Below are 144179 nucleotides of genomic sequence, written 5' to 3'. Positions count from 1 at the left end.
TACAGAGAATTCTGCAAATGTAAGAAATCAAAACATACTCTTCCAGACTAAACCCCAGACTACCTTAAGTCATATCAAATTAAATGTTTGTCTACATAGTTTACAGATGAGTCTTGGAGCTTTAATGAATTTTACAAGAGATTTCTCTCCTGAATTCTGACCGTTCCTTAGTAACGTACAGACTTTCTCCATTCTTATTTGTCAGGGATGTGGTGAGGATAACCCACTGAAAAAATGTAAATTCTCTGAACATTTCTAGTTGAAGACATTTCATTACTTTTGCTGTGGTTTTCCATGTCATAATGAACAAATATGTGGAATTAAAAAAGAGACGTAGATTTAAATCTTAAAGTAGGTGTTGGTGAGATGATTTAAAAGAAATTACATTAACTAAAGTTGTACATTAATAGAAGTTTCTGGATGTTTGCTGTAACTTGGGACTTCCAAAATTAACATTAAAACATAACATTGTGTCCAAAGGAAAAGGAAGTGAATTTACTTTATATCAAATACACTCTGGTGACAAAAATATTAGTGTAATGTGTGAAAAAGTAGCTACTGCCTCACAGCAGACAAAATAAACAAATTCTGCATTAGTTTGGAGATTTCTCCGAGGGAAAAATTTTGAAGCATGTGTGAAGTCAGAATGCACGCACTCTGTAGGACTGTTCTAATTGGAGAAAAAAAATGTGAGGGTGAAGTTTCACAGGCATGTCAGCACACATGATGCTTTATTAAGATTTTAATTCCTTGTATTCTGCCTCCAGTAGTGTTTTCAGATCTTGCTGTAACTTCTGTACAGACCATAGTGCTGAAAGCCCAGTATTGTCTATCAGCCAAAGATGCCTTCAAGGCACAGGCAAAGAAACTACAGCATTCTCACTCATGTACCATTATTGAGCAGTTCCCAGAATTTATAACTGCTGCTGCATGCCCTGGGGCAATTGAGATCAGGGGAGCTAGATGAAGTGAAATGTAGGAAGGAAAAAAGAAAGAAACCTCAATTCAGAGCCTCTGTTGCCCCTGTATCTTCCTCGTGTCCTATATCTGCACTGACACTTTCCACTGCTCCCTCATCCTACTCCCATTTGTCTGTCCCAAAGTCAGGAGGACCAGGGTACAGCAAACGAGCTCTCCGCAATGGAGTTCATCCATAGAGGGCTGCTTCTCTCTCCTGTGGTGTATAACTGCAGTTAAATAGTGACCTCAGCCTCCCCTATTCTTTCAAACTATGAAAGAATTTTGACAGTCTTACCATTAATTCCATTTTAAGAAGTGATGTCCAGTTTTTAGCTAGCCATGGTCTACATGGTTGAATAAGAACTTATTAAAAACCTGCTGAAGAGCAATATACAAGTAGTTCACATTTGTGCACCACACATAATGGACAAGAGTAATGCAAAATAACATCTAAATATTCAGTGTTTCATAACTAAAAATATCGATATTTGTATTAGTTTAGTGCCTGATGCTTACTCAGTCCTGGCTGAGATTTTAGATACAAATAGCTTTTGCGAAAAAGAAAACACAAACAAAATGGAAAAGGACATGGAGACTATGTTGCTTTTGAACCCATTCTTACACAGAAGAGCAAAGGTATACGAAGCAGTCTTCCAGATCTCATTTCAGTTCCTGATTTATGAGATTATACTTCCTTTTAATCTATCAGATTTTTTTCCTGCTATTGCCCTTAACACGACCTCTAAGGTCCTATCAAGCATATACTGAAATTTATTTTAATCGTTACAACATAATACGGTACAGAGGAGAACATTTTGATGAACTGTGGATAATCTTTCTTTGTTCTATGAAAGAATGTGATAGTCTGCTTCATTTAGTACACTCTGCTTTTCCATAGCAGTCTTTTTAAGATATGTAATTAAGATTAATGACTAGTTTTTCCAGAGGAAGAAAAAGTAAACTGCACATACATTTACAGAAAGAAATAACAAAAAGGGGTTTTATTGCCTGGTCTTTTTCTAATTACTATATTTTATGTGGGTTTACGTGTTAATACATTGTGTACTTTCTGTTTCTTCAACATTACCTGGTTTAGCATCCTGCCACAGCAATGGCTGTTATGGAAAATGGTAGCATAAGTGAAAAATAAAATAAGTACTAATTTTTTTTTTTTTTTTGTTCTGAAACAAAGGTAAAGATAGAAGTAAAATAAAACAATCCCTTGGGTCCACCCTAAAGCTTTTCTTTTTCATATGTACCACAAATCTAGAGATTTCATTAGGCATATAAAAAACAGTCTTATGAATAACAGGCTTTTAAAAAACTTCAGTTCCAGGTGAGTCATAGCTCTGAGTCATACAAAACTATAGTATCAAATAGCTTTCCTCCTACAGAATACATTGGGAAAAAAAAAAAAAGAGAATAAAGAAAGAAAATCAGCCTTCTCATTTTACGGCATTTGCATATGAGGAAAACATTAATATCCTATTACAGTCTTCCTCCCTGTGAGTCTGTAGAAATCCCATAAATTAGATTACTGTTTTTAATCTATGTTAGCAGAAGGCCTAAGGAAAATAGATAAAGGAGGAATCCTTAAAGAAAATTTTGGTTTCTGTCCTCAGGATTTAAGGGAAACGGTCCCCCAAAAGCCGTTATCTAGGAGGAAACCCAAAGATCAAAAGGAAAACCGAAAAGAAAACTTATGAAGCTGAATAACTGTCATATGATAGTCACAGGGATTCTGGGACATGCAAACATCTCAGATGAGTTTGAAAAAAACCTCAGAGTCCACATGAAAAAAAGCTCTCAATTCTGACAGGAAATATAAGGATAAGATATGCTAAGATTTCAATTCTACCTCCATTGCTTAGTACACAATTATTAAACACGCTATGTTCAGCCTGTGTCACAGGATGTAACAGTGTTCAATTCTTGAACAGTTATGATCACAGTTACTATCTTTTAAAATTATTTTTAAAATTGTTAAGTAATATGTGAGACATATTTTTTTTTTGTTAAATAAAGACAATGCCTCTGTAAAAAAAAAAAGAGAATAATGATTGTATATGAAGGAGAAATAAAGGCAAAAAATTTAAAATGTGAATTGTCTTGTCCAATCCTCTGTGAATAGATTGACATAGTAGCTTTCAGGACAAGATAACCATCTTTTGTTCTCTGAGCAGGTCTGTGTTACATGGGGATAAGAGGGATGACGTCCTTGGGAATGGGATTAGAGGTTAAAAAAAAAAAATCTAAAAAATGTACCTAGCTGGTGTTATTTACCTTCTAAAATAAAGACCAATTTTTCTTGGATCTAAACTCTCCAGTAACAGAACCATCCTTTTTGTATTTGCAAGCTAGCGTTCTCCATTATGGAATAGTTATTTTCAGCAGAAAGTATGATTTTTGAGACCATTTTTGGTTATTGAAACGAATATCATGGGTTGTTCTCAGTATTTTCATTTGTGTTACTCTAAATAAAGCCTAATATAACAGATGCTGTAGTATTAAAAGCTGAATGAGCTGTTACAAGATGATGTGTACTTCTCCCTGCTCATATTTCTGTCCTATGGGTTTCCTCCTCCTTGAACTGGTGCAGGAATTAACGTGAGAGTGTGGTAAATTAGCTGCAGGAATTAAGTAAAAGACTTAAAAAAAATTGGTTATTTTATTTTTTAAAAAATCATGGTATTTTTTTACCTTGAAAAAGTTTTTCTGAGTGAACTCCCTGAACGGCTGCCCGAGGACCTGTGTTGGCAGCAGTTGAGTCTCAGTGCTTCCACTTATTTTTCACAGTCCTGGTTGCCTGCTGGAAGGGACTCTGAAACTCTGGCTTAGGGTTGCAGTTTATCGTTACATATAACCTAGCGTAACTGCAAGCTGCTGCTGAAAGTAGGATCTGAGTGGTCACATCTAGACATATAACACAGACTGACATCCGTTACACTAAACATATCAAATTCTGCTTTTTGCCCAGAACTCTCTATACACATCAGTGATGCTCTACGGAGTTAAAAGCTGCTGTCCAGTTTCTTTGACCTCAGATTTTTAAGGACCTAGTGAGCCTATGACATTCATTTTAGCTATTACTTACAAGAGCAAGTAATGTGTAGAAAGTATTGTTTACAGCTGGGGTTTGAGGGGGAATTTTTTGAGAAAACATCAAATTTTAATAAGTAGCTGAACTCAATGAGAGCAAGTAAGAACAACTGAAGTCAGAGACACATTTTGTCACGTTGTAACCAGTACAAATTGTCTTCAAAATTATCGGAATCCGGCCAGGTCTTTGAAGATGTTGATTTAAATCCACTAGAAGATAAAGAATGAAGATTCATCTTTAATGCTTAAGGTTTCCTCATTTTTGCACACAGGAAGAAAGTAATAAATTACGTCTTACTTTTGCTTGGATACCTCACAGAATGAGGAATGAAAGTCCAGAGGAGGGCCACAAAGATGATCAGAGGGCTGGAGCACCTCTCTTATGAAGACAGGCTGAGAGAATTGGGGCTGTTCAGCCTGGAGAAGAGGAGGCTCGGGGGAGACCTGATAGCGGTTTTCCAGTACTTCAAGGGGGCCTACAAGAAAGATGGGGAGAGGCTGTTCAGTAGGGCCTGTTGCGATAGGACAAAAGGTAATGGTTTTAAAATGGAAGGAAGCAGATTCAGACTGGACATAAGGAAAACAGTGAGGGTGGTGGAACACTGGAACACTGGCACAGGTTGCCCAGAGAGGTAGTGGATGCCCCATCCCTGGAAACATTCAAGGAGCAACCTGGTCTGGTTGGAGATGTACCTGCTCCTTGCAGGGAGATTGGACTAGATGACCTTTAAAGGTGCCTTCCAATTCTAACTATTCTATGATTCTGTGATTCTATATCACTAATGAAGAAAATAATAATGGAACTGAAAAGGACTGGCTATTGAAAATATAGAAAACATTTACTTTCTCACCCAGAGCCTCTGACTGTGAGGGTTAGGCTGAAACAGTTAATTATGTCCATCTCCTTGTGATGTAAAAAAAAAATCAGAGGAATCTGACAGAGGTATCTGATTAAATTCCTGTACGTAAAGACAGCAGAGTGGAGCACGTCTGCCTGATAAATGGTTTTTGGAAATTTGGCTCCCTAGTAATGTCCATTTGCTAGTTCTGTAGCAATGTATGATTTGCAAATAATCATAAGTAGCTTATGAAATTGCATATGGTTTTCATAGTATCTAAAATAATAAAATGAATAAGAACTGCAACACATTAATGGCTTAGAATGTTCTGAAACAAGTTGTGTTACTTAGTCTTGAGGGTTTTGTTATTGACCACATAGTTTTTAACAGACCTTTTCACTGAAGTATGTCTACTTTGTCATTTAAATATGGCTAAGCATTTTTCAAATGAAAGGAACAATCTTCTCTATTAACCACTTTTCAAAGTGGAGAAAGACAGCTGCCAATCTCAGGAAAAGTTGGGGTTTTTTTTTGAACACACATTACTACCATTAAAAAATATAAGCAATGGCATTTTTTGACATTTTCAGCTATTTTGTCTTTCTCTTTTGCAAAGTATGTTGTTTTGTTCTAAGTATGTATGTTTTTCTCATTTTTTAGATAAAAGTATCTGATATATCATTTCATATGCTGGATGAGAATAGGAGACAAAGAAAAATATTTATAGAAAAAGAATAAAGAAAATCAGTAGATGCAAGCATACATACATACATTCAACATTCAAGAGTGTAACCTTTTAAAACATGAAAGTTTTTTTCTTTCTTTTTTTTTTTTTTCCCCCAAGGAATTGTTCCAGAAGAAGGCAGTTTTGAAGTTGTTGAAGAAAGATTATCCCACCTCCATTTCTTCTGAGAGGTAAAAAACAGCATTTGTAAGTAAGTATGAAACAGAAGCTATCTTTTTTAACTATGACTCTTGTAGGTAGGACTAACTGAACCCGTGATAGACTAAAAGATGCCTGAGGGTGCCCAAGGAGAGAAACAAAAGTTAAAAGCCATGTCTGGGTTAACAAATACATAACCAAAATATTAGTGAAAAGGAAAGATGAGATATTTTAAAGACACTTCCCCAAGGCTTCAATAAAAACTTTTTTTTTAAAATGATTTACCAGACATAACATGCTTTGACAACCTGAGAGCGTTCAGTTGTCATACAGTTTTATCCCAAATGCTAGTTTGACACTTCCCTGAAGTTCTTTGAATGTGAAAGCAATTGCATTTAATGAAAGTCTCATAATAATGTCGAGTTTGATTCATTGCCGAAACTATTTGTTTTAATGTAAACAAAACCATGCAATGTCTTTACTGTCATTTACTGAAAGATGTAACTTAAGACCTTGATTCCATATTGTATTGAAAGACATCAGCTTGAGTTGCAAGCCATGTTGAACAAGGACGGAAATCTGCACTATTAAAATCATTTACACGCTTAAATGCCTTTCAGGATCAGAGCCAGCGTGGTCAGCACTCAGCATCTTTCTACAAATAGGTAATTTTGTATTGCATTTGTAAAGTTTATGCTGTTGTATTTTCTTACAAGACACATCTGACGGTTTTGTATATCTCTGTCTGATGCAGTGTAACAAATAATTAAAGCCTCTTTCCAGGTCATTCAACTGGCTATACATTATTGCACGGTTATTCATGCAAGCATTTTTTTTTTCTGTTTTTCTGAACTGCCTTTAGAAACTCTTCTGACATTGACTTCCTTGCCAGAATATCTTATTTTTCCTCTACCTCCCCTCTCCTCCCCATCCTTATAATATCTCATTGCTAGTTAGAACAGAGGGACTTAAAATACTGTTAACACTGAATGTAATGCATCAAGTTATGTGGTACAACCTTAAAGTACCAGATTTTCTAGCAAAACCACATCTAGTTTTGTGAAAATACATTGGCCAAGTACCATTGGCCAGTCATTTGTCTGGCATCTATTTCCAGGGGCTGATGTGTGCCTTGTCTCTTGTGGGATGCTGCAACCCACTCAATGGCAGAGTGAAGGCAGTATTGATCCCTCTGGGGTGGAGAGCCTACCTTCATTAGTTATATTTCCTTGGTGAGTTCAGCTGTGTTTTGAGCCCTGCTACTTTGTCTCTTGGGATTACCTGTTACCTGTAGTAAATGCAGTGGCAAAGAGCAGTATTTCCAATCAGTGTATTAGATATTAATCTAAAAGTTCATATCAGTGTTCAAATGGATTTGAAAAAAAAAAGATTCCTGTAAGCATATTGTCACATCTAACGGCTTTAACTTATTCCTCACATCTCACTTTCTGAAGTGACAGCTATTGAGTAGCAATCACTGCTTCTTTTCTAAACATCCTCTCAGACTTAAAGAAAAGAGGTTCACAGCATTTTTCCCATTCTAGTTTTCAGTTTCCTTAAGGTCACAGGTTAGGACTTCTCCCCCTCAAAATCACTCAAACTCTAGTGAAACAAAACATCAATTAATCACAGAGTGGTGGTCTCAAGTTTCCTGTATGGTTGTTTTCCAGATGATAAGTATTCCACATTCTGATTTATCCAGGAATTATGTCTGGATACAACTTTTTTTTTTTTTTCTGACAAGGCTCATTTCCTTCTCATTAAAGGTATCTCAAATTGCTTAGTGTTTCACTAAATATGAATTGTTTAAATTTATAGTATGATACAGCAAAATTCTTGAGAACTTTGAGAAAATTCATCTGATAAGTTACATCAGTATAACTAGTCTACTAAACAAGCACTTTTCTAGATTGAGAAATTAAGTCACAAGAGCTATTATGTAGCATTAAAATATAATTATATGTATGATTTGATATTCCACTGTACATATTTTTATTTGCATATTTTATTCTATTTTTATATCAAATAATGTAATTATATGTTAGTCCTTATTTTAATAACTTATTTTTATGAAATGTATATTATAACAAGTTACATGTTATACATTAAGTCTGGATACTTCTGTTTTTCGAAGATCCAGGGTGTAGGAAACAAGAATTTAGAGTGTCCATTCTTTTCTGAAATTACTGCAATCTGTAAATACCTTCCTGGCATAAATATACCATGTCTTTAACCAAGTATTTTACTTTCAGTCTTTTCTGCTCATTACAGAACCAGACAGTCAACTTCACTTGAGAATGACGGATAAAACATTTTGAAACATGAACAAGGTATTTTCTATACTTGCAAATCCAGCCTCAAACTGTCTAGTCTCCCTTTTTCAGTGTATTAAATTACATTATGATATCTGTTTTGCTGTTGACTGTCTCTCTAAAGAATTTTATAGTTTTTTGGTCTTCAAATACTGTATTTCCTTCTCCTGAATACTTGTATTTGAGTTTATTTTTTTCTCAGACTTGCTTGCAAGTCTTAGCTTGCATTTTCAAAGGTTGAACAAACTTCTGTTGCTTACCTGAAGACATCTTAGAACTAAAAACTCTCTTGTCATTTTGTGGTTTTTTTTTTTTTTAATTTGTCCTCACTGATGGCTGTAATGCCTCCCATTTTTGTACTATTTTAGAATGTAACCTGTTTTTATTTTAATTCAGATCATTAATTGAAATAATACTTTATGTCAAAATATATAGAGGATGCTCAATGAACACTAAAGTCATACAGCACTTGCCTTCATCGGTTATGCCATTAGGCATCATGCCTTCTATTTTTCAGTGTCTTTGCTTGTGATTTTCTTGAGATTTTTGTCTGGCAAAACTGAAATACACAATGGTGAGGTAAACAAACGCATTGATCAAGGGCATTTATCTAGGTTTGAGCCACAGAATCAGGAGGTCTGTCACAGTTCCAGTCATGATGAAGTTTTGTTTTATATCCTTAAATCAAGTACCCAAACACATTTGGAAAACAAAATAGAAAAAAAAGTGGTGGGAATTAAAGCCCCTAGGCTCACTCCTGGGCTCCCGTCTGGAGTGGATGGCAAAGTCTCAGCCCAGACTAACCCTGGGAGTGGTTAGGTAGCTCCAAGGACAACTGTATTGGATGGGATGAGAAAGTTTCTTAGAGGTCATACTGGTAGTGCTCGTGCTGATGCTCCTGCAGTATTCCAGCAAATCTTATACCCTTCTGCTAAACCCTTTGCATAAAGCTTACAGCTTCAGCATCCCACTGCGAGAGCACCACTACTGCAGCCTGTGGGAAAGTTCTCGTTATCTTGTGTGTGTTATGAACAGATAATAAGGAATCTTAACCAGGTTTGTGAAATAAATCTAGTCCAAAAATATCTATATAGGACCCAGAGAAATCCTAAGTAAACACTTAGGGTCATGACCTTTAAGGTATCTCATGTCTTACAGTTGGAGTTAGGTTAGGGGCAGGGAAGAAATTGGTTTCATGAGAAGAATCTCTGATTGCCTAAAGAGTTAAGGCAGAGGGCTCTGCATTGAGGAGTAATGGGTATCCCCTGATTCCATGACTTGATCACAAATATAAATCCCAGAATAAAATCATATGAGAAGAATCTGCTTACTCTTACAGCAAAAATGAGTAAGTAGACAATCTTGCAGTAATGAGTAAGTAGACGAGTATATGTCCACCATACATACCTCCAAAAAAGTAGGCCCAAAGGTCTGTAAGATAAGTACCACATCAGGAATTGCTCCAAGTGCTCATCATGCAGGTACAGAGAGATCACTGTCAAGAGAGCTAGCAAGAGCAGAATGGTTCAACAGACTTGGGAACAGGAACGGTCTAATTGAAGGAACTCATGCTGTAACTGATTGCAAGTGTGTTAGCACAGCTTCTCTACCACTGTGTTAATGATTAATCATCTATGCACAGAATTGTGGGTAAATGCAGTGGCATCAGAACATGTTGAGAAAAGTCTTGGCACTGGCCCAGCTGAAAAAATATTCCAGGAAAATATACTCACCCCTGTGTAGATTTGTATTGCACGTCATACCAGCCTGACTGGAATGCAGATCAAAAGCCTGTCAGTGCAGCCACAGGACAAACTGTGTTCTCCAGGACTTGTGAGACCCCAGCTGCATGAGCCATAAGCAGCCTGGCAAGTGTCACTGGTGATGGTGTATGAACAAGTCTGTGCACAGGAGGCAAGCTCTGGAGATGGCCACTCAAGAGTACTGCAATACTCTCATTGAGATAATAATGGGCAATTACAATAAATAACGGGCAGCCATGGGGACAGAAGTAGCCAGGATGGCTAGTCCTGTCTGGGAGGGAGAGCACCAGGTCATGCCATGGGCATGGGGGCACGGCCCTTTACCTAACACTGAGTAGTCAGGTGGTGTTTAGCAGCAGGTGATATATATGCCATACCAAGAGGGAAACATACACAGTTTCAACAGACCAAGGGATTCATAAACAATGTGTTTTTGCAATAACGCTGTGTTTGTTGAAAAGAAAAAGCAGTCTGGATAGCCTTCAGAGTAACTTAGCAACACTTTCCTTCTTGTCTTTCCTCTATTTCTTCTATATAATATCTCCTTTCAGAAATATTTTCAGTTAAATTTTCTCATCTGGGCTCAGTTACGATCCTTAATTCAGGCCATCTGTCATTTAGCTCATCTCCTGTTGCTGATGAAACTGACCCCAGAAGTAACATCTGAAGATTCTTAAACTTTGGGGCATATGGCACCTAAATCTGACTTTTACAGCTCAAAGTAATCACTACCGGTAGCTCATCTGGGTTATTTATTGCCCAAATACTTTGCATTTGTATGTATGTACTTAAGTGTGTGACTACTTCCATTAAAAAAAAATCTTATTATCCACCTTACTCCCTTAAGGCACTCTCTTTCCTATTTATCATCACTTACCCTTGTAGACATCTATGTCTCTGAGAACCGAGGACTCTTCAAGCTATCTTAATGTGAATGTGCAGTAGTATGAAATTTTAAAATTATTTTCAACATTAACTCTGAAATAACTGTTTTTGCCAAGATCCATAAAAGAATTCAGAGACTGTTTTTATGATTTAATATTATAATTATATCAGAAATCATTGTTTTTATTTGGCCTGACTCTTCTTAAATGGTCATATCTTAAAAGCACATTTCAACAATAGATCGATTCCGATGGCATTTTAAATCTTTGGGTTATCTATTTCAGATAAAAATTAAAATACACTATTATGTATCTACCAAATGGAGTGCAGTGCTTCAGGCATTTCAGCTTGTCAGAAAGTGGTACAAAAAATATCTGTTTCGTAAATGCCTTTTTTAATGGAGTGCCAAACAGTGTGTACAAATATTAACATAAAGGAATGAAAAGCATATGGAGAATTATAACAAAATATACATTTAAGTTCATAATAGGTATTTCTACAAAGGATTTGGTCTCAGAACTGGGAAATAGTACATACAACCCAGTGTTTTTTCTACTCCTTTGGTTTTGTTTTGCTGCTTTTCAGTCCCACTAAATTTTTCTGTCCTGTTTTTGAGATGGTTAATCTTCTCATGCAATCGTATTGCAATGTTATCATTTTGGGGGTTTCAGTGCTTAATTTCTTTTCGTGGCTGGACAAATTATTCTCCTCTCCCCTGCAGGCAACTATAATAATTTCCAGTGAATGCCATAATGAGGGCAGAACTGATTAAATGTAGGCTTCCCTCCTGCTAAACTTCCTCAACAACCTGCCTGTCAGTACCAATGGAGTTTTTCTAGGTTTTTTTTTTTTACAAAAGTAAAGGAGAATTTTCTGATCAGAGGTTTACATTCCAGTCAGGAATATATATATATATGTATATATATATATATATGAATTGCAGAGCTGGGTTCGGACATAGAATTCTGTCATTGGTAGTGGGACTCTACCATCAAAGTATGCTTCTGTGGTTGTCTCTTCTATCAACCTTACCCTGCTCTGGATGCCAGTCGCTCTTTATAAAAAGATGCTGCAGTGCATAATCTGAGGTTTTACAGCTGAACCCTTTAGCACTAGAGGAACTGTATATGATAATATTCTAGAAATAGTAGAATTAATATGCTCTACTGTGCAGAGAATGGATAGAAAGGACAGGAAATACTAGATTAGACAAACAATACGTTTCCTCTCTTCCATGTAGTATAAATGCTTCTCTCTTTCCTGTTGTTTAGAAAAGAAGCCTTGAAAAGCTAGACCAGAAATAAGACTAGCAGTGTTACAATGTTATGAACAAACAGGCTAAAATCTCTGGTAGAAAAAATAGGCTACCTCTAAGATACTGAAGTGTCCATCGACCTGCTTGGCTAATACCTGGTGATGCTCATGGAATGTCAGTATTGCAGCAAATAAATCCAGCCTAATTCTTCCATGTAATTCTTTATCCCATTATGCAAATTTATGTGAATTAAATTTTATTCCAAAGAATGCTCCTGGATAGAAGAGGTTCTGTCACCATAATTAAAGATTAATTTTGACAGAACTTTTTTGCAGAAATATTTGCATGAATGTTTCAATAGCCCTTTTTATTTTTTCCATGATAGAACAACCATCAAAGGATTACTCTGAACATATATTTACATAGAAGTTTTATGCACTTCTATGAAGTGGAAATCGATCAATTGTAGGAAGTCAAAATATTGTATGAAAAAATAGCAAGGAATTTTCCAAAAGTCACAACTCAAAATCTTTCACATAAACTGCTTCTCAAATATCTACATGCAGCACACTTATAAAAATTAGTGGTTTTCACAAGTTAATATAAACAGGATATAGTTTTAAGTTAAATTGCTATTTGTCACAAATATGCCCAGCAACTCTATATATGAGTGTAGACAGACATAAAGACATATATACATGCTAATATGCATAACATCGTATATATTTTCAAACATCATCTGTTTACTGGGAGAGTTTCACAAGCATTCTCTAAATTCTTGGGTGCTTATAAAAGTTCATGAACTTTACTTATGGTGAACTTTTTTTTCTCCCACACTACTACAGATAATTTCTAAGAGAATGATAGTTACCATAGACAGCAGTAATAGTCTACAGTAAAACATCCCTAACATTTCACTGTAATGAAACTCATTGCTTTCATTCTTTATAGTTTAAGCTAAATCTAAGACTGTCTAACATCTTAAGGACCTTTAGCTTGGTAAGTGAATTGGATACCTGCCTCTAGTGAGAACTGGAGTAACCTTCTGCATGACTCTCCAGGGGCTTACACTCCCCAGGATCCATCTTCATATAAAAAACACATTCTTTTTTTTTTTTTCTTAGCAGAAACCCTTCTTGGGAAGCTGGAAGATATTTTGCTTTGGCCCTTGCTAAGAAGCATAGCTCTGACAGAGCAGTGACCTTTTTTGACAAGTCTTTGCTAATTATTCCTCATGGATTACAATACGAAAATGATATGAGAAAGTTTATATTTATATATGTAGGTATGTATCTATGCATACATATAAATACATATACAGCTATGTACATGTATATTTAAACATTCATATATCTATGTGTATGTAATTGTGTGCATATATATTAATTTCATATATATGTATATGCAAATATAAATAATATAAATACATAGAGAGAAATGACTACAATTTTTTGTACTAACTTTTTTTTTTTTCTAAAATTAAACCAATTGACATCTGTAGCAGTGTGAAGCAACAGATCTGAAGGTTTAAATATGTATTCCAGATAAGCCATTAATGAACTTTGCCACCTTGTTTGGATTTTAGGGTTTTAATTTCTTTTGAAAAACAACACTTCTCAGTAAGATTAACAAAAATACCAGTGGTATCAGCACTGAAATATTGCTAGTAGAACCATTGCTTGTAGTGTCTTAAAAAAAGAAGATTAAAAAAGCATGCCTTGTTTAGCTTAACAAAATACAGGGTGACGGTAAAGAGGATTTCTTTATATAAATACATCAGGTAGGCAAACTCCAGAAAAGCAAAGGAGACGTATAATCTAAAAAGATGTTCACACATGAACAGATGTACAAGTATGAACAGGGAATAATTATGGGCTGAAAAAGAGAAGAAAACTTACAACTTTTGTAGGAATGTGACTTTCCAAAAGAATAATAAAGGGAAATAAATCTTACCAGTCTTTAAAAGGAATCTGATATGGGTCTGTAGAACAGGATTATATTATCAGTTTACATGAGAAAGAGGAAAACTCAAACTTTGTGACACAGAATGCCCTTTCCACACCTAACTCCAGAAAGTTTTTGTTCTATTTCCATTCTTTGGAACATTGTTAAATAATTTTCACTATAGGAACAAACAAACAAATAAACAAACATATAATGTCCTGTATGCTCTTAATGTAAATGCAACATTCTTGTGGAAATGCTGGACTCTGTGTACTCTCTCTAGCTGCAATATTTTCCTGCTTCCAGTAGCACTTCTCTAGGTTACCCACTCACACTATAAACTTAGAGGGTAAAGAAAACTTTCCAAAGGAATGTAGCTACAGTATTGATCAATTCTGCTTCTGTTCTACGAAGTTTGGCTTGCTCTTAAATTCTGACTTTGCTAGTCTCATGCTTCAGACACAAGGCTTTTTGTGGTAAGATTTGCTTTCTCCCATTATACTAATGTTACTCTCCAACATCATTGTGTTATTAATGTTTGTAGAGTTGTACTGTTAGGAGTGTAGAAACATATTTTGCTTAATTACTTTTCCACAATGGGTTTGAAAATTAGACTCAAATTCCTCCTTTTATGCTGCACCTAAGAGTGCTATGGATAATGAAGCAGAAAAGATAAAAAAATCAGACAGAAAACAGATAAATAAACAAAATCAGAGTGAAAAATGAAATAGAAAGCAGAGAGAATGGCAAACCAATGTTACTTAGAGATGGATGAGAGTACAAAATGAAATGAATTAAAAAACAGCTGCAGTGTTTTAGTCTTAAATTTTGCCGTCTTGATTTTTGGAAGATATTCTGAAAATCTTTCCTACTGTTTCTTTTAAGTAACAGGACTCCAAGCACAGCACACCTAAAATTTCCGACTTTTAAAAAGCATGTGATTTTAAAATTATTTAACAAATTCAAGGGGTTTTTTTTATGACATTTCTAAAAAGCATCATGCCTCCCAAGTATTCTCTTTGATTAGAGCAATTTGTAACACCCTGAGGTTTGAAAGTGCACCCTCAGTCATCAGTGAAGTGGAATACAGGCATGTAAAACCTGACCTGGAGAAACCTGACAAAGAGAAAAGATCAGCTTTTTCAGCCTTGCTGTGGATAGTTCATGTTGCACTTTTGATCTTTTGTGTTATGAGTAAGAGGAACAGATTGGATGTTCTGGGTGTAGGAATGCCTCTTTAGGATGTTGCCATGAGAGTTTGAGCCTCCTTTCAGGCCCTCTGTTCCTTTTTCTGTCTTATAACTCTCAAAGTGAAAAAAATTCTGCAAGTGCTTGTAGTCAAGACATTTCTGCTGATGATTTAAACGCTGCTGAAGAGAAAGACTATTATAAAGCAATATCTATGCCCATGAAGCGTGACTGGTGTAGGATCAAACTCTGAGTGTGGGTGTTCTGCTGGGGATGCGTATTGCTCCAGGTTATATACATAGAGGAGCACATTGCAGCACCTCTCGTTCTGTCTGGATAAGGATGACAGACAGATGTAGCCTTCGGACTTTGTGTCTGATACTTAAATAACATATATAACGAGGAAGTTTCTTTTCATTTGAATAGCATTGGCTCACACAGGCAAGAGTTACATTTAATGTCAGACTTAATTCAGTTAACAAAAGAGCAACAGGTAGCAGGGATCATCAGAAAGTCTAGACTTGCACACAGGAAGACTGGTAAGCTCTGTGACCCTTTTTAAAATGTCAGAGAGAAGAAGCAGCATACACAGAGGGATGGTTCAATTATATTGGACACAGAAGAGATGCATGAAAAAAGTGCCCAAATGTTACAGTGAAATTAAGCCACACATGCACAGGCACGCCAAAATATTTGGCGTCGTATTTTAAGGCAGACAGACCATATGGCCTCCTTAGCAATGCACAATGCTTTTTGCAGTGTCCCACTTACTGCAAAAGAAACTGTTGTAATTTTGGGTGTGCCAGATGTCTTGTCAGTCAGCCAGTTTCGCATTTAACCGTGTTCTCTGCCTAAACTTGACATAAACACAGTGGCACCGCTCACGGAGTAGCCAGGTCTTTGCTCTGAGGGAAAATATCGTTGTAACAGAATGCATGAAATGGCAGGCAACCTTAGATTGTTTCTGGTGGGCAGGCTTCCTTTGAAGAGAAACTACCATTTTGTAATTACAGGAGAAAAATTAAGGCCAACTCCCAAAGCAATGAAAAGGAGAAGAGCATATAGAATGAGCGTACTAATATTTTTGTCTATTTGCAAATGCATTTACTGGTGCATTTCTCAAGTGCTGTGGCCACTCCCTAGGGTTTGTAGTCCTGGGATCAACTCATTTACCTAAGAAAAGGCATTGAGGGGGAGTAGGATGACAGCTCTGCGTCTAAGGGCTGGGAGAATGGACTGTCACCTCAATACTAAGTTCCATCCCTTATAAAGTCTCTCTGGAAGCTCCCCAGTACCTGATCAATAATTTTGGAGGGATCATTGTCTAAATAGAGAAATGTCAAACATCTGAAGAAGTTTTGCCTTTCAGTAGCTTAGTAATCAAGCCTCTGACTTCCCAGAGGACAACATGTACACATTGGAGAAATGGAAAGAAAAGTCAAATCTCATTCATGAAGTAGTTAGGTACTTCTCAGGAGGAAATTCACATATTTCTCAAGTTTGTAGTGTTTTCTATAGATGTATTGAGCTAGTACAGTCAGTATTCATGGAAAAAAATGGCTTCAGTAAGCCCACTCACCTTGCAACTGTAGTCACAGTTATAGACAGACATATAACATATTCTCTGCTTTCATTGAAGGCATTAGCGATGCTCAGATTTGATGGAAAAATCTAAATGATCATTAATTTTTCAAAGATAAAGCATGACAGCTGAAAACTTAGGTGTTTTTGCAAAGTAATGAAAGATGCACACTCTGGATGAATCTGTAGCCTGATACATACACTAGTTTCCAAGCATTCTGGTTAAAGAAGTGACTGAGTGTGATTGAAACCAGGACACTGAGAAACAGTGAGGAACTAGTAAATTTTCAAAGTAATTTTATAAATTAAGGGAAACACTTTTTTTTTCCCCTTAAGTTTTTGGTGAGATTTACCCTCTTCTCAAAATTGATGAGAGACTGGATGGGAATTTCACATATGTCCCTTATTTAATGCTACTTTTAAAATTAAATTAAAAATATTTGTGGTCCATTTTAAAATTGTCTCAAGCTGTTAAAAAATCTGTTTATCTAATATATTGTCGTAGTTCAGCCCCGATCAGGACCAGACTACGCAGTCTCTCTCTCACTCCCCCCACCCTCCGAGAGAACAGGGAGAGAAAATATAAGAAAAACGGCTCGAGGTTTGAGATAAGGACAGGGAGAAATCCTTAAAGTTACCATCACGGGCAAAACAGACTTGACTTGGGGAAAACTATTCATTTATTACTACAAACAGCAGGATAATGAGACAGAGAACAAGATAACCTCCCCCCACCCCTCCCTCTTCCCAGGCTTAACATTATCTCTACCACCTTCCCCTCCCGAGCGGCACAGGGGGGAAGAGGGAATGGGGGTTGCAGTCAGTTCATCACATGTTGTTTCACGCCACTGCTTCATGGTCGGGGGAAGAACTCCTCATATTCCTCCCCTGCTCCGTTGTGGGGTCCCACCCCTACGCCACAGTCCTTCGTGGAACTGCTCCGGCGTGGGTCATCTCTTCCACGGAGTTCAGTCCCTTCAGAACAGCTCTCCCAGCGGGCCCTCCACGGGCCACAGCTGCCTTCAGGCATCCACCTCCCCCGGTACGGGGTCCTTCACGGGCTCCAAGTGGATCTCTGATCCTCCGTGGACCTCCATGGGCTGCAGGGGGACAAACTGCTCCACCATGGTCGTCACCACAGGATGCAGGGGAATCTTGGGCAGGAGCCGCATTACTCCTCCCCCTCCTTCTGAACTGACCTTGGCGTCTGCAGCCGTTCCTCACAACAGGCTGGTAGATGTCTCTCAGGATCTTTTTTACATCTTATTCACTTCTCATCTCTTCTCCACTTCTTGCAGCTGGGCTGGACCGAGTCGGGCCCAGTCGGCCGCCTGGCAAGAGGCCAGAGGGTGAGGCCTGCAAGGCCCATGAGGCCTGCGCCTCCCCCTCTGCGCCTCTGCCCCAGCTCAGCTTCTTCACATCTTCCCTTCTCTCTTTTTTTTCTGTTTTCCCCTTCTTAAATACATTATCGCAGAGGCGTTATCACGGAACATTCTGCTACCGATCGGTTCGGCCTTGGCCAGAAGCAGGTCCGCCCTAGGCCCAGCTGAGTCCACTGAACAAAGGGGAGCGACTTCTAGCAGTTTCCTACAGAAGCTACCACCTTAGGCCCCCCCTCACTAACAAAACCACGACATATATGTAAGAGTAACAGTACCTTTCTACCTACTTGCAGTATTATTGTTAATCTCCCCTTCTGCAGTCCCATGTAGGAAAATGTTTTTACAGGGAGGATGGTCAAATATCTGAACAGGTTACCTGAAGAGGTTATGGAATCCATGTCCCTGGACATAATCCAACCTTAGCTGTACATGGCCCTGAGCAACCCTATCCAACTGGTCTTGCTTTGAGCAGGGTGTTGGACTGGGTGACCTCCAGAGGTCCGTTCCAAGCTAAATTTTAACATTCTGTGTTTTAGTCATTTAAAGTAACTAAATATCTATTAATGTAATGTCATTTGAATATAACTTCATACTTTAATTTTCAGGTGTATGTATCTCTGGTATATGTGTATACATCTATCTATCTATCTAGAATATACAAATTAATACTTTAGAAGACTGATTTGACCTCAGAATAAGGAAGAAATATTTCATATATATACATATCTTCATATAATTAATGGAAATTGATATGATACTGGAAAATATTGTGTTTGTATCTTTATATATAAGCAACATTTTTATAGGAAATATTGTTCCTTACAAGTTGTATAGCTCATTCTAAGGTTTGTTAACTTAGTTGTCCTGGACTTTAAAAACCTTACATCAAACTCTGAAGTTTGAAAATTATTCTGAACATATAAAAATGAATTCTTTGGATGACTTTTGTTTTGTCTAGAACATAAAGAAAATCAGCTTAGTCCAAACAGTATCACATCCATTATTTTTCATGAGTACCACCCATTGTGCTCCACAATTATGCTGAACATAGTGACATAATGCAGAATGGTTGAGGAGTTTAAAATTACATGTTTTGTATTCATAGTACAAAAGCCACCTTGATTTTTTAGCTTTCCTATGCAATTATATTACCACTAACAAAGTGGAGGAGGCCTGAGTTGTCATTTCTACAGACTGAGGAGCACGTTGTGTACAGTGTGATTCACTGAACCACAGAACAAGTAGGTGCCACAGTATCTGATTAAAATGCAGTACTTTTGAGGACCATGTTTAGAGTATAGCTTGTTTATCTTTATTTATCAACTTGATAATTCCCATTATTTGTTACTGTAAGACTATTGTCTCATGAGTACTTCAAAGAGGAGGACGAAATGTAATTCTATGATGTAGCATAGAGTGAAATAACACAGGGTGACAATTTTAAGGAATATTCATCACTATTCAGAATGTGATTGGAGGTCCTTTGAAAGTAATAGAAAGGCACAGACTTAATTCAGTGGACTGGAGATCTGATACCTATATTGTGGTGTGAGAGCTTAAATAGTACTCAGCTGGTACCCTCCACAAAAGGGTGAAATTCATTTATAGCAAGGCAGTTTATTATCCCCAAAAGAGGAATCTTTTAGGTACCTAAAATCCACTGACAGAAGATGATGTTGCCACCTAAGTTAGTGCTCTACTCAAAGAGAAATATACTTGGAATTTGGCATTTCTTAGATAAAACAGCAGAGGACATATGGTGAAATACTGACACCTTCAAACTGGTGATAAATTACTGCACAGACTATTGGAAAGAAGTATTTGGAGCAGGTTTCAGGGAGGAATAAAACACAGAAAGGGAGATCTAAACATAAGCATTTTCTATATATGTGGGAATTACTGGTAAAATTTTCATTTCTCATACCTTGGTAATGTACTTCCCTTTGGAGAATGCTATTAGAAATTCACATGCATAATAACTGCCTCAGAATCTCTACTTCCTTTTTTCCTCAGTATATTTTATTGCAATGGCTATATTCTGACAGCTGCTGCAACAAATTGTATAAGAAAGATGTCAGAAATCAGAGAAACTTCTAAATTATATCATCTTTAAGGAGGAAATGAATTCAATCTTATGTTTCTCAAATAATTTTCAAGAAGTAATACAAGTGGAAAACTGTATATGACTTTGCATAAAATTTGCTGTAAATTTAGCTTTATTTTTTTATTTTGAAAGTGATATTTGTAACTCTTTCCTCCTGAGAGATTGCTTGATCAATCAAGCACCAAAATATTATTTCATTACAGGGCATTTATTTTTAGATATCTTTGTGGGCAGTACTACCAGGAATTATGAAAATAGTATCTAGTAAGAACAAAGTTATTAAGAATGTTAAATTAATGTGGGGGTTTTTTTTGGCTGACAAGCTCTGTCCCAAAATTTACTTCTGTGGGAACTGCCGTTAGGCAAATAACTTTACCCTTTCTCAGTGCTTCTTACTAATCGACGTAGATATCCCATTGCTCATTATGTCGGCTGCTGTACTGTGCTTGTAAACAAAAAAGGACTTGGGACTACTCCTTGACCTTAAGCAGAATACACAATAATATAAAATTTGATAAGAATCTCCTCAATTAAACTGCCGTCTCTGGCTTGTGGCTGAGCAGTATCTGAGGGAGCGCTAATGGAGCGCAGGTGCAAACACGCCAGACTCCAACAGATAACAGAAATGATTATGCACAGACCAGGGCTGTTTATTAATGTCAATGTAATAGCTATGCCTCTTGACAGACATCTGAAAATTTCTAAATACTTTCATTGGATGTATAGATTCTGATTGTGAATCCCTACTACACTGTCAGACATCCATTATGTAATGATTAACAGCATGAAGCCTCATAGAAGATCTACAACCTAATATTTGTTAGTTTGAATCTTCAGTGCTCCTTGGGTTATGGAATGCTCTGATCAGCCCAGGGCGTAACTGATTTCCTTTTGAGCCTCAGACAGAATGTTTAACATGACAATTATTTATTCCAGCTATTACTTGAAATTATTTATATCTTGCCTATGGAGAATGTGGGAAAGACCACATACGGCTACATAGCTGTGTATCCTATCAGTATGTAGGTAATGGAACATCCTTCCATTTTTACTTGGCCTTGGAAATGCAAAATGAGAAACATAAAATTGTAGAATCTTCTAGGTTGGAAAGGACCCTTAAGACTGTTGAATCCAACATTTAACCTAACATGGCCAAGTGTACCACTAAACAATGTCCCTAAGTACTATGTCTACACATCTTTTAAATACCTTCAGAGATGGTGACTCAACCACTTCCCTGGGCAGCCTATTCACTGTTTGGTAAGTAAATTTTTCCCAACATCCAATCTAAATCTCCCCTGGCACAACTTGAGGCTATTTCCTCTCATGTTATCACTTGCTACTTGGGAAAAGAGACCAACACCACCCACCTTGCTACCTCGTTCCAGGTAGTTGTGGAGAGCGATATGCAGTCCCCTCACCTCCTTTTCTCTAGACTAAACAATCCCAGTTCCCTCAGTTGCTCCTCATAAGACTTGTGCTCTAGACCCTTCACCAGCTTCAATGCCCTTCTCTGTACATGCTCTAGCACCTCAATGTCTTTCTTGTAGTGAGTGGCCCAAAACTGAATTCAGTATTCGAGGTGCAGCCTCACCAGTGCTGAGTACAGAGGGACAATCACTTCCGTAGTCCTGCTGGCCACATTACTTCTGATACAAGCCAGGATGCTGTTGGCCTTCTTGGCCACCTTGGCATACTGCTGGCTCATATTCAGCCAGCTGTCAACCAGCACTCTCAGGTCCTTTTCCACCCTGCAGCTTTCCAGCCACTCTTCCCCAAGCCTATAGCATTGCATGGGGTTGTTGTGACCCAAGTGCAGGATCTGGAAGTGCGGGACATGGGTAATGAAACCCTTCTAACAGTCTGTACAAACATGCTGCGTATATCCATCAATGGTATTTGTAGTTTCTCTAAGAGACATGAAGAAATATGAGTGTGCCCAGTTCCGATGATGGTCTCAACTTAAATGAAAATCTGTCAGGTATGAAACATCTATTTAGAAGGTTTTTTTTCTAATCAGCAATTATGTCAACGTTTGGGCTGTTTATGTGCCAAAGTGGTAGATGCCAGTTTCTAGCATTCTAATAGTGTTTCCTTTTTTTCAGACAGTTACAAGTTTAATCAGCTAGACTAGTAGGTCTGTATATACCTGTACACCCACAGTTGGGTATAAAGGAAAAGGAATTAGAATAGTAACAGGATATCGATTTCCTCTGCTTTTGATCAGTGTGACTACACAACTGATGAAAGATGCACAAAGTTTGAAGGACATCTTTAGAAAGATCTTTGGGGAAAGAAGTAGGTCTCAACTTTGTTAGAACTTCCTTTATTTTCAACAAGACATCAAGGGAAGTAAGACGTTCTTAGGGAAATGCTTGAAAAAAAACCTATTACAATATCCTTGCCTCATCTCTACTTAAAGAAAAAAAAAAACACCTTTTTAATTAAAAAAATTGTAAGAGTAATTTTTGTACAATTGCTAAAATAAACATGAAAAAGTAGTTGACCCATGAATTTTCTCAGCTTGATTATAGTTAAGCAACAATGGACACTGAGAAAAAAAGCTTTGCCATATTTAAAGACTGACTATTGTTTCTCCTTCAGCAAACAGCATGTGCAAGGGATGTCTTAAGGAGACAGAGATCCTTCTTCAAAGATTGCACAGTATCAGCTGATCGGTGCTACCTTATAAATTCCAAAACTTATTTCCGTTTCTAAAAAATACTTCCTATAGTATTGTTAAGTAGTCCCTGTGCAGCACAGGTATGACTTGCAGAGGAGACTTAATGGCTGTATGCTTCATTGCACATAAAATCATTGCATGGGCTCCTGCCTTTTCAATCAGTGTTGCATTCTGAATCATCAGTATGCACAGGGTGGTAGGAAAAGCAAGATTAATTCCAATGATAATAAGGATTCTCAAGTTTTGAGTTAGTTGAAAGGGATCCTTTTCTCCTTTAATAAAAAGCTACATTTACAGGACATAAATTTCACTGTCCATCTGTGGAAATGTTGATTTTGTGCTAGAAAAGACCTCTGAAGCGGTAACAGCGATGTAAAAACAGACTGGACATAATCTGAAATATTGTGTAAATAGCTGTTAGGCACACATTTTCAACCACTCATATATAGAGATTGCTTTCTCAGTACTCTAAATATGAGAAGCATTAGAAGTAAAAATAATAGAAACATGGCGTATTCATTATTCAGATTTTGGAGTGCGCATAAATATTGTTCTTCCCTGAATACATTTGCAATTTCTCTAATAGTCACCTTGCAATATACTGAATATCAGCCTTCAGCAATGTACTGAACAGCACATGCACATCAGTGGTTAAGTGTATGTAGATTCATGTGTTATATAAAATACAACATATTTACACTGTATGGTGTTAATGTTTTGCCTCATTAACAAGGTTAATGTAATATAATTTGAGGCATCAAAAATTAGATTTTTAGCGTAAGCCTCCGAATTCACTAGAGGGAAGGAAATATGTATTTTTCATAAATTGATTTATTCCAGCTTAATATAGACAGAGTCAGATGGTGCCTGTCTCTCTGTTGACCATGGCTAAAGGCTAGCTTCTGTTTTGCACCTATATGACCAAATGCTCTATTAGGCCAGGTTCTAATCAGACATCTTGATTTATGTAGGCTAGACACTTAGTGGCTAATAAGTAGTGTTAAATGTTGGTGAAATTAATCTAGCTTTGAAGTACACAAAAACTGTATCACAGTAGAAGGTTTTGTGGAAGTTTTTATTTTCATAAAGGCTTTGAAGCACATCAGGTCAGAATCTTTGCTGGTGTAAATCAGTGGAACTGAATTTACTGCCATCCTCACTATTTACACCAGCTGAAGCTCTATCCCATAGACTTTACTAATATGACATCTTTATGTATTTTCACGGTAATTGCAGCTAGAGCACAATTCTGAAGAGTCTCCCATGCATGACATTGCCAATGAACCCAAAAAGATCTCTGTATGTGTAAGGCTTCCTGGGCCTGAGGCTTAATTACTACTTTAACTGATCTACTTATTTTTAAATACTGTATAATTTTTGTAAGGAAAAATAATATTGGGAACAAGCATGATGTGATTTTTTTTTCACATCTGATTTCTGTCTATATACCAATCAAAATACATCTGGATGGAAATGAAAAAAAATTTGAGATAACTTAGCATTTACTAGGTACAACTAGTCATGCAGAGATATTAATATGTATTCTTGAAACTGCTACACCCGGGTTAATCTGATAAAGCTCTCAAGATGAGCATGCTGTTTATCCTATTGACATAAAGCATTAAAAGACTGTCATCACTTGCTGCTCCTGCCAGCAACACAGGAGCCAGTGCTGAGGCTCAGACTAGCAGTAAGGAAGAGCTCACTAAAGAGCTTAGCTGTGCTAGTCAGCCAAGCAAGAGACTACCCCTAAAGCAGAGAAAGTAAGCTGAGACAATGGGCTACTCAGAAGGAGAAGTTTGCATTCCCTGAGAAAATAAAATAAAACAATAGTCAGCAACTGTTTTTGCCCCCTTCCTCCTTTTTTTTTGGTAAAGGATATGGCTGTAAATGCTAGCATGAACATAAGTATACATTGAAACTATCAAAAGCATCAATTAAATTAGAAGCAATGCTACGTAGTGCATGTATTTACTCATAGAATATCCAGAATATGAAAATTTGGCAAGTATTTAGCTGATATTTGTTACCAGATTATGTTTAAATCTCATCTTTCAGTCCCATGGAAGAATTAATGCTCTGAAAGATTATTGTTCTGGAAAGACTCAAAGAAAACAGATTTATTTCTGACTCTCAATTACTGCTTTTCACAAATTTACCTTTAATCTTTTCAAAGACAGTTTTAACACTCAGCTGAAATTTAGTTAAGCTTTAAGGTTCATACAAGTGCTTAAATTTGTGCTTTATGAATAATGAACATGCACAGCATTTAGATGGCAGGATCACATTCCTCTCTGAAGTCTGTGGGAAACTTTCCTATTGGTTTCAGTGCTGAAGGATCGAGCATACGGAATTCACAATAAGTTCTTGATAGTGCTGCTGCATTTCTAGGTCTTCAACCTGTCTCAGAGAATGACTGAACACAATACTTGTGTAATGGGACAGAAGAAGTAGATGGTGACCAAGTAAGGCTATGTGTCATGTCTAATGCCCTGGGCTTGGGACAACCCTCTGCTTTCCTCCCAGGCTAATAACAGACATAGCAATTACATCTCAGTCTGAAGCACAGTGGAGTAAGACCCTGATCTTTCTTTGTGCTGTCACATTTCCAACATCTGTTCTGGATAAATCAAGGTTTTACCCTCTCACATAATACAAAAACATGATATCTTATGTGTCTGTGCAAGCATATTGTGTGGGCTTCTATCAAATGTCACTGTAGTTATTTTTATGACTTGCACAAATATCCATTTACTTTTAATTTCATTAGAATTTTCCTTCCAGGGTAGATTTTGGAAGCAATTTACAAAACTTAATCAGATGGAGTATAAAATAGTACTTCCTGTAAGCAAATTTTAAAACCTTGTCTGTCAGCTTTGCTAGATGTAATATGATGAGAAAGGTTGATACCAGAATATATCTTATTTATAACATATATTGTTTTGTTCATTCTGTCAAGTTCCTTGTCTAAACTAATCATGAAGTCTTTTCTGTCTCTTATCATGCTGCAATCTCTTAGTGCATCTTGGCATTTTTTGTTTTATTGCTGTAGACAGTCATGATCACTGCAGACAGTGAACTTGTAGTTTAGATGATGCTGGAGTAGCTCTTCTAGTTACACAACACCTCAGGGCTGCTGCCGTTCACCAGCTGGCCTTGCCCATGGACAGAGTACTTTCTCCAACCAGTGGGGTTGTGGAGGAGCTGAATAACAGAAAGCTCACCTTTAGCCCAAATAGCTATTTTGGTCTGTTGGGACTGAAGCGCAGAACAACGTGCCATGCCATGAGACTGTAGCCAAAAGAAAGAAACAGAAACCTATAAACATTCCTAGGGTGCTTTATATTTGATGGAAAGATCATCTTTGCAGATCACAAAATCACTTACAGCTTTCCATTGACTAGAAAGCAAACTAGTGCATTAATTCAAAGTCAAGTCTGCGGTAGCAACTGCAATACAGGTGCAATGACAGTGGATGTGTTAGGTAAGTAGAAACCCACACTATGTTTTCATCCTTCTCATTCCTGCTGTGATATCTCCCTGAAAGCTAGGTTTCTTTGCCATCACCTCCTGAAGCCTATACAGTGCCACTGTAATGTGCAAGAAAAGGTATTAATAAGAGTAAATTTCATTTCTGTGGTACCTAGCCTCTACTGATGATAAAAGTGTATGACATAAAACACAGAATAATTAAAACTCACAAATAAAATATCATAAAGTAACATTAAAATAAAATGACGTAAAATATAAATACCAAATCATTTTATCTTGTTAAATAACTTGAAGATACAAATAAAAACAGATAAAGTTGAGATATCTAATTAAAAAGATATGTTATTCTACCTTAAAAGTTAGGAAAGAAAAGAGGCAGTTGATTAAACATTTTAATCCTGCAAATTCAAGGCTGAGAACAAGGACATACAGTTGTGTTTGTTTTCTTTTTTTTTCTTGTAGGTGGGTTTGTTCCTCTGCATTTACTTTGAAGAGACCATGAGTGATCCAGTGTTAAACAGACAGAAATTAAGATATTATTTCAGGAAAAAAACGTATATCCTCATCTTTCAAACACTTTCCTTAAAATATGTTGCCTGATTGAAATGTAAGTATTCAAAATAAAGAGTCAAATTCTCTACTGGAGAAGCATCATAGAGCTCCATGGATGCAGGCAGAAGATCTGGCAGGTAGAGTGATCCCTCCAACCATTTTGTCATTTTAAGCTTCATGTGCTGTTATTCTAGTAAATGACCAAATCCTTGAGTCATAGTTATTATCATGATTCTTCACTTGCAGGACAGCAGTGTCTAGAAGCCTCAAATTAAATCTAGGATCAGCTGTGAAGGGCAGTATATAGGATATTAAAAACCAGTTCTCTGCATTTAAATGAGTCCTTGTGGATCAATTAAAATTGGCCATTTTAAATGAATGAGGCCAAGAGATAATGGGAAACAAATAAAGAACCATTTTAGGCCAAAATTACTCCCATCTCACTTCAAGTGCTTAATTAGGACAACATCTTTATTTACCTAGAGTTATCTTTGTACTCCAGAGAGAGAGATTCAAGAAAGAGGGAACAGTTCCTTCCTTCGGATGCACCTACTCACTTTTTAGCACACTATCAGGTCTCAGTTACTTGATCTTTTGGACCAGCACCTATTGACAGTATTTGGTGATTCCTGTGCAATCACACACCTGAATTTCTTTTATGTGAAAGAACCAGGGCATCTGGTAGTGAATATTGTGTCTGTGTTTCTTCTGGTCCATGGATATCTAAGCTGCCACAGTGCACACCCAGAGGTGGTGGGTAATACAGCAAGGTGGATTATAAGTAAGGTGAAATAAATTAGGGCTAAGGTTCTATGTGAATAAAAATAGATTTTGAGTTATATTTTCCTCTAATTTTGTATAAAGCACTTTGTGTACTATCTGCACCATAACTAATACTGGCTCAGTGCAGCTGAAGCTGAATTTACTTTTCTCATGGTTGCCTTGTCACCCTAAAGTTTCTTCATTTAAGAGACAAACGTATAGAAATTTAGGGAAGGAGAGAACATGTGTGAAGTATGAGTGAACTCTGTGTAACTTATATAAGTAAAGATGTAAAGATGTATTACTTGTGGTAACCCAAAAAATAAAAAGCACCTCCTCATCAAGAAGTTGGGATACACCTCTTTAATTCTTTTGAAGTGTTATCATTAAAACATTTGGTAAAGCTATAAAAGCCCTTGGAGCTCATGTAATCTAGATCATAAAACTGGCAGGAAATTGTATGATACAAAGAGAGTATTTATAATTTAGTAATTTGAAAAATAGCATGCAGATTGAATTTCCTGTGTAAATGAGTCTTTTTATTCGAATATTGTGCAACGATGAATTTACTCTGTAGGAAAGTAAAGTTGTACCTCAGTCGCTTCATTTTAGTTCAGATTTTATGAACTGAAGCAAAGAAATGAAAAGGAGGGAAATTAAAGGTAAAAGAAAGTCCATTTGTCTGTAAATTATTAAATACAGATGGGAAGCTCCGGCACCACAACAGATGGCCTGCAACTACAAACAAATTAACATATAGACAGCCCTTACTGAATTCAATTAAATGTGAATCTAAATATTAATTAGGATTTAAAGGCGATAGCATAAGCAGAATAAATTACAGGTTTCTGTAGCATAGGGAAATCTAATGACAGAGGAGGGATCTATTGGCAGCTACATTGGAATTTGACACACTAATTATTGTATGTGTCACATGCAGCTCTAGAGTGGAGAATATCGTATTTTGTGTGTGCTTTGCACAGAGGTCAGTTCTAATCTACTACTCTGTGGTGGGAATTGGGCCAAGATACGAAATAACAAAGATTTTTCTTTTCCCCTAGATAGTCTAGTGTTTCTAATGTTTTTCTTAAATTAGTTCCAGTGCATTGGTAAACGTTCTAAAACATAAATGTATTTCCAAAACAAGATGTATTTTTTGTCCAAAACAGTGATGCCTCTCTGAACAGATGTGCTATTGATTTGCCGTATTATTACATTATAGGAGTACCTACTTTCTACATAGATTGTGACAGTCTGAAAAAACATCTGTGAAGACTCTGGAGACATAGGTTATGGTCAAGAACAAGCAGTTGTGCTTCTGTAGATTACTTTGGAGATCAGTAAATCATTTTTCAAGAGCAGGAACGTAAGACCAAATTTCAAAGCAGTAGTTATATTTTGCTTTTATAAATTTCCTGTAGTTGTTTAAATCGAATTAAGATATCTTTACTTCACTTTTCAGTATCATCTTGTACTAGAAATTGTAACTTCAGGGCCCTGTAATGTATTATCAGTGCTCGCAATAGGTCGTAAGCTTTACGGTTGAGGCTTGTCAGGTCTGCTGTGTCTGAGCTTTTCTTTCCTGCTAGTAGCTTTGTTTTTCTTGACTTAGCTGTGAGAGCTAATTGACCAGGTGTCTATATCTAACCTGTTATTATTTTTTTTTTTTAAATTGTCTTTGTGTGGTAACAACTATAGTTTCATGTATAAGACATTTTACATATTTTAGCAACCCAAGTGAAAAGTTTTTACTGTCCTTCTGTGTAAACAGACCTGAGTGAAAGAACAATACTGGAGCTGAATTTCTTAAGGCTTACATTCTCCCTCTTTTGGTCCTGAGTGCAGAGAGAATACAGAAATCTTTCCCACAGTGACTGCTTTCTCTCTCTGTTGCTTCTGAGCTAAACCGAATTGATTTGATTCTTTCGTTAAATATGTCATTAATCAAACCATGTTTTGTGGTATTCAAACAGAAAATTTGTAACCGATTTTACTTGGTTTATAGACTACAAATAGACCCACTGTATCCATACTCTATCTCTTTTTGCAATTTTTTTTGTGTTTAGCTAAAAAAAAAGCTGTTGGACTTAAATGGAAAGTCACTAGGAAGCCAGAGAAAGAAACATCAGCAGCTGGGAGATGGACAGAGCTTTGGAATTAATCTATATAGCAATTTTTTTTGTTTGTAAGATTCGAGGTAATATTATTAGCCTGGTATTAGAACACTTTGGAAAAACCTTCCAAAGGTCCTTCAAAGAGTCCAAAGACTGATTTTCTTTTCTTCAAAAGAATGAGTTCACAGTAACTATTTATTTGCTTTTAGGCACCAAAATCTCTGAAAACAAACGCACAAAAGGTGGTTCTTGGTTCTGAGAATAATTAACATCAGTGACATAGGATATTTAACTACTGAATAAAAAATTATATGTGTGTATGTTATTAAGAGAAGGTGCATACATTTCATTCCAGGACCCAGGGAAGTTCTCTTTCTCAGTCCAGTGGAGACAAATTTGACACCCTCCAACACCCAAGGTATTTCTCCTTCCCCAGCCTGCCAGATATGAGGCTGCTGAGGTTTTCTGTTCCCAGGGCCAGCCAGTAGCGAAGCTAAGTGTGTAATCCCACACACATGCACACATGTGCACACACACATACTTGCCCTCTGGAGATAGTCTCAATCAACAGACCACTATGGGCACCGCAAACACAGACATAGCCTTTATAAACATGCACGATGCAAACAGCCTCATCCTACTGATGAGACTGCCAGCTAACAAAACTCAAAGCTGGCTAGCAGATCTCACACACGGACACACACACCTGTAGATCTCTCTGGTAAATGACTGAGAGCTACGGGCCCTCCCGTAGGAGTCTGTCAGATGTCTGGTAGCACTTGTTGGTGAATATGACTTGATAATATTCAGCATAATGAAATATTAAGATGAGATTTTTCAAGGAATCACTGTGAAACCAAACCCTCGTGAGTGATATTCAGATGGAACTCATGATAAAAGCTGTACTTAGGAATTTTTTTTAACAAAATCTGATGTGCATGTCTTCGTTCTAGCATGGAGTTTTCAGCCCAAATCTCTTTTCTTTTAAAGGCCACACTATCTTAAAGGAAATCAGCAAAGGACAACTTCTGCGTCAAAATCTTCTTCAGTATACCCTAAAGAATTCTAAAGTGAAACTTGTTCTTAGGTGCCTATGGATGGCAACTTTTTGGAACCCATAAAATATTATTAAATTCATTCAGCAAAAGAGGTTTAAACAAGGTGTTGCCCCCTATTGCATTGCCTAAAAGTCAGTAGGAATTGAATGGGAACTTGGTATCCAGGTTTCCAAACATTTTGTCTAAACATTAGGTTACTAAAGAATAGATTAGAATTTGAGCTGTTCGAAAAAAGAGACAATAGGATGATCATGGGTTTAGAATGGCTTCTGAATGACTAAATAGTAGAATAGAGATCTACAGAATTGGAAGTGACGTAGGGAAGATGGATAACAACTGACTGTTCACCAACTCTTCCAGCACAAGAATGTAGTGCATAAAATGAAGCTAGTAAATTGCAAGTTAAAAAAAAAAAAAAAGAAAGAAAGAAAGAAGAAAGCTAGAAGAATTATCTTTTTTTCTTTTTTTTTTTTCATGCACCTAATAGAAATCCTTTGGTGGTATATTGTGGGTGGCCAGAATCTTACATTATACTTAGAGGAGAATAGTACAAATACTTGGATGAGAGATCCACTGAGTTTTGCTGAACAAATACTTGGATGAGAGATCCACTGAGTTTTGCTGAATAGATACTTGGATGAGAGATCCACTGAGTTTTACTGAACAGATCATAGAATCATAGAATGGTTAGAGTTGGAAGGGACCTTCAAAGGTCATCTAGTACAACCCCCCTGCAAGGAGGAGGGACATCCCCGACTAGATCAGGTTGCTCAGAGTCTCATCCAGCCTCGCCTTGAACGTTTCCAGGGATGGGGCTTCCACCACCTCTCTGGGAAACCTGTTCCAGTGCGCATGAAAGTCAGGAAGTTCCCTGAGCTGAACATAATCAGTAACTAGAAGAGCGCTGACAAGAGAAGTCCTATACGCTTTCCCTGGTTTTTTTTGCCTGAATTTACACTTCTGACTATCAAAACTCAATGAATGGAACCCTATTCTAAAGCATTGCAGCTGTTCTGATGTTTGTTTGTACACTGATTTTCATAGCATCTAGCATGCTCAGCATGGGAACACCTATACCAGACAAAACATCTAGAGAGAAGAGTCTGTCACTTGCCTGATCTCAGATTTCTACTAGGGTCGTGTAGTTACGCACCTCAATGAAATGGGATTCAGTGCTTGAAACTACATCCTGTAGTACCCTAGTCCTTCTAGATGATTACTGATTAAATTTTTGCCTTGTTTGGCTGTTTATGTAGTTGATGTTAGGTAGTCAATGGATCCAGAGGTATATATCACTAAGCATCAGAAGTAAGACTCCCAGTGGAGTTTGCAGTAGGCGGAGTATGGGAACACGTTTTGCGCTGGATTTGTATAAAAGCTAAGCCAGGAAAAAAGTTCTGTCTTTGCTGAATTTGAGTGACATACAAAAAGCACTAGTGAAAAAAAAGGAGAATTCTTCCTTATATCCTTAGCCTTAATGTATAAATGTATATATATAAAGAAACATTTGAAAATGGAATATAAAATGGAACATGAGTTTACCCATATTTTTACCAATATGGGACAATAAGAAGCCATATTTTTACATTTCACATAAGTTGTTCCTCAAATTACATTGCTTACCGAGATATGTTACTCCACAGCAATCTTAGTGCAGTTATGAGAAACTGCTGCCCACATTTATTTGATCTAAAGTTATTTTTCTGTACACTAGCCATAAAGTGGATGTATTTGTACATATTTCTCCATCAGCCAGTATGGCACTCAACAGAATATCAATATATAATTTCTTTAAAATATATTTTTATTTCTGATTTCCAGATAATGTAAGCCTCTGTTGAAATATATAGTTCATATCTGCCACATAAATTCACATGTGAAGGAAATGAGAAAAAAAAAAAACAACAAAACCCATCTATAGACAACAGGAATGCCTTTTCAGATCACCTTCAATGTGACATTTTGTGAATAGATAGGGGGCTATTGCCCTATTCTTAATATCTCCTAAATTTCAATCAAGAAGAGTACCAATATATATTTTTTTATTTATTTACTACAGCTACATGGGTGCTGTTTTGCCTGATAAGTAAACATTATTCTTTCTTCTTTCCTATTTTTCTTGTTCGCTCGTATTCTCTGATTTTATATTTATATTCATATGTTCAGAAAACTCAGTAAACAACTTTGATAGTCAACAAGTAAATAGGTAAAAATATCTAAGTAACAAGCAGTGCATCCTCCTATCTGAGCTAAAAAGGTCATAAGTAAAGAAACTTCTTACGCTGAATGATTGCAAGAGAGGAACCAGGATCACCAAAGCACAAACAGTTAAATCTAAAAAAGGACCCCAGAAAAGCTAGTCAATCATTTGTGATCTCAGTTGCTTAAATTCAGTGCTTGTTATGTTAAATTAATTACGTCCTTTGACAGACTGGTGTTATTTAGAGTTCTTTGAAGTTGAAAGACATGGGCTTACATAATACTAGCAGTTACACCTTAATGCTACTTATCTACACAGGTAGGAGTGATACTTTCTTACACAATTTCCATCTAATAATGTCAGGAACGCTAAGCAGCTGTTGTTTTTATTCTTCAGTTAAGCATTTCCCAACACAAATACCATATCCCCAGTTAATTCTGATAAAAGGTTTTCAAATGATGCTCTTCTAAGTAAGGCCTGAAAAGCAGAATACTGTGTAGACAGTAAGAAGGGTGCCATAGGGAGGCTGTCGTGAGATGGAAGCTGCAGAAGAACGCAATGAAAGTCTCCACAAGAGTTTTTTCATCTGTAGCTGGAGGAAGCCCCCTCCTCACAAACATCACTTCCTGATTCATCAGGATCAGAGCAACCCTCCCTAGTTTAAAGGATTTCCTCCATTCTGCTCCTATTTCCCTCAAGCAGATGTCTCCTTTGTGTTTTATCCCCTTATTTGCGTCAATCTGCCTTTCTTTATGCTCCTCCAGTGCTTTGAGAGAAAAGTGGCAACGCCCTAGATATTTAGACCTGCAGATGCTGTATATTTTTTCTATTCTTACTCTAAGGAAATTTCACCTAAGAACTGTGTAGCTTGAGTACAGAGGTATAGTAGAAAGTCAAATGAGAAATAAAGTGAAAATGAATGAGAGGTGCTATGTGGTTGGAAGGAGATGTGGGAGCTGGGAGGTTTTGCAGAATGTTGATAGAAATTTAGGAGGCCTCAGGATGAAGATGAAAATTGAAGACTTTGTTTCTGGATCCCAAATCTCAAACAGAGTTTCAGCCCTCCTTCACATTCGGGAAATTTCAAGAATGTAATTAATGCCTAAAGGGGGCCTACAAGAAAGCTAGAGGGACATTTGACATAGGCATGTGGCGATAGGACAAGGGGAAATGGCTTTAAATTTAAAGAGATAAAAGGAAGAAATTCTTTACTGTGAGGGTGGTAAGGCACTGGAACACGTTGCTCAGAGAAGTTGTTGATGCCCCTTCCCTGGAAGTGTTTAAGGCCAGGTTGGATGGGGCTTTGAGCTACCTGGTGTAGTAGAAGGTGTCCCTGCCTATGCTAAGATGTTTGGAACTAGATGACCATCAATGGTCCCTTCCAACCCAAATCTTTCTATGATTCTATAATTCTATGATTAAATAGGATTTTGTTTGTATTTTATGTTGGGGTTTGTTTTGGCAGAAAGAACAAGAGACCACTTCCTTAACCAAGCCGGGAATCCCGAATGCATTTCAGAAGGAAGATCTTTATCCTCTGTGGGTTTATAACAGAATCATAAGGAAAATGAAGTTGTTTTTTTTTTTTCAAGTTGTCACAAGTTTTTCAGTGGGAGATTTGTAGAGATTTGAAGCTTAAAGGTTCTTGAATGATCAGAAAGAAGAAAAAAATTATTTTATTCTGCATTTATAGGAAGATCTTTTTGAAAGGAATATTTTTTTATATTTCTTTCTCTTCTAATTTCCTATATAGCCATAATTATCAATAAGATAATATCACATACTGTAAAGTGTATCTATCATTAAAAAGTAAGTTTCTACCAACTTCATTATAGTGAAGTTTAAAACCAGATTTATGTCAACTTTTTTATAGTGGAGATTTTTAAAGGCAAGTTAACAAAATAAAATAAATATGATCCTTGCTTAGAAAAAAAATTGTAAAATTAAATAGTAGAAGAATAAAAAATGTGATGTTTTAAAAATGATTTTTAAAATTTACAGTGTGGCCCCAAAATTTTCAGTATTTCAAAGTGCTGTTGTATTGATGATGATGATTTAGCTTAAGCTGAGTATTTCAGAAAAAAACACCCAAAAGGAAAACAATCACGATAGTTTTGGAAAAAAAACTGATAAATTAATGTCTTTTACAAAATATGTCTTATCTTCTGCCCAAGAAGTGTATTACTGTTGACAAAATTGCAATATTATAGTATGAAAATATTTGTATTTTCCTGAAAAAAATATCTACAATACATTTGGTCAAATTGAGAAAAATAGAAGGGTCGTTTGTTTGGTTTTTTAAAGTGTTGTGTTTCCTAGTCATACTACTGTTAATGTAATTCTATCTTAGATATACATGAAGATGAATTTCACATAAACACTTAAAACAGTATATTGTTGATACAAGTGTTATTTAAGTGTGTGCTGACAGTATGTTGAAAACTGTTGTCAGTTCTTGATGTCTTCCAGAATAAGGCAAATCTTGTGGTTCTGGGACAGATCATATTTCAGGGATAGAAGACGACATCTCAGGTTGTCCTGAAGCAAGAGAGCATAATCAGCTACTGCCATTCCCCACATCTGTACTTGAGTACAGTTGAGATACATCGTTTTATCCTGTAGTCGTTTTAAAATATTTTCCTTCCAAGCTGAACCTGCACAGGTTGTGCCTATTTTGGCACAAAAGGCTTCTGTTCTACAGCTTCTCCCTTTTAGGTAGTTGTTGCAGATACGGGACAGGAGAATAGCAGAGCTTTAATGGGTTTGCACTATTCTAAAACAGAATATAAGGTAAGTACTGGAATTTGATATGAGCTTATGATGCTTCAGAGGTAGCTGATCTTGCCTTACTAGTGGGTACCGTATGTTTTATTTTGTGCACCCATAGTGTCTCACAAGGATGGCTGGCACCAAGGGCAGTGTTCTGTGCAAGCCATTAGGACGTGATTCATGAGGGAGATTTCCACAGAACTTTCAGCACAACTCTTTTTCACAAGGTAGAACATGATTTTCTCTCTTCAACTTTTCAGCTGAAGCAAAAATATGTTTTTGTAAATTTTCCTGATTTATATGTTGTGCCCAGTTGTTTTTTTTTTTAATTTTCTGAGTGAAAGAGTTTTGCAAAATTTATGTGCATAGCAGTCCTATTTGTAATGTATAATCTGCTTGAATTCCCATGAAAACTATTCTTCCATAAATGATGAGATAGGCAGAAAGAAAATCGTGCACTTGACTGTTGGGAAAAAAAGGTAATTTGAGCTTTTTGATATCTAGTGGTTTGAATTACATAGTTGTTTTTCTTTACAGTGCTCTGAAACATCAACCTTACCAATGTTCCTGTGGAGATAAGTAGTATAAAATTATATGGGCCAAAGCCTCTGAATCTTCAGTCTACTGTAGCATATTATGTAGAAATATTTACAGGTACATGGAAGTTTTTGTTTTCTTTGATGCAAATTTTAAGAGCCATCAACTGAATTTGTACACTCTACTGTCTTTATATGTGATTCTACCATATAATTTAATTGTTACTTTAAATGTTCAATACAAACACTTTTTAAAAAAATAAACCTATACTAAAGTTAAACAAATTCAAAACAATTTTTCAACAAAATTAAAAGTAGCTAAACAAAAAGAAAATATTTTCTTCATGTTATGCTCATACTAACCAAGTATATTGAGCGAATTAAGAATTCAGGACAGATTTGAACCTCATTCTTACACTGGCAATACAGTGACAAAGTTTAGACACACTGTCATGTTGGTATTCAGAGAACGAGTTGTCCAAAATTCCCTCTATTAATGAGTTAGTTCTAGCTCTTCAGAAGTATAGGAGTGTGCAAGGAAACTAAAAGTGAAAACCACTTGTACATGTGGAGAAGTGCTATAGTAATTGCTGTACAATAGTATTAATTTTAAAACCACCTGTCAGAGCTTGTGAGGACTTGATATTTAGCTGAGTGTAAGTCAGCTTCATGGTCAGTGATGGAGCTCATAATCAGTTTACACCAGGCAGGAAGTTCTTAACTGCGCTGTGCTGAAGAGTCCCACATGGCTGTGGGCTGATGGGGTTCAGGACCGCTCTCTGGGTAGTAATAAAGCTTCCTGAGTGACATTCGGTGACTGTCTTACTCCTTGAGAGTTTAAGAGTTTCCTTCAGCATTTAGACTGGACAAAATCCTTGACATCATATAAGTGGGAAAACTGAAATTCACTAGAAACTTGTATCATCAAAATGAGTATATTTTTTTTTAAAAGTGGTGGGATAAGAACAAGGTAAAAGAGAAATATACTACAAAATGAAACAGTGAGCATGCATGAAATCTGACTAACTCCTCCTTCTGGGGAATTTACAGAATAAGAAACAGATGAACAGTCTCCCAAATGGGCAGGAAAAAAACACCCAGAAAAAAAAAATTGCTAAGTGATTGTCTAGAATAAAATGTTGTATTCTATAATATTATGAAAAAAAATACGTGATCTGTAGATATGAGATCAGAGAGTCTGCAAAGCCCTGAGTGAGATAAATGGGGAAGTTCATAGCCCTCAGAGATATAATTTCAAATTTTCTTTGTCTCAGGAAGTCATTTGGTTACACTTTGATACCTTCCATCGGTTACAGGAACTGCTTGTGCTTTCAAGGTTATAGCAAGGAAGTCTAGAAACAGAGCTGTGTTTTATTTTTGGTTTTAATGAATACTGAGATGCTAGAGTGCCTGCTGGCTGTGAGAAGTACCTTCCACAGCAAAATATGTATACATGAAATAAAGCAGGCCCTGGATTAATTTATTTCCCTGGACATTTCTTCATATTTTTATCCTACATTTCACAACTGCTATGATTTGAAAGATGACTTCAAAAGGATTTTTAGTAAAATCTCACTTCCATTAATAAGTAACAACATCTAAGTAAAATAATGTAAACCACATGTAAAAGAAGCTGAAGTCATAAGCTTGGCTGCACGATAGAGAGTATGCAGTTTTTTTATTGTTTCAGGTGATGGTAGTCTCCTAGAAGTGATAAAGTCTTTCCCTTTTACTTTCTAAGATGCTGCCACTGGACAGGATCAGCCTATATGTCATCACACAAAACCAAGTATGTTGTCATCTACAGGCTAGTGATCACCTGGTTTCAGCTGTGGTACAGATTTCCTCTTCTTCGTCTAAGGTAGCAATGGATTAATATAACAGTACTAATTGATATGTTTAAAAGCAGAGATTTCTATATTACTGGCATTTGTGAAGGAGACAAATAAATTAAAGGACATGTGAAGGGAAAAGTGTCATGAGAGTAATAAAAAATATTAAATTAAATTCAAAATAAAATTAAAGTATTTGCAGTGAGAGTTTCTTCAGGATGTAGCTGGAGCTTTTTTCATCTTGCTGTTAATAACTGCAAGGTTTTGATCCATTCAAAGTTATTATTTAAACTATTTCTGTAATGTTACTGATTAATGAAGAAAAAAAAAGTTTAGAATTTCTGGATTCTAAAATAAGTGAAATTTTTCCTTACTCATCAAGCTTGTCAGACGTAATGAATGAATTTCTTGGAGAAAAGAAAAAAAAAACCAAACCAACTTTCAATCTTCACACCATTATCCAAGATCCAAAGGATATGTAAGGAGCATATATATGTTCTTGCTGTTGTTCAGAGATTGCATATTTTTCTGTTTTGTCTGTTTTTAAATTGCAGAAGAATGCAATGGGTTCAGTTCCCAGTTAGGTTACTAAAAATTGAGAATACTATACTCAGGAGAAAAAAAAAAAATAAAAGCTTCTATGTAAAAGATAGAATACCTTCACAGATCACACAAATTTTTATATATACTGCACAGTTTTAATGCATGAAATTATTTCAGATTACATGAATACCAGATGCATAACAATGACATATTTAAGGTATATAACTATCTACACTATGTAAGATCAGTAAAGTGGTATTTCTATTTTATGTCTGTAAGTTCCAAACCCATATATTTTAACAGGATCTTTTGAGAGGAGTAAAATGAATCCCATAAATTTACAGCATATTGTTCTTGCTTAGTCTTATAGTAGTCAGGCATACACAACCATTACAGAAATCTTCTTTCTTTATTAAAAAGAGAAGAAAAAGAAAAAAGAGGAAAAAAAATCCTGAAAAGGGAACTCTACATTACCTTAGAAAAGAATGAGTAAGAGAAAATTAAGATCTCAGAAGATGTCAGGCAGAAACTTCAGATCAGAAACATTTCTTGAGCTCCTGTCTAAAGTTTTCTTTTTGTCTTTTGCCTGGCTTTTGAAATTCTGTGAAGGGTGGTTTTGGTCAAAAGCTGAACACAGCTGGAGCCCTTACAAGCATTTTCTTTAAAATAAGAGAATCTATCAGACAGTTGCAGTTGTTCAGTTGCTGAATGGAGAATCTCGTTTGCAAATTAAGTGTACTGCTGCTTTACTGTCACTTACAGTTTTTAAAGAATGAGTCTTATTAAATGTCTACCTAAGCCAGTGAGAATCATTCTGGACACAGTAATGAAATTTCTAATAAAAGAAGCAAGACCAGAAGGATATTGTTGTATCCTCTTGTTAGCTAGTGCAAAAATTGGAAGAACTTCTTTCCATTTACAATAAAATACGTCTAACTGTTTTGATTTAGGAATTAGTAGTCTGTGTCAAATTAGATTGTACTTCAATTTTATGATACTGTTTTACTTAGAATGAAACATGTTATCAATCACAAAATAGCTTGCACAAGTCTAAAAAAAATATATAGTCAACCAGTCCCCTGAATATTCTACTAGGTGTTTTAATTTTTTTTTTTTTTTTCCCAAACAATACCATGTGCATTATACCGGGGGCTTATAAGAAAGATGGGGACAAACTTTTTAGTAGGGCCTGTTGTGATAGGACAGGGGATAATGGTTTTAAACTAAAAGAGAGTAGATTCAGACTTGATATAAGGAAGAAATTTTTTACGACGAGGGTGGTGGAACACTGGAATATGTTACCCAGAGAGGTGGCAGATGCCCCATCCCTGGAAACGTTCAAGGACAGGTTGGACAGGGCTCTGAGCAACCTGATCTGGTGATGTCCCTGCTCCTTGCAAGGTGGTTGCACTAGATGACCTTTAAAAGTCCCTTCCAACCCAAACCATTCTATGATTCTATGATTATCTGCATGGTACATACTAATTATGTCTTACTTTCCTCACACAATAAAGCATTATTATTTCACAACTTCTGGACTTATCAATGCAAGCTGATTACTTCTGCTAATTCTCCTTTTATAGACGTGACTGTAAAGAGCAGTTTCCTTCTAAATGTTAAAAGTACTGAATTAATTCTATGCTGTGTTTACTGTACAAGCTTGTATCACTTTTAAGAGTGCCCTACTTGGAGAACTATAGATTGCAGTGGTCCTCATGTCAGCTTACCATAGACACAAGTTGTCCACTACGGTAACCTGACTTTGTCGTTTGCCATACTCTGAAGGACATATGCCGACACACAGTTTTGTACAAAAATATGTAGCACTCTTGCGACTGAAAACATACTAGCAGAGTGCTTCCAGCCAACATGCATATTTTATAGCTCATAATGATCTAGAGAGCAAAAACTGGAAAGCTATGTATATGGAGACCTCCTTATGTGTTATTCTCTAAACAGCAGTAAACAGCAGGCTAAAGACAGAATGGGCACTCAGTTTTAAAACATGTTTTACAGATGTATTTTTTGTTTGTTGTAGAATGAAAATTCCACCCTGCAATCACCATGCTAAGACAATCTATCAATTTGTTATATGAAACAACTTCTAATGGTTTGTTCAAGTCAAAAGTAAAAAAAAAAAAAGATAAATACAAGAAAACCATGTAGGTGCTTGTTTAAATTTAAATGATAATTCACTAAAACATTGTTGTGCATTCTACAGTTGCAAATAGAGGTGTGTTTCACGTGTCTGCTGAGATTCATAGTGTACATCTGAGGTTCCTTAAGACTGTGTGAGTTATTTAAGAGTTAATGCAAGAAGCTGGAGACTGTGACTGATGCAACAGGACTCTGATTCTTCACGGAGGATGAGAAAATGCTCTAGTTCTGAGGCAGAAGTGGAACTGAGGAGTCAAGGACAGAACATACTGAACAAGAAGATCTGTCTTTTACTAATGCATTTTGTTTAAAACTACCTTGTTTGAAAACTAAATTGCCTTAAAAAACAGAGAGAGAAAATAGATGACATAGAGTTTCTGCTACTACTAGCCAAAGTATAGAGTAGAAATAGAGGTTTACTACAGAAGTTTCTGTGGAAAATATGTCTGAAAATTCAATTTACCTTTTAGGCCATACAAGGTTTTCCTGCTTCTGAAAAGTCTGATGACATTAGCAATAAAAATATGTTAACTATACTTTAAAAAATAAAGGAAAATTAAGGTAGGATTTATACTTGGACTTCAGAGAAGTATTTAATAGTTTTGATCTGTATAGCTTTTGGTAGTGTTTAAATTTTAATTTGAGATCACACATTCAAAATTCTGTGGGTTTTTTTTCAGTTCCTATCCCATCATCTTATGTCACTTTTTTTTTTTTATGGTAAGATATCTGAAAGAACATTTTAAAAAAAATGGTTTTGTGCCATAATCTCCAGTGTCAAATTTTGTAAGACTGAAAGCAAGGCAAAAATAAGTGGGTCTTCAGTTTTGATTTACAGTGAAAGACACAAACTAGCCAGGATGTCTCTAGACATACTGCCTTAGAGACAAGGTGAGTGAATGATACATTGGACTGCATCCTGAAATTGATAAGACAAGAAGACAGAAGAAACTAAGCTGTCAAAGAAATAAAGTTAAAAATTAGAAAATCTTTTATATATCAAGATGCAGTTGTGAAGGTATGACCTAATGTCTGATTGACAAAAAAAAAAAAAAGAGAGAATTAGAATTTTAGGAGGATTTAAGTTTCCATATCCTTTTGATATAGCATGGTGTGTGTATAAAATCAGAGAGACAAACTACTCCTTCATTTCTTGAAATAAATACTAATGATTTCTTCAGTCAAAAGCAAGTAAGCACAAGGGAAAAAAAATCTTGCATTCAATTTATAATTTCTTAAAACATTTTCTTGTGGTGACAGCAGAATTTCTACATCAAAGTTTCATGTAAGAAGGACTTTTTAATTTTGCAGTCTGGAAAATTAGTAAAATTGTACAATTAGAAAGATTAAAATGAAAACATAGTCAAAACAATTTTACACAAATAAAACCAGCTATACATCAGTGTATAGAGGCAGAATGGAGGTCTCACATTATATGAGATATCAAAATTCAAGGCATTGCAAAATTCACCTAAACTGGGTTTCTCATCAAGGTTAGAGGCTACTTAAGAGGGAAGAGACTGCCCATTTATTGTCTTAGTTGTGTGTAGTTTTCAATAAACCAGTTTTTCCACAATATTTTAGTAGACAGATGAAAGAGGTGGAAGAAAGTATTAGGACTGACATTTATTATCAGCATTGTCATAACCTCCGGTGCTTAAAGGTGGCCTGATACTTCTCATGGTGAAACACTGTTTTCACCTGATTGTGAAGTGAGAATGACTGTAGTCAGGACCTGCCCTAGTCTGACACAAAACCTGTCTTTCAGTGACTTTTGATTCATCCTCAGTGTGTGTGCTTCAAGATCTGAAAGGAATTGGTTGTAGGAGGAGAGGGATAAAAATGTTGGTAAACCTTCCTTGTGTAATATTGTGATCAAAACCTGGATTAGAGTTCAGGGTACTCAGAATGTCTTTTTTTTTAAGGGATCAAATGGGATATTCTTCAGTCATCCTTTTCTTCCTTTACTATCTAGACCTAAAGAAAGAAAGGTATTCAACTGTTACCTCTACTAATTACTGAATTATCTCTGTGCCGTATTTAAGGAACTCAAACAGCGAACAACAGGGAAATCAACATAGCGTTGTAGAACGGCATTTCAGCAGAGAGCAGAAGTTAAATTTTTTTTTTTTTTAAATTAGCCTGGAAGCTATGTTAAAAATGAATAATTTTGACATTGTTAATCAAGCACTTAAAATACTCTGCATACATAGGTCCTGTGTAGCGGTCTCTAATGATTTAAATTGGGTCCTTTTTCCTACAGAATCTGTGCCTTATTCATACACAGGATAAAGTACAGTCAGGGAATGAAACAAGGTTGTACAGGACAGGGGTCCAGTTTCTTTTTTAACATAAGATGGCAGGAAGTAGGGTGAAAAAAAATCAGGAAAGCAAGAAAACTGATTTGATGAAGAAGAATGATCTGATGACTTGGACATTTTAATGCACCTGGTAAAATCAGTTCTGTCTCAGTCTGTTTTATAAAATTTCTTTGTAATATGGGTAAGTAGTATTTTTTTTCCACTATGTGTTCATTAAAAATACATTCTTTCATTGCATTGTAAAATTTTGAGCATTTTAAGAATAAATATTGTAAAAACTGTGAGCCTCTGAACTACCAGGACATAGACACCTTAAACTGAGTAACTAATGTTAGTTACAGTAATGACGCTAAGCTTCAGTGGTTATAATACCATCACCTCACACTACAGGTGACTGCTAAAATCAATAATGACCATTCAGATAATATAGTGATAAGTAAAAAAGCTTACAAAAAGTGAGTAATTCTGTTCTAAGAGCAAATTAAAAATAGTGTGGCTCTAAACAAATAAAACAAAATATTAAGCAGTTGCTCATTCTGTGCTTATTCTGTAAGTATCAACCAAGTAATGTAATAAATGTAATATAATATAATATAATAATGTGAATAATATATAATATATATTTAATTAAAATATACAATAAAATTTATAACAAATAAATTTAATTCAAGTGGCACAGGAAAACTTGGTTCAGATAGTTTCATTTCTATGTAGGACCCAAACTGTTTCTATGAGGTATACACTAAAACATCAATGAAGTCACTAAAAAAAAAGTGATTATATAGATCTACAAGAGCAACAACAAAAGGCATATTTAAGACTGCATTGTGCAGTCTTAACTGTCTGTCTTTCTTTAACCACCTAAGAATCTGTGATTTGAATCTTTCTCTTATCACAGCTGTAATTTGTGAATTCACATGCAGTGTCTGATTCTGATAGCTTAATCCATTTTATGGATTTTAGTTGTTTGAAGGACACAGAAACAGTTTTGCCTGATTGATTATTAGAACGTTTAAGCCAATACTTGTCCATAATTGTTCTTAACTATTTCTATAACAAAACAACAACAATAGCCTACTTCTACGGAAAAAAAAAAAAAACATAAATAGTAATTGCTGACCATGTCTCATTGCATTGCTACTTGCTGGTTCGTTTGGTTAATTTCAGCCTGAAATTCAGAAGAAATAATGTGATTGTGCTCATATGAAGAGAAAAAAGAAAGTAGGCCAGGAAAGAGTGGCTAGAATGTAGTTTGCCTTATTTATGGAGAAATTCTTTTGATTTCACAGTAATGTTTTACATGAATAAGGCAAGATTTAGTTCACAGGCAAAAAAAAAAAATCAGAAAAAAAATTAAGACAAGTTATCACTTATTTCTCATGTCTATTAGTGTTAGACAGATGAATGCACCATAGTAGGGTAGACAGAACACAGTTAAGAACTTAACACACAGATTTTTCAGCAGTAAAAGGCAGGGTTTTTTTTCCCTGTTCTGCAGTTGCAAGAAAAGATTGGGCTCCAAAAGGAAAACTCCTACCTGAAAAAGAGTCCCAAGCCAGCTTGCGACACCACTAGAGAATCAAGGAAGAGCTGGCAGTTTTAGCCCTTGTTTCATTTCCTTGGTTTATATGAACAAAACAGTGTAACAATAATGTAACGAATACTATAAATGCACTATAAATGCTTTTTAAAAGGGAGCACTCTTTCTATGTAAGTAGAATATATTGTTATTGTGTGTGAGTGTATTGAAAGAGGAGATAAACACATTGGTTTTGTTTTCCTTATTAGAAAGTTGAAGTTGAGAAATGAATCCTTAGGGATTCAGGCACAGACACAGGTTTTTGCTCTAGTAAATGACTTGTATGACTTCACCTCACTAAAATGACAGATGTCAATAAGAAGAAAGTTCCTTGGAGGATGTATTAATATACTATATCTTAAGTAGAATGTTGATCTAGCTTATTTTTACTTGATCTAAATGATCAGACATTTTCAAATATACTTCCTCTGAAAATTGCAGTATTGTAACCAGACTAGTAATGAGAAATTATTCAGTTGATCCTGGCAATATGATCTGTAATACTCAATAAAAAAAACCCCATTGTTTATATCATGGTTCTTTCAATGAAAGTGCTGTAGGAATAGGAATTTGAGAAGGAAGAACTTCTGAAGTACAGTCCTTTGAAAAGCACAATTCTGTAATTATTCATTCACTCAGCCGTTACCAGTTCCCAAGCACATAGAACGTTAAAAGAAATGTTCTTCAATTGCCTCTTTTGAGTTAAAATATTTTAGCAACAACCCAGCATTTTTTTTACTTCATATGAATATCTTTCAAATGAACCATCTCTATAAAAGCAGAAACATAACCAGTGGGAAACTTTTCCTACTTGCCTTAACATTTAAGCACAAAACCACAGAGAAATCTTCCAATGGAGGAGCCAGTAAAAATAAACAAAACCAACAACTGCTTCATCTGACAGCTTCTTTTTAAGTGAAAAACATTTATAATTAACTAAAAGGATTTTTCAGGTTAGGCATGAAACTACTGATTGAAGAGAGAGAGAGACCAAGTTCAGAATCATCAACAGTCAAAGTTGTTCTTTCTGCAAGGAAGTAACTGCAGTCATCACTGAGGCTCCATGGCCCCATGCACAGTATGTGACTGATTAATCAGCTGGTCCCAGGTCTGCTTTCTTTTACTTTGCACAACTTAATAGCATAACAGCAAAAGAATAGCAATATGAAGTAAAAGGAACTCAAGCTTTTGTGCAGATGCAAAACAGCCTTCTGTTTCTTGTCTGAAAGTTGGCTATTTCCAAAACTCTATGCATGTTCCAAGTTTCACTTGAAACGTTCTTAAAATCTGATTTTAAATTTTTTCTTTAAAATCTGATCTCCTATCAGAATCCAGCCAATGTTAGTTATTCACAATATTGAGAATATATCTATCTCAAACAGCAAGTGAGAGGAAAAGAGGTGAAGTTCTTTCTTTCCCTGTCATGCTGTACCTCCAGGCAGTGCAAATAAAAGAAAATCAGTTAACAATGTACCTTTTAGAAGGTTTTTTTAAAACCTTTTAAAACCTTTTAAAAAAATAATTTTGTGCAGCAGGTTGAAAAAAAAATCTGTACTATAGTGACCAAACTGCAGAGGTAGGTTTATGCAGATTATTTTGGGGGTGCTTTATTTTGGTTCCAGTGGGGATAACCTGCTTGAGAACAGCTTTATCTTATCTAGCCTCTTACATAGCCACCTAAAATTGTCTCAGGATGGATCAGAAGGTTCTATATCACTCCAATGAGCAGATGCTACATACAGCCTGACAGACATATTGTATTTCTACAGAATTGCAAAATCAGTAATGGCTCTGTGCAGTTCACAGAAACATTTGAGAATGCAGAGGGCCCAATAGCACCTACATGGTGCCTCCTGTTTTGATTTCCCTCAAGGACAAACTACAGAGAATAAAAGACCACTTTAAAGGAGGCAGGTAAAAATATTGGAAAGTAAAACCTCAGATAATTTTTAAAATTGTGCGTCAGACTTACAAATATGTCATTCAGATATTAAGTAAAGGACAGGAGAAGAAACAGGAGATGGAAAATGCATGAGAAAACACAAAACACCTGTTAGATGATAAATAGAAGATTGCATTTAGAAGCAAAAAGAATCCTTGTAAGAAGTTGCAGTCTAAAGATTAAACTAATGAAAGTTTATTTATTTGAATTAGAAGCAGTTTATACTAGAATGAGGCTCAAAAGGTAAATTTAAAAAAAAAAACAGGAAATAAACAAAGAAAGAAAAAATCACCCAGTCATGCTTTGCATATATATTGTGCCTTTGAAATGCCTGTTTCTGTCCTGTGATTGAAAAACATGTTTTGAAAGATTAGGTCATACATAGCCATTCCCTAACTACATAGATAATTAAGCAAGTTTTACTGTGGACTTCATTAAGGCCTGACTTTCACCTAGGTATGGCAGAGATTCTTTAGAATTTTGATCTGATTCCAAAGGAAAAGAATGTGTGTATATGACTATCTCATCCAAAGTAACCGAGAGGAGAAATGCATTAGGAGTTTTTATCAATATTTAATGTAATTTCATTTTATTTCATGATATCATAACACAGACTTCACAGACCTTGCAATCTAATTGGTGCCTTTATTGTAAAAGCTATATAGTTGTCTAGGTAGCCGTAATTGTAGAAAGGCAGAAATAGACACTTTCAAAGTATGATTAATTTCAGTTTAAAGTAGATTAATTGCGCACTGAATATTTCATTATCTCTTGCTACTTTTCTACATCGATGAAGTGAACCTATGTTGTGTCTCATATATATGTAAATCTTTGCTGTAGAAGCCTTCAGCCAGGTTCAGTGAACCTTACACAGTTTGACAAAGTAAGATATTAAAGATAGAAGTAAGAGTGACCTAAGCTAGATGTTACAAAGAAGGAATCAGGTGATTCCTCAGAAAAAAAAAAGCAACATGATATTTCTATCACTTACCTGTTTTAATTTTGAATAATTGTTTAAAGAAGATTAATTGGAAGTGATATTTTAGGAAGGATTAGTGAATGGATTTCTGTGTTGCGAAGGAGGCCAAAATCAGCTTTGAAAACTTACACAAATGCCATTTCGTTCCAGAAAATCAGAGCATATTGAAATGCTTCACAGGTCTGTGGTAGCTTTTGGGATGCGAGAGAAAAGTGAATATAGCACTCAAAAAAGAGAGAAAGGGCTTAAGAGGTACTTGAGAAGGGACAAACTGATATTGTAGCACTGATCAGCAGGATCACTTGCTTTCTTATCTACTGTGGTTATTCCCTGAATAAACATAAAAGAGAAATAGAGCAAAGGGAAAATAACGTAGCTGTTTACTTATGTTTTCTTATGACATTTCCAGGGCAGTCTGGCTTTGTTTCAAAGCCAAGCATTTTTTATGAAAGGTGTTTTCTAGTGGGTGACAAACATACTTGGTACTAAAAGACAGACCTAAACTCCAAACAAGCATGTGTTACATACACAGAGTATCTTATCTTTTTAATATACCAGTTTCAAATTCAAGTGTATCTTTAACGTCACAGTTCTCTGGCCCTGGAGAATACCTTGGAACAGCTTTGATTACTGTTAAGACTCTGGTGAAATAAAAGCACTAGGCCAATTTCAGTAGGGTCCTGTATGTATTTGGATATACTTTTTTTTTTTTTTTTCTGAATATTTAAGAACATTTTTCAGAGTAAGACACTATGGCTGGGTTTCTACATGGAACCCACTTCTACCTCTTCTGTGATCCTTGCCATCTTTTTCAAAGGCATTCTCTGGAGAATCTTTGCAGTTATAGTACATAATTCATTACTATTTTTTCAACTGCCATCAAAGTGAGTGTTTCACATATGCTCTTTCTCTAGTACCTTCATTCTTTTTTCCTCCTATATGAGTACTGTTGTCTTTCTGGTCTACACAGAGGGTAAAAAAATCCCATGTCATTGATGATGGTTTCTCTTCCAGGGCACTTGGCAGAAGTGTACATGCTTGCACTGTGTGGGGGTTGTTCCCTTTTTCATTTGAGTTTCCTTCTCAGTCTTTCTAGTATAGCTTGCAAAGGTTTCCTATAAAAAAAAATTGCATAAAAAGAGAAGGAATTATATTAAAGATTCAGTTCGCCTAGGCTGATTGCTTTAACGTTGAAGAATATACAAAGGGAAAAAAAAAAAAAGGAAACAATGGTCTAATATTTGAGGTCTGTTAGTTCACCTATAGAAGCTGCCATCAGATTCAAGACTTTACTGAACACGTGATTCCCTTTGACCAACCTGGCCTTACACAGTCCCTGGAAGGTCTCAATATGGTGAAAATTTGCTTAAGGTTTAGCATTTCTTAAGTTGTTTTTTTTTAAAAAAAAAAAAATCACACTCTATTTTTATCTACAATTTGATAAATGTGACCAGCTACATCCCAAAATATGAAAATACAACATTTTGGATGATATAGCTATAAATGTTCTTTTGGACCCGTTAAAACTAAAAATGGAAGGTAATTTTCCTATGCTTATATACAGTAATTTTGCTAGCCACCTTTCGCTCCATGGGTCACTCACAGATGTGGTCTTGTTAATGATTCTTTAGTTTTCTCACATGCAGCTATTAGAGATGTGTTCTAAACTGTTCTTTACTCACATGTCGCTGTTTTCAAGACTAAGGCAGCTCCAGGCACAGGCAAAATAACCACTTGTATAGGATATCATACTACTGAAAGGCAAAACACCACACCTCTGCAGACTACTTTACCTATGCTTGCATGCTGGAGAAGAAGGTGTTACTCTGGAGAGTGATGGAGTAGTGAGTGCTGGAGTCAGCACAAGGTGGTATTAATCGCAATTATCTCCTGCTGCCCTCTTCCTCCATTTACTCGTCTTCCCCTCTCTGAGTTTTGGAGCATGCTTGTTCAGGCTTTGTTCGGCTTTAATTGCTGCAACAAATTTGCTGGGGGGAGGATAAGAAGAAAATCTGGCTCAAAGCAATCTTCCTGCTTCTTTTCTAAGTAAAAAACTAGTGTCAGATTCTGTATGTCATTTCCTTTCCATGTTCTATAGTATTTGCATATCTTTTTCATCCACAGTTGAAATGGATGAACTAAATTTCAATAGTCAGTGAAGTAAGGTTTTATCACATTTAAAAGAATATTGTTACCTTTTATTTTGTCCAGAAACTTCTCTTTCATCTAACCTCTCCGTGCTCAGGTGCTCTGTCCCCTGCCATAATATTGGTAAAGTGAACAAAGATCCATTTGAAAATCCAATCGTATATTAGTAGTTACTACTGGCTTGCTTACAACAAGATGTTAAAGAAATAAAATACAGAAATAATAAATCAACAAAGTTTTCAACAGAGAAAAAAAATGTACTAGCTGAAAAAAATTGGCTAAAAATACCTATTTTCTGATCTTAATGGAAGATTTCACAGATTTATGGTTGGCAGATTATATGTATTGTTCTAAAACCTGAGGTTTTGAAACTACACTTTTCTTGCAGAATTATTTGCCCCATCCACATACAAACATTGTGCATTATATTGAGTTGGAAACCTCTGAGAACTGCAAGTGGAGAAGAATGTGCATATAGTACATATTATTTTACAGTCATTATAACCATGAAGGGTATCTTGCAGTATAATAATAAAATACACAGTGTCTTTTTTTGAGATTATGAGGCCACATTTCCCATAGAATTCAAAGAAAAAAAAAAGGCAAAATGATTGGGCAATGCGTAGAGGATTTTATGAAAATAGGAATAATATTTCATTATATCACACTGAATGTGTTTGTACTTAATAAAACAGGAAAAGTTTTTTTCCAATTTTAGGATATTTTTAAGACTTCAGAATGTTTTGTTCTCTTAATAAGAAATAATGACTACAATTTCTACTTTCCATAAGTATAGCTCAAATGAAAAAAAAAATAAACTATTTCTTTGGAATATTCAAAAAGCTTGAACTCACCTCACATTAATGAAATAGTTTTTTCCAACAACAAAAAAAATCCCCTAGTATACACGCAGATTTGTTTAAAAAATATCAATAAAGAATTTTTTTTTTCTTTTTACATTTGAGTCAAGAAATTAATGGAATCAGACTTAATTCTGAAGAAATTTTATTAGCAACAAATGTAAGAAGAACAGCAGGAACGGACCCATAGTGCTTGCCAAGATCTCTGTTGTGACTGTCATTAACAACTTTATTGGCAGATGCACAGAAATCCCCTTGTGTTTAATCTTTCTTAAGATAGGCCATTATTTCTCTTCACTGCTTTTTCTGTGTAGCATGTTAGGGAGGATTGCTATTGTGGATTGGAAGAACTAGAGGAAGAGGGACTGGGAGATGATAAATATCCTAAGTAGTATTTGATTCCTGTTGCTCTGCTGGGGAAAATTAATGTTCCAGTGCTCAAATAATCTCTAGTTAATTTTCCAATACTGATATTTATTTTTAGTTCAAATAAAAAACATGAGGGGTTTTTTTTAGTATCATATTCCAAACAAACACACATACAACTCTAATAGTCTTGCTTATAGGCCAAGCCTGAAAACAATGTTGCTGGGATCAGCATAGCTGGAGAAGTATTTTGTATTTTCCCAAAAGCTCATACAACTGCTAAGATTGCCTCCTCCATTTTTTTTTTCTCAATGGTTCAGTATTAGTATTCTCTAGACATCTGCTGCATTTACCTCTTTTCAGAATAAGAAATGCACTAAATTTCTAAGGGTATGACTTGGTATCTTACATCTTCTAAAACAAAAGGTTTTTCACCTGGTAACAAATTTTCTTCCAAGGATAATTTTAAATAGCTTCTGCCTGGTGTAGACATACTGCTGTGGAATTGCTAGATGGATATTTCACAGAAGAATTCCACAATAAATTAGTATTACATAGCATAGAATCATTTAGGTTAGAAAAGACTCTTAAGATGGTCGAGTCCAACAGTTAGCTTAACACTGCCAAGTTGCCAAGTCCATCACTAAATTGTGTCCCTAAGCACCATGCCTACATGTCTTTTAAATACCTCCAGGGATGGCGACTCAATCACTTTCCTGGGCGGCCTGCTCCAGTGCTTAACAATCCTTTTGGTGAAGAAATTTTTCCTAACATCCAACCTAAACCTCCCCTGCCACAACTTGAGGCCATTTCCTCTCATCCTGACACTTGTTACTTGGGAGAAGAGACTGACACACACCTTGCTACAACCTCCTGTAGCCGGTTCGTAGGATTCCTACGCACAAAGTTCACCCAACATATGATATTTAAAAGCGCAACAGTATTTATTACTCTATTATAGCCTTGCATAAGCAGTTACTAGCATAAGCAGTTACAGTTCCTAGCATGAGCAGTTACTAACGTATTGTTTTCCCTTTGTGAGAGCCTTACCAACCCGACTAAGCCAGAGACACTGCTGAGCAGGAATATGATGATCAGCAGAGTCAGAGCAGAGAAGGGAGGTAGGCGCAGCACCTTCAGGGAGTCCCCTGTTGTTCGTAGAGTGTGCACTGGGTCCTTTCTCTCTCCTCCTGCTCTGAGCCGCCTCTGTTTATACCCTCAGCAGATTCAGTGGAAGAGTACTGACTAGGTGTTGATGCTTGGCCGGCAGCAAGGCCTGCCAAGTATGTGCCCTGCTGGCTAACAGCGGTTCCTGGAGAGCCGTAACATACTGCTCAATAACAACCCTCCTAGCTCCTCTCTCCGAGATAACAACCCTCCTAGGTCCCCTCTCCAAGTTTGCGTTCTCACAGCTGTGTACAGCTCATAATTTCCCACAGTGGCCCTACATGGACCATCACTGAAATCCCTCACACACCTCCTTTCAGGTAGTTGTAGAGAGCAATAAGGTCTCCCCTCAGCCTCCTTTTCTCCAGACTAAACAACCCCAGTTCCTTCAGCCACTCCTCATAAGACTTGTTCTCGAGACTCTTCAGTAGCTTCATTGCCCTCTCTGAACACACTCCAGCACCCCTTCTTGTAGTAAGGGGCCCAAAACTGAACACAGTATTTGAGGTGCAGCCTCACCAGTGCTGAGTACAGAGGGACAATCACTTCCGTAGTCCTGCTGGCCACATTACTTCTGATACAAGCCAGGATGCTGTTGGCCTTCTTGGCCACCTTGACACACTGCTGGCTCATATTCAGCCAGCTGTCAACCAGCACTCTCAGGTCCTTTTCCACCCTGCAGCTTTCCAGCCACTCTTCCCCAAGCCTATAGCATTGCATGGGGTTGTTGTGACCCAAGTGCAGAACCTGGCACTTGGCCTTGCTGATTCTTATACAACTGGCATTGGCCCTTTGATCCAGCCTGTCCAGATCCCTCTGTAGACCCTTCCTATCCTCAAGCAGATCAACACTCCTACCCCATTTAGTGTCATCTGCGAACTCACTGAGGGAGAACTTGATCCCCTCATTCATTGATAATCTTGAGCCCTGGGAATACCACTTGCGACTGGACACCAACTGGATTTAACTCCATTCACCACAACTCTTTGGATCTGGCCATCCAGCAGGTTTTTACCCAGTGAAGTGTATGCTTGTCCAAGCAATGAGCAGCCAATTTCTCCAGGAGAATATTGTGGGAAATGCTGTCAAAGGCTTTACTAAAGTCCGGGTAAACAACATCCATAACCTTTCCCACATCCACTAACCAGATGTGGGTGGAGAAGGACGGAAGGAGGTGCTGTGGAAGGAGATAAGGTTAGTCAAGCAGGACCTGCCTTTCATAAACCCATGCAGACTGGGCCTGATCACCTCGTTGTCCTGTACATGACACATGATAGCACTCAAGATGATCTGTTCTGTAACCTTCCTTGGCACTAAGGTCAGACTGACAGGCCTATAGTTCCCCAGATCCTCCTTCCTTCATGTTTGCTAAACTCCAGTCTACTGGGATCTCCCCAGTTAGCCAGGACTGCTGATAAATGATGGAAAGTGGCTTGGGGGGGCAATTACACCAACTACCTCAATACCCTTTGGTGGATCCCATCTGGCCCCATAGACTTCTGTGTGTCTAAGTGGTGTAGCAGGTCGCTAATCATCTCCCCTTGGACTATGGGGGCTTGATTCTGCTCCCTGTCCCTGTCTTCCAGCCCAGGAGGCTGGGTACCCAGAGAACAACTGGTCTTACTATTAAAGACTGAGGCAAAGAAGGCATTAAGTACCTCAGCCTTTTCCTCATCCTTTGTCAATATGTTTCCCCCTGCATCTAATAAAGGGTGGAGATTCTCTTTAGCCCTCCTTTTGTTGCTAATGTATTTATAGAAACATTTTTTTAACATCTTTTACCACAGTAGCCAAATTAAGTTCTAGTTGGGCTTTGGCCTTTATAATTTTCTCCCTGCATAACCTCACAGCATCTTTGTAGTCCTTCTGAGTTGCCTGCCCCATCTTCAAAGGATCATAAACTCTTTTTTTTCCTGAGTTCCAGCCAAAGCTTTCTGCTCAGCCAAATCAGTCTCCTTCCCTGCCAGCTCATCTTTCAGCATGTAGGGACAGCCTGCTTCTGCACATTTAAGATGTTCTTGAAGAATGTCCAGCCTTCCTGAACTCCTTTGCCCTTCAGGAGTGCATATATGCTGTAGTACCATCCCGCTGATGCTTTCAAAAACAATAAAATGCACATCCAAGGTGGGTCTTTATTTTATATTTTATATAACTGATATACAATACTTCTTGTAAAATTATTTTATGTTGGCTAATACTATGGAACAAGCTATATAGCGATAAATATGTATGCACATCCTGCTGCATTTCTACAACCAGATTATGGAATCAGAATAAACTTGAAATCTCTTAATCTTTGGTGTTGGCGCCAGCTTTACATTCTGTAAAATAAATCAGAATCTGGCAACTTGTCTAAAACATAAAAGTATTATTGAATACTAATGTTAGTTATTTTTCTCCTGTAAATATGTTCACAGACATTATACGTAGTTATATCTATATATCTAACTATATGCAAAGAACTATAAACACTTTTGTAACTGGACAACAGTGCTATAAAGTAACTTAATTTCTCATTTCTCATCTTCAACAGAAAAATAATGTGTTGTTGACTTTTCTGTCTTATTATGAAAGACATGATGGAAATGTTACAATTATATAGGCAATTTGGCAAAGAAAAACGTCTAAAGAAGTAGATGCAATCCTAGGCTATATCATTCAAGCTATTTCCAGTAGGCAAATGGAAATGTAATTGAATTGTCATTGTGCAAGCTTCATTGGAATGTATATTCTTTTGAGCAAAACAATGACATAAATTGCAAGGGAAATTACTATATTATCAACATTGGAAAACTTATCAAAGGAAAAAAAATGAAAAAAAATTTGACTCATCTAACCTATCCAGATGAATGTTCTCTCCAAAACCATGCAGGTAAATACCAAGAAAGCAGAAATTCCAAACAGTAGCATTGGGTAGTATTAATATTATTCTCAAAGAGAATAAAAAGTAGATATACTAGACTGAAAGTTAGAAAAAAGCATTCTAACCACTAGAGTGGTATGACCTCACCATATCAGTCCAACAAGAGGAGCAAAATGTGGAACTCTCTGCAATACTTAGCTTCATAAATGTAGGTACATTTATAGAATGTGGTTTTCTGTCATAATAGCTATCTATTCAGGAGGCCAATAAAATTCTATGCCCTATGTTCCAAATGTAAACCCACAAAAAATTATATCAATTATTGCCTGATACAGCCCATCAGCTACAGGTTCATAAAAATGTGTCTCTCAGAGGAGACATGATCCAGTTTGGAATGACATCTTTTTACTGCAGTCTTGAGCAATGGGAGTTAATTTCACAATATTTGAAGGAAATTAGAGAAACTTGGAGAAGAAGAGAATAAATTGATCCAGGATAAAAATCTGTTAAAATCTGTTTGTGTGGTATAGAATTAACAGTATGTAGTATAAGAGATTTTCTAACATTTCTCAAAATCAGCTATAACATTTGGTTCTAGTTAAGGTTTTGTACAAAATTATTCCTAAGTACTTTCTAAAATACATTCAGCAAATTATCATGCATTAATCTCTCATCCTTTCATCAAACTATTGTTAAAGATTATATTTTTTCAGTTCAAATTTCTGTTTTATGTCCACTTTCCTATGTATTTTTACCACTGATGTCCTTAGATTTTCACAATTTTCAGTCAAGTGTAGACAAAGTGTTATGTCCCAATAATTTTTATTCTTTAACTCTTTTGTACAAAGAGGAAATCTGTCTAGAAGGGTGAGATTTTTCAGGGTGAACACTCCTACATTTTTGCATGAAAATTAAACAGAATTAATAATCTATCACAACATTACTGTCTCTTCTATTTATTGGAAGATATAGAACTGACAAAGGAGAAAAATTAATATCAATCAGAAACTGAAGAATACTCCTAAATGTCGATACTAAACATCTGTTTTCACTCTGGATTTAGGAACCGACTAAATAGTTCAGCATATCCCAAGAAAACAGTAAGGAGAGGTGCAAATACATTACCTTCTACAGAATTTGGAGAATTTTAAAGTTTCTAAATGGACTTTTCATGTATACTTTTTTTTTTTAAAGCTTGAAAACTAAAGAAAGTATTGAAATCTGGGTCAAACAAAACACTTTTTTAATCAGTGACAAACAATTGTTCATTATTAACACAGCATAGCAAGACACATTTACTAGTTACACAACAGATTTTTTTACTGTATGAATGTATTGCACCCTGTGCTTCTGTGTTATATTGAACTACATGAATAGCAAACTATATTCAGCTGCACAACAGGAACCAGTTAATAGGCAGATTTTATGCTGATGATACAAGGTTAATTGGTGAAATTTTATTGTTTTGCACCTTACTTTTTTTCCCAGAAACTGGAGTAAGTTTTATGTTTCCACCCTCCCCCTCTCCCCATATAGCTGAATGGTGTATTTATCTATAAAGCACTTGGTAGAAACACTGAAGAGAAGCAAGGTTGCTGCTGATTTAGATATCCTGCTATTTTATCTGATGTAGAAATACAGCTTTTGACAAGAACTATGCTATCCGTACATTATGCAGTAATCAAAAGGTAAGAGGTCTTACGTCTTAATAGTAGCTTCAGCTTTTATAAATGTCTCATTGATTTTTCTCGGTTAGGAATGGGATGTATCTCATGATCAGCTCTGACAATGAACAGGGAGATCACAATAAGATTTTTTCCTTGTACTGGAAAGGTGAATTATGTAGTTTTTTAGAACTAAAGCTTAACAGCTGGGATTTCATTTTCTTATTCCCTGCTGCTTATCTTGTTACATTCTGCTTCTGCTCTTTCAGCTGCTATGCATGTCTGGTTTTGTTAAATTTGTCAAAGGTGGTAATAGCACTTTTGAGTGTGATCTACAGTGTGCTGAGAAAGAAATACTATTGATTAAACCAACAATCATTTAGAATACAGTCAATGTGTTTATCTCCAAAGTAATCACAGCATGTGTTGCCATTTCCTTAGTTAAAAAAAGTAGGGGACATAAAATACATTTATCACTACACAAGGAAGTTTAGGAGATGCAGCATGCAGAGTCGGAGGAAATACATCTTTATTAGTGCTACTGGGTAAAGAATATCTGCTCAGAGAATATTAGAAAAAGCTAAGGTGAATAGATGGAAGTAATTACCCTCCTCTAAACAATTGCCAGATGATCACAACGTGAGTAGTACATCCAGTATTGGGCCCCCCAGTGAAAGATAGACATCCTCCTATGAAGAAAGGCTGAGAAAGTTGAGGATGTTCAGCCTGGAGAAGAGACGGCTCCAGGGAAACTTTATTGTGGCCTTTCAGCACTTAAAGGTGGCTCATATGAAAGATAAAGACATTTTAACAGGGCCTGTAGTGACAGGACAAGAAGTAACAGTTTTAAACTAAAAGAGGAAGAAATATTTTACTATGAGGGTAGTGAGACATTGCAACAGGTTGCCCAGAGAAGCTGTGGGTGTCCCACCATTGGAAATGTTCAACATCAATTTAGATGGCGCTGCTAGTAACCTGATCTAGAGGAAGTTGTCTCTGCCCACAGGAGGGGGCTAGAACTAAATGATCTTTGAAAGTTCTTTCCAACCTGAACCATTATATGATTCTGTGATAAAGGGAAGCAAGTTCAGCACAAGGCTACAGTGATGTTTGGGGGCTGAAGCACTTGCCCTGTGAGGGAAGGCTGAAAGAGTTGAGCTTGTCCAGCCTGGAGTAGAGATGGCTTCTGGGGGACCAAAGAGCAGCACACTAGAAACTATGGGAAGGTTATCAAGATGTTGTAGCCAGTATCTTCACAGTAAGGCGTGGCAGAAGGATGAGAGACAATAGACATAAATTGAAACAAGAGAGGTTAGACTGAGATAATGAGAACCTTCCTGATGAGGACAGTCAGACAATGCAATAGGCTGTTCAGAGTGGCAGTACAGTCTCTCTGTTCCTGGAGATTTTTGAGATCTGAATCAAACCCTGAGCAATATGGTTTCATCTCATAGCTGACCTTACTTTGAATAGGAGATTAGACTAGAAGTCTTTTTATGTCTCTTCCAAAACGAATTGCCCTATGATCCCATGAACAAATACATTTTTGTCCAGGACCAGAAGGCAATGTCCTTTCTAATGGTCCATCTTTCCTTTTCCACAATCCTGGACTGATTCCCAAGTCCTGATGGCTGAACAGATTAATTTTACTTTACTGCATACAGTTTCATATTACTAGAGAAGTAAAATTCTTGTCTTCTATTTGTTCTTTGAAGACATGAGGTAAATAAAAGACAGATTATCAAGTGTTCTAAGGAAAAGAACTAAGATCTTAATCTATATCGAATAGTTGTGAAGCCAGTCCAAACAATGGAAGATAAATTAAACATTTCAGTAATCACATGTGTTAACAAGAAGACATACTTCAGTAGTCCCTCCTAACTGGATTTTTCCCATTCTAAATACTTCATACCTAAGCATACTTTATCAGTGAAGTCTGGCTGGAAAATGAAAAATATATTAATAGAGCTGACTATTAATTGTGATTGGTTGTAGTAAAAGTTCACTGACATAAAATAAAATAAATTGCTAATTGAGCTGAATCAACCACTTTTGGATGTGTACTTTACTCTGTTCTCAGCATTTATAATTAATGACAAGAATATTCTCAAGGATATGTACTCAACTTGAATAAATATATGATCAATTCCATTACTATTAGATCAAGAAATAAAGAATGTATAGTCTAAAGAGTATAGGCAACTTAGCTTAGGAAACAAAAAAGTGAATTTCTTCAGACACATGGAGTAGAAACAGAGTAGGTTAGAAAAGAACAAAATCCGTTGTTGTTGTGTTTGTTTTTTTTTAAAGTTGATTCCCTGAATCTGCAAGATCAATGGGAAGGTGATGCCAGTAACTAATTCAAAGAAGCAGATGCAAATAGAATATGTACTGTACTGTGTAATTTTGCTTAAGCTACTCTGCAAAATAATTATTTTTTTACTCTTCAGGTAATTTATCTCAGAATATTAATATTAACATTATTACAATGTTATCACATTGAGAATTTTGAATATAAATAGTTTAATTGCATCTATTGAGAAACATAGTGGTAGGAAGAGTTTTCAGTCAGTTTAAATCTGAACATAATGATTTTCTGAATATCAAATAAAATGAGGTAGCTAAAAATGGTTATAAATAACAACAACAAACCAAAACAAAATAATTTTAAAAATATGTGATGGTCTCAGGAATAAACAAAACTGCAATGAAACAGAAGATTTAGGAAACCAATACTGGCATTCAATTGACTGAACACTTCTGTAGAAGAGTTGTATAGATGGATTGTTTCATCATCGTTGTGAGAATAGTCAAAATTAAACAAAGGCTCTTGTTATCATCATTAGAATCACTGGACTATAGAACTGGGTCAAATTATCTGAGGGTAAGATTTAATTGAAAGTCTAATATTAATTTAAAGAAATATATTTTTTATAGGACTAAGTAAGTTTGGTCAAGCATACTTTCATTTGTGGTCAAGTGTATTTATGTTTGTGGGATGAAAAGTAGAAGGAAAAAAATATTCTAATTTCTCTGACAATAGAAGAGAGAGGATTAGTGTTACCAGATAAAAAAAGAGAGGTCAGCCAGAAGGATGTCAAAAACTCAGAATGTTTTCTGATTAGCAATGAAAGTGTCTCCAAACTTCTCCAATGTACTGTTTGAAATTATCCTAAACAACTTCTGGTAAAAAGTAGCTGAAGTAAACCAATTCTGAGATGAAATGTCTTGACAAATTTGGAAAAGATGTACCTACCGTGTTTCTAGCATCTCTTGTGAAATACTGGAAACATCTGAGTCAGATGGTAACAGAGTAATACGGGCAATGCCCTTTCTGTGTCTCCTCACTTATCATTTGTTTTTCTTCTTCATGTAAAGTAAGACAGCTGACAACTGTCAGCTTCAGAGAGGCTGATCAGGCCAAGACAGGAAAGCAGTCAGGTTTTTCACTGCTTTAGTAACACAGCTCCTGCAATTGGATCTAGCTGGTTCAGAATCCTTCTGAGCTCCAATTACACTTTGCACTGACATCATACCCTAATCCTAAACAGACTATCCAAGCTGTTAAACAAGTTGCACTTGAAATTTGCACAGCCTATCCTAGGGCTCCCTCATGGCGAGATCACTCTGTGACAGTAGGGCTGAAATTCAAGTTGTCTATATGCGAGCCAAGTGAGTCATCAAAGTCAATACACCACCAACACAGCCAATGGAGACAAAAAAGACCAGATGTAGGTGTCATCAATAGACACCTGCATGGAGCAGAATAATACTTTGGAAACTGAGTCTGCTGGCTTCCATTAAGCCCAATTCTGACAGTACCAGCATGAATATAAACCAACTAGATGTCCTACCAACAAAGGATGGAAAATGATCCTGGGACCATAAGGTCTAGACCCATCCCAGTTTAGGCAACTCTGATTTTATTCATAATCTGCACAGATTATCTATGTCTTTTGACCCTTTCCCATATTGCTCCCGTTCTTGTAGAACCATCAGTTTCACTTGTCTGTAGATACATTTTCATGGTTCCTAGAGAAAAAAAAAACCTTTTTGTTTTCCTTACACCTGTGAGAAATGAATATTGAAAAGGACAAAGTCAGATATTCTGAATTCAAAATGAGGCTGATATTTCCTGTTGAGTACAAATATTCTGCATTATCAAGAAAGGACTCTTTGAGCTTTAGAAAAAGAAGTATAATGTGATGTATAGTGTTTCTTCAAAAAGCTATGGCTATGCATCACATCTCAAGGGGAACACAAATATTACTGCCTGACACTAAGGGACCAGAAAGAGGATGTATAATTTTACTTTAATAAAATTGTCTGAATTTGGAAATTATAACTTCATTTTTGTATTGAATTAGACAACCAAATATAATATTTTTATTTTTCTTTTTTCAATATTTTTTTAGTTTTTAAAGAAACATTCATTTTTCAGAGAGGGTATTATTTTCATAATACCTTTAGTAGTTATTTAATATGTGTAACATTGCTTCAAGCCTTTTGCCCTTTGCTTTTCCTTTACACTTTAAAATAAATACAAGTTGAATATCACTCTGGATTTATACTAATTTCAAGTGAAATTTCACATGTTGAGGGGCACAGAATCCATTCTAACTTGACTGAGGCTCATTAACAAATTCCAAATGGCAATTCCTAGTTAGCTCATTTGATAGGATTTAATTATATTTTAATTAAATTAATCTGGAAAAAAACCCTCTATTTAGCATCAGCTCTGAAGAAAACTTCCTTAGGTTCATAAAGCTGTAAAAAAAAATAACAGCAAGTTAAATCCCATTATGTGTAAATTATTAGGGTTTATTTGTTTGAAAAGCTGCCTGGATTTATAAATTTAAAGAAAGTATATAGATTAACAATACAGAAACAGGGTCACCACTTGAAGGCAATAACTGAATGGGCAAATAAACACCAGAAATTCTGGTTTTGATAGGCACACAGAAGAGCAGATGTAGATATAGATAAATAACTAGACAATTTGAGTCCCTAAAATCCAGTCCTGTTTCTTTCATATGCTAAGTGCAGCTGGAGAAAGGTATAAGCTTTTTTTTCAGCGCACAGTTTGATTTTACTTCCTCACTTTGCTTTCTTGGCTTACTGCTTTATAGAAATACAGACAGTCATTAACAACATAAAGCATGCTTTATAAGAGGTTTTCTTGCAAAACAGATATTCCTAAAAGAATTACAGATGGGAAAGTATACCTAATGGGATTTCTCCTTCATTATAAAATTATCCCTATCTTAGCATTTTGCAAACACATCATTATGAATGTAGAACACGAAGAAAAATCAAGTGTAGCTATTATGATAGCAATCTTTACTAACATATGCTACTTCAGACCAAAATTGATAGATTACCTCTCTATATAAGAAACACGATTATAGAAATGTTTATTGAAGTAAATTATTAGACAGAAATTCTCCTCACTACCTGTTCAATTTGGTAAAAAATATATTCTGTAGAGGTAGCTGCTCACAGAGATTCCGTAACCTCAGATCTCCTGTTAAATGTAGCATTTCAGGTTTGGCAGTAGCAGAACCTTCGGGAGGTCAGTAGAGGTATCACGATGCCAACTCTTCCTTAACCTGTTCTTTGTCCTAAAGATTTATGTTATACCCATGCAATTCTAGGACACTACAGCTACTGTGATCAATCCTGTAGAAAACAGTATCAGGCATGTTGCCACTCAAATATGTCTATCAGTCTTTCCTGTCTTTACTGTTATACACACTTTTCTACCTCCTTTGTACCTTTGTCTTCTGTCCCTAGCACTGCTGGGATATCCAGTCCTTTATGAGGTGAGACAAAATGAAATGCTTTCCTTCTCTCCTTGTCTCCTCAACCTGAATCCCTGTAGTGGCAAGGAGGATCACACCGGTGTGTTGAAATACAGGGGACTGTACAATAATGCTACAGGAGTGCCCACATTTTCCCAGGAATCACGCCTAACTAGTTAACAGCATGCCAACAGGAATACTGCTTCTTGACATAGCTGACTGGATGTCGGAAGGAGCAAGTTAATGCTAGATATAAGCATGCATTCAGCACGTAGGAGGTATTCCCTGCAAGAATGCAGTTAACCTTTTTATGTTCCAATGTTTTCCTCTCAAGGGTGATATTCTTGTCCAGGCTTTTTCAACAAAATGCAATCTGGTAAAGTCTGATTACATGTGGCTTTTCGTAGTTTGAATTCACATTAGCATAAAGCCTAGGCAAACACAATGCTCCTTGGAAATGAGAGATTTTAGTACCACTCACCTACTGAGGGTAGCCAGAAACTGGTATGAATTTTACAGAAGCTTAGAAACCCTTATGCTCACTTAAGTCTTATCTGTCAGATTTATCTGGCTGCCATGAAGTAGCTGTGTAGCTCAATAATAAGTTTCTGAATCAACTGAATCAAATACATTGTGGAGAGGATCTAGTCTGCCACACTTGTAGAGGAGCTGTGCACTGCAAATGATCAACCATGTTTTTTATTAGGGGCACTCTCAGGTCTGCTCATGGAGGTACAGTACAGATATCCTCACAGTTCCTGATTCACGCTCGGAGTGCAACTCATTAAATAGGGAGATAAGTCATAAAAACAGTCATCTGAGACCTGCAAGGGATGTACTGTTGCAGCTACTGAGCTCTCTCCAGAACAGTAGCTGGTCCTTCTCCTGCAGCATTTACAGGAGAGAGAAAGGACAGTATAATGATCCGGAGCCTTACCAGTTTCTTTAGAGGACTCCAGTTCCCCCATCTGTCATAGACTTTTTGTTTGACCAGCAGCAGATTACTTTATATGTTTTGGCCTCAGTTTTCCAGATAACAACTTTTGTGTAATAAAATTTGCTCAACAACCAACCAGTGTTGTTTTAATGCATATATTAAAATTTTGAGGAACTCCAATGTTATGATGATGGAAGACTATAAAGTATTTGAAGTAGTTGCTTTGTTTTATCACAATCTGTCTGTGTTGTCTCATTCTATCCCAGCACCGACTGTGGAAACCGCGCTCTCAGATGACATTATTTTGGTTTGATCAAGTCTCAAGCATTTACAAAAGGGCATTTGGGATGAATGTGGTAATGATGCACTTGTAATCTAGGGACTATCACTTTCTTTCTTGCTGTGTTTGTAATTAGACAAAAGATCTAATATTTTAAACCTGAAAAAGACTTAAAATCCTATGTCATAGACAGCACAAGTTTTATTACGGCTTAAAGAATTTAGGGATTCTTTCAGCGGTATTCCCAATGTCAACACTTCAAAGCTTATTAGCTTCACATTCACAACTTTTTTTTCTCTTGTACAAAATCTTTTATCTCGGTTTTTCTTAGCTTTGATTATTCAATAGAGCAGAAACTGGATCCTTGTAATGAAACCTGAAATCCTGAGTAAGAGGCAGGAAATCAAATTTGACATCATTATATGAGGTACGTAAGAAGTGAAAGCTAATTTTATACAGAGGGGCAATTCCAGACCAGCTAACTCAAATCAGCATTTTAATACAGTAGGTATGTGTCATTCAGTGCAATACAGATTTACATGGGATTATTCTTATCCACCCAGAACTCATCTGACTTGCTGTCATAATTGCTACATGAGTACCTTTACCACATGGCAGTTCATACCTTATGGCAAGGAAAGCTTAGACCAGAATCGCTGGAACCTGTGCTCCTTTAACTCATTTTATCTCCTCTCAAAAGGAGTTTGCCGTATGCATTAACCGCTTACTTCTCTAAGGCTATACAGAACTTTTTTCCTTCCTAACAGATGCTGAGGATGATGATTATTAAAAATGAATATGTCATTGTGCATATCGTAGTAACAATGTCATTAGCCATATATTGTTAGACACATTATTAAAGTGCGCTACAGGACAAACTCTGTATCACTCTGAGTATCAGTATCCAAACAGATGGACCTATTATTTCCACGTTTTGCAAAAAAAGAAAAGAAATACTCTAAGATCATATGGTTTACCAGAATCACAAAATAAGCTGAAACAACAACGACTGTCTGTGGTAAAGTCAGTGGTTTTCCTGACTTTCTCAGATTTCAGCCTATTACATTTACTGAAATATTTTTCTGTCTGTCTAAATATACTTCACTTGCATTTTGTCTTCTGGAAGGTAGCAAAATTTAACTTTTTATTTTTTTAACAGATGGTTACATATATGGTATCTATTACTCTTGTAATAATTTTTTTTAACAACCTTGAGCAATTAACTATGCTCTGTGTGTGGAACACTGCTACACTTTCAATATGAAAATGTAACTTATGGATTGCTGTGATTACTCTCCATCTAGCTCTAACACAAAGTCATGCCTGGTTTTATTCTTTTTTAGCGTCGTAAAGGATATAACCTGAAAGACTTGCTTCCTACTGTCATTATGGAAGAAATAATTTTATCAGACTACTAAATTTTTTCATCAAAGCCAATTAACTCCTTTTTATTCAACATTCAGGACCCTTGGTACTGTTTTTAGATGTGAAAGACCTTTGTGGTTTTTTATTTTATCCATAGCTCTCTTTTTCACCAGGTGTAATTATTAACTTTTTTATCTGAAATTTTAAGTATGATGATTGTAACTTCACAGATCATCATTGGATGGACAGAGTGCCTATTCAGTAACAATCTCAATAGAGAATATATTTCTACACGAGCACTATCAATTAAAAATATTGGTTGATGTGACAGAGACAGTAGTGCAAACTTTATAAGAATGAGCAGCTGCATATTACAGAGCAATAAACAAATGCCAAGCAAATGAGTAAGTCCCTGAACATTTTCACAGATCTTTGCATTTTTTGTGTTTGAAGATCTCAAAGACAATGCTCCTTTTACTGTGAGCTTGTGGTGGGGCTTAAGAAAGACAGCTACATCGTCTACTTTGCTCATCCAGCTACTGACTGCTTATAGAAGTCATGTACTTTTAAATCTTGCTTTCTTATTCTGCTTTGTTACCAGATGCCTTATATTGGATTATTTATTCCATTGTCAACAGCCAATTGAGTAGCAATCTCATCTCTTTTGTGACTAATTTGTATGCCCAGTACAGAAATACTGCCTAAATACACAAAGAACTTGAGAAGCTCTTCACTCTGTACCATGACTTTGAGAAATTCCTTGCAAAAACACAGGCTGAGAACTGACTGGCTAGGGAGCAGCTTTGCAGAAAAGGCCTGGGGGGTCCTGATTGACAGCAAGCTGGGAATGAGCCAGTAGACAGCGTGCCTGCGTGCATCCTTCATCTGGCAGCACGGAAGGTCAATCCTGGGCTGTATTAATAGGAGCACAGCCAGCAGGTCAAGGGAAGTGATTATCCCCTCTAGGCAACATCTGTTAGACTACATGTAGAGTTTTGCACTCCCCTCCCTGCCCCAGTGCAAGAAAGACATTGATAAACTGGAGCAAGTTCAGTATAGGGTTACCAGGACAGGACTGTCAAGGGCCAGAGAACTTTCGACTATGAAGAGGAGTTGAAGGAACTGGGCTTTTTCAGCTTGGAGAAGAGCCCAACAACCTCCCCTATCTATGGGGAAGGCATCAAGGAGACTGGAGTAGGCCCTTCACAGTGGTGCACAGGGAAGGGATGAGAAACAATAGGCATGAAACAAGGTACATTCAGTCTTATAGAAGGGGAAACTTTTCCCCATTAGGACAGTCAGGCAGTGAAACAAGTTGCCTAGAAGATTTATGCCGTCTCTTTCCGTCCTTTAGGGTTTTCAAGAGCCAGCTGCATAGCCTTGAGAAACCAACCTATCTGACCTCATAGCTGATCCTGCTTTGAGCAAGCAGTTAGCCTAGTGACATCTTCATGTCCATCCTGAATTACCCAGTGATTCTATTCTGGAGTAACAACTCCATGAATTGAAAGCAGAGAAAGTAGCTAATGCAGGCTGAACTATTTCAGTAAAAAGTAACTGTTCACAGATCCTGGAAGTAGAGCGCTGACTGCATGTGGCAGGTACACCTGCCCTAAGCTAGGAAGCTTCCAGAACCATGTGGCTGTTGTAAAGTGGAGTCTTCAGGCAATGAGAACTGACCTGACCATATACGACCACAGCTCAGATATGACCAGGGTATAAATGGAGCTGCTACTGGAGGGTGAGTTCGAGCCAGTTCTCCTCGGAACAGTGGGTCTGCAGCTGAGGACTCTCCCCTTAGGCTGGGACACTGTCTAAGGAAACTCCTCAAGGTTTCGAGCCCTCACTTTGTTAGGTGAGTCATTGCACATTTTAGATCATCAGTATTCCTGAGTGCAATACTAAGCCCTGAACGACATTTTGAACCTGTGCATTGTCAATGATATTGGAGTCTTAAAGTAAATTTGGTTAAAACTGTTATCAGTTGATTACAAATAAATCCCACTGGAGTTCATCACTTCATCTAATTTTTTTTTTTTGTGAGTTTCCATGACACTGGGTCACAATAACCAACTTTCATCTCCTTCAGTCTGCTTGCACCTGTGCAAAAAGCACATCACTACTGTCTCTGCATTCAGGCTAAATTATTTCAGTCTTGTGAACAATGGAAATTCAACTCTCACCTACCTCAATATTCTGCAACACTTGAGAAATTATTGCAGCTATACCAAGCTGTCTCTTTACAATAAATAAGGGTAGGGAAAATCAGGTAGTACATTTAGGGTCTTCCTGCCGATTGTAACACTTTCAAGAACTGCTGGATACTTGCCCAGTGTTTCTATTCTAATACCACGTCACCGAGTAGACCTTGGAAACAAACTACTGACATCAATTAATATCATTGAAGTTCAAACTAGTCTTCTAGATAGGTCCACAGGACTTTTGGTGAGCAATTTTGTATCCTTACTTAGAAAAAAAAAATGATTTATGATAAAGGGAAAAACAAAAAAGAGAAAGAGAAAGTCTATAATATATTGTGCCTTTGCAAGAAAATAGCCTTGATATTATGCATACAGAAAGCTGGTAAAATGGACTGTGTGTTAAACATTAAAAAGCAAGTAAAAACCATAACCAGGTATTCCATTATCTAGCACTTTGGCTATTAATTCAGAATGGAAGAATAAATTTAAACTTTCAAGATCAAGAATACTGTTAATATTTCTTTAATATGCTTCCTTTCTTCAGTATCTGGGGAACAAAAGATTGATTTTTTTTTGTTATTACATTGCCAGATTTTCTCCTTTGAAAAACTTTGTGTACAGACAGACCAAAACTACTTAAAACACCATACATGCATAAACTCAAGCATGAGTACTTAGACATTGTCGTAGTTCAGCCCCGATCGGACCAGACTACGCAGTCTCTCTCTCACTCCCCCCACCTTCCGAGAGAACAGGGAGAGAAAATATAAGGAAAAACGGCTCGAGGTTTGAGATAAGGACAGGGAGAAATCCTTAAAGTTACCGTCACGGGCAAAACAGACTAAACTTGGGGAAAACTATTCATTTATTACTACAAACAGCAGGATAATGAGACAGAGAACAAGATAACCTCCCTCCACCCCTCCCTCTTCCCAAGCTTAACATTATCTCTACCTTTCCCCCCGCAAGCGGCACAGGGGGAGAAGAGGGAATGGGGGTTGCAGTCAGTTCATCATATGTTGTTCTACGCCGCTGCTTCATGGTCGGGGGAAGAACTCCTCACATTCCTCCCCTGCTCTGTTGTGGGGTCACTCCCACGGGCCACAGTCCTTCGTGGAACTGCTCCGGCGTGGGTCATCTCTTCCACGGGTGCAGTCTCTCCAGAACAGCTGTCCCAGCGGGCCCTCCACGGGCCACAGCTGCCTTCAGGCATCCACCTCCCCCGGTACGGGGTCCTTCACGGGCTCCAAGTGGATCTCTGCTCCTCCGTGGACCTCCATGGGCTGCAGGGGGACAACCTGCTCCACCATGGTCGTCACCACAGGCTGCAGGGGAATCTTGGCCAGGAGCCGCATTACTCCTCCCCCTCCTTCTGAACTGACCTTGGTGTCTGCAGCCGTTCCTCACAACAGGCTGGTAGGTGTCTCTCAGGATCTTTTTTACATCTCATTCACTTCTCATCTCCTCTCCACTTCTTGCAGCCGGGCTGGACCGAGTCGGGCCCAGTCGGCTGCCTGGCGAGAGGCCAGAGGGTGAGGCCTGCAAGGCCCATGAGGCCTGCGCCTCCCCCTCTGCGCCTCTGCCCCCACTCAGCTTCTTCACATCTTCTCTTCTCTCTCTTTTTTTTCTGTTTTCCCATTCTTAAATACGTTATCGCAGAGGCGTTATCATGAGACATTCTGCTACCAATCGGCTCGGCCTTGGCCAGCAGTGGGTCCGCCCTAGGCCTGGCCAAGTCCCCTGAACAAAGGGGAGCGACTTCTAGCAGTTTCCTACAGAAGCTACCACCTTAGGCCCCCCCTTACTAACAAAACCACGACAGACATAATGGGCTAAATAGTGCATCAAGATGCAGAAAATATTCTTGTCTGTAGACAAACTTTTTTCCAGTTGGAGGTCAGCCACATAAAGAAGTATTTATTCAAAACAGAACTCATAATGCTCCCTATCATCCAACTCCATGAATCAGAATGTGATTTATTGTTTGACTGCTTACCTTCTTCTAATAAATCAGATTAAATAAACAAAATTATACCAAGTTTAAACTGATTAGACTTTGAGAAAGCATATGGATTTAGGCATGGGTCCCCTCCAATTGTCTACATGCGCAGTGTGAATACATTTAATTAAATCAGAGAAGGAAAGTGGTGGTTTCCATCTCCGCTGATTTTATCACTAGCTAATTTTACTGGTTTCACTGCATTTAAAAAAGCAGAGACATGGACAGACACCTTCAAGAGCAGAACGGTCCAAAACACATTCTTTACATCCCAGCAAAGTGCTCTAAAGCCCAAGAGGTAAACTAAACTGAGCTTTTCTTCACTCTTATTTGAAATGGGCTGATATGCAACTGAGAGCGTAAGACTGAGGGAGACATTAAACAGGGGAGAATGTGTCTCAGCATAAAAGAGACAAATTTATTTTGTGTTGAAGTGCTATCTGATAAAATATATCTACTTGCAGTCTTGCATGCAGATGTAGACATTACTTCTCTCCTCTTCTCCTTCATCTGTGTTATTGCTATAAAATAGGTACCAAATTGTGTACGAGGGATTCAGGACACACGTTTTCTTTCATACCTCTAGACTTATAGTTCCAGTTCTGAAGCTTGTACAATTCCAGGCTGCATGCTACTGTGAGGACCTCACTTGGGATTGTGAATTTCACTGTCATGGCCAAGCACAGACACCCTTCTGGTCTCCTTGGCTTTGTTTTTGATCAGATTATGCAGTTTGTTCTCATATGAAAAATATTTGTGCTCAGTGAATGTATGGATACTAGAAGTGAACTGTGGCAAATCTGTCTACTGCTGGTACTTCCTGCTCCAAAATACTGTCCAGCCTGGAATGGTCAGCAGTAGTTCAAGAAGTAAGCAGTAGTCTAAAAAGTATAAATTTGACATGAAATGTCGCACAAGAAATATCTGGATTTTTAGGTTTTGCTGGTAAATACTTACCTCATAATCCTGATGTATTTCTAAGATCTAGCAACCTCCCTAACTTAATATATTCATAAACAGACTTACACGGCTAACTGTCATAGCAGGTGTTTGGATTTAGTGATCAAATAGAAATCTACTAGCCCTGTCTTCCTAAAAGTCGGATGGAGGGGAATAACAGACAATTTGGTTAATCCTGCTATTGAGAATTTTTTTTTGTTTTTTGTTTGCTGAAACCAGATAGTTTGCATCTAATTTTCATATTTTAAAAGTACTTTACATATTTGATCATTTTCCCAGTGGTTTCCAATTGTATATATACATTTTGGATTTGACATAAATGAGTACTTCAGCTTTAGTAGCTGTATTTTCTTATTATTTTTAATATCTTTCTTTGAAGATGTGTATAACTAGAGAATAGATGTAGAGGTCAGAACTGACAGAAAATGGATCTGTATATAGATATAGGTAATACATTTTTAGACTTTATAGTCAGTATAAATCTATTAAACATTACAAATATAAGGAAGTATACACATTCTATATACATGCAATTATACATGTTTATGTTTCAAGATGTAGAAAAACTACATAGAAGTGTACTACATTTTTTAAAGTGCAGGACAATAAAATATAAGTTGCCTTTTGAAGGTTCTAAAACTAAGAGAGAGGAAAGAATATTAAGCGCAGCGCTTAACCTCAGTTTTTTTGGCTGATGCAATATGCTGAATGCTGAAATTAAGATGTATATCTTCCCTCTCATCCTAAAAAATCAACTGTTTATAATAACTCTCAGACAAAGACATTTAAGTGCCTCAGTTAGGTAACATTCTCTCTTCTTCATAAGATGCTAGATAAATAAGAGATATCTGTTCTTCACTAGCATACTTGTCATGGATTATTACTTCCAGATCATTCAATACTGTACTCACTGGTTATTGAATAGGATAAATCCTTGTTTCCACATGTACAATTCCATCATTAAATAATCAGTTCTTCTAAACTATTCCATTTTTAGTAGTCATTCTCAGCCCTGAAAATACATTTTTTTCAAATCATCCTTCCTTCAGTAGTTAAAATAGGTTAGGTACAACTAGTTACATACGCTTATCATATCACATTTACTTTGTAATTTATGTTCATGTTGTCCATGACAATGGACTAATGCTGAATACTGTCTGGTGAAAGCTTAAGTATTTATGGATATTTGTTTATCAATGAATAGTAAGTGCCTGGAAATGATAATGACTGAATAATTTCTTGATTGTCTGAAAATACTTTGAGTCTTTAAGCACAACAGTTAGAAGATGTTTAACCTCCAGAAACAGCTTGAACCAGATTGTTCAGCCCTGCAAAAGACTGAAAATCCCTTCTTCAGCAAATGTTGGCTTTTCTGTAAGCAACACCTTGATCCAACTCCTTGAGTTTGAAACTCATTGGGCTACTACCAACATATAGGATGCATGCAATTAGTCGAATTTTCAGTCAATGCACTCATCAGAACACGGAGAGCAATTAGGAATATCAGAAACAATAATAACTACAGTCTGTAATGCCCAAACATCAATCATAGTAGTGTATTAATGTGTGTCATTTTAAGGACTCAAATTTATGTAATCAGATCTCCCTGTTCTGTAGCAGTGGGTGTGAGTTAAAATTACACTAACAGCCTAGGAAGCCTAGCCTCTTCATTGATCTAAACTAAATTAATGTACAGTTTCTTGCACAATAACTGTACTTCATTGTTGGGGAGATAGACCAAAAAAAAAAGCATGGATTTCTACACTCCTCTTCAAGCTGTGACCACCTGATCTCCAGGAAGGAACTTACTGTATCCAAAAAAGAAAGACAAATATTTCTTCAGGAAAGTTGTAATCTGAACTCCTTTTGACCAAAAAAAAAAAAAAAAAAAAAAAAAGAAAGAAAGAAAGAAAGAAAGAAAATCCAGCCGTTGCTGTTTGTTTCAATCTAGCTCAGGACCACCCAGTTGTGTAAATGTACTACAGTCATGAACGGTGACATTGAAGAGTGCTAACTGCGACAGAAAGAACTAACTAAAGCTGTGTTAAAAATGTATGTTTTACAGATAATAGTGCTATAGTGGGAAAATAGGTTATTCACTAGAATGGAATAGAGAGACATTATTTGAGAAAGATCAATGAACTCATCCAATTCAGTTCAGTTCATCCTTGAAATCAGTGTGTTTTAATTCTATAGCATGGGTAAGTAGATTTGGACCTTTCTAGATCAGCCTCACTTGAATCACATTGCTAACATCATTCTATAAAAACAGGATGGAAACCCAGTTTTAGCAAATCAAGAACATGAGTAGATGCTGATATAGTATACATCAGAAGTAGATTGACCATTGTTCAAAATATGTAACTGAATCCCATTCTCCAGTCATGTGAAACTTTGATAGTGTCAAGTATGTTATCAACAGACACAAAAGGTGCCAAAATGAGCAAGCAGATGAAAGAGATGACATAGATGAATGTCAGAAAGAAAAGCCAGCAAATGAGCTGTGGGAACAGATGGAGTGTGAACCAGTGCTGTTATAAGGACTTACATTCCCAAGAAAACATGAGTAGAAATAAAAACAATGGATTTCAGGAAAAAATTTTACAGCCTGTAAAAAAGTGCAAAAAAGAACAAAGGAAGATAACACAAGAAAAGCACTGTTAGGAAGAAGAAAGTGTTGGGCATGTGCATAACAGCTAGTAGAGCATAATATACAGGAAGGATGTAAAAAACTTTTGTTTTTGTTGGTAATGGTTGAGCAGGCCTCTGAAGTGCTTTTAGCAACCTGAACAAGTTGCAGTCATCTTTGTGCCAGCCAGTAGTAACACAGGAATATGTAGCTATGTAGTGTAATAATTAGTATGGAAGGTTTATGCCTAGGCTAGACGTAATCAATCTCATCACTAAAAGAAGAGATTGAGAAAAAATAATGCTAATAGAACTCTTGTTTTTTCTTAGTTGTTGTTGATGTTAAATTTCCCAAATCTTACACTCTAACTTTTCAGTCATCTTTCTCTGTTTGGCTTTTTCACCTTTAATAGGTTGATCAGGGCAGAGGTTTTATTTGTTCTGTGTTGTACAGTATACAACGCAAATGGATTCTGACCTGATGGGAATCTGTGAATTCTACGTTGCTACAACTAAAGAATAATATGAAATTCCATGATAAATCACATATGGTGAATAACAATTGCCAGCTACCAGAAACGATGGGCAGAAAATTAGTCACTGAATTACTAATAAGTTGCAATAAACCCAGAAATGGTTTACTCGTAGTTTTCTTGCTAAGTATTTAATACAGGATCTTGTAAAGCATGTGGTAAACCATGGACTATATTAAAATATGGTTGGGCCCTAAATGACAGTCACTTTCCAAGGGTAAGAATTCCAAATATGTAATACAAGCAACCAAGGAATCACAGTAAATGTATGGTGAGTTAGTGGTGGGACTCCAAAGCAGCTCTGACAGGGTTTGTAATGGGACAGATATCAGCTCTGCTGACACCATTTGACACAGGCTCTCCTAGATTTACAAAACAGACTTTCCTAGATTTACAAAACAGTGCCAGGGAAGTCCTCCAGTATATTTTTCTTCAACTTATAATTTCTCTGAAAGTACTAATACACTACAGTAAAGGCTTATATGGACCTTGGATATCATAACAATTGGATCTTCAGAAGTACTTAATACAGAAGGATGAGACAGATGGATAATTAAACCTCTAGTGATGTTTTTTTTCCTGGATTATAAAAAAGTTTTATTTAGCTTTTACTGCTATGTCTGATATTCCCTTCCTTACATAACTTTGTATATTCTTTGATGTATTTTTTGTTTTGTTTTGGTCTGGTTTAGTTTTAGACTTTATGCTAAAGGAATGACAATTTCATATAAGTTTTCAGATAAAATTACAACAATTATATATAAAATCCAGTAATATATCATGGACTAATACTAAATATGCATTCATATTACAAACTTGTTTTCAATACCATTGCCCTCTCTGTCATGATGTTGTGTTAAAGACTATATCTTTAGTTTGTTAACATTGATGGATTCCTTTTTATTGAAACTTGCTATTTTCCGAAGTTTCCCTATCCTCTTCATTAATTTTGTTATATCTTTTCTCCCATCTTCAGGATTAGGCTTTCAGAAGCAATAGTATTACATTACATTTTCCTAAATGCAATTAATTATTGCTTTGGTATCTCCAGATCACTTGCAGTGCGAATCTGTTTTATTTTATATAGCGGATTTACATGTGTGCTGTTGTGTTTCACATGTTATGATTCAGTTTCCATTAACAAATCTAATCAAAGTTGACTTTTTACCCTGTCTGAATTAATAATAAAATATATAAAATATAAATATATATAATATATAAAATAATTTACATTCCAAGACACTTACTCCAGATAATAACATTTATTTTCCAGTCTTAGAAACTGCACAGGAATTATTATTCTAATATGAGGCAGTTTTTATTTCTCACTGATATTTTTCTCCGATTCACATTCATTTACTTGGTTAATGGGTAACAATATCAGATGCCTTGCTACTTTCAAAATATGTGTATAACAAAAATTACAAACTACAATGAAACTCACCATTCCAGTCTTCGCTCTGAAAGTTCTTGGCGTTAAATATTACTCATCTGACAGTATTCACAAAGGACTAACTTCTAAGACAATGATAATAATAGGTCCAAATCATTAATTTCCTGTAAAAAATTAAGTAGGAGTTTATATTTTCTGAACAATCTTGCCTTATTCTTTGTTAAACTTTTAGAATTAGATGAATTACTCACGTTACTTGCATACTTTGTTTTCTCTGCATGTAATTCCCTAGGGAGTTTTTGGGTAAATTCCACAAATGAGAATTGCAGAAATAAGCTCATCATCAAAGAATGAGGTCAAAATGAGTATTACCAGTAGGACAAGATAATGAAAATGTACTCAACCAAAGATAATACATGTTACATTGAAAAGACAAAGGGATCAATACCAAGGAATATTTTAAATAGTACAGATCGTATTAAATGGAAAGACGTCCCAAAACATGTTACAGTGATGATTACATTTTAATAAAAACTTTGAGAAATCAGCTTCAGAGCTGTTGAAACAAGTGACTGAAACTGGAGCTGTTTCATGGAACCTGATAATGACTTAAAAAAAACCAGATCAGTACAGTAGTGGATATTTGGGAATAAATATAAGTCATTGTTGACTGGCCTGGACATGGTCAAAAACATGATGGAGACAGAGTCATTAAAAAAAAAAAAAAAAGAAAGAAAAAAAAGGAGGCCTAGGCTGTATTTTATGTTATGAAGTTGAATATCATTTGGAGAGAGAGGAAATGTTTTAGTTACCACAGAAGGTAGGTGCAAACATGAATCGTAGCTATTACTATCCATGGTTTTAAAATTTCCCATACAGATGCTAAAAATACGAAGGAGACAGAAGCTGATAAACCAAAGAACAATGAAACTACTTTTATGAAGGAGAATCAAGAAATAATCACATCTTCCTAATCACTTCTCAAGGATAGTTACAAAGATGGTGAAAAGGCAGAGCAGGTGATACCGTCAAAAGTGAAAAACAAAAATAAGAAAGCATAATAACATGATAAAGATGGTAATGTTTAAATAAGTCTCAGTACATTCTACATGACACAAAATGCTACCATCTTCACAGAGGAAAATGACTCTTTGGGAAAATGAGGAGAAAAGGCCTACATTATTTGGTTGACACAAAAGTCTCCTTTCAGCTGACAGTAGCTTTTAACAGAAAGTAACTGATGTTTTATATCTTTTTATTCAATAATCTGATATTCACTATTGAAATTACACATAGTAAAGGAGAGAAAAAAAATAAAATATAGCCCTGTTGCATTTCATTAATTGGAAAAAATTAAAATGATATTCAGGAGATTTTTATGGTAATAAAAATTGTAGTTAAATATAAAAAGATATTCCCATCCATTACTTGTAAAACAGCATTTGTTCTTAATTTTCATTGCAGATCTGGAACGGAAAGTAATTAATGTACTGTAGCTAGCTTAACTTTTTCCCTTATCCGATTCCAGAAGACAAAACACTTTCTGATTTTCTGAATCAAAAATCTTCTTCCTTCTTTATCACACCTAAGTATGAAGACCCCTGAGAAATTTAAGAAGACAGCAGGAGTCCAAGTCCTTCTGAAATTATTCACTCTTTAAAAAATGAATATTTGGTACGTTGACCCTGACTGGACGCCAGGTGCCCACCAAAACATTCTATCACTCCCCCTTCTCAACTGGACAGGGGGAGAAAAGCACAATGAAAGACTTGTGGGTTGAGATAAGGACAGGAAGAAATCACCAATTACCATCACGGGCAAAACAGACTTGACTTGGGGAAATTAATTTTATTTATTACCAATCAAATCAAGGTAGGGTGATGAGAAATAAAACTAATTCTTAAAACACTTTCCCCTCACCCCTCCCTTCTTCCTGGGCTCAACTGCACTCTCAAATTCCCACAAGCGATGCAGGAGGACAAGGAACAGGAGTCACGGTCAGTTCATCACAAGTTATTTCTGCCTCTCTTTCCTCCGTTTGAGGAGGACTCCTCACACTCTTACCCTGCTCCAGCTTGGGATTCCTCCCATGGGAGGTAGTCCTGCACAAACTGCTCCAGCGTGGGTCCTTCCCACAGGCTGCAATTCTTCCATGGCTTCACAACCTCCTTTGGGTATCCAGCTGCTCCAGCATGGGATCCTCCATGGGCTGAAGGTGAATCTGTGCTCCGGCACCTGGAGCACCTCCTCCTCCTTGAAAAAGAGAAAAAAAAACCCACCTTCACTGACCTTGGTGTATGCATAGTTGTTTCACATATTGTTACTCCTCTCTCCAGCTGCTGTTGCACAGCAGGTTTTTCCCCGCTTCTTAACTATGTTATCCTAGATGACCTTTGAAGGTCCCTTCCAACCCGAATCATTCTATGATTCTATGATTCTATGATCCCAGAAGTGCTACCACCATCGCTGATGGGCTCGGCCTTGGCCAGCGACAGGTCCATCTTGGAGCCAGATGCCATTGGCTCTGTCAGACAGAGGGGGGATAGGGGGAAACTTCTGGCAGTAGGAAATAGACTTTGTCATTCTGTGATATTCTTTGTGTTCATTTTCATTCTAGAGTTTTAGGAAAAAAAAAGTCAGCAGTTGTGAAATCTTTACAGTACAGTAGACAGAACTGGGTTTTCAGACTCTTTTTGTCCCTAAGTGCCTCAGGGTGAGGGGAGAAGGCACTTTCCTAAATTAGATTTAATTGTTTTGCTATAAAAACAGCAAGATATTTGAACATGCTTTAGTGCTGTTACTTCTTGGCACTGTTAGGATTTAAAATGCAATAAACACTTCCACCTTGCTCAAGCTTTGTGTCCAGTTTCAGTTTATGGTCAAAACAATGTTTTCGTATTTGGGAAAGACACACAGATTTCAGCTACAGGAATACAAATCCAGAATCTTTCTACTAGCTCCAGCATGGTACTTGATTTACTTTTTGCCTTTAGGTTAGCTTGAAGCCCCATAGTGTGACCACATTGTTTGACACCATGCATATCTGATACGTGTAGGAAAAATTCCAGCATAATTTTCTTTCCACGTGTGATAAAGGTTTTTGTTACATGTAATGTATACAGTAAATAAGTTTTGCATAGATATGCTTGGGCAGAGTGTGAATGAAAAACCACAGAAAACTAGAGTGATTACATATGCCTTTGCTAATGGGACCTGTCTGGTAATATTATTACTATTGCTATGTATTGTTATTATTACTAATTAAAACCTAACTACTTGCTTAAGTAATTAATACTTCCTCTTTTTTTTTCTTTCTCCTTCTTATTAATAAGAAAGTTTTAATAATTATGTAAAACTCCAGATCTATATTTCAAAACTACATAAGCTCCCATTTAATCACTTAAGTAAATAGCTAAGTCTTTGAAAAAGCTCCAAAACAGGAACAATGGAATGAAGCATGTAGAAAGCATCATGCTGAAAAGATTGGTGACCTCAGGCGGAAGAACAGATGAGGCCTTCTCTGAAACATATTTCAATCTTCTTCTCTGTCCTTCCATACCTCTGTTATTTATTTTCCTTACTAAGAACTAGAAATTTTTGTTTTTTTTTTTTTCTCTTCCACAGACATAACCTAGATGGAATGACTTTAAGGATCTCAGCTTTTAAACTCCAGTAAATTTAAGTCAGTACAGAAACTCCATCAGTAATGTATCAATGAGCAGAATAAGTATTAAATCAAAAAGTTCTTCAGGCCAAATGAAAATGAAAACCTCTATCCAAATGACTGTTAGTGGTACACACAAAATTATTAAGAAAGTATGTATGAATCAACAGATAGGGAGAACAATTTTTTTTTTTATGTTTGTGTGTCATAATTACAGCAGAAATAATGCATCATTCTTGGGTATTAGTTTACTTCAATGTATTAGTCCCCTTTACAAAGGGACTATCTTACCCTAAAATAGTTCTGTTTTCCAGGTTCAGATTTTTAATTTTTTTTTTTTAATTAATCCACCGCTGTAAGTCCAATTATTTTCCAGGATTGTACTATTTTCACGGTACAGACATGACAGAGAGATTGATCTCACCTTACTTTACACAGCTAAAAATTGAACATCAAAATCTCTCCAGCTACCCTATATTCCCTTTGAAGTCAATGGAGAGAAATATATTCTTCAAGAGTGATTCATCTTGTCTACCTTAAGTCACACTGTGAAAGTGTCCGTCTCCTTCCCTTGGCTATAAAAGGCGTTTTGCAGTTGACCTAAAGTTAGGCATGTTGTACATTGTAGACTTCTGAAGTAAAAATAAATCCTCTCCTCACATTTTGTTTCACTTAGAATTTGCTCATTAATGCAATTCAGCACATAAACTTTTCTACTGTAATGCAAGATTCCTCGTAAGCTAAGAACCAAAGATAATGTTATATATGTGGCATCTATTGGCTAATTAACTTATAACAGAAACTTACTGCTTAATAACAAACTTCTCTTACCTGTGAACTGAACTGAACACTTTTCCCCCAAACATTTATTTGGTTTATAATATTATTTTAATTATAACTCTGTTCGCTGTTAGACTTACAACTTTCCTCAGTTTTGTGTATCCTGCCAATAAAAAAAGCAGCCTCCCTCTTTAGGCATCCATTGTTAATATAATTTAAAATAACACTAGCACGTCTTAGAAAAGATCCTTGAGTGTCTCTTCATTTTTTTTTTTTTGTCTTTTCTATGTATCACTTTAAATACCTCATTTTGTGTGGGTTATGCCATTTAAAAACTAGATTTAGTCTAAACAAGTCATTTAGGATCTTTGTAAGTATTGTAGAAAAATCAATGTACCCAGATGCTTAAGATTCATCCCCCTTATAAGATATCTCTGATCTGTGGAAATCATTACCCACAAACATGGCCTTTGCTCAGCAGGCAAATATTCTCCTTTTGTGGCCAGTCTTCATAGATTTGATAGTATTCTTTCAGAACTCTCCTTCAAAAGGAGGCAAAAGAAACCTAAAATGAAGAAATAAATCATGTATTAAGAAGAGAAAAAAAAATCTTCCTTGTTTTTTACATCTTTTCAGGGAAGTAACAGAATTATGGATTAAAAACTCTAGGAGGAAGGAAAAATTCAGATTTCAAGTGATTCAGAACACCTATTTCTTTAAATATTTATTTATTTCTATACTCACATAAAGACTGCAATAAAACAAGTATTTTATTTAAAAATATAAAATGCATTCTGTAGGAATTACTCTGACATATATAAATTTTTTCTAAAGCTAATTATTTCCTATGGATGTCTTACAGAACTTTATAAAGGATGTATTCAGAAAGTCAATTCCATAGATTTGTTAAAAACATGAAATAAATTGTTATAATTCTGTAAGGAATAACACAGACTGTTTCAGAAAAGTTTGTCTCTATTTTTGAAGAGCTTGCTACAATTCAATACCTGTCAGTAATTGTGTCAATTTTCAGAACAAATGGTCAAATATTTCCTGTCATCATCCTTTTGAACTGCAATACTATTTTTCTTTCCAATGGGTTCCTATTAAAACATCAAAGGACTAATTTTAAATTATTACTTTATATTCAAGGTTAAGCTAACTTTTTTAAACAAGTTCCTTTCATTTACCAAACATCAGCCTAAAAGAACAATGCTTTTAGATATATAGGTAGTTTCCTTTAGAAGAAAGTACAAAAATAATTTTAATGCACATTTATTGCGTCAGTTCTCTAACATAAATTTTTGACTGAGGGTTTTGGATCTATTCTAGCATGACATGAAAGCATAGATGCAGCTTCTCTTCCCAACTCAGCCTCAAATTCATTTTATGATTTTTAAAGAGGTTTGCATTCTGTATTAATTTCCTAATCTGTTTAAATTTCTTGGAGAGCTGAAGACAATGAAAAATTATGTAATGAAAAACATTAAAATTTAATCAATATATATTGTTAAAAAGTCTATTCATACTTGAAAAGTTTTTAACATTAAAGGAATTATTAAGTGCCTTGAATCCTCTAATCAAGTTTATGTAAATGCCTAATATTTCATGAATTATCAAGGTTTTTCATTTATTTGCTGATACTTTGGAAAAGCTTACTTTGCAAATTCATGTTTCTAATGAGTAATTTCTGGCAGACTGATTTATCTGAATTATCACAATTTATTGATCTCAGTCTGCCTTCCAGGATTCTCTGTGTCCTCTCATTAATTTCTTAAAATGAGTTAGGAGCTGATAGACATGTGAATATATTAGTTGATATGTAGAAAGTTTTTTTCCAGTATACTTGATGGCAGTATTTCATTTATTTCTGCACTCTGAATTCTTTTAAGTTTAAAAAATTGTTATTTTGTTCTATTTGCATCCACTTAAATTTGTCTTATTTTATATATTACTTAAGATCTCTTGCTTACTTGCTCTTTTTTTTTCAGGGAAATAAAATAAATGATTTCTTAACATGATAAAACTTCTACATGTAGTCATTATTGTACTTGAATGATACACTGAAAGACAGGCAAGTGTTCTGTGGGAAACAAAAATTCCTTTGTATCTTTTAAATATATGGAAATGTCAAAAGACAAGCTTTTGAGATGTCTTACATTTTAATTGAATTCCATGCTGAAACACAAGTTAAGAATCTGCTTTTTTTTTTCAGCCTGGATTATAGAACATGGAATCTCAAACCTATTGTGTTTAAACCTCTGATAAGTAGATGCTAATTTTCTCATACAAATTTCAGATAAAGAGTATTAATTTCTTAGAAAAGAAAACACTTCATACGCACAAACCAAATAAAATACTATTTCAAAGATGAAAGTAGAAACACATGCAGAAATAAATGAATGCATGTCTCCAGAAGATTTTGAGGAAAAACCAAAAAAGATTGTTGTGCAGAGCTGGAGCCAAGGAGCGGGAGCAAAGAAGAAGTGGTCATAGTCAACTTCTAATACATTTGCATTAATATTCTATTAAACGATTGATTAAAGTCTCCTTGCCTAGCATGTAAATTAGTATGCATGCTCAGTTCCGTCACTCCACATATTTCTTTAGAATCGGTGATACGAATTAGGTAGAGAGTCCATGAGTGAGTGGCCATGTGATGGCCACTAGAATTACCTTTCCCCTGGTTTCTTCAGTAGTTGGCACCAAATGCAAAGCATCTTCAAAACATTCTGATTAAATGTTCTACTCAAGGTTTAATTGGACAAATGTCCTTGGTTGAAGTATAATAAAATGTTATTCTTCTGATTAGATGTGATTAGATGTCCTCTACTTGTTAGCGTGTCATACACAAAGAACACCTTTGACTTAATTAGTGTTAGCTAAGTTTCAGAGTTAGTCTTCAACATGACTAGAACATTGATATAGAAGGCTGCTGTTTGTTCAAAGAGAATGAAGCAGGAAAAAAAAAGAAGACTTTTTTGCATGGTAAGAGAGGTTGATGTGTTCTGATCTGCTGAATGTCTGAAGCTTACAAATAAAATAATGAACGATGTCTTTTTGCAATCATCTGCAACTTATAAAATAGGTCTTATTTGGGATTTTCTGAAATATTAATAGAGTCTAAAGCATGAGACTTAGTGACAAAAAAAAACCTTAACTGCATGGTTATTCATGGAGAAAGGAATAGAGAAATAAAAAATACATCCAAAAAGATTCTGGAAAGTTTGAGGACAGATTTTTTAATGGAGGAGCTGGAGAAGCTCTTGTCCCTTTTGTGTGTGACTCTAGAAGTCTGTTATTAATTGACAATAAAAAAGGATTCTCTCAACCTCAAGGACTAACCTTGAAAGATGTTCCTACTCAAGGGTAGATCCTGGCATTGAACTTGCTGCTGTAGAGGAGGAGAGCTCAAAAGGCTCTGGGCTGTCCAGTATTTATGGAGGAAGATAATTGACTCATAGTCAAATTTACACACTGATTGCAGATATTAATTTCTTCCAAATTTTGCCTGAGTCAGACCAGCACTGTGGTTAGATGGGTGACTCACCATAAATTAGCCCTTGACAATTGTGTTGTTATCTGTTTCCCCCAAATTCACTTTCAGCTGGATGCAGTCATCACCATGAGACACATATATCGTGATGCCAGTGGTGGTTATCCCTTGAGCAGGGTTACAGGAAAAAGATTAGGTCATGGTGGGGCAGTGGAAAGCACACCGTCACAATGTTCTGTCAAGTGGCTGCAGTTCACAGATGGACATTTCTGTGAAAAATTGGACTTAATTTATGAAACTATTCCTGTTCCAAGTACTGAAGTCCAAATTATAATCAGTTATTTGTTCAGATTCAGTCCATCTGAAGAGGATTTCAGGATTGGCTCAAAGGAAAATAAATATGAAATTATTCCTCAGTAGAGTACAGATTTGTCATCTATTTCCAAAGCCCTAACATTTGCCATTCCTCAGAAAAAAAAACCTGGTCTGATATGATCTTAAATAAAAGGCAAAGCTCCCCATTGGCTGCAGGAGATGCATGATAAACTTCCAAGACATGAAGGGCAATGAAAAAGTCTTTTCACCAAACAGGAAAGAGGAAGAGCTACCTTTCAGGTTTTTTGTCAAGGTATGTTTCTAGTTTATTGTATATAGAAAGGCTCACAGCAAAGCAGATGCCATGACTAATCAGCAGTAGGGTAATTAATGCTTCAGATGACAGAAAAAAAACCCCAGATACCTGAAATTAAGGAAAAGAATCTAAAAGATTTTCCTGTGGTTTCTATCTTTCACTCATTTTGTTTAAAACAAAATATCTAACAAATAATCTGTTCCAGTGTTTTTCTCAAACTCTATAATGATTTTACAAAAAATCCTAATCGTAGCCCAAGCATATTGCCATTGCTTCTGCAACACGTATGCTGTTTGTGTGCACATGCAAGCCAAGCCTGATATCTCTCAGGACTAGACATAGCTGGGTTACGGGAAGATAAAATTTAGGTTTTGCTTCTTATCAAAGGAAAAAAGGAATTAACTTTTGGGCTTAATGTTTTTGAATGACTGGGTAAACTGATCGTGTGACAGTCACATCTGACTGTTTCATATGTAGTCTTTATGAGTGGGGATTAGGTAAAATGAATTACTGCATTCAATTTGTTTTCCTTGGTTAACAGAAAAGGTTTTCATTTTAATTCATCCTAAAGTCATAATTGAAGTCATGTTCAAACTTATATCTAGCATTTACCAGAAGATTTTAATAAAATATTAAGTTTATATAAGAAGGAGAGTATGAGAAAAAGAAGGAAATGTGTATATATATATATATATATATGTGATTTTATTTAATGTTAGGGTTTCAGAAAAAGAGATTTCTCTTTCTCAAATAAAGTTTCTTCAAAAACTGATAAGTTGCTAAAGTACTTCATACTTGATGAATTGGCATTTTCAGATGAAAAATATTTTGTCCAGTTCTAATTAGTGTGCTGCTGTATTAATTAAATTTCCTGGTCTGAGATGCAGCACACCCTGTGAAATTCCTTGTGTTCCACTTTTTCTAGTCAGCGGAGAGTGGACTGTCAATTATGATTATAAATTATTGCTACATCTTCTTCAAAGACACTCTGTCCTTTCTTGAGAGCTGTTACAATTTGGTTCCTCTGAGGCACAAAATACTGAGCTGCTTTTTGCTCATATCTTCAAAAATGATTTAACATGAGGAATCAAGCTGAGTAAGCCTGTTCACAAGATGCAACCAGGACCATTTTACATGTGATGAGAGACCTTTCAAAAGGAAAAAAAAAACAAAAAAAACCCCCAAAAATCTGTAATCTTGAAAAATGAGAAGATTCAGGCTGTTGACAGTGTTGATATTTATTGTTATTAAGAGTTCTTTGCTGGAGATGTTTATTTCCACTTTCACCTTTTTATCATGAACACTGGAAGACCACTTACATTTCCTGTGACATTTTATTTACAATGATGATTCATCATACTCTTGTCCAGAAGCTCTATAAAGAGAACATGGAATCACAGAATAATTTAAATTATTGGAAAAGAGCTCTGGAGGCCATCTGGCCCAAATCCCTTCTCAAATCAGGGCCAACTTCAAAGTAGATCCAACAGAAGGCTATGAAGGTCAATAACAGGAGTCCTCGTTTCTAGGATTTCCATCTGAGACTGGCTTAGTATACAACTTCATTATTATCAAGACAAATATTTCAAAGTTTAAGTATAAGCACGAGGATATAAATATAGAATACATATAGTCAGAATATACTCCTTACTGCTCTCAGATTATAATTTCCAGATAGAAGATGATTGTATTTTATTGAATTGTCTCTAATGGAAAGTTAATTAATAATGAATTTTAGAGCTACTGGAAGAATCAACAGTTTGCTTTATCAATATAAGTGCATTTTGTTACTAAATGTGGTACAATTACTTGAGGAATGGTCTGAGGAGAAAAAAGGTTTTCTCAAAAGACACTGAGAAGGTGCAGCAAATCGTATATCTCGCACTAGCCAGACTGCGAGGGCAAAAGCAAGATCATAAATTGCTTTAGTCATTTCACAAAGAAGTTTGAGTCAACACGGTACAGTGGTCACACGTTAGAAACCATTAATTTTGCTAAAAAAACATGAAGATTGATTTAAGCTGATAAGTAGCATGCAGACTCTTCCACTCAGTAGCCCCTAGCACCTTTGTGATTGCTAACGTTGTGAGTCTGGACAACAAAACTGTGACAGCCATGAGCTTTAGGCCACAGGTCAAGAGCAAGTAAATTACAGTAGCAACCTTAAACAGTAGGAGCCAGAAGAAAAAAAAAATATCTGATTCTCACTCTTAGAACCCCCAACAATAAGATGTATACCCTAGAGAAAATATGAAGAGATATGACGAAGCAGGTCATAAAAAAACTGAAATATCCCTTACATTACAATATAATACAGAGTTAGAGAGAAGATCAAGTTAGTTTCTATGGTTTTCAGACCCTGGGACAGAGGAAGAAAAAACAATCAACCTATGTAATTCAGATTATATTTTAGGAATAGTGCTTCTATGGTGATATTTTTTAGGTAAATTCTGGTATATGTTGGTAAATATGAATAGCTGATTTTTTTTTTCCTTAGTGTTTGGAAACACCTGAAAAAATTCTGAAGTCAGATCGGAACCATTCCGTGAAAACCTTTGTGAGAGGATCCACTTTCTTTTGGTGTTCAGAATCTACCGCATTTAGAGACCTTTTATTGTATTGGAAGAGGTGATGAGCAGATAATCCCTATGTACTCTATTAATCTCTTTCACAATTTACTGTGATGTATTTGAAAGCCAGAACACAGAACTTTCCTTCTACTATTATATCAGGCACTATATAAGCATAGAACAAAAAAACCCTCAAAACCCTATCCTTACCACAGAGGAAAATATGTTACAATCCAAATAGTGAATATGTTTAAACTCAGATGCACGGGTTAATTTTCAGATGAACATTTTTTGTGCTTCAGAAAACAGTGCTGGGAAGAGACAGGAGGGAGGTAATGCTCTAAAATACCACTAAACTATTTTTTAAAGAATTCATGCAGCAGTTTCAAAATGCATATGCTTTTTAGCCTAATTAAGCATATGCTTAAGCAATTATTGATTTGATGTACTCACTTCAGGGCTTAGAATGCAGGAAGTATTTTGTGACACTGGGAAATATGTTGCTATGCAATTCTAAGAAAACTCTGAAGACAGCTGAGTGGAGTTTATCTTACTAATGTTGTTTGTAAAAGCAGATTTTCTGTCAGATTTGCAAAGGGAAAGAGTCAGATCTAGACATATGAGAGTGTATGTGTAGAATACAGATGGAAGAAAATAGCACTATGTAATACCTAATCCATTCCCTAACCTCTGTGTAAAATATCATATACTCTCTTGTACTAAATGACAGCTGAATCAATTGACCTCAAACCAAGTAACTCAAGTACCAGCTATTTTTCATCTAATTTAAAATTCAGTTTCCTTTTGAATTCTCCTTTAGGAGTGAAAAGGAGGTAGGCTTGGCCTTCCCAGGATCCTTTGGTTTTTATTCTTTCTGGCTTGATGAAACATCCTCTTTATCACCTCTGAAGAAAGATTTGCAAAGGAACAGATGTTCCAATGATCATCCTGTGAAGGCTGTAATGATGAGATGTCTATTTCTTGTTGGACTTCTGAACTGAACCCATGTCTAAATGTTTGATCCACTTTTTGAAATGAAGCCTGTTTTTATTTTTTTTTCCTAACTAAATAGTTTATTGCTACAGTTTGACATATGCGAATAATTTAAGAACACTGCATATTGCATGTGTCCAGAAAGCCCAGTCCTTTTCTACATGAAAGCACTTGAAAATACTTCATTATTTCTGTGGTAAAATTCCCCTGTGTTTTGCATTACAGTAGCAATAACAATAATAATCTTAAAGTAACGATGATGATCATCTCTGATCACCAAGTTTTACATGTGACAATACTAAGAACAGAAGGGTTTTGGAGATCCAGCAATAGTATGTTTACTTCATTTGTGCAGTTTATATTATAATAATGTACTGTCTTGAATTCCTTGGGATATTTCTTGACTGCTTGCAAATTTATACCAGTGATATCGTCTGGTACAGCAATCTCATGTCAACTATTATCTGTAGAAACAGATTAAAGCATCCCTGAAGTTTTTTTCCTTTATTTGAAGAAAATTTTCAATCCATTAAAAGCATTCAGAGAAGGGAAAGATAAAAAAAAGCAACCTTAACCTTAACCAGGCCAAGTGCAAGGTCCTGCACCTGGGTCACGGCAATCCCAGGCACAAATACAGGCTGGGCGGGGAATGGATTGAGAGCAGCCCTGAGGAGAAGGACTTGGGAGTGCTGGTGGATGAGAAGCTTAACATGAGCCGGCAATGCGCCCTTGTGGCCCAGAAGGCCAACCGCATCCTGGGCTGCATCAAGAGAAGCGTGGCCAGCAGGTTGAGGGAGGTGATTCTCCCCCTCTCCTCTGCCCTGGTGAGACCCCACCTGGAGTACTGTGTCCAGTTCTGGAGCCCCCAGCACAAGAAAGACATGGACCAGTTGGAGAAGGTCCAGAGGAGGGCCATGAAGATGATAAAAGGGCTGGAGCACCTCTCCTATGAGGACAGGCTGAGAGAGTTGGGGCTGTTCAGCCTGGAGAAGAGGAGGCTCCGGGGAGACCTGATAGCGGTCTTCCAGTACCTCAAGGGGGCCTACAAGAAAGATGGGGAGAGGCTGTTTAGTAGGGCCTGTTGCGATAGGATGAGAGGTAATGGTTTTAAAATAGAGGGGGGTAGATTTTGATTAGAAATTAGGAAAAATTTTTTTACGATGTGAGTTATAGAACACTGGAACAGGTTGCGCAGAAAGGTGGTGGAGGCCCCATCCCTGGAAACATTTAAGGCCAGGCTGGATGAGGCTCTGAGCAACCTGACCTAGTCAGGGATGTCCCTGCTCCTTGCAGGGGGGTTGAACTAGCTGACCTTTGAAGGTCCCTTCCAACCCTAGCCATTCTATGATTCTATGATTCTATGATTTTATTTTCCAGTTCAGGCATACTCTGACTTTTGATTATGAACACCATACAGACAATAGCACAATATTAATCGATACTGTTTGGCAAAAATTTACGTCTCTCCATGAGCATTGATTTTGAAAGCAGTGAACAGGAAATGGCGTCAGCATCAGCATCTACTGTTATCAGCACGTCAGAGGGTACCTTTGCAGCTAATTGAGAAGGTTAAAACAAACAGTCAGTAGGGATGGTCATCTCTTTAGGTAACAACTTAGTGCTATACTCTGATCATGAGCAGGGGCCTAAATGGTTTAAATAGTCTTTGTGTTTGTAATTCAAATAAAGAGTAATAATTTTTTTTTTTACTTCACATGTTCATTTTCATATTTATTCTTCTCTAGTTTCAGAATATCTGAATATACAGGCACATAATCAAGTTTCTCCACGGGGAGCCAGGGTGTTAAACTCACATTTGGAATGAAGGGATATTTCTTCCACGATTCTTTAAAGGCGTAGACCTCCCCAAAAAAATGCAGACTCTGGAGTCGTGTTGGTAAGAATTATCAGATTTCTAAAGGGAATTGAAAAAATATGTTATGGGAGGTCATGAAGATGGTAGGGTCAGCAAAGGAGTAGCTGAAGGAAGTAAGAAAGCTGGAGACGAGAGTGAAAGAGAGGATGGGAGGCTTAGGAAAGGAGAGGTATGACAAGTAGTAGGTGTAAGATTATATGAAGAAGCTTAGGGGATGATTAGCTCCTGTGGGTGAATGTAAGAAAATCCCATGAGTGAGTATCCTAGACTCTTTTAAGACAATAGGAAGCAAAAATGTAACATTAAACTCCAGCAGTGGAATTGGTCCCTGTATTTTTCCGTGCTTGATAAATAGAGACTGGACAGTAATTGACTCACATCTAGGATGAAATAGAAGTCAAGTAATTAGAATTCAGGTGGTATGTTTAGGAAGGGGAACAATGTTGATGATTACAAGAACCAAACTCAGATAGAGAGGAATACGCTTTGCTTTTTCTGGCTTTTTGGCCAGAAAGGGGCCAAGTGGGAGTGATTTTAAAATTATATATATCCACTTATTTTTAAAAAGTCAGTTTTTAAAAATACTTATGTTGCAGGCTTTGGTAGAAGTTCTCTGAGCCTACTGATTTTAAAATACTTTTGCTTATTAAATGCTGTCCAATATCCTTCTTAGGATAGATATTTCATTATTTTCACCTGGTAAGAGTACATAACGACTTTTTCAAATACAGGATGTGCATTTTTTAGAAAATATTTTTTCCTTCTGCATGCTGGTTATTAGCAATTTGAAGATTCCCATAAGTTAAAACAAGCCTAACATGCTATGATGACTTCTATAATCTCTTAATTTATATTTCAAAGACATTTCAGAATCTCCTAAGTCTCTGAACGAAAATCGTCTAAAATCCTTGATCCTCCAGGAAGCTAAAGATACCTGATAATGAAAAAGCTACCCTTCTTAGCAGGATTTTACTGACTCCCAGAAAACATTTTATTAGAAACTTGTTAGCAGGAGGGGACATTTTGCTATTGGATTCTCACTAAAGCTGAGAACAAAAGAACTTTCCATTTTCTCTCTTGATTGCTCAAGCTGTAGCTCTGACAACATGGAATATGGTTGGCCTTTTCTTAAGACTATTCTCTGAGCAATTTTCATAACTCAGTGTAGACAGCAACAGTATTTATCACAATGTTGAGTTAATTAATATTAATTTTGCAGATACTTTGTATCTAATCTCAGAGGCCACATGTATATATTTTAACTTTTTTATGCTTTCTTTTAAACTTTTATATTTAGTGAGTGTTTCTGTACTTCATTTTTTCTAATATTAACTCAAAATATATTGCAACTGGTACTTTATAGCATGTATTATTTCAGGCACTCTGTATGGAGCTTTTATGTGTTCTATCACTTTTGGGGAAAAAACATGAACTTAATTTTGGATTTATCTACCTCAGTAGTACCAATATAAAGAAATACATGTTAATAAGTATCAAGATATCACTTTCCATGGATATTAATATTATGATTTTAAGTAAAACAGAAAAATCTCTAGTATGCTCTTGAAATTTACCTATGATATATCCTCTCCACCTGTATGTATAAAGTCACGTAAAAACAAGTTAAGGCAGTACTACAGCAACATTTTTTTGGAAACCCTGTAATATGTTTAATGGAACTGTGCATGCTAAGAAAAAGGAAATGTTCTTGTTCATTTTCTTCCTATTCTCCTTAATCAGTTTGAAGATGGCAGTGAACTGTGAAGAGTCTGTAGATGATGCAAAATATTCAGGACAGTCAGATCTAAAACTTCCAGTACAAAATGACTAGGAATAAAATGATGGATGCAACACTGTCAGCAATGTAAAGTAACATGCAAGGGTGAAAACCAACCTTAACCATGTTTACACATCAGCAGGCTCTAAATTAACTGTTACCTCCTGGGAACAAGGTCTTTCAGCCATTGTGAATGCTTCCCTAAAAACATCTGTTGTATGAACATTAGCAGCTGAAAAAGGCAGAGATATTCCAACTTACTAGAAAAGAAATGGAGACAAAACAGGTTGTTTTATTTTACTGCATAAATTCCTGAATTACCTGCAGTCAACGTAATGGTGTGCAGTTCTGGTTACTGTATTTAAAACCAGTTAGAACATATATATGTTCTATATAGATGTTCTACAGCATATGTAGAACATATATGTGTTCTAACTCCCTATACAGGCAGTGAGAACACCAAGGGAAATAATTAGGGCACAAGCTCTCATAAAAAGGGGAAGAATTTTTAAGTGATTTTATTTCTTTTATTGTCTGGAATTTTTTTTCTAATTAATTTGTGGAATACAGTGTTGCAGGCCGCTGTGGAAACCAAAAGTTCAGAAAGGGATGACACATCCATGCAGGATGGGTTCATGCCCTTCTTGAGGACAAACTTCTTGGTACTGCAGTCCTCCTCTATCATATAACGATTCGAGCCTCAAAAGCACTTTGTGACAACTGAGATGCCCCAGTATCTCATAAAAATAATCCTGGATTGATGGATATCTCCTAGGATTCCTTTACCGTCCCCCATTATAAGTGGTCAGAAATAGGAATTTGATTTAGAAATCTGGTTCAGATTGAGGTGAATTGCGTTTTAAATTCTAGGGCTATGGCAAAAATCTCAATAGTTAGTGCTGGTGCATATCTCTGCACTGTATATTCATTACCACAAGATGTTTAGGATCACAGAATGTTCAGAAGGCCAAACATTCAAAAAAGAGATTGAATTTATTAGTAGCATGTGGACTCTTTAGTAGTCTTCTCAACTCAGAATATCTACGTAGCTGATTATTTACTTTTGACATTGTATGTCCTACTAGTGATGTCTGGGCAAGGTGAGTAAGCAATCTGGTCTTACATGGTTGTCATATATCTAGGTAACTGAGGACAGAAGGCAGAATTAGTTTTGAATATATTGCAGAATTACTGCTTTGTTACTTTCTAGAAGGCAGATAACTGACCTGGAGACAAAACACAATTTTATGTTGGACCAATGTAGAACCACAACTACTGTGGCAGATTGGGTTGATGTTCTTGTGGAAGAGTACTATCTTTATTCATTAAGACCAAGGGCTTCAAGATAAGGAAAAAAGCTTGAAGGTTTCCTCTTTAGAGAAACCTCAGAAAACAGCAATAATCCTGTATTTTGCGCTATCTCTCTGTCCAGTCCTCTCCCTTCCTCCTCACTGTGCAAGCAGCCTCCTTATTCATGCAACCCAGAGTCATATCTGTGAGTCTGCTGCCTTTAGGGTGTTAAATTAGAACTTCGGTGTTTACGGCAATTCATCAAACAGATGTACTCCCCTGACTTACAACAGTCATCCTGTACTACAAAGTGCGTTCTGATAGAATGATAGGTTTTATTTACAGTTGAATAACTCCAATTAATAGGACTTCACGCTTTAAAATTACTTCAGGGGTTTTATGTTTTATTTTGCTTTACTTCTGGTATGATACCTTCACATAACTGTTGAGGTGCGTTGAATGCCTCTGCTACTAAAACGCTACAAACAGCATTTTGGTAGTAAACTTGAAACACACATTGGTGACTCCCCTCCCCCTTAGCTACTTCCACCAGCTCCTCGAGCCCTAACAGAAACTTTCCCAAGCAGGAGATTTCTTTCATTACTATAGAATTGCCTCATTGGTCTTTGGTGCCTTGCATATTAAAGCAGATTAGTGCACCAAATTGAAATCTTAGCAAACAAAAATTACTCAGGATCTCCTTATTTATAGAACTGACTGCTGAGGAATTGAATTTAAAATCATATAAACGTGTTTCTTTGAAGTTTCCCCAGCATCACCACTACCTTGTTACTAGTTTTTTAAAGATAATTTATCCTATTACATTTTCAATATTGAGATATAGAGGGAAGTATTTTTTCTTCTTTTAACTGTCTGGCTGCTACAGCCTGAGGTTTTTTTTTTTTTGGTTGGGTTTTGTTTTGTTTTGTTTTGTTTTAATAAAAGGACAGACTGAGCTCTTACAGTCAAACCTTGTTCAAGCAAACAGTAATATTGAATCTGGTGAAAGTTCTGAAAGAATAGACAGAAAAATTTCAATTTTCTTGTATTTTGAACAGTTACAAAAACTCCTTATTCCTAACAATTGGATGAACTGTAATAAACATAGCAAGAAACAAACAGCATGTAAGATCCTGTCAGACACACGGAATGGAGAATGGAAGAGAATATTGAGAATTTTAAAAATATATATTGTAAAAACTACCCTCTTTACATATTTCTTAAAAGTTTAAATAGGCTACATCTAGGGATATATTTTTGATTCCTTCTTATTGGTAGTTGAATTTAAAGCTGATCATATAACCGATTTGTACTGCAATTAAAAAAAAAAAAAAGAAATATTTACATAAGGAAATAAAATATTTGCATAAATCAAATATATATTAATGTGGCAAATTTTGTCTTAGGAACAATCAAGTAAAGCAAGTATAATAGCAACATTGTATTCAAAATATTATTACGTCATATTATACATATGCAAGAGGTTATAAACATATTTTTATATTTAAATTAAAAAAAAAAGCTGCTTTTATTTTGGAAGTCAGCATGATTAGATTACAATTTTGTGGCTTTTCCCTGTATTCTGAATGACAATATTTTCTGAAAGCTGAATTTAATTTGTTTATGTTAATCAGAAACAGCAGTAGAATGCTATTACTACTTATACAACAAGAAGCTATCAATGAAATCAGATGAAGTGCTCATGATGATTAAATTTGGAGTTATATTGACATCTAATTTAGATTTAGATCTAATATGCTAATATGTTACAGTGTAATGGGGTAAGATCAAAGTGTTGATGATAATTACTTTGAAAGTTTCAGCACCATACTGCATTCATTTGAGTAGTTCTCATGACTTGTAAGAGACAGCGGGAGATTTCTTCTGAAACAATTTACAAATATGATGATCAACAAGGTTACTTCACTTGTTAAATGAGACTAGACATGGAATACTGGTATATAGACTGCATATAACATGTCAATGTGAGCAGTAGCAAGAAAACAGGCTTCAAATTAACTGAAAACTCTTATTGGGACAATTTTAGTTTGGATTATGTATTATTGCTCTTGCAGTGGGCATAAAAAAAAAAATCACTTTTTGCTATGCTATTGTCTGTTTGGGTTTTTTCACAATATGGAGAAGGAAAATACCACATAGTCACAGTAAAGGCACCTCCTGTAAGCAGCACATTCTCTCTTTAAATGGTCCTCACTGTAAAGAGACATCATCAGCTATTCAGAGGAAGTGACAATCAGACAGGTCCACCATCTGCTTCCTAAAACAGAAAATAACAAAACTTCTATCCCAGGGAATTTATTATCTCAATTTGATAATGCAACAAATAATGTAAAATATAATATAGACATTAGCTGCTTGTAGTGAGCAGCTGAAGAAGGATTAAAAAAAAAAGTGAACATGGGAATTCTAACTGAAGAAATTAGATAATTGTTTATGTGTAACTAAATTAGAAAGGAGAATCTCTGTGTTGTTTCTATGCAAAACAAAAGTATGCTTTAAGAAATTATTTTTTTCCTTGGAATGTAAGTTCACTTAAAGATCTTTCCTTTAGCTCCAACAGGAATTTTGTTTTAGCCTCTTGACAAACTTCACTTTAAGACTGAAATTAATAAAAATCTAATTTCACAATTGCAGTGCCTAAGCTGGAAATGTATGCACCTGAGGTCCTACTCCAGTACTTACTGTGATTCTTATTTTAGGCAGGATGAATTACCTACTGAAGTGCTTGCCTCTATCCTTTCACTGTAATGGGAGCAGTAACACCTATGTTTCCTACTTAAATGAGTGGACTGAACCTGGACCTGCAATCAGGACTGTGACTGCCTTTATGACACCGTAGATTAAGATAAACTTATTCAGAACACAGTGTCAAGGAAGAAAGCAGAGAGGAGGATCCATGGGATTGGAGTTTCACTCAAGGTGGGAGAAAAATGAATAAATCTAATTTTTATGGTGTGTCAGGTAAGTGATGTAGAGAAGTGAAAGAATCTGCTATTGCTATAACCAAAGAGCAGTCTCTTTACGAGTGTGAAGGAATGTCTATCTTTTAATTACTCGCTTGCCAGAGTTTTTGTGTTTGGAAGTAACATATAATTATGTCTTTTGGGTGTTCTGGAACTAAACTGGTAGTGGATTACAAAGTATTTTTAGAGATGGAAATGTGTGTATTGTCATAAGTGCCACGTTCCATCCTCCAAATGCTGCTTTGTGTCTTGCCTTCATACACTTTTATAATACGGTGAAAAAGACTGTACATAACAATTATGCAGGGCTGTGCCTGTTACACTGCATATTTATTCTTTGAAATATTATCTTTCTTGTTTCAATAATGCTCCTATGGATATGTGTATACCAAGAAGTAAAGAACTGTTCAAGCTCTGTTTAAGCTGGACTATGCTGTATTGAGACCATTGCTCAGTCCTGCAAGCAATAAGGCTGAATTAGCATGATACAGTACATGAATATGAGGTCAAATACAGCAACGAACCATTTGCTTTCTGTCTTAGAGCTAGTTCAGACATGTCAGTGCTATTCTCCCTGTTCAGCATAGAATTTTTTTTCTTTATTTTTCCATGGGTATCAGTATGTTTCCATATCTTGGCTTCACCAACGTCTTCTTCTCATATCTGGAATGCTTAGATCTGTTTGGATCACTAAGGCTTGGATAATGATGTGCTGTGGTTTAAACCGGCAGGCAACTAAACACCACACAGCTGTTCACTCACTCCTCCCTCAGTGGGATGGGGGAGAGAATCAGAAAAAAGGTAAAACTTGTAGGCTGAGATAAAGACAGTCTAATAAGACAGAAAAAGGAAGGGAAATAATAGTAGTAAATAATAATAATAATAATAATAATAATAATAATAATAATAATAATAATAAATAATGCACAATGCAATTGCTTACCACCCACTGACCAACGTCCAGCCAGTCTTCAAGCAGTGCCCCCCATCCCTGGCCAACTCCCTTCAGTTTTACTGTTCAGCATGACATCATATTGTATGGAATATCCCTTTGGCCAGTTTAGGTCAGCTGTCCTGGCTATGCCCCCTCCCAGCTTTTTCAGTGCCCCCAACCTCCTCACTGGCAGACAGTATGAGAAGTTGAAAAGTCCTTGACTTAGTGTAAGCACTGTTCAGCAACAACTAATATATCAGTGTGTTATCAATATCATTCTCATCTTAAATCCAAAACACAGCACTATACCAGCTGGTAGGAAGAAAATTAACTCTATCTCAGCTGAAACCAGAACATGGTGAGAAAATGCTCATTTCACAAATACAGGAAAGGAATATGGATTGACATAATATTATGATAGTCATGTACAGCTTCTTCCTGGAAAATGACAGGTGAGAATCTCTTTATATTTTGACAGATGTCCAATTATTTGTTTAATTCAGAATTTTATTTTTTTTAATGATTCTGTTGCTCTAATGTGTATATTTCGGAAAAATAAAAGATTTATTTCTCCTCCTTAATTTACTGTACCTCTGCTTTTTTGAAATCACATCCACTCCCCAAACTGTGGCTAGCAAGAGAGACAACATCCATAGGCTCATAATAACAAGGATGTATGTATTTATGCATTTCAGTGAACTCCTGAATGGCGTAGCTCATCTCTGAAGCTTCAGGAATCCTGAGAAACTAAAACGAGTTAAGCATGAAAGCTGAGTCATCCTTGTACTTCAAAGAAACTTGAGAAGATGTGAAGAAGATTTTTATGGAGTTTCACTAAACAGGTATTATAGAAGCTTCAGTAATCCCTGTGTCATCTCTACTGCATGGAAATGTGTAGGATACTACACTCAGTGCTAAGTTAGGAGAGACTGTTGGCCTTTTTTCCAGCACTGAGCTCTCAGTCAGAATGGCAATATATTAAAAAACCCATCTGGATTCTCCTTTCTTTATCCTACTTCCTTTCCAGGTAAAAGATTAGGGGAAGTAAAAACAAAATAAATAAATTCCTCCTCCTCAACAAAATGATGCTTATTGGTAATTATTTAGGCTTGGCCTTGGCAGGATGGGGGGCGGGGGTGGTGTAGGGGTAACTGCAAAAGCATGATCAGGTAACATAGTGACATAAAATGTAAAGTTAATTTTCTAAGGGGTGTATGTGTAGCAGGTGACTACTGATTTGTAAGGGGGATTTTTCTATTTTTTTTAATTTTATTTCTAAGGAGAATTTTTCTACTTCTTTTGTAAGGGGGATTTTTCTAAGGGGGATATGTGGAGCAGGTGGGTATTGATCAACGTGAGCCAGCAGTGTGCGCTTGCAGCCCAGAAAGCCAAACACATCCTGGGCTGCATCAAAAGAAGCGTGGCCAGCAGGTTGAGGGAGATGTTTCTGCTCCTCTGCTCTGCTCTTGTGAGACCCTACCTGAAGCACTGCATCCAGCTCTGGAGCCCCCAACCTAAGAAGGATGTGGACCAGTTGGAGAGGGTCCAGAGGAGGCCACAGAGATGATCAGAGGGCTGGAGAACCTCTCCTATGAGAACAGGCTGAGAGAGTTGGGGCTGTTCAGCCTGGAGAAGAGAAGGCTTCGGAAAGACCTTATTGCAGCCTTCCACTACCCAAAGGGGGCTTATAAGAAAGACATGGAGAAACTCTTCAGTAGGACCTGTTGTGATAGGACAAGGGGTAATGGCTTTAAAATACAGGGAGGTAGATTCAGACTGGACATCAGGAAAAAAAATTTCCAATGAGAGTGGTGAAACACTGGAACAGGTTGCCGATGCACCATCCCTGGACAGCTTGGACAGGGCTTTGAGCAACCTGATCTAGTTGGAGATGTCCCTGCTCCTTGGACGGTGGTTGGACTAGATAACCTTTAAAGGTTCCTTCCAACACTAACTATTCTATGATTCTGTGATTTCTATACAGAGATCTGTCCTGCTACACATACAGGGCACACACCAGTCAAGGTCCCTGCCTTAGAGTCTGGGTGTGCCCTCAACTGTTGAGGCATGGGAATGGGGCAGCATTCAATCCTTTGGGTGCTTGAGTTGTGACAGGGGTCTCACTGTCATGTGTGACAGTCCCACTCCAAGATTGCCATCCTCAGCCTGCTGTAGGGCGGTGACCTCTGTGGACCTGTCCTCAGTGAGGGACTACTGCTGTTTATACCATCATTTTTAAAGTTAAATATTCAGCAGCACCCACCAATAGCCTTGCTGCTCACATAGCCCCAGTCTGTTTCACTTGCACCCTATCTAAAGTCTCTTAGCAGTGGCTACCTGTGGTAGCATTACTTTCTGATCTCCTGCCCAAAATACCTTACCAGGATGCAATGTGGTTAACAACGTCTCTTTGTTTCTTTCCAGTGTATATCTAAACTGTTACAGGAGGGCAGATGTAGTTCAGATCTCATCTAGCAGTGCTTCCAGGTAAGCCTCCCTCATGATAATTATCTGCGCTGCTTTGTCTTTCCAGGGCATACCAGGATCACCAAATCAATTGGAGCTGTGCAGATGCAGACCTCGTTTTATCTGAGCTGTGCTTTCAGGCAAGTTTCAACCTGTGACAAAGTCAAGGATATTGACTTTTTAATGTATAAAACATTTGAAATTGAAGACTTTTGATACATCTAGAGATAACAAAAATTGTAATGTGTGGTGCATTCCAGCTGTATCCCAGAAGCACCATTTTCTTTCCCTCTGTCTTACTTCAGCAGGGAACACGACAACTCTAAGTGACAAATCCTTACCGTTAGATCCCAGTTCAGCTCCGTTTGTCAGTACACTGACTTTTGATTTCCCACTTCTGCTTTCCACTCCTGGGTAAACAGCATACAGAACCTATGTATTCTGTCACATCTGGACCAGATATATCTGATATATTTAGAGCTTAGAGCAAAACAAAAGGTATGTTTTATATAACTAACACAGCTGAATCAGTTGGTCGAGACAGGAAATACTACTGTGAAGATGCACAGAACTAATTTCTCTTGATTTTTTTCCATCAAGCTATCCCTGAAGAACTTCGTAAATTAATTATGTGCAGACTAGACATCTAGGTCAGTAGAGGAAAATAAGAATGTCTACTCTAAGATATTTTGAGATACTTAGGAAAGGAAGATTAAGATCTCTAAGACAATCTGTGAAGGACAGTTTTGTCCTCACAATCAAGTGACACCTTTGCTTACACATCTTCTGAAATATTCTAAACATTATTAGTGAGTCATCTGACCTGTCACTAAAACAAATGCTGGTAGAAAATGTGTTGCAATGAACAATGTGAAACATACCACATGGCTGTCCATCTGCTTCCAGTCTTACAACTACAAATCATAATCACTGATTTTCGTTTATAATTTCATACTGTGATTTGAAGTTTAATCTTTATTAATGTTTGCTAAAACATGTATTCATATACATATGAAATTTTACCTAATTGTGGAAATATTATTTTTAGGATTTCAAGGTGGAAGAAAAGATAAGGAAAAAAAATTGTCAATTTTGTAATAATTTGCTTTCAGTACATCAACACTGCTTTGTCTCTTAAATATCTCAGAACCATGTAAGAATTCAGGTGACAGCACATTTTGCTGTGCAGTCCTAAAATGTGTTTTACCTGCTTTGGTACTGATAGCCTTTAATTGAAGTACTATACAACTGTCCATCTGCCATGGAAGAAGAGGAGCAACAAAGGAAAATGGTAGTGAAGAAACGAAGGAGGAGTACTAGTTTCAGCTGACAAGGACAGAAAAATCTGGATTCATTAATAAAGGAGACAGAAAAATGCTGAATTGGGAAGCTGATTAAAAGATGCCAAAGGAGAAGGAAGAAGAAAAGCTGTAGAGAAGTACAAGAGAGCATATGCACAACATAGATGTTTAAATATGAGTTTACATTATGGAAATACATTATAATGAAATTATTTAAAATTCTTACAGGGTTAGAATTATTACAAGATTAGAAATAAAATAGACAATCTAATTTCAAATGTAGATACTACCTACCATCAAGGAAGAATATATTGTCGGTTTTCTAGGTAAAAATTCCATAAATGGCTCACTAAATATTTATTAATGCTGCTCAATGCATATATATTTCTTTTTAAATATTTGTGACTGAACACTTTGTAGTTTTCTTCTTTCTTCAAAAATTGATTCCTCATTATCACTCACTATCCCACCTGTGGAAGCACACAGAAAGGCCAAAGCACAAATACTTACAGGATTCGAATGTATCAGTAAGTTTGCCTTGTGTAGAGTGCCTGATGATGAAACGGACCAAACTATGCCACTTGCATAACCTCATCAGAACAGTTCATGGTCACAAGTCTCTTGGCACCAGTCCAAATTGAAACAACAATTGCTAGTCAGGCCTAATTGACATCAATCAGTATTTTTATCATGAACTGTGAAACAGATTGAAGAACCTCATCATACCTCCTCAGTAGTTACAATATGTTGTGCATCATGTCAGTCTACAACAAGGAGAGGGTAATTAGGGGTTCTTTGACAGGATACAGAAAGCTAGCTTGTGCCACTGAGATGCTGGCAAGCAGATCTGTGAGATTATTTTTTAAGGCTAACTTCAGTGCAAAATCACTAAACTCTGTGGAGTCTAAATAGATTTTAGCACCACAGTGGAAGTTCATTATGTGAGGTTACTGGGATTTTTCTGGAAGCAAATTTCTGCCAATTCTTAAAATGCTGACTAAAGGACGTGGACTTATTGTGTATCAGAATGGAACTGATCAATTTGTTTTACTATTATTTCAAGGCCTTATACATCTATGCATCAGATTTTTTCTTTCCCAGTTCTTTCTCATACAAAACCTTATCCAATAAAATGATGCTTAGCATGTCCACCAAGTTATACTGACCAATGTCGGTTCCAAAATTAATGTTGCAAGTTATTTATTTGCAAAGCAGAAGAACTCACATCACCATGAAAGCATGAAAACATTCAAGACATCTTCAGGATGGGAACACAGACAGTCCTGGGGTTAAGATACTGGACTGATGCTGTAGAACAATTCCTGAGATGTCAGATTTTCCCCTACATTCAACAAGCTGGCACACAACAAGCCTTTTCTATAACTATGCTGTGACACAGTTCCTAACAGCAGAGGGGTGTTAGAAAGCATGTCCTAAAAATGTTTTGGTGCTTTAGGTACCAGTTCAGAAATCTTAGCTCTATGCTTATGTTCTTTCCAGCATAAACCATGAAGTGAGACTTTAATCCCAGCTAAAAGGAAGTAGGGACTGGCAAGTATCACTGCTACTGTGTGTTGCCTCCCCGCTGTCAGGATTAATTACATACTTAGGGAAGTGCTTGTCATCACTCTGCCAACAGCCTACATTACAGTGGAGTGAAGGAAAATGTCTTCTTTATACAGAGGTCTCAGGTAGGAAAAAGTGAACTAAGTAACATTGATAAATAGGTCAGGTAGTGCTCTCTGCCTCAGCTGGAACAGCTGATTTTCTAGAGGAGACACAATACTGATACTGGAGGGCACTGGGTCTTGGGTGGTATTTGACAGATAGCAAGAGTGAAGCAACTAAAAAAGGATTTGCTAAAAAGGAAACGGTGTGAAAGGCTTCATTTTAGAACCCAAACAAGCACGTGAATTCAGACTTCAAATAAATAAATTTGATTTTAACTCTACTTCTTTGTTTTCTCAGGAATGTTAACATTATCAGTTACTGCTGATGCCTGGTTTTGAAAGCTGTGCCTTGATGCCGTACTCAAGGCATCAGCTCTTACTGGGCTGGTTGTGTGAAAACTCGTAGTCTTCCCTCTTTTCCTGAACACAGCAAATGGTATGGCCTTACATTTGAAATCAGAGCTCATGACCACTCTTACTGTACAATCACACTGCTAGTTCGTAACTTCATTAAAACATGCAGCAAAGGGATTTACAAGGCTGTCAGAAGGATGGTAATCTCAAAATATAATAAGAAATTTCTGAATTTGTAGTGACTGAGGTAAACTTCAAAATGCATTGCATACTTTTTACTGGACATTTGCATCCTCATTTTACAACAGTTTGTCACTAATATCTGATAAAGCAGATACTACTACTGCTACTACTAAAGCCTATGTCTCTTTCAACATCCATGTTATTCTTATCTATTCATTCCCTGTAACTACTGCATAATGACATACTGAACTTGCAAGGACCCTGTTGCAGCAATGGTGTGAAAGTTTTGTAAGACAAGGCTGTTCATACCAAGCAGTCTTACAACTAACTACACCTGCTGGCACACAGAGATGGTGGAGCTGTACTACGCGTACTGAGTATGGGAAGGTGAGCTTCAAGTTTCTGTCACAGGAGGAAGAAAAACAAAAATAGGAAACTATGACTGTGCCACTTCAAAAACTAGCAAATATGGACAAAATAGCTGGAAATCCATGTAGTTTTCAAAGTTACTACATTTTTAATTGATAGTATTACTTTACTAAGCCAGGCTAACGATATGATTTATTTAAGAAAAGAGTGTATTTTTTTTTTTCATAGCGGAGTAGTGCCAAAATGAGTAACAAAATAATTAAACCAGAGTTAAAATTTGATTAAGCAGAACAGGAAGAAGGGAAGAGGGAAAGGAGGACAACAGATAGCATCCATAATTAACATTTATCCCTCTAACAACCATACAATTAAGATCTGTCAGGAAGGGTCAGGAAAATGTAATCATTTCTCAAAAAGTCAGGATCAGATGAAGCAGCAAATTGCAGGTTTTTGAGATCCAGATGAATACACAGGTCGCATAAGCCAAATCCTAAAGTGAGTTTTCCTGTCTGTGTGAAGCTCAGTTGGCTGCAAACAAGATTGATGCAGTGACATCCTCATTCATCTTTTTTTTTCAACTTTTTCATTTATTTACTGTCTTTGATGTTGTGCAGCAGGCTTATGTCAGGGAAAATTAGCAATTTATGCCCATCAATAATTACACTAACTTTCTTGCAAGCTGTACATTATAATCTCTCCTAGGGTCAGAATTTAAAAAGGGAATTTGCGCTAGTGAATTGGCATTTAGATAGATACTAAATACTTAAATCAGAACTGTAACTCTGAAAATAACAGTTTAGCTGTTATGTCACCCTAGCATAGGCATCTTATTTTTACCTTCTTAGCCCATAAAACTGCTTCTTTATTATCAGGAGGCAAACACATAAGGGGAGAAAGCACCTCCTAAGTAATCCTCATGACTGTAGTGTGCAAATTTCAACACCTCCACTATCCTTGCTGTCTTGACATATTAATGCTTTACTGCATTAAAAATAATAAAGCTGAAATCTAGGGTTTTTTAATTGAAAAGGACTATCACTACATAGTACAGCCACCTCAAACTGGGTTCCTTGGCTTCTGCAACAAGGCTGGACATCTAAAATTTTGGCACTGCACTCAGTAGTCCAAGAAATATTTTCTAACGGTGGGTGTAGGGGATGGGCAGAGGAGAAATGGAGCCACGTTTGTGAAGAAAGAGAATGGTATGGTAGAGCAACACTGAAGAGGGACCCACATCCCTCAGAAGGCAAAGGGAGAGATTAACCAAAGTATGCTTTTTTCAGGTTTAGGTGGTCTTGATGAATACTATCTTTACTGCATTATATGATATAGTTGAATACCTACAATTCTATCCACTTCCCTCCACACTGGATTTTTACACACGCGTTTCCAATGGTGGGTACAGAGGCAATCCAGCAGGCTTTGTCCATAACAATCCCTGAACAAGGAGTTAGGAGGAGTGCAGTGCAAAGACATTGATTGAATCATACAAGTCACCCCTACATGGTAAAGCTATGCTAAAAGTTCTTCTTTATCCTTTTTCTCAGCTCCTTGTCTTTTAAAGGGCTATCATGGCATTTCCCTACTTTGCACAGGAGACCAGGCTAAATGTATCCAAATGCAGAGTGTGTTCAGATTCTACAGTTTTAAGTGCCATGTGCTTAAATACAAGGAGTCAGACTGCCTAAAACCAATACTACATTAAGTTGAAGAGAGTCTATAATATGAAAGGACACATGTAAATTCTGATAACTTGAGATAAGGACAAGTTGTTGCAGAACCAGGGAGCATTAATTTCCCAGTGCTCCCACTCTTTTCAGACCTGAATAGAGGGAAGATATGAGATCACAGACTTTATTTTCAAAAGATTTCCTTTAAACAGCTGCAAGACTGGTTCATTTAGCTATAATGGCAGCTGTAATTTTAATTCCATAATATTTGGTATGTTTTTCTACATATTCATTTATCCCACTTGTTATGTAAATGTTGTACTTGGTTATTAAAACTTAAATGTGACAGACAAGCTGGTATTTCAGAGGGGGTTATTTCAAATCAGTGAGTCATTTTACTAGGCTTTAAACTGCCTCAAGAGACCTGATGCTATAAACTTCAACTTAAAAAGGTTTTGGCCGTATATAATACCAGTCTGATTTACTGCGATGTCCTCCTTCTGGGCACATGCCCTTGTTAACAGTATATGCTTTCCCGGTGCAAAAAATGAAGGACTAGCTATTTATAATAACTCCAGAAATATTTCAAGAATTTTAGAATGAACATAGTTTTGGGGTTTTTTTTTGTTATGTTTTGTTTTGTTTTGTTTTGTTTTGTTTTTGTTTGTTTGTTTGTTTTTAATATGATAAAACCAGATTAACTGAAAGTATATTTTATATTTCACAACCTTTGCAGAAGCAGTATATGACACTTTTACTGTAAATGAGAGCTTTTATTTATGCACTTCCCTGTGTGCTAAGCAGAAGTTAGAATACAGCAGAATAGCGTACACTTGATTTGTTCCCATCACTTCCATATTCCATAGCCCATAAAAGTTAATGCACTATCAATTAGCTGTGTATTATGTTTCATTATTAAAATGAATTCTATAATTGTTTTAACACAAAATAATTACATTACACAACATGTTTCTCATGTCATCGTGGTCTGTTAACAGTCCCACTGCCTATTTACAAGGGCTCATAAAAGCTACTGGACACCAGGGAGCAGTTTTTGTGGCTTCTGAAGTACAATTTTCATTTAAGCTATTCCACGCTACCTTTAGTGCTCTTACAGCAACATCAGTTCTCTGTAAATGGATCAAAATAAGCCTTGTTGATGGCTAAATGTGCCATGGAATTGCATATGCACAAATGCTTGTTGTCATGCAAACTGAGAGAAAAATCAAGCATAGAAGATGGCAATGTGAAAAAAAGCAGGGTAAGTATTTGATGTCAAAACTGAACATTGAAAGTATTTCCTTTCTTCCTCCCTCTCATGTAAGAAAATTTTATTTGTCTAGGTGCTCTTAAAATCTGGTAGTACACAGAGTAAAACTGTAGATTTTGCTTTCTGGGTGCTACATTACATAGATGTTATTATTTCACAGTCACTTTGTTAGATCGTAACCTTACACGATTTCCATTCCCAGCTACGGTAGTTTAAGATTATTTTTTGACAATGTAAATTCAACATTCAAAATAAATGTATATAGCTGTCTATAAATCATAATATACTGAGTAAGCAACATCCATCAGCTTCATATGTCAACGAAACTCTTTTGTTTGAATTTGTTCCAGTTCTTTGAAGCTTGTTCACTTCTCAGCATGGGATAAATCAAAACAATTCCCAGAGATTTACCTTCTTTCTCCTGACATTGTAGTTTTTGGATTAATGTCCTCAGTGTTTGTGCAAATGTACCCATACATTTCTCTGGGCTGTAGGAACATAAGGGAGAATTTGGAAATGTTTTTCTAAATAATTTTCAAACATTTTTTACAACAACTTGCTGCATCAGTCTGGGACCAATGGACTGGAGATCACTATGTAAGGGAGGGGAAAAAGAAGGAAAGAAGCTTAAATATTTAAATTAAATCTCTTTGGTTCTCCATTGTTTGGAAGTTCGTTGAGCCATTTACCCTTCTGTAGTCTAAATCTAGTGGGAACAAATTACTGATGCTTGCAGTCTAAATAGTTTACTCAAACAAAAACCTGCACAAATGGAAAATATGTGGTTTTATAGAATTTTATTCCTCCTTTTCTGACTGAGAATGAGACTGATGTGCCATTGGGAGTACCTAAGAAGTCCGAAAGGCACATAATGAGTCTCCTAGCAGATGATTCTTTGATACTGCAGCATGTCACCATGTGAGCTGTAAGCTGTAAGTGTCTCCCCAAAATAATTATTTGTACATTCAAGACCATGCTCTGCATCTTAAGAACTTTATCAGCTTCATCCCTACTTGACCTCCCTTCATCTACATACAAATATCTGCCTTTATATTTTGGTCAATTTATCAGATTTTATCTGATTAAACAAAGGAGTCACTGTCATTGAAAGTATAAGAAACACACAAAATCTTGCTAACAAAATATTGAAAACTCTATGGAAAAGTTTAATGGGGGGGGGAATCTGTTTTGGTGTAATTTTCTCTAAATTCAACTTCTTATCAGCAAATACATTTAAGTAAGAGCAAAACTAAGCTAATAGTAACTTGAAATGTAAGGTAGGACTGTCTATGAACAGGAAATAAAGTAAGAAGTAATTGAGAGGAAAGAGACTGTTAGTTGGATAGAGACCATTAGTTAGACAAAACGTACTTATCAGATGTTCCCGCCAGACAGGTAAGGCAGTGTATCTTTTTATACCAATATCCTTTAATAATAATGTTATGCACTAGTTATACTGTTTGGTTTTTTTTTCTACTAAAAATGGCTGTGCTACCTTCCTAAATGATTTGTTTCCTCTTTCTTTTTTTTTTTTTTTTTTTTTTTTTTCTGTTTTGGAGGTGTCAGTATATAATAATTAGAAGTACTGATACTTTGAAGCACATGTTGTGTGGCTCCTTGCACAGGTCACTAAAGTATGAACATGATGATACTGTCACACAGTACTTAAAGATATAGAAAAGTAGACATAAGGAAGACATTCTTTACAATGAGGGTGGTGACACACTGGAACAGGTTGCCCAGAGAAGCTGTGGATGCCCTATTCCACAGCAGGTTAGGGATCATCTGAGGAACTTAAAGGTGCACAAGTCCATGGGACCTGATGAGATCCATCCGCGGGTCCTGAGGGAACTGGCGGATGAAGTTGCCAAGCCACTGGCCTTCATATTTGAGAAATCGTGGTGGTCTGGTGAGGTGCCCGATGACTGGAAGAGAGGGAACATAACCCCAATTTTTAAAAAGGGAAATAAGGAAGACCTGGGTAACTAGAGGCCGGTCAGCCTCACCTCTGTGCCTGGCAAGGTCATGGAGCAGATTCTCCTGGAAACCATGCTAAGGCACATGGAGAGCAAGGAGGTGGTTGGTGACAGCCAGCATGGCTTCACCAAGGGCAGATTGTGCCTGACCAATTTGGTGGCCTTCTGTGACAAGGTGACAACATCGGTGGACAAGGGACGAGCAACTGACATCATCTACCTGGACTTGTGCAAAGCTTTTGACACTGTCCTGCACAACATCCTTCTTTCTAAACTAGAGAGCCATGGGTTTGATGGACGGACCACTCGGTGGATAAGGAGTTGGCTGGATGGCCGCACTCAGAGAGTGGTGGTCAACGGCTCAATGTGCATGTGGAGACCGATCACGAGTGGCATCCCTCAAGGGTCTGTGTTGGGCCTGGCCCTGTTCAGCATCTTTGTTGGCGACATGGACAGTGGGACAGAGTGCACCCTCAGCAAGTTCGCCGACGACACCAAGTTGTGTGGTGCCGTCGACACGCTGGAAGGGAGGGATGCCATCCAGAGGGACCTTGACAGGCTGGAGAGGTGGGCCCGTGCCAACCTCATGAAGTTCAACCAGGCCAAGTGCAAGGTCCTGCACCTGGGTCACGGCAATCCCAGGCACAAATACAGGCTGGGCGGGGAATGGATTGTGAGCAGCCCTGAGGAGAAGGACTTGGGAGTGCTGGTGGATGAGAAGCTCAACATGAGTAGGCAAGGCGCCCTTGCGGCCCAGAAGGCCAACCGCATCCTGGGCTGCATCAAGAGGAGCGTGGCCAGCAGGTTGAGGGAGGTGATTCTCCCCCTCTCCTCTGCCCTGGTGAGACCCCACCTGGAGTACTGTGTCCAGTTCTGCAGCCCCCAACACAAGAAGGACATGGACCAGTTGGAGAAGGTCCAGAGGAGGGCCACGAAGATGATAAAAGGGCTGGAGCACCTTTCTTATGAAGACAGGCTGAGAGAGTTGGGGATGTTCAGCCTGGAGAAGAGAAAGCTCCGGGGAGACCTGATAGCGGTCTTCCAGTACCTCAAGGGGGCCTACAAGAAAGATGGGGAGAGGCTGTTTAGTAGGGCCTGTTGCAATAGGACAAGGAGTAATGGTTTTAAAATAGAGGGAGGTAGATTTAGATTAGATATTAGGAAAAAATTTTTTACAATGAGGGTTGTAGAACACTGGAACAGGTTGCCCAGAGAGGTCATGAAAGCCCCATCCCTGGAAACGTTCAAGGCCAGGTTGGATGAGGCTCTGAGCAACCTGATGTAGTTGGGGATGTCCCTGCTCCTTGCAGGGGGGTTGAACTAGCTGACCTTTGAAGGTCCCTTCCAACTCTAACCATTCTATGATTCTATGATTCTTTTCCTGGAAGTGTTCAAAGTCTGTTTGAACAGAGCTTTGAGTAATCTAATCTAGTGGAAGAAGTGTCTGCCCATGGCAGGGGGATTGGTACTAGATGATCTTTGAAGGTTCCTTCTGACCCAAAGCCTATGTGATTCTATGATTTTATGAAATCTTTATAGCTTTTTTGACTCCTTAATCCTATTGCTACTTAAGAAACATCTTATTTATAATTCACTTCTTGATAAGATCCTGCTATTTGAGGATTTAGACGTGGTAGCCATGAAGTTAATTCTCTGAGCAGTTTTTCTTCCTGTTTGTGACATAAATATGCTCTAGCCAAGTTATATGAGGGGATCAAGAGATGTCTAGCCCAGACATCTTGGTAAAGTTGATATGTATATTTATTAAAATAGATAGATAGAGAGATAGAGAAATAGATAGATAGACAGATAGATAGATAGATAGATAAAGAAATTGCAGCAAATGCCAGTGTTACTTTGCCATCTCAAGCATGAATTTCTTGAACCTTATACATATTCAGTAATCAAAATATAGTTTTACTTACCAGGAGGCACTTGCATCTTATTAGACATCAGTGTAAATCCAGAGCATGTTTATATCATTTTCTCAGTATCTTTCATAGTGTTTTTCCATGTCATTGAAGAAGAATACTTTCTTTTATATTCGTGCTAGAGCTACCAAGGCAAAGAAAGTTTGGTTTACCCAGCTGTTGATGCAGTCACTGATCATAAGATCACAGTTCGCAAAAGAAATTGAGCATCACAGAATACATTTTACATTAAAAAAATACTACTTTTTATTTCATGATCACCATATTAACAAGAAACAAAATTCCAGTATCATAGATGTGTACAATATTCCTACTGAAAGCAACTGAAACAGAATACAAGAGCCAAGAGGAAAAAATAACCTATATATTGTAAAAAGACAGGTGTTTAAATCACTAAAAGACGTCTTCCTGCTTTTGTGTAGCAGTGTGCAGCAGAGGTATATAATCTGAGGTATATTTCTAGATTGGCAATTTATCCTAGTTTGTTGTTAACTCACAACAATCAAGTATTTCAGCCTGAATTTCTACTTTAGTTCACTGTTCATTCACATATTTAAGATCCTTGCCCCAGCTTTTAATTTGTGTCCTCAAGTACCACAACTACCAAGTATCAAGAAAAACTGATAAGTCAGAGCAAGATAGTGTGAAAGGTAATGCTCTTCATCCTTCTCTGCTGTCTGAGAGTGATGATAGCCAGTGAATGATTCTCCTTCTCCTCACCAAGCAAAAATCCCATAAATGAGCTGAAACCAGAGGTATTAAGCTAACCTGTTTGACTTTGTTTTTTTTTTTAAATGGCAAAGTACTCACACATATGTCTGGGACACATGATGTTAATTAGTATGTCAAGAGCAGTACTGCTTGTGAAACTTCCCCTATTCCCATCCAAAACTAAATGTTTTAGCTTAACACCTTTTATTAGCTAAATTATTAGGTGGGTACAGCAATGCCTTTCACTTTGCATTGGGAAAGAACATGGAGGAAAAGCAATGGTATGGGCTTTGAAGCACAACCGACAGCTAAACAGTAAATCACTTCCCAGCTGATGATACTCTTGCATGTACGTGCCCTAATGTTGTTAGAAGCCTATCTGCATCAAAGTCCTACATTATGGCCTAAATGACAGATGGGGTGTGTTAGGACCAGACCCAGTCTACCCAGTGTATGTACCAAACTAAGCACAACACTCAATGAGAATGCTGTGAAAATGATTAATATGCATACTTGGGCTTTTTTTTTGTAAATAAAGATTTACTTTGTGACACTGTACTTGCAAGAGGTAAAAAAGAACAAAAGAGACAATTGGAAGAATAACAAAAATAGAAAAAAATTTCAAATGTATGAACCCACTTTTGGAAAAGAAGAATGGAATGATTCTTAAGGTAGAACTTCTTAGGTCTAGCTCATATTCTTAGTAAAAAAAGTATGAGCTGGCAGATTATTAGATGAGGTGAACTGTCCTAGTTCTATTGAATTAAATGAAGCCACAACGATTTACCTTAAGTGAAGATCAGGATTTTAAACCATATGTGTAACTTAGTACTTGTAAGTGGGAATCTTAACTTTAGTGAGATTGCTTGGGTGATTCTTTCCTTTCTTGGATGGTTCTCTCATTTCATACGTGATTAAGTGATTTCCTACATTAAAATCCAAACGGAAAATAATTAAATGCAGAAAGCTCAATACTGTACGGTACTTAGCACTTTCAATTCTATGAAGGTTAATTCAGGCTGAAGAACCTCAGTATATTCAGGACAAATGCCTAAAAAGCAATGAACTCCTAAGAATTAGGCATCCTATTTTGTGAATTATTTTAATTATGTTACGATTTTTAACATCATGTGCATATATTATTTTCTTTAACGTCTCAGTGAACTGTTTGACTGGGTTAGATTCCATTTCCTAGTATATGTTGATCTTAGAAGAGCTTTCACAGATATAAACTCATGCAATAAAAGAGACACTGACTATCACATTTCACTTGAAAAATTCATATAAATTATCCTGCAGAGAACATAGTCAATGGACTGAAATCTGACTAAAAAGCTATAACAAAGAGTAATGAAAATTAACGATGAAATAAGTAGATGGGAGGTATCTTGTGCTTACTCTAGAGGCCAGAGTTCTGACCCCCATTTAATATGCTCATTGATAAACTGGAAGAGAGATGAGAATATTAATGAAGCACTCAGAGGATGTTAATGAAAGGATCTGAGATACCTGTTCAAGATGTATGCCAAATGTTCCGGATAAGTGGGAATAAGGAGACTAAATGATGCTGATATACAGCTTAACCTTTGCAAACTGTTTGTGTGAATATACTCCTGCTGTGGCTTTCTGCTGCAATCACCTACCCTCTTAACAACTTTTTGCCTTTGTACTTTCAGATTTTTCTTTGTATAGATGCTTTTATAAATCTTCATTGAGTAGTTCCTGCAAGGTTTCTACAGTTGCTTTTCAAAATTTCCAGTTTATTTTTTTCTGAAACTGTATATTAATTTCTGGCATAGTAATCACAAGAACTGTTAATGCACCTGCAGGTAATACCAGACTCTATTTTACTCACTGCTTTCAGTGAGCAATGGAACATGCATCAGAAGAAAAACGTGGACCATCTAAAGAAAATTTCAGATAAGACCAAAGGATAAGAGTTTATTTCTCCAAAGTACAAAGAATGAGAAATTAGCTGTATATTTGACAAGATAATAAAAATAGCACCCTAATCTGTCTCAGTTCTTTCTGTACAAGCAGAAATTAAGAATTAGAGCAGTGTGAAAACAACCAATACTGTATTTTACAGCATTCAGTTTTTAACTTCTGTCACTGGATTGCTTCAAGATTCTGATTTTTTGAAGACAAAGTTTTGTTTGTGTGTTATTCCAGGTACCATTAAAAGAATACTCTCCTAGAATACACAAAATAAGAGAATGATTCACCTAGCCAGGTATAAATACATACATCTAACTTTTTCATCTATCTTGCTTCTGTAACCCGTGTTAAAAAGTAGGCCTCTCTGAGGCTTTGCTCATCTTGTTCTAAAGTACATGTTTAAAACAAGATGGAAAAATTCTTGTTACCTAAAGTTCCTAGTTCTCACTTTTTCAAGCAGAAACATTTAAATCCATAAATATCAAAGCAGAATATTTAAATTTTTTTACAGTATTTCATCCAAGTTCTTTTAATCAAATGAAGTTTCATTAGAATAAATAGATTTATCTAAACAGTTAGCATATCTTTGGGGAAAATAATTTTGATACGAACTTACCAATTCTCTCTGTTTCTCATATGTATAATGTTTTAAGGCAGATTCATGCTGTTGCTAACTGCTTTTTTTTTCTAAATAATGTACTTGTATTCCAAGTTAAAGCAAAAAAAAAAACATTAGTGTTGATTTCTTTGTTGTTGTGTATTATGGCATGAATAGCAATTTGTAAAGACCTTGTATAGTGTTTGAAATAGATCACCTCAGACATTTTAGTCATTAGGTTTGTTGCTGCTGGACTCTCATTCACCAATATTCTTAATAGGACGTTTAAGATGATAGCTTCAATACTACTTCTTTTTTTCTCATTTAATTTTCTTTGCTCTTCAGAGTCGCTAAAGCTTAAGCATTTATATACTTACAGAATCTCTTAATATTGAATCACTATCTGGTTCTTGGGTGAGAAATTGATTGAGTACAAATAAGCAGAGAAATAAATCATTTCATCCCCTTTGTTTAATGCCTTGAAGCCTTTTTGTTCTTTTTTTATCTTTAACCACAGCTCTTCATTGGCTTTAAAAAAAAATTATAAAACCATAATCAAAGCTCTCCACAGGTTTCCTAGGTCCCTGAACATTGGAGTGTGAACGATCAAGTCCTCTTTTTTTCAGTGTTCAGTTGCTAATACACTGTACTAAAGCATAGTGAATGCTGAAATTGTTGAATTATCAACAATAGAAACAAAAAGTTTACAGGTACGTTATAATGTACACATATTTAAATAAGGGGTTTTGATTAACTTGTAAAGCTCTTGAAGTAGTGCTATAAATAAGCAAAAATTTTTCTCTGTCACTCTATGTGCTTAAGGAAATTGTACAGTCCAAAATAAAATTAAAAAAAAATTAGAAAGAGAGAAGATAAAATTATATACAGTTAAAAAAAGAGGGGATGAATTAGTGTTCCCCAAATATAACTGTCTAAAAGATGGTATTCTGGTATAGCTTATGTGACTAGGCTCTCAGCAGGTAACAGAGACCTTGGGAAGCGTGTCTAATATTTGTGGGAGTAACTGTCTTCCAAATGCACTTATTTCTTTCCTTTGGTTAAAGAGGACATCAAGATGGTTAGGTTAGATTAGGCAGTGAACTTCCAAATGAATATACAAATACCACTCCAAAAGATAATTATGTTAGGTTGCACCACAGTGCTGATGTTCTCAGCTGTTAGATGTTGTACATGAGTCACTGAGCTACATGCAAACATACTTGATGAGGACAAGTGAACCAGTGTTCACATGCATCCTGCAGGTCTCCCTGGAAAACAGAAAGGAATGGGCACTTCAGGGTAGTGATTCATTTCGTTCTAAAGCAGACTTGTAAAATAATCTGTATTAATTGTACTCTATTTGTCTACATTCAACTACAAAGACAGCATGAGGTAGCTAGATCAAATGCAGAAATTTACAATATAAGCATTTAAAGTTAGGTAATATTATTCCTCCCATGTGAGACATTATTTCAGATTAATAGTTTATTTATGATATACTAAAGATCTGATTATATCTTGTCTAGGTCTATCTAAGAGAAGTTTAACCTGGTTGTGTGAAATACTAATAGCTGTGTTCCTATGGCACAGTAGAGCTCAGCAGAGAGCTATTTTCCCAGCTTCTAAGGCTGGCTTTGAACTCAAGGTCTGCTGTGCCAGGCTGTCAGTGCTGGTTACCTAAAAGTTAGTCTCAGGAGTTTTAATCTTGTCTTAGGCTGCATGCACATATAAAGCATTAAAGTTTAACAGTGCTTTGGGCAACATTCATTTCAGCAATTCTTGTTTCATGTGAACTTTCTAATAACCAACCATTTTTAATCTCCTCTGTCCAGGTTATTAGGCTTGAGGAGTGCCTAAGGCCTACCAAGGTTAGCATTTTTTTCTCTTTTTTTTTTTTTTTTTTTTCTGGAGCATTCTTTAGGAATTGAAGTAAAAAAAATACTTTGTAAAGAAGTGAATGAGACTTCATGTAGAAAATATTTCTGTTGAGATTCAAGGCTGCAAAAAAATATTCTACTTCTGTGGGCTTTGAACATTTGTAACCCCCTAACTACTTATCTGATTTTCCTCTAAACACCCAAAAAAAATTATTCTGGCAATAAGTTGAATTAAAAGAATGATTTTATGTGTTAGAATAACTCTCCTGAAGTGCAATCTTAAATTCAACTTCATATAGCATACTAAAAATCCTTACTCCTTTACATTAGTGTATATTTATAAGCCTCAAAGTATATCTGAAAGAAAGAAAACCTACCACATCACTTAAAATATCATTGTATCCAACTAAAAGTCAAAATTCCAAGCAAGATCAGAAAAATCAAAGACTAAATAAATGGTCTTGCCTAATGTTTTGACAGTGTTTCCATGGGCACAGTCTCCAGGTGCTCTTATATTTATTCTGAGGTGAAGAAAGAGAACAGAGAATGCCACAGGAATGTGGCTTATTTCCTCTGTAGTACAAGCAACATCACTTGTTCTCTTCACTTACGGAGGAAAAGTTTCAGTGCATCTTTTCAGTTAGTCATCTAAGGCTTGAATGGATATTGTTCATGTCCAAACCTTCTAGTCTAATACTACTTGAAGTCAGAACAAACTGTCCAGTGAAATGGTGATAAAGGTGCCTGTCCATGAATTTGCCACAGGCGTACGTACAAAACACCTGAAACAATTTTACCTTTTCAGAGACAAATCCAGCTCAAGTGAGTTAAGTTTCCAAATGCAAACAGAAGTCACATTTCTGAACATAGGAGAAGACATAGTCTACCTGATAATATTCAGCTCTTCCCTTCCACTAAATCTCAGCAGTGAAATATAGAGGTCAAGTGGGAATGTTAGGGTGAGAGTAAAGCTGTTGGTATCAAAGCTGTTGGCAGTAAGGTCTTTGGAGTAAGAATTCCGTAAGTTTGTTACTCCAGTTGTGTGAATGCATATGTAAGTATCAGTGTCTGAAGAACAGAGAAGCAGGAGCACTGGTCCTTATTAATCACTTTCCTTTGTGTCACCACCCCTCCATTCACCTATTGTCATGGAAGACAGGTAGGATGATTCTGCAACTCTGAATAAGTATGCAGTTTTTATGAGCAAATGACAGTGGTGTGATATATATTTTAGGCACATATTCTGTCCATAGAGATCTGAACTTCTCTGTGAGTTTAAACAACTGTTTTGAAAAGAATTATCTCATTTAATGTCTATCTGCTCTTGTCTGTAAAGGGAAAAAAAAAATACATACATATGGAACTGAAAAAATAAACCCAAGGAATTATAATAAGGATCAAATCCCAAATCCATCTCATTCAGAATACTAATTTTGCCAGCTACAGCAGCCATTATCAGATCATGCAGAAAGGCATAAGCTTCTGACTCTAATGACTAGAGATTGCCTTTTTCCTTTTTTTCTTTTCTTTTTTTTTTTTTTTTAAATGTAAGCCCTGGCTGTTTGCTGCCTGTTGATGATTCACTTTTTGACAAATGTTGCACTTTAATCTGGTGTGGTCTAAGAGAAAGGCTTTCCTTTTAGTCATGAATTTCAAACTATTCACAATTGGAAGGAAATTGGTTTAGAAATAGAATTTATAAATCAGCTGGTCAAACCATCTAAAATTGGACTTGTTCTAAAGTAGAGTATTATTATTCCAGTAAAAATCTACCTTATTTTCTTTCTTCAATACAGTAAGTTTAAAAAGGAATACAATTAAAGTCCACATATTTTTCAATAATAATAAAACTTTATTGCTTTATGACTTGAATGTGATGAATTTTGGTTTAGAATTTTGACTGGCAGCAAAAGAAAATTATGTTCTTTCTTTTCCCAAGGGAAAGAAAATAGTTAGATTTGTATATTTTATTTGTTCTAGGGCACTTAAGCCACATCTTTTTTGTAGGGTGAAGTTACAGCTTATCATTTTGCTGGTGTAATTCATTCAAATATATTTATAAAATAAAACAGATGAGTACATTCATTTGTGATGTAAGCCTCTCAGTGGAGAATGGTTGCATATGATGTGTGAGCACTTTGAAATGAAGACAGTTGGCATATGTTTACATCGTGTGTTGGGCTTCTAATAGACAGAATAATTTGATACTATTCGTGTATTCTTTTCTAGATTCACTACCTATAGTCTTAGAGAAGAAGGATATTTATAGTATCAATATACTTGGATTTCAGCAATGATAAATTGTTTTTATTGAAGACAACTTTAAGTTTGACCTAGTTAAGTATGATGTGGCTCCCATAGTCTGAAATGTTAGTCTTGTCTTAAACAACATCTTTTCTCTGAAACAGATTTTCTGTTCAATAAAAGTCTAAAAATTGTTTTTGCAAAATTCATCTAAAAATTCATCAGATCATGAAAGCTCAGTTGAAAATCTTGGAGCCAAATCAAAATAAAAGAAGAATGGGTACTAATTTACTTTTTCATTGCAGTTATTATTTCTTCTTTAAATTGAAAAAAAAAAATCCATTAAATAAAATAGCAGTTTAATTTGAAAATATTTTAAAATGTAGGACAAATAGAGGCAGTGAGAAATTTTATATATTTTCCTAAACAATTTTAAAATTATTTTTATCATTAATCAGGAAAATAAAATAGCCAATTTGACAGTTTTTCCTTGGACAGATTTTTTCATTTAAAAAATAATGAATAAACCTTTCTTTAAGGATAATTACATTAGTGAGGGCATTCTGGTCTGTTAGTGATCCTGCAAGCTGCAAATATTTCTGCTTGATTCAAAACAGGGGTAGAATTATTTTTTAGCTACTAGATTTGGGGAACAATTGCTAGGGATGTAGGATTTTCTTAGTCAATAGCATTTCAGAAACGTAGTCTCAGAGCAGTCAGGTTGAATCTTCCCTGTGCAAAATAAATTTTTGTATTTTCTTTCCTGTCTTGAAAAGTCAATGCCTTCCCCCACCCCACAAAACTTGCAGTATTCAAAAAATTAATCTAGGAATGAGAAATAGAGGTAACTAAATTAGGCATTAAGAAATTAATATAATTCTAGAATTTTGTTTTTGTAGAAGTATTATCTTTAGTTATAGAATCAAGTTACAATGAAGGCCAAAACTTATTGTATGAAAAGAAATGAGGAGTGATTACTATAGATACAACCATAATTACCACATGGGAAATTATACAGGAATTAAAATTGACCTGTTTCTGAGATGCCTCAGTGTAGTAATTTTGGAAGTAGATAACTTCTTAATCTAACAGACTGATAAAGGAGTAGAGATTATGTTATTGCCATGGAAAGGCACAGTGTGCTGGCTGATATGTGTGAAACCTGCCAAGTTCTCAGAATAAACCTGAGGGAAACTAGCTGAGTGTGAGGGGAGGTTGCACAGTGCTTGGTGGACAATGAATTTTTATCTGCAACCTCAGTTTTCTCTGCCTGTGACTTCATTAAATTACTTCCTCCAAAGATCCTGGTAGTTGATGACTCCCTCTGACTTCAAATGTGTTTTGCCTCAGAGCCAGCAGAATCCACAACACAGTACCGACAGCTCTAAATTTTCATTCTATGCTTTTCTCCCTTCATTGGTATTCCAAACTCTACCTAATTCAATGTTGTCTGTTAATTCAGGAATATTGCATTTACTCCCTCTCTTCAGTCATTGATGGAGATGTCAAGCAAGGGTTGGGACTGATCCCCAGAGCTGCTCCAATACACACAAGCGTCCAACCACATGTACGACAGTTGACTATTGCTCTACAGCTTTTCTTAAGGTTTATAGTCCGCAGGACAGCAGCCTTTGGTGAATAAAGTTTTTCAGCTAAGACTTCATGTGACAATATGCCACGCTGAAGCTCATGTACAACTTAGCATTTTCTTAAAACTGTTTATTTAACGTTGAAATATTGCAAAACACGTTTTGTTTTCAGAGAAATCTACCTAATGTACTACATTAGAACACCCACTTGTTTATCATTTTTTTACAGATATATGTTAGTAAGTACTATAATATCTTCTCATAATCAGACAGATTAATTGTTTGTTTGTTGTTTTTCTTTCCCCTTTCCCCCAGCTGTTGAGAGCACAGACAGAAAATGCATCAGTACAGCAGTGCTTGTCCAAAGTAGCTCTTAGATTTCAAGTGAAGCAGGAATAATTATGGGCAATGTTTATCATTTATGGAAACTCCAGAAATTCTCAATTTAGACCTGGAGGCATTCACTTTTTTTTTGAAGCTTAGCCGTAAATCATTAGGTTAAACTTCATGTATAAGAAGATTCCAAAGTGTAAGAAAGAAAACCTAATTCTGACAGAATTTCAATGTATTTTATTTGCATTCAGTATTATACTCCTTCAGGCTCCTAAAATCAAAGAATGGCAGAATGGAACATGAGCCACAACATTTTACCATTACTGGCATTGAATAGCAAAAATTAATGTAACCTATTACATACTTCAAATTTAGGCTTTGTATGTTAATTCCTCCTTTTGCTACTATTAGCTCAAATATAATGTTCTAAATCAAGCGTCACTTGATTAAAAAAAAATAGATTTCTTATTGCTTCTGTTCCTATGTATTTCTTTTATGTTATTTAACAGTTTGATGCATGAATATTGAATAGCTGTATATACAAATAGGATTTTACTTTGTTCTTCAAATTGTTCTCCATATTGACAAAGCGGTTACACTAAAATGCTTTTTATTCCCACAGATAAGTACGAAAGTGTATGAAAATAACATAAGGAGTAACTTAGAAACTTCCTGAGTATAAGAACTTCCATAAAAAAAAAAATTGGGTTAGAACACCCAGTTCTAACACAAAAACTAAGAGCTGCATATGCCAGCCCTGCTCAAGGGGGAGGTTTTAAGATGTTTAGCACAATACCTCGAATAAATGCAATAAAGTAGATAGAATATGGGGATGGGAGGTGGTAGGGTTGGGAGTTTATTGAAGAATGCTTGCCTGTTTTTTAATTGTAAATTAATGGTGGTTTTTTTGCTTCTAGATGACAGTGAAACACAGTGTAGGATGGTGGAATAAAGGCAATGTCCTTTAACTTTATTCACAGACTGAAAAAACTTGAATAGTGTCAACAGCTGTAAAAGAGCTAGTTTGGCTGGGATACACTTAATTTCCCAGAGTCATCATGGAGCGTACAATATGCCCTGGTTCTACTACACTGCATGCCAGTGAGTAGCAGCTGCCCTAAACTGAGATAGTATTTTCCATCTTTCTCCATGTCCCATCGCCTGGATGGCCTTGGTGCCAGCAGCAGCTGGCTTCAGCTTTTCCCTGCTGTGACTTTCCCTCATCTGTTCAGGGAGGAGGCTGGACCTGGCTGCTGTAGAAACAGAGAAAGACATTCATTAGGGAGCAGGGGAAGCGGCAGCTGAGTGGCTGGAAAAGAGCCTGCAGGAGGCTGACATGCCATTCCCTGAAGGTCAGGAGCAGCTGTGGGGAGGAGGAAAGGAGAGGAAATTTCTCTGACGTGATCTGGCTCAGAGAAGAACAGGCATTTCTGTATATATGTGTCTGTATGAAAATTTAGGGTCTGTCTCCTCTGTCAGTTCCTACCATTCCTCTGTCAAAAGCCTCCATATTGAACTGTGTCCCAGGGGGCAGGGAAGTGAACAGGAAGTTTGTAGAGCAAGAGACTGTAGCATCCAAAGATGACTGTGGAGGAAAAGAAAGCATTGGAATCAATTTATGATGTTGTCTCCACTATGACACGAAGTTTCCTAGGGAGATTGTTGTTTTCCAGGGAGAACAACACAGCTAGGGAACAGGAAGGGTTCCTGAGACCTGCTACTATGATCTCCAGAGCAATCCTGACCAAAAGTTTAATAATATTACAATGGCTGTGGATCCTTCCTCTGCCTATTGTGAAAGATTAAAATAATAACTGTCATCACTAAAATCACTTCTTTGAAAGAAGGAAATAAAAATAGTGACAAAAAGTGGCCAGTAAGCATATAAAAGATGGGGAAGAAGAGTCCAGGTAGAACAAAGTGCATATACATAGGCAACTGTTTGATCTTACCACTTTTAATAGTATCATGTCACATACCTCGTGCATGCTGCTGCTGAAGTTTAACACAATGAAAGGAGTAGGTAGAGGCTACAGTTACTAGAGTGAAACTGTGGACACAAAGGAAGAAGATTAGGAACTCTAGGAATTAGAAAAGGTAAGACGGCAGATGAAAGATAATAAAGAACAGCTGCACTTCTGAAACTGCCTTTTAGGACTGAACACTTCTGATTCTCTCTATGGCACAATAACCTCATTTTAACAGTTGCTGGCTGAATTTATAGTGATAGGGGCAGAAAGGAAAGAGAAATATTTTGGTTTTCCTCATCTTACATGACACAAGACAAGCAGCCCACTTAAATAATAGGATATCCCCAGTATATGTCTTAATTCAACTTAGAGGTGAGAAGGAGGAAAACATAGTCCAAATAGAAGCCTAGCCTTTTATTTACATGCTTTGCTGCCATGTGTCTGACTGCTTGCTTTACCTTTCGTCAGCCACTTGTATAGTAATCCCGCTGAATCCAAACTCTATGGTGTGCTAGGAATTTCACCACCAAATTTATCTTTCCTTTCTCTGTCAGTCTCTCAGGAAGGTAGCATAAGCCCTTTCATTTGTATTTTTAACATAACTTAAAAGCCAAGGGAACTACTGATCATCTCAATTGTTCATAAAATTCCTGAAGCAGGCACTCAGGTCACACACATTGCTGACTGAAGTTTTATTTCAATTTGTTCTGCCTAAAGATCTGAATCCCTACATATTCTCACTTTAGGTGAAATAAAGTCCCAGACTTAACAATGGAATGTGATAGAATCCAATGATTTTTTAAAAGTTGCATAGAATAACCCAAAATTTTCTAATATAAAGGAAACATTTTCTTGTTTTCCACTGTTTTAATGAGCAGTTTTAATTTTCAACAATTAATATTTTACAGTATTTTGAAACCATCATAACAATAATTTATCTTGTGCTATAGTAAGCTACTTTTAAAAAGAAAATTTAAAAAGAGTGGAATATGAAAAATGTCAAAATGAGATAAATACAAATTCAGTTAGGAGTATGTGAGAGTTAGTAAGATGCTGAAGTTTATTTTGTGGAGTTCTACCTCATTGGAGATCGATCTATTATTTTTCTGCAGAACTTTTTGGGGGTTTTATGATAGCTTTGTTTTCAAAAGAGAGGAAGAAATATTACGAAAGTAAAATACCATAGAACTCTAATGGATTTAATGGATCTTTAAATGTGACAACAATTTATTCAGGAGCTTTAGTCTGTACTAACACACATTTCTCTTTCTATTAGGTAGGCATAGTGAATCTGAAATAATGCATATATGAGCCAGAAATACCTGACAACCACTCTATTTGCCCATACAGAAAAAAAAATATATCCAAGAATTTGCTTTTAGAGTAGGGTTGCAATTAATTTATAATTTATATCTTGATTTTCTTTGTGACTGCCTTTAATTCCAGGATAATATTCACATCAATAGACATTACTCAACTGCTGTCCATGCATAGAGAAACTAAATGATGTAAAACAGTAAAGGTGTTTAAATTTCTTTTTCCATAATTTACTTTTTATGAGGGAATTTATTTTGCTTTCTCAAGCACAAAAACCAAAGAGAAAAGTAATTTAAAGTAGCAGAACATTCTGAAATGTATTACATAATTTCTTCAGGTTTGATTTTATTTAACAATTGTAGGAACAGAAAACTTTACATTCTCTCAAGTCCATTTGCCTTAGAGTAGTACTTCCTAAGTACCTCTCAGCACCTTTTCATGCTCTCATTGATTCTTCACTTATCAGCGTCCACTAATTTCTGCCACCTATCTGGAATTTGCTCTCAGCAAAACTTATCTGAATTGCTTTCTTAAAGGATACCAAAGTGAGAAACGACTGTTTCTGAAATTTATCTATTAGACGGCAACAGTGAGGAATGTTATATCTTTATCATCCTATTAAATGTGATTTTGCCCAGTGTCATGTGAAAGAACAGCCCCTGGGCTTCTAAGACTGCAGACAGATCTGCTATCCCTAGCTTTCCCACACAGTGGTAGAAGAGTGATATTTCTAACTCCTAGACAAGACTCATCAGTAATACCAAAAGAAAATACTAATCTGTACCTGCTAAAAGACTGTTTTTATGGCATTTTTTATTCTTCAAAAGTCTTGGTGAAGATCAAGCCATTGTGGCTGAAAAAAAAGAATACGTGCTGACTGAAAAAAAAAAAAAAAAACATTGGCCTGTACACATTGGAAAGTGTATTCAAAGGTATACTGGTCACAGTAAAAAATGTGATAGAAAAAAGGGTTCCTCTGGCAATAAACACAGAATCACAGAAAAGTTGAGGTCAGCAGGGACCTCTGGAGATTCTCTGTTTCAGCCTTCTGTTAAAAGCCAGGTCACCTAGAGCAGGTAGACCAAGACCATGTCTAGTCAGGTTTTGAAAGGCTCCAAAGACGCAGACTCCCAAGCTTCTCTGGGCAAACCCTTCCAGTGTTCAACCATCCTCAGACTAATTTTTTCATTATGTTTAAAAGGAATTTCCTCTATTTCAATTTCTTCCCATTGCCTACTGTCCTGTGACTGGGTGCAGTTGAGAAAAGTCTGGCTCTGTCTTTTTTAATATCTGCCATCAGGTGGATGGACACATGGATAAGCTCACCCTGAATTTCCTGTTCACCAGACTGAACAACCCCAGCTCTCAGCCCCTCCATGTAGCTTGGATTCTCCAATCTATTATTCATTACTCTCTCTGGTATGTGTGTGTTGTGGTTTAAACCCAGCTGGCAACTAGGAACCACAGAGCTGCTAGCTCACTCTCCCCCACTGGGATAAGTGAAAGAACTGGAAGAGTAAAAATGAGAAAACTTGCACTTTGAGATAAAAACAGTCTAATAGGTAAAGCAAAAGTTGTGCATGCAAGTAAGGCAAAACAAGGAATTAATTCACTACTTCCCATTGGCAGGCAGGTGGTCAGACATCTCCAGAAAAGCAAGGGTCCATCACGCATAATAGTTACTTTGGAAGACAAATGCCATAACTCTGAACTGCTTCTTCTCCCAACCTTATATGCTGAGCATGACATCATATGGTATGGAATAATCCTTTGGTCAGTTGGAATCATGTCCTGGCTCTGTCTCCCCTCAATTTCTTGCCCACTCCCAGCCTACTCACTGGTAGGGTGGTGTGAGGAGCAGAAAAGGCCTTGACTCTGTGTAAGCACTGCTCAGCAATAACAAAAACATCCCTGTATTATCAACACGGTTTCCAGCACAAATCCAAAACACAGCCCCATATGAGCTGCTGTGAAGAAAATTAACACTATGTCAGCCAAAATCAGAACAGTATGTTTCTTTCTTGTACTGGGGAGCCCAGTACCAGGCACATTACTCCAGGTGTGGTCTCATCAGTGCCGAATAGATGGGAAGGATCATCTCCTTTGACCTGCTGGCAAAACTCTTCCACTGCACTTGAGAGTATTGTTGGCCTTCCTCACCTCAACAGCATAATTCTGGCTCACATTCAACCTGTTGTCTACCAGGACCTGCAGGCCCTTTGCTGTAGAGCTGCTTTCAAGTCCCAGCCTTTACTGGTGCATGGGATTGTTTCTCTCCAAGTGTAGAACTTGGCTTTTCCACTGACCTTCGTAAAGTTGAACTTCATAAGGTTCCTGTCATACTATTTTTCCAGCCCGTTGAGGTCTCTCTGAACCTTCTGATGTATTAATCACTCCTTCTCTTTTTGTATCATTTGCAAAATTGCTGAAAGTGCACTGTGTCTGATCATCCAAGTCATCAGTGAAGATGTTAAACAGTATTGGTCCCAGTCTGAACCCCTGGTTACTTAACTAATGCACCTTGAGCAATTTTGCCTGTGTTGAAAGCCTCACTGAGGTAAAAATAAACAACATTCACTGCTCACATAGTGAGCAACTCACCTATCTAAACTGCTGTGTGTTTTTCTACATCTCTATTTTGGTATCACTTCCACGATTTCTTTAGGCATGGCCTAGCAGTGTAGTTCACAGCTAACTCTTTAGAAGCATCACTCTAGATGATATTTGGCTTAAGTTAAGTCTCATTTGTGCTTACTTCAAGTAAAATATTTTTTTTCTAGATGGCAACTGGGAGAGTATACTCCCGCTTTAACCATCAAAGGCTGTACAGCTGCACTGGGAATTTATTTGTTTCACTAACCTATTTTTATTGCTCTATGACATTTAACAATGTTGTCAGGTGTGCATTATAGCAAGAAATCTTTTTAAATTTTTTTTTTTAAATCATTTTGCCTGGAGCAGTATATGAAGCTATCAGCTATGGAAGGATCAAGACTAAACAATAACTTTTGTTGACTACTTTTCATATTAGCATTCTCTAATGCCTTTAGTCAGTTGGGACATTTCCACCTTCAAGGTTTGGAAAGAAACTCACCTGTACAACTCTCTGGGGTCTACTCAGATCCTTCACTTTGGCTCTGGTCACAGTTCCCAAACAGATGAACTTTAATGTGGGAAACAAAATACCCCTCCTCTTCAGAATTAGTATTTCCTTTCTATTTAAACTGTAAGCATATACTGGGAACATAGGAGCAATAACTCCTATGATTAGCTCTTTGTTTTCCTAAAGAAAAAAGAAATTATAACATTGAATACAGTAAAAGGATATATACTGATTGCTGTACACGTAAAAATGGTGCAGGATTGGTACTCACGTGGTACATTATCATTAAATATCCTTTCAAATATTTTCAGTAGAATACACAGGAACTTGCTGGTTTTATTTTTGGGTTTCTATTTTTGCTGCTTACACCTGTAACAAAATCACAGTTCTTATTCATTGTCAACAGTGACACTGCTGTGAAAATCTGACTCCATTTCAAAACTACAAGAGGCTTGCTTATATTTTTAACAACCCCCTGTGCTTTACCTGCCATCTCATAAATGACAACAGCAGCCCTAAAAAACAAACAAACAAAAAAAAAACCTAGAAGTTTTTGTTTTCAACACCATTTTTTTTTGAATCTCCCTGTCCATTTCACTGAAATGATGGTATAAGAAGGGTGCTTGTAGCATTCATTACATTAAAACCCTGCCAGCTTTAAGCTCTGTTCTTTTATATGCTAGCTAAATATATTCTAAACTGCTTGTATCCTTCTGCCATCCTTGCACATTTTTAATGCCTCTTTAGCTGCTTGATTTATCTCCAGACCTGCAGATTGCCTTTATAAGAATTCCCATTGACTGAAGTGATACTTATTCATGCGAGCAGAGCTGATAAACTGCAGGCCTCACCACTGCTGAACACAGAGCTGTGCTGATTATGATGCTACAGATTTTGTTTTCTTTCAGTAGGCAAAATAGGTTTAGAAACACGTTTTCCCTTCATCCCTCAAAGGAACTCATAGCAGAATGGCTGAGATCCAAAAACTGGTTTCTCAGATGACAGTAAATCATTCTGAATAGTTCCTACTTCACCTGACATGTCTTGATCTAGAAAGCCTTCGCCACAATAATAGATGTTTTCAACCCAGAGAGACTTAGGCATCAAGCTCTTTTCTTTTTTTTTTGTATAATGCTTAGTGTAACCTTCCCCGTCTACCTGGATGGGTTCCCTGAACCACCCTGGGAAAGCATTTATGGAAACATAAATAAATTTTGTGCAACTTATATGAGCTTTTTAGTAATGAAAACATAGCAGACCATTTCACTGAAGATTCAAATACATGCAAGCAAACAAAAACCTTGATTAAAATATGAATCTCCTCCCTCACAGGCATAATTCATTTATAACAGAATTCAGGGGCAGAGGGAAGAAGAGGAAACACATTGTAGTTAGTCAGCTGCTATTGTATCAGTGCCATGATATTGTAGTTCCCCAGAAAACGTAGCTCAAAAATAAACTATGGTCCCCCATCCCCCAAAAAAAAATGCATATCTGCCTCCTGGTTTTGCTTGCTCCTCCACACACATACACGCAAGATTTCAGACTTCTACATTGTCAATTTTTCACACAAAAACTAAATCTGTACTAGATGGCTTGGATAATTAGCACAATAAATGAAAAACAAGATAAATTCTTGAACAGCAAGTCACAATATCTCTTCTATGTCTTTTCAGAGAGGTGTTAGAGAAGCTTAAATAAACTAAAATCCTGATCTTCATCTAGTTGTTTTACTATACCTCAGACATAGAGAATAATAACAAATGAGGTTGTACTTGCCCAGAAAAATAAGAATTAAGAATGTGTTTAACATTTATATACTTTATAAGTAGAGAAAGAAAAAATGGTGGAGAATTTATATGTCAATTTATACATACATCTGTTTCTTCTTCACTTAAATAGAAGGAAGTCATAAATGCAGTGATATATGGCCACAGAATTTGCTTTTCAGCATGAGATTTTTAATGGCTTCATATAACTCTCATATAACAATGAACAACTCAGCTGCTCTTGAAAGAAAGAAAAAAAAAAGAGAGAAAACAAAACCCACCAATCATCTGTCCTTTTTGACTAGGAAGACACATTAATATTTCAAATCTGAGTTCAAGTCTGAAATGAGGATTTGATGAACTGCAAGAAAGCTTACCTGAAAATCAGAAATTGAAGCCAGCTGTTCAATTCCAGTCCTGCTCGCTAATCCCATGGTTCAAACAAGCCAGTAGAATCTCATGTTAAGTAGTAGATTCACCTTTTAAGGGGAACTCCTTGGTGATACACAGTTAATACATACCAAGGTAAAAGAAAGTACCTGAGGGGTGAGTTAGAATGTTAGAATATCTTTGTAGGTCCATGGGAAGCCAACTAAAGTTCTTTTGGAAACCACAGTACTTCTTGTTCCTGTCCTCGTGGGCTATTTGTGTTTACCTATATCCTTCTCATCATTGCTTGGGTGCTGCTCATGTTTTGGGCAGTGTTTTCACTGCAGTGTTACAAGCAAAGACAATATTATTTGTTTCAAAACAACTCCCCAAGTGTACAGTACATTAGAGACCTAAACAAAGATACTAATTTCTCCCTCCTCAAAAAAAAAACCTTGAGAGAATATTTTATAGGAAATACATCCATGCTGCAACTGGGGAGTACTCTAACATTTGTAAAGTTTTAAAACAGTCATGATTAATCACAGTTTAGCTTTTTTCACCCTTTACAATAAAACTTTTTATTTTACAAAAGAAAAGTGTTTCTTCTCCCTGATATGGATAAAGTCATATTCCTTTATATCTTATATGAAGAACAGTATTCTTATTATCTACTTTCGGTACACTACAAGCTTATTTGAATGAATGTTCCTCTAAATAATCTGTTTGACTTAGTCATTGGTGTATTTTGAAGTGTACAAAGTGTATTTTGATTATCTCATTGACCAAACGTTAAAGCAGTAAACTGGAAGAGTAGCGTATAAAATTGATTTCACTGTTGTTCACTATGTGGCCATGTCTTTTATGTCTAACTGGGGAGATGTGATAGTAAAGGAGAAAAGGCTTCCTTTTAAAAGGAAAACTTCAGTCTTCAAATATTTTTATTAATAGTTGTAGCGTTACTTTCTATTTTGTTTTTTTTTTGTTGTTGCTTTTTTTTTCAAATCTTCTTACAAAATTTCAGGAATGAAGGAAGTGGATAGATCTCACCTGATAGACATGAACTCTTACAAAGTCTGTTTTATGGGCTATATGTGTGTATTTGCAGGTATTATATAATCTTTTGATAATTAGGTGATCAGTATGATATGGCATAAAACTTATTTTAGGTAAATTTTCCTTCCTTTGGAAAATATGTCCATTGGTTGCATTTTCATCCTGATATTATTACAACCAGGGAAATACACAATCTGACAGGAAGATAATTTTTTTTTTTTTTACAAAAACTGCCACTATGAAGACCCTGTCAGTGTTTACTTGAAAAGCAAGGGATATTGATTGAATAGCACTTTGCAGAAAATTAAGAAGTCTAGACTAAGAGTAAATTGAGATGACTAAACAAATTCACAAGTCTTTTCAGAAATTATGCACCAAACAAACACGATGACTGCTTGAGAATACAGCTTTTCGTCATGGTCATCATAAAAAATAAATTGCCTCCAAGTTTCTAGCAAGTACAATAAGATGCATCAAACTAGGGTTTCTGAATGCAGACAACTGTAATTTGTGATACCATTTACAGGCATAGCTGCTATTGCAGTTAAATTAATGCTTTGATCTGTATGGCCATTAGAACATGTAGAGCATGATGACAAGAGTAATATCTTTCATCTTAAGTGATTACATTCAGGTCTAATTAATACTCAGATTGAAATTTTACATTGCCCTTATTTTTTTTTTTCAGCTAATTGTATACTAATGTAAAACTAGCTTTATTTATGAGTATTTTAAAAATCTAGAAATGCCTGGCTTACACTTTCTGCTGTGTGTCTGAGTGTTTTGATTTTATGGCTGTTGCGAATTCATTTGATGTAGACACTTGTTGATAAAATCCTTGAAAGACATTGCTTACCACATTTTGTGAAGGATGTCAAAACAAAAAGCTGCTGACTAGTTTGGCAAGCATTCAAATGCTCTTCTGGTAAAATGTCTTCCTTTTGCAAATCACTGGGGAACACGTGTAGACTTCTTGATGCTATTTGCTTGAAAGAAAGAAAAGAAAACCGGTGGAGAATTTATATGTCAATTTATACATACATCTGCTTCTTCTTCACTTAAATAGAAGACAGTCGTCTTTGGCCTTTTTATTAGAAGTAAATTCAGTATCTCTTAGTTCAGTAATGATTTCCTAGTCATGGACTATGGATCTGGGCTTGCAAATTCATACTACTTGGTGCAGGCATTATTCAGTAGTGGGTAATAACTCATCCACATAACCTAGCAAGAATGGACATTACATTGATACTTCCAACTGTTCTAGTAATTGCTGTAATATCTCTTCCTCATTTCCCTTCTGTTGCAATGATTAGCTCTTCTTATTTAAAAAAAAAAAAAGTTGAAGAGATTTTTTAATGTTTAATTGTTGATTGTTTTACAACCAAAAAGCAGCATAGAAAGATGAAAGGGTTTCTCTCTCACCTAAATGTAAAAGCTTTTAACTGAGAAGGTTAAGTCCTAGGTTAACCCTTTTGTACCCAGAGATCTTGTGGACAAAAGTTAGCCTCTCCAGAGATAGGTTCAACTAGTAAGTGTCAAGCAGCACCCATTCCTTTAATAAAAAAAATGGAAATCTCAAGCCACTGTCCTATTATATATAATTGATTGTCTTGCATTTTAATTAGCTAAATGTTTTCATTTTTATATCAATTATTTTCCCTCAACAGAAGGCTAAAATATGAGATGTATTCAAAAAGAACACTTTTTTTTTTTTCTCTAGTATTTTCACTAGAGCACTGAGTTTAGGCAGATCAGCAAGGGCAGATGAAACTTCAAAAAATATGGAGGAGTTCATTAGAACTGTGTGAATAGCTAGGTAGTATGAACAGATACATAAGAGGTAGCAACACAAAACTTTCGAATATAAGAAGCTAGTTTGTTCTCTGTAGTCAGGACCAAATTTTCACAAATGTCTCTAGTTTCAGGTTTTTTAGGTTAATATTAATCTCACTTAACTTTAGAAATCTAGACATTTTAAATGAATTAGCTGTTTAGTCTCCTTCAATAGTCACTAGAAAGAAATAGGACTTTTCAAATGGCTCTTCTATTTCCGTTTTCAGAAGAGAAGTGTCACTTCCTAAACACAGGATTTTTCCTATTTGATCGTGAAGATGACTAGCTCAGATGCATATATCTAGATGTTAAATGTCTCAACAAGGACGGATGACTTCTACCTTTAATATTTACCAGTCAGTTTTTCACTGAATTTTATTCAATAGGGATTGTGAACTCCATTTCTGGTGGATTGCCTTGGAGACAGAACATCTGCAAAGAGGAATCAGAAATCTATGTCCTGCTTTTCCCTAATGTGTTCAGTAAAAAGGATTTATTTTAAACAGTTTGAAGTCACAATAATTCCTAGACACCTTAAAATATCAAGAACAATGCAAAATAAATTACTTAGACTAAGTGAAGAAGTGGAGCAATTAAAATGTCTGATGAGGTATGACATAAGTGACATAAAAGATCATTACTGGGTGATGTAAAATTAAATGTTGGTGAAATTGAACTTAACAAACCCTAGAATAAAACTCATAAAGAATGGAGGATGTCATGGGAAAAAAAATCAAAAATATAAGAAAAAATACTATCATTGTAGATATGTACCAAATTAAAGATCAAGCTAAGCAAGTACATCAGATAGCCCACTCTATGGCAAGCAACTTAAGAGCAAAGATGAGAGGAAAGCAATTGACTGGAAACACCTACAGAGAGTGTACAAAGGCAACACTGCAAGCTCATGCCAGAATTTTGTATGCGTGTGTCTGATCTGGAGGGCAAGGTTAAGGATGACTGCACGTCTTATGGATTAGGCCACTCACTTAGAATGAAGAACATCCAGATTCTACCTTCTTTTGCTCTTCTCCATTTCATCACAGTTTCTGCATCTCTCTCAAGTGCTTCATGCAAAGAGACTATGGTCAGCAAAGGAGAATGAAACAGACTACGACTTTTGAACTAAAATGTTCTTCAGTTAGAAGGCTGTCAAGTAATTCACTTGGTTAGATGTTGGTGACATAACTGATTCTCCCTAGAAACAAAAGAAGGAGATGATGGAGGAGTTCAAATTTGTAATTTGAATCAAGCAGGGAGTGAATTTTAAAAATACTTTCTGATTTTTTTTTTAATTTATAACTTCGGAAAGTAGGCAAGTGCCCAAAATATATCTCTCTCCTGCAATGCTGTTCAGTATTTTTATCACTCAGAAGAAAAATGAGAGAAAAAAAAAAGATAACGGAAAGCCACTTCAACTTAAAAAGGTTTCACTGTATTCCATAAGCCAACCGACACAGAATGGTTATCACATTGTTGTCATGCTCCAGACCTAATCTCATCGCTTTTTTCTAAGACACACTGGTATCTTCCCACTTCAGATGCCTTAATCTCCCCTCCTACAATTGTAGATGGTGAGTCACATTTGCAAAATACTGTGGATTTCACTAATCACCCATTCCACAGCATCAAGAAGTGCCAGTATCACTTTCTGAAATTTCACCACAACATTGTTCAGCAGCGAATTCATATGTCACATCAGACTTGTATACACAAGTACATTTTAAGTGTGTGCACATATGTGTGTGTACACAGATCTCTGTGTCCAGCTGTATAAATATATCTATGCATGCAGAAATTATTTGTACATACAGATGTACATCCATGCCTCTATAAGTAGATGAAAGATAAAGAAGGAAAGAATGAGTCATTCTAGCAACCAACAGTTCATGTCAAGGGCCAGGAAGGCCATGTGTCCTCACTCCTACAACTAAGCATGATATAGGATCCCTGAAAAAAATCCTGAAATCCTGCAGACAGAATGCCTTTACACATTCTATCTCTATCGTCCCTCTGCAAACAGAAAGTCTGAGTCTGAGTGTCAGGATACATGCTTTACTGCCCATCTGCATGAACCCAAAGGAGCCTAGAGGAACAAGGACAGGCAGGGGAACCTCAACAACCTCATTAGAGCAAATGGAACCCCTGACTTGGCTTCGCCCCAGGTGATCCCACGCGAGCCTCAACTCATGGCTCAGAAGTGACACTCACCACGCTGAACCAGCAGAGTACACTCCCTCAATCACCTCTGAGTACGAGGAGGAGGGGCTGGAACTTTTATGGAAAGAACATTTGGGATTATATAAGATTTATTATGGGGAGAAGGATCAAAAGTAGGAGAAATAAGCATAGGAAATAGAGAAAAAAAAAAGGATAAAAGTAGTAGATAATGTGTAGACAGGTTGCTAGACAGTGTGCTTTTATCACCGTTCCCTTCTCCTAATTACTTCAGTCTGTCGTGTTTAAACTCCATTTCTGTTTTCTTGGATAAGGGACTTTCATCTCTGTGCGCATATTTGTGTATAGAGGTCTAAGTACCAGGAACCTGAGTAGGACACAGGGCTGATGGGTCTGGGATGCCAGCACATGGAGAGACCAGAGCGTGTGCCGACTGTGTCAGTGTGCAGATCAGCATGTAACAGCTAGCACACATCAAGCCAGACTGGCTTTCAAGCAGAAAAAAAAAGGCTTGGGAGCCAGGTTTTGAAGCAGCCATAAGTCTGAATAGGATCCTGGAGAGACTGGGAGAGTCTGAGAGTTGGCTACTGGAGGGACCAGGAGGTTCAAGCCAGCTCCTGGAGAGACCACAGGGTCTGGCAATTGGCTAGTGGTAAGGCCAGAAGTTAAGGCCAGCTACAGAGAGAGAGGCATTTGTGTGTATCCGTGCATAAGACAGCTGGGAGGTCCAACAGCCAGTGACCAGATAGACAGAGCGTCTACCCAGGCCAGTTACTGGAATGATGTACCTTGTGTATGTATTTGGTGTTTGTGAGTGCTCTGGTTTCCATGTTGATCTGTACGTCTGGCAGTGTGTATGCTACATATCATGTGGATGCGTGTGTCTATTGGGAGTGCATGCTCAGCGTCATCCTGTCTGGACCTGGGAACACTGGATTCAGCAACTTCTAGCAGTGAGAAATGGCCTGAGACTTGGGAAAGGTAGGCATACTTCAGGTTTTTGGTTAGATGATGTACACCTTGTAATCCTTTACTGAACCGAGACAAACTTTTGGAACAATCACCAAACAGCAGTGTGCTAAATGCCTGCAAACACTGCCATGATTATAATCCCTTCCAGCATTTCTTCTTTCCCTGCACTTGCTCAGCAGCCAGTGATGCACCTCAAGTCAGAAACAACTGTGAGTTTTCATTTTGTTTCTCTTTAGAAAGGCTTTTATTTTTTTTTTCAAACAAACATAGAAAAGAAAGAGGAAAACCTTGCCTGAATTTGTTGTAGTGATTAAATTTAAACATAAACATGATAGCACTAGAATGAGAAGGCAGAATTTTTATTTAATTTAAAATAAGTTCTGTTAACACATTTTTGTCACAAAGCATCCTTTACAGTAATCTAACTTAAATAAAAAAAAAATAGACCCAGAGCTTTTAATTACCAGTGGTCATTTGTGACAAATGTTGGCAATGAGTGGTTATGTATATACATACTTGTGTTTTTATATATATATAATATCACATATGACAAAGATATATAATACATAAAATGATGCTTCTAAGCATTTTCTAACATTCACATATTTATATTACAAAAATATTTTATTATTAGAGAATACTTAGAAGCACTATTTCTATTTATAACATTTAAATATTTCTTCCCTGTTAAAAAATGGAAAATTAAAATAAGGAAAAAACTAGAAGCTACAATCAAAGAAATAATATTCTCAGTTGAGACGGAGGCACTATCAGTTAGCCAAAAATTTATTTATTTGAATGGCATTTTCATGTGACCAAAAGCCAAACAGAAGCTGACCTTTAATCTGCCCTTTTGAATAAGAACATCATAGCATGTGACCCAGTCACTGATCTTTGCTACACTTTGGCAGCAGTGTTAAATATTGATAGTCTGAGATAAGCCAAAGAACAGTATTAAAAATGGAGATTAAAATTGAATGAAAGCAAGGCAAGAAGAAACAACAAGGAAAGACTAAAAATGTGCTAGGATAATTAAAAAGAAATACTCCATAAAAAAAAAAAAAAGACAGAATTATACAGTACTTGCATAGTATACGAAACTTGCATAGTATATGGGTCTTGCATAGCAGATAATGGTAAATAAAAACTACATTTAAGGAGGGGACAGATAATGCATTACGTGCATTGTCAACAGAATTCACTTCTGTAAGGAACTGAATAACAGACTCTTTGCTTGAGTATGAGGTCACGAGCAGTAGACATCTTTTCTGAAGTGCTCATTAGTTTTCCTGACTGTTTTTGATGTCCTGAAATCATCTTGCATCCTTTAGAAAATTTTTTTATTCCATGCTCCTCTATGGACTAATTTATCATTGGTCCTTATTTTTGCTTTCATGCAGAGACGTATAGAAGCTGACAATGAGTTATTTTTGTGGGTTTTTTTTGCTTCTTTTTATGTGAAAAAAAAAAAGATTATTTCTTGTAACATTTTTGAAAATTATAGGATTTGTTAATTTTTATGTAAGATTATACTGAATCTGACCACAAGTAGTGATACAGGGAATTAACTGTCTGCTAAATATTACTTGATTTAGGAGACTAACTGTCTGCTAGATAATGCCTAACAATCCTGTTTGCCTTGAAACTCACTTCAGCTTATCAGAGACTGGTATTTGTCAAATAAAAAAAACCAAAACCTGGTAGTCAAGGACTAATATGTCAAGCAAAGGACAGAATGCTAGTTCCACCACAAATTCGGTCAGAAGTCATTAAACTGCTGAAATTACCGAGTGAAAGGAGAGCATGTGTGAACGACTAAAGTTCATCTAGAGGAAGATAAGACTCCTGAAGAAGTAAATGACCACCAGAAACAGATCTGAAATGCTAACGCAACTGTTTTTTTAGTAACCCCGCCTCACTTATGCATATATATGCATGTATGTCTGCATTGTGCAATCCTATGAATATGTATTACCTGCACTGTATAAATTTTTGGTAAAATGTGCTGTCCGTGTGTGTGTTTTTGAAGGAGCGATCCCCCATCCACCTGGTGCAGAATAAACATACCTGCTTTATAACTCTCTCTGAGTTATAGAGTTTGATCTGCACGTCAGTAGAACATACTTTTTTTCCTGCAATAAATTTAAACTATACACAGTAACTTTGTTATTTTGGGGTGGAGTGTTCAGAATTTTTGTCATTTGTATTACAAGATGAAATTTTAAGGGTTTTTTTTTCATGAAATATTTTAAATAGAACTCTATTCTCATTAAAATTAATTTTAACAGCCCATTTCAATACTCAGAAATAATATGAGACATCAAATCTAAGTGAACCGAACTGAGAATTTATGTTTTGTAAGTTGCTTCTTAGAATCAATTTTTGCAACTCTTCAGTTAATAACCAGTCACTGAAAGTGATGTCCAGCACTACTATTCATGTTACCTAATGTACAATTGAACTTTAGGCCAGATTAAGTGATGCATGAGTCTATATATATACACACTCTGATATTATGAATGATGAACAAATCACGTGCCTTAATTTCATTTTCACAGCACTATGCCCTGAAGTAACAGTTCACTATGCTGATTAACAGGCTTAATTCAAGCCTCTTATTAGTATTTTTTCCATTAAATACATCTAAAGAATAGACAATGCCTATTTGATAATACGACACTTCTGTAGTGCAGTCTTTTTTTTTTTATATTATTGAAGATTTATTTTTTCATACATTGCTATTAATGTTGTTATTTCTGTTACAGTTCATACTCTCTGGAAGAAAATATTTTAACGGTCCTGAATTTGATGATGAAATGTCTCATGTGGCATAAATTTTCAGTCTTTCTAAGCATTTGATTATAAAATCATATGCCATAGTAAATTTTTCCAGAGGCCTACCTGATAGGGAAAAAAAAGACAATATAAGGAATTGGAAAAGTAATTTACTGAAATTATCAAAACACAAAATTAATACAAACAATTTTAAAAAATATCCTCCTAAAATGGGGGAAGAGTTTTAATCCACTTCATGATTTCATAGAAAGTAGGATTTGGAATGATAATTAAAACCAACCAATGCGAACAAATATAAATCATCAAGTTGCCTACATATGCATGCTCTGAAATTCTCAGATTTAAATAGCAGGAACTCAATCACATCTTTCTCATTTGTTCATATAGGTATGTTCTCAAACTGCTTTAAATAAACTTAAAAGTAATACCTCTGCTTACAGTTGTATCTCAAAATCCGCAATTTCTATGCAAGTCTGTCCTTGAAGGAGGGGAATTGAGCACCCTTCATCCCTTTTCAGTCTTTTCTGCTGTAAAAGTGATGTCTTATGTCATGTATGTGCAAAACAAACAAAAAAACCCAACAAAACAGTAATCTGATGCTGCTTGATTCTGAAGAGTTCTGTTACATGCTTTGTAACCTCTTATTAGGAGTTATTCTTGATTATGCAGCTATTGTTGTCTTATGCATTCTTAAGATTTTGCACAGAAACCTTATCTTTCCTTCTCTAAATGTAGAGAATATTTCTTGACCTCTGTAGATTATGTTAATAACTTTCAAAAAGGCCTTTCATGCTGATTTCAAGCATACATTATTGATTTTTGTTTTCTTCATACTACATGTTACTCTCTATGGCAAATCAAAAGCTATTTTCTACTTTGCATGCCATTTCTTCTTATTTGTTAAACGTGCAGAAAAAACAGCAAGACGTCTTAAAGCATACGTTATATAAACTACTTTGAAAGTATATTTTATCTGCTGTTTTAACAACTTTCTGTATCAAAGCGGTCAGTACTAATCCTGGTTATATATTTATGTTAAAATAGCCTAAAATATTTATAAGTTCACTGCTGATGGTGGCCAGACAACAGATCATATGATAACAAATCATCATGGCTAAAATAAACCACTATCTGCTCTGCTAAAATTAATTTCATACCTTTCTGAATATGAATTCCATTTCTTTGGATATTTATGACACAATCATTCAATGAAAAACTTGACTTTTACTTATAAATTTGGCTTCAGTCTTTTAAGTGGCTTTGATGAATCTTTTATCTGAAGCTTCCTAAACTGACCAGATTTCATGGCTTCCCATCTCAGTGATTTCAGAGTTCAAGTGTTTCACCTGCAGTCAGGTGAAAAGTAGAGAATAAAAGTCCAAATTGAGACTGAACTGAGCTTTATGTTCATTATGACAAGAGTCAAGTGATCATCTCTCGCACTTTATCGTATTTCATTCCATTATTAATTATGTAGTAAATATGAAACTAGAAGAGAAAAAATTATTTTTCTAATACATTGATACAGAGACCTTCCTCAGGCTGCTGTATGCAAGTTTCATCTTGAAACTGTTGCCTCTTCAGATCAAGTACTGATTAGATCTTAAAGAAAAGATTAAATCAATTATTAATTGACATAAAGACTTCCTTTTACTTCCTTTAATGCAGACATTTCCTTTTTAATTCACATTTGTCCAGTGGCTGGTGTAACAAGGAGCTAATTCTTAATGGGTTGCTGTAATAAAGAGGATGATTCATTACAGCAATGCTCCAGTTCTGTACTGTTGTAAATGAATCAGTTTCATCAGGATGACACAGATATAAATTAGACCAACACAATGAAGAGTCCCATGCATTGATCTTACCGTTGCCAAAAGCAGGAAGTTGTCAAAACTGTTACTTTCTAGCTATATGAGCAAAATGTGCTCTATTTACTAGTTTTCCTGTCTCTTTTAGACCTCAGTTGATTTCCTGTACAAGCTGGCTGCTGACTACAGTTGATAGAAAGCATGTTAAGCTTAACTTAAAAAAAAAAAAAAATCCTATCAGTTTCAGTAGGGTCCATCAGCAACTGGAACTGTATAATTTGATTTTTCATACTGCTACATTTTATTTGGAGTATAATACTAACATACAATATTTCAGACAAAGATGGAGGACCCACTGGTAACCATTGCTTATCACACTTGCAAAGCACAGACAGAAGTCTTGCAGGCACTATGAAACAGGCACCTGTTTTATGAAGATGAATAAGACATTGTCCATCAGGTGAGAGGTCGAGACAGCTACCTCCCAGCTCCTGATTATGTTCTGCAGGCCAGATTGTCACTCTTCTGGAGAGGTGGTAACTAGCCTTTATGTGCTGAATTCCTTTGCAAGTTCCAGTCTTTGGAGACAGTAAGAGCTCCTGCGTTGAGCCATTTGCCTCTGTGCAAACCAGTGGTTCCTCCGCATGAGGAGTACTCATAAAATAGGTGACATTTATAAGTAGTGAAAGAAAAAATTAAATCAGTTCTTGCTAGAAAGGTGTTGAACTATAACAGGATACATGATAGCAACAGAAAGGTTCATCTCACTCTACTGAAGACACTTCTGCTATAATCAGCTGAGAGAAGTAAATAGCTTTGGCGCTTAAGTGACCAAAAGTCTTTCATCTGGGTGAGAACAATCACTTTGGAGAAGGATCTATTTTTCTTTTTGTTGAAACTTAGATGAATAAATCTGATATATACATACATTATATCAAATGAATACCACTACTAGTATCTCCAGCTGCCTCCTTCAAATACTGTGTGACTGAAGATGGCTACTATGACCTAATTTTGTAATGACTTAGTAATCTTAAACCATTGGTAAGCAAATGATACGTCTGTATTATGCAAAGCCCCTGCAGAATTGTTACTGTTGGCAGGTAATCAGTAGGGGCTATGTAGTACTTCAGTGAGGTTTCAGCTGACGACTCAGATAATTCTGGTCGTAGATAAACCTATTGAAAGCACATTTTGTGAGTCCCTCACAAAGCTGTTTCAGAGTCTGAGAGAGTCATCACTGGTACAATCCATGTCATCACTCTCTCTGTAGGGGAAAAGGAGTGTATCAGTCTCGATAATTGTAATCACAACACTATTCGTTAATGTTACAAAACCTAATTGAGTGCTCATCTTTTATCAGAATGTTTTTATGAACAATCCTTTATTAGCTGCAGTTAAAAAACATTGATTGAAAACAAATTACAGTCCTGGCTACGTAGTATACGATATATTTCAACTGAACATGCTGATTACTTCTGATTATAGGCATAATAGCAAATAATCAAAAGGAAAGAATGGATCATGGAGTTGCAACAGCATCTATTTTTTTTTCTAATCAATTGTGAGAACTGTTAAATTTACTTTTTACTTCCTATTATGGATTCCACAGTAAGAATCTATAGCTGAGTTTGAAAATTATTTCTATCCCTTTACTCCAGTAGTCAACACTTGCTTTCTAATAAAGAATGTCTTTTGGGAACATTTTCAGTATACAACCATACTTTGGTTATATTTAAGAAATGAAGACAAAACGTAGCATCAAACTTTTCATCATTTTTTCCTTGATTGATCAGCTCTCAATAAAAGACCCTGGTAGATCTGTATTGCCAAATTCTTCAGGTTGACAATTACCTTACTTGAAAAGGTAGGCAATTTACACAGCTCCATCAAAAAAAATACCACAGTTTATTAGTTCATCTTCATGTGACAAAAAATACATATGTCTTAAATCACCTTCTGTCTACCTTCATACTGCAGAACAGAGTGTAGCAGAGATGTGTAGCGCTCAAGTTACGGTTTCACATTACAACAGATTTGAAACAATGCTAAAACAATAATAGCCTGAAGTATGGTTGTGTTTCCCTTTTACATCCTCCTAGTAAAATGTGGCAAGCACAATAACAGGTGATACCAGAAAGGTGTGAAAAATTTAAATAAACATTGCTATCAAACTCCTTGTAAGTGAAAGCAAAATCTCAGGGCAACCATAATGTCCCTGCCCTTATATGTGGTGAGCTGCTAATTTGCATATCTTTGAGACATAATTCTTTGCACCCTGCACTAATGTATGTTCAAATGCATCATTCAAACGTGTACACCAGTCAATATTTAGCTAATATTAATACGAGAGCTAAAAGAGGCAGCAGTTATAGTGCTACCCCAAAACAACCAGCACTCTAGTGATCACAGCAATGAGACTATTTACAAAATAAGTGTTTTATTCTTTGTTTAAAGTGACTTGTTTTGTGACTGAAAACATTCTAGTTTCATGAAAGACAGAAAGTTCCACCAGAAGGAAACACTTCTTAACAGAAAAGTTAAATTAATTTTAAAAATCATCTGCCTTATTGGAAAAAAATCCACATAAACCTCTCCTTACTATTACCATGATGGGGTGTCATTTCTGGAAAAAAAACTCTGATTCTGCTGAAAAATCAATAGATTGCCTTGTCTTCAGATTGTCATACCAGAATGGACAGAGAATGGCAATGGACAAGAATGATGAAAGATTTATCACAAATCTCCCTGCTGGAGACATGGAAACTTTCTTACTTCTAGAAAAATTCACATTTGCAATGTTTGTATCTAGAGGTTTAAAAGTACAATTGTTCTTCTGCTGCATATTTACAACCTGATTAGAACCAAGCAGTTTCCAGAGTGGTCATTCTTCTCCGAGCAGACTGATTTAGATCACTGGTCGTACACCACCATCCCCTCCTGCGGTATTTAGGGGGAGGTGGGCAGAGGAGTCTGGAGTGAAGAAGAAAAGTTGAGATGGCTAAAAGGGGGAGAAAAAGTGTTGCTGTAGTGTTATTCTTTTTGTTCCTCACCACGTGAATCTGTATCTGTTTTAACTGGCAATACGCTAAATTAATTTTCTCCAGGTTGAGTCTGTTTTGCCCATGATGGTAACTGGTAAGCGATATCCCTGTCTATACCTTGAGCCGTGAGCTTTCTCACTCCTGATCTTCCTATTTCCTACCCTTGTGCTGCAGGGAACAGGGGAGCGAGTGAGCAGCTGAGTGGGAGTTTGGCTGTTAGCCTAACCTACAACAGCCACTTTTTTTTGTTTGTTTGTTTCTTGAGAATTGTTTTGTAGGGGTGCTGCACAAGCAGACTGCTCCACACAAAGTCTGCTTCCAACCTTTATTGCTTTTAGAGTCTTGGCATCATTACTTTTACTTGTTTCTGGGAGCTCTGTAGATCTTCATAAAGATCTTATACAGTGTTTGAAGAGACTTTATATCTTGTTCTCCACTATAGTTTTCATGCTAAGTTTCGCTCTTCTGTTGTACGCCTTGGCTTTCAACTTTGTTAGATTATTGGCACTGTCACTCTACTCTGACTGGATGCAGATAAAATATGCATGTTTTCACATGAAGATGCACAAATATTTACATATGCTAGGTTAACATTTTATGTGTTTTAAAATTCAACATGGAAGTTTGAAATGGGAAATGTTACCTCTTGAATAACTCTAATTCTGAATCAAATTACTTATGGGCCAGATGCACAGATTTCACTTTAATTTGCATTTGCCTGAGAATTATAGGAAATAGGTGCATAAAATTTCTGTATTATTTACTGATCTCTAGTCCTAGCTGTCAAAATTCTTATCTTTGATTTTCTCCTAACCCTCTCAAGAGAAATCTTTCAATCCTCTTCATAATATTTACTGTTTCCTTTTAAATTGATTTCTTCACATCTCTTGAGATTCTGCTGATGTGAAAAGGACAAGTAGAATCTTTAGTCTCTATGTACAAAATTATGGAAGACTGAAAGCCACAGATATCCTACATACATGATTCATACAGATACCTCCTATTAAGCAGAATCTTTAACAGTGAAAATTTCCATTTTCATTAAATGTATAAGACAGGTTAAGGAACTGTCTTGATAATTATTCTCCTAAAAGTCCTTTTTTTTTTTAATATTGTAGAGTTCATGAGGTGAAGGTATCATTCATTTCTTATAAGCAGAGAAAAGAACCATTGTGAGCATTATGTAGCTGAGTATGACAAAATATTTTTAATCTACTGTTCCCAGTGTTTTCACATTCACTTAGTTTCATCCTTCCTATGTTTGCAACTCCTTAAATGTTTAATTGATAGAATAAATTTGGGATTCTTGTTGCAGAGATTGAGCACTTCTGCTGCTGTCAAAGCCAGAAAAGTTAATTGTCTTTTTTCTCATACTCTTGTTGTCAGCAGCAGCAATCTGTCCAAATGCTACTAAGCATAAGTCCTGGAAACACGTATATAGGCTGTACAAATCTACCTGAGAAAAGGTGTTTAAAAGTTATTATTAGAGCATGGTGAACAGCCACACAAAGAAAAATTGGATGTGTACATCTCATTCACTATTTACACAGCTCATGGATTTATTTGATGTAATGAACTGTGACCTTCACGAATTTCCTCCTTTTAAAAAAGATCAGTATATCAATACACAAATTAATCAACTAATTGAATTACAAATTGTGTAAGGTCTCCACTCTCTAGGTCTAATCCAAAGCTAAGACAGCAATCACATCAAGTGGCAATTCTGAGAATCATAATCTTATTCATCATAGACTAAATGAAATGTGGTTCTCATTTAATGAATTTTTTTTACATTATGATTCAATTCATTATTCAGGCCCACTTTTTTTTTTTTTGTGGGACAGCTTCCCTCACTCCCTCAGATGAAATGAATGAAAATATTTACTTTATTACTTTCAAAGCAATTTATTTTTTTTTAATCTTCACTAAAAATATTATATATTTTTAAAGAGTCATATGATCCAAAAGCAAAACTGTTTCTGTATCACACTTTTTCTAACAGATAAGATGTTATTTTTCAGCACGTCAGAAATAATTTAAGAAAAAAAATTCACAAAAAGAAATCTTCCCTCAGAAATTATTTGGGCTTAGGCAAATTGACATTTTCAGAGGAAAAAGAAAATCTGCTGAAAACTTCCTGACCTTTTTCAGTCTCTTTTACCACACTTATTGGTACACGTTTCAGTAGTGCGACGTATGTCTCTCCAGAGGAAGACTGTTTTCTTGATCATGCCATCACATTGACAATAAATTGGTGGGCAGCCAATTCTTAACTTTGCTTATCTTCCACTTGTATAGACACTCAGTACTCAGACTACTATTATTTGCAGGATCCAAGATGATTTTTTGGTCCAATAAAATTTTTGAAGTTTTTACATGTTAGCAGGTTATTTTCATGCTATTTAAAAAAAAGAAATAATCTGTATTTAATTGTTTATCTCTTTGTTTGTCTCTGCGAGTGAGGATTCATCATTCCTGTCAGCTAAACACAGAAATGCCTTGAAGCTATGCTGGCGCCCTTAACAGTTCACCATTGACTCTAATTTACTTTAAAATTCAGTCCTGAGTAATCAGTAAATACACCAAAGTGGATGGATTCTTACAAAAAAAAAAGTTTAGTTCTTATGAATCAGCATTTTCCAAACAAAGAAGTCCTAATGAAATATTTATTGTGTCGTACAACTCCTACGAAGACCTAATTGTCTCTTCTTTTGGAAGAGACAAAACATGAGTAGTCTCCACCTGTATGATAAACATTTCAGAAAGCTATTTGTGAAAGTAGAGAGTGGATAAAATTTATTTTTTTTATCCTTAAATAAGGTAAAAACATGAAAGTAAAGCATAATCCTTAACATAAAGGTAGAAAAAGAAATAGCGATGTAATTTGTGATTACACATGGAATGAATAATAAAATAAATCTGTTTAAAAGAAACACAATGAATAAAATAATCCAGACTTGTAGTGTTATTTCTGCTCTATGCATGCATCCGAACAATAAGAAGCATGTCCGTTTGTACTTATTTTCTGTTTTATTTTTATTTCTAATTGCATAAAAAAATCTATTATTACTGCATAGTAGTGAAGAACATATTATTAACATCTCAAAAGTCCTGAAAAACTCGCAAGTGAAATTTAATATATTTTAAAATTACACGACTGTGATTTCAGAGTAATGTATTTGAGTTATATAGAACTGCTTCAAATTTAAGTTATTATTAACTGAGAAAATTACTTGTTTGTAGAAAAGTAACCATCCACTTTATTTTTTTTTTTTAAAAAAAAACCTTACACTACTAAATTAGGACACTACAAATGAAACTGGGTTTGATATTAAATATTAAGTTCAGAGTACATTAATGTAGGAAGTGCAATGTAAATATGAAGTCTGATGTATGTGATGTCAATGCTGTTAAATACGAAGTTTAAAGTGAGACACTAGTCCTACTAATACTTCTGAAAAAGGACAAAATAATTTTATAAAGAAAAATAAGATGCATTCCTTTGCCCTGCCTCCTAAATAAATATCCATTCTTACTTGTGGGTTTTTTTTTTTAAACTCAGTTGCAAAGCTTTCTCTCCATATATTAGGGGGGCAGTGTTTAAGTTACA

The sequence above is a fragment of the Chlamydotis macqueenii genome, chromosome 1 (genome assembly GCF_036417535.1).
Source record: "Chlamydotis macqueenii isolate bChlMac1 chromosome 1, bChlMac1.mat, whole genome shotgun sequence".
Classification (NCBI taxonomy): Eukaryota; Metazoa; Chordata; class Aves; order Otidiformes; family Otididae; genus Chlamydotis; species Chlamydotis macqueenii.
Note: the sequence above shows the minus strand (reverse complement) of the source record.